The sequence below is a fragment of the Mustelus asterias genome, chromosome 25 (assembly GCF_964213995.1).
Source record: "Mustelus asterias chromosome 25, sMusAst1.hap1.1, whole genome shotgun sequence".
NCBI classification, from domain to species: Eukaryota; Metazoa; Chordata; class Chondrichthyes; order Carcharhiniformes; family Triakidae; genus Mustelus; species Mustelus asterias.
The window spans coordinates 54,706,723-54,850,901 of record NC_135825.1 but is presented as its reverse complement, the minus strand read 5'-3'; the positions used below and the strand labels follow the sequence as shown (position 1 = coordinate 54,850,901).

The following is a 144,179-nucleotide window of genomic DNA, read 5'->3' as shown; positions in this document are numbered from 1 at the left end:
AGAATGTGCAAGCTCCACACAGACAGTGACCTGAGGCTGGAATCGAACCTGTGTCTCTGGCGCTGTGAGGCAGCAGTGCTAACCAATGCACCACCATACCGCTAATTAAATGGCAGACTTTATGTCTTTTAAAGGATAGCGTCTTAAGTGATCACAGAGAAAATATAAGTTGCATTTGAGTGATTTCCAGACTAATCTAATCGAACAGTGTAGGCTGTAGAGTCATCATTGTTGACAGTCTCTCAGTTTGAGAATGATGTCTCCTCAGGATTGCAAGCTTCTACCATGGGTCTTCATGTGACTGAACAGATCGATTCTCAACCTGCAGACTTTTGGGCAGATGGGGCGGACTATCCCATGAGGTAATGGCATCTGGAGACTAGGATTTGCTTCCTTTACTCTCCTTGCCTGCTACCACTCTGCCTCATGTTGCGACTCAAAGTCTGATGCAGCTTAATGGACAAGTTGTGGGTTAGGTTGTAGATATTTGGGCTGTTCACAAGGCTAATCCGCTTCAGGCGGTTTATAAAATGAATAATCTTGTCTTTCTCCATTTTTATCACTCTTCTGCCCTTTTCCCCACAAATACAGAAGCCTCCTCCTCCCTCAGTTTCATTGTATTCAAATTAAGATTGAATCGCGCTTCCTCCTACTCTAACACACTCTGAACTGAAGTGAGAGACTGGCCTTGATACCAAAACAACATTCAGCCAAGTGTAACACCAAAGGGCACTGATGAAATTGAATGGGGATCAGGGAAAAGTGGTTCAGTGGCTACAATCATACTTGGCATAAAGGGAGATGGTTGTTCGAACTCAATCACTAAAGTGCCAAGACATCACTGCTGGAGGTCCTCAGGTTAGCATCCTAGGCACAATCACCATCAGCTGCCTCAAAAAATGAACTACCCTCCATTAAAAGGTCAGAAGTAGGGTGCTTCATTGATGATTGCGCAATGTTCAGAACCTTTTGCAATTCACCAGACACAGAAGTAGCCCATGCCCACATGTAACAGGACATGCACAACATCCATGCTTTGAATATATAACTGGCAACATCAGGCCACAAAAATATCAGCCAATAACCATATCCAACACAAGAGAGTGTAACTATCTCTACTTGATATTCAGTAGCATTATCATAGAATCCCTACAGTACAGAAGGAGGCCATTCAGCCCATCGAGTCTGTACCGGCCACAATCCCACCCAGGCCCTATTCCCGTAACCTTCATTTACGCTGCTAATCCCCCTGACGCTCAGGTCAATTTAGCAATTTAGCCAATCAACCTAACCCACACACCTTTGGACTGTGGGAGGAAACCGGAGCACCCGGAGGAAACCCACGCAGACACGAGGAGGAAAGTGCAAACTCCACACAGACAGTGACCCGAGGCTGGAATTGAACCCGGGTCCCTAGCACTGTGAGGCAGCAGTGTTAACCACTGTGCCAACGTGCCACCCAATCATCACTGAATCTCCCAATGCCTGGATGGATGATACAGCAATATTCAGTCAGTTTGACACCATGCAGGATAAAATGGTCCAGTTGGGTGGTACCCTGTCCACCATCTTAAACACTCATTCTGCTACTCACGCGCCATGGCTGCAGTATATACGATCTACAGGATGCAGTCACTAAGACCTCTTCAGCTGCCCCTCCCAAACACACAACCTAGACGGAGAAGGGCAGCACGTGCATGGAAGCATCATCACCTCTAAAATTCCCTCCAAGTGAAACACCTTCTCACCATATATCTCCATTCCTCCGTCAGCACTGAACCAAAATGCTGGAACTCCCTATCTAACAACATGGTGGGAGCACCTTCATCACATGGACCAGTCTTGTTTCAAAATGGAGGCATCCCAACTGCACTTTTTCAGAGGCAACTAGGGAACGCCGCTGAATGCTGTTCATGCCATCAATGCCCAAAGCCAGAGAATGAATTTTAAGATAAAGGCAAACTGCGGATGCTGGAATCTGAAACAAAAACAGAAAAATCTTAGCAGGTCTGACAGCATCTGTGGAGAGAGAATAGAGCCAACGTTTCAAGTCTAGATGACCCTTCGTCTGAGCTGAGAGAAAAAGGGAATCAGCAGAGATTTATACGGTAAGGGTAGGGGGTGGTGGAATTGGAATTTTAAGAAATCTTTCCCATGATTTCAAATTGTGGAAATTCTTACTTTTCTCAGATTCTGCATCCCCTATAATCCGTAGGCTTGTAAAAGATAAACTTGGGGTCTAACCAATACTTGTTGATTTAAGATTTTTACTCGTTCTATACAGCGGGCAGCGTCGGGAGCGGGCAGTGGAGTGAGTGGGGAGCAGAGTGTGCATTATAAGGGCTTTGGCTCACAGGGCTTGGGCTAAAAGGGCAAGGCAAGGCTAGTTATTTTTTACCCAACCCTATAAAGGATAAGGGCAGGTATGAGTGATCGGCCAGTTCAGTGCTTCCGATGTGGGATGTGGGAGTTTCTGCAAACACCGAGCTTCCCAGAGGTTCACATATGTGCCAGGTGCGTGGAACTGCAGCTCTTGAGAGACCGTGTTAGGGAACTGGAGCTGCAGATCGCTGACCTTAGCCTAATCAGGAAAAATGGGAGAAAAATTGACAGCAGTTATAGGCAACTAGTTACACCGGGGCATCGGGAGAATGACACGTGGGTCACAGTTAGGAGGAGTAAAGGGCAGAAGGGTAAAGTACAAGGGAGGTCTCCAGAGGTGTCTCAAAATAGGAAGGGCTTGGTGACAGGTGTGAGAGGGGAGGGGAGTGGACAGTTAGAAGAAGGGTCACCTGTGGTTGTCCCACTCCAAAACAGGTACATTGTTTTAGATAGTGTGGAGGAGTGTGCCTCTCCAGGGGTAAGACACAGTGACCAGGTCACTGGCACACAGTCAGGCTCTGTGGCCCGGAAAGGGAAGAGAGGGGTTAGGAGAGCGATAGTGGTGGGGGATGCGTCAGTTAGAGGGACAGACAGGCGATTCTGTGGGGGCGAACGGGACTCCAGGATGGTAGTCTGCCTACCTGGTGCTGGGGTCACGGATGTCTCCGAGCGGATAGGAGGCATTTTAAAAGGGGAAGATAAAGAAACGGATGTCATTATACACATTGGTGGAAATGACGTAGATAGGAAGAGTAGGGGGGTCCTAAGGGAGCAATTCAGGGAGTTGGGAAATAGGTTAAAAAGTAGGGTCACTAGGGTGGCCATCTCTGGGCTGCTCCCAATGCCTCGTGCCAGTGAGGATAAGAATAGGGAGTTGGTTCAAATGAATGCCTGGCTAAAGGACTGGTCCAGGAGGGAGGGCTTTATTTTCATAGACCAATGGGAGGTTTTCAGGAGAGGATGGCACCTGTACAAGAGGGAGGGGTCACAACTAAGTTGGAAGGGCACAAATATCCTGGCTGGGAGCTTTGCTAATGCAGTTCGGGGGGGTTTAAACTAGTATGGCAGGGGGGTGGGGATCAAACTATTAGGTCTATAAGTGTGGTGGCTGGGGACGAGCTTGGGGCTGGGACAAGGCTGGCAAAGAAGAAGAGCACTCTGGGGGAGGACGACCTCACTGAGCCTGGGGGTCTGGAGTGCTTATACTTCAATGCAAGGAGCGTAGCAGGTAAAACAGACGAACTTGGGGCCTTAATGCGCACGAGGAATTTGGATGTGGTTGCGGTGACGGAGACTTGGTTGAAAGAGGGACAGGACTGGCAGCTGAATATTCCAGGGTACAAGTGTTTTAGGCGAGACAGAGGAGGGGCCAAAAGAGGTGGGGGAGTAGCGGTATTGGTTGGAGAGCATATTACAGCGGTGCAGAGGGAGGACAATTCGGAGGAGTCGTGTAGCGAGTCACTCTGGGTGGAGCTTAGAAACAGGAAAGGCGCAGTCACTATGTTGGGGGTGTACTACAGGCCCCCCAACAGCCCAAGGGAAGTGGAAGAATGGATATGTCAGGAGATACTGGATAGGTGCAGGAAATATAGGGTTGTTGTAGTGGGAGACTTCAATTTCCCTGGTATAGACTGGAAATCGCTGAGGGCAGGGACTCTGGATGGGGAGGCATTTGTAAAATGTGTACAGGAGGGTTTGTTGGAACAATATGTGGACAGCCCAACTAGAGAGGGGGCTATACTGGACCTGGTGCTGGGGAATGAGCCCGGTCAGGTCTTCAAAGTTTTGGTCGGGGAACATGTGGCAAATAGTGACCACAATTCTGTTAGCTTTAGGATAGTGATGGAAAAGGATGAGTGGTGTCCCAAGGGTAAGGTGTTGGATTGGGGGAAGGCTAACTTTATTGGGATCAGGCAGAAATTGGCAGCTCTTGATTGGGAGAGGCTGTTTGAGGGTAAATCCACATCTGGTATGTGGCAGTCTTTTAAGGAACGGTTGTTAGGGCTACAGGACAAGCATGTGCCTGTAAAAAAGAAGGATAGGAAGGGTAGGATTAGAGAACCGTGGATAACCAGGGAAATTGAGGGACTGGTCAAAAGGAAAAGAGAGGCGTATGTTACGTCCAAGCAGCTAAAAACGGAGGGAGCTCTGGAGGAGTATAATGAAAGTAGGAAAATACTCAAACGGGGAATTAGAAGAGCAAAAAGGGGTCACGAAATGTTCTTGGCAGACAGGATTAAGGAGAATCCCAAGGCATTTTATTCATACGTTAGGAACAAAAGGGTTGTAAGGGAAAAAATCGGACCTCTCAGGGACAAAAGTGGGGACTTATGCTTGGAGCCCAAAGAGGTAGGGGAGATCCTAAATGAATACTTTGCGTCGGTATTCACTAAGGAGAGGGATGTGTTGACTGGGAGTGTCTCGGAGGGGAGTGTTGAACCGTTGGAGAAAATCTCCATTACAAAGGAGGAAGTGTTAGGTTTGTTAGAGAATATAAAGACTGACAAATCCCCAGGGCCTGATGGAATCTATCCAAGGCTGCTCAGGGAGACGAGAGGTGAAATAGTTGGGCCTCTGACGCAAATCTTTGTCTCGTCACTGGACACAGGTGAGGTCCCAGAGGATTGGAGGATAGCCAATGTGGTCCCGTTATTTAAGAAGGGTAGGAAGGATAACCCGGGTAATTATAGGCCGGTGAGCTTGACGTCCGTGGTGGGGAAGTTGTTGGAGAAGATTCTTAAAGATAGGATGTATGCGCATTTAGAAAGGAATAAACTCATTAACGATAGTCAACATGGTTTTGTGAGAGGGAGGTCATGCCTCACGAACGTGGTGGTGTTTTTTGAAGAAGTGACCAAAATGGTTGACGAAGGAAGGGCCGTGGATGTTGTCTATATGGACTTTAGTAAAACATTTGACAAAGTCCCTCATGGTAGGCTAGTGAAAAAGGTTGGATCCCATGGGATAAAGGGGGAGGTGGCTAGATGGGTGGAGAACTGGCTTGGTCATAGAAGACAGAGGGTGGTAGTGGAAGGGTCTTTTTCCGGCTGGAGGCCTGTGACTAGTGGTGTACCGCAGGGCTCTGTATTGGGACCTCTGCTGTTTGTGATTTATATAAATGATCTGGAAGAAGGAGTAACTGGGGTGATCAGTAAGTTTGCGGACGACACAAAACTGGCAGGACTTGCAGATAGTGAGGAACATTGTCAGAGGCTACAGAAGGATATAGATAGGCTGGAAATTTGGGCAAGGAAATGGCAGATGGAGTTCAATCCTGATAAATGCGAAGTGATGCATTTTGGTGGGAATAATGTAGGGAGGAGCTACACGATAAATGGAAGAACCATAAAGGGTGTAGAGACGCAGAGGGACCTGGGTGTGCAAGTCCACAGATCTTTGAAGGTGACGTCACAGGTGGAGAAGGTGGTGAAGAAGGCATATGGCATGCTTGCCTTTATAGGACGGGGCATAGAGTATAAAAGTTGGGGTCTGATGTTGCAGATGTATAGAACATTGGTTCGGCCGCATTTGGAATACTGCGTCCAGTTCTGGTCGCCACACTACCAGAAGGACGTGGAGGCTTTGGAGAGAGTACAGAGGAGGTTTACCAGGATGTTGCCTGGTATGGAGGGGCTTGGTTATGAGGAGAGATTGGGGAAACTGGGGTTGTTCTCCTTGGAAAGACGGAGGATGAGGGGAGACTTAATAGAGGTGTATAAAATTATGAAAGGCATAGATAGGGTGAACGGTGGGAAGCTTTTCCCCGGGTCGGTGGTGACGTTCACGAGGGGTCATAGGTTCAAGGTGAAGGGGGGGAGGTTTAACACAGATATCAGAAGGACATATTTCACACAGAGGGTCGTGGGGGCCTGGAATGTGTTGCCGGGCAAGGTGGTGGAGGCGGACACACTGGGAACGTTTAAGACTTATCTAGACAGCTATATGAACGGAGTGGGAATGGAGGGATACAAAAGAGTGGTCTAGTTTGGACCAGGGAGCGGCGCTGGCTAATTGTTCCTGGTTTCTCGTTTCAAGGCTTCATTCTACGATCATCTTGCTGGTGCCAGTACAGAGTGAGACTGCGGATAGTTGGGAACCTGTCTCGGGGGCAGGGAATTCATATGGTGTTCGTGGAAGTGGAAATGACTAGGGTTGGGAAGCATTTTCCGATCGGGGCCATTGTGATCTCCTGGACTCGTTTCGATCGCCTCAGGGGGTCGGAGAGGAATTTCCCAGATTTTTTTTTCCCCATATTGGCCCTGGGGTTTTTCACTCTGGGTTTTCGTCTCTCCCTGGAGATCACATGGTCTGGAATGGGGGGGTGGAGGTAAGTTAATAGGTTGTAATGAACAAAGCATCGTAGCTGTGAGGGACAGCTCGGTGGATAGGATATTGGTATGTAGATAGGCTGGAAAATTGGGCGGGGATCCTGGATTCAGGATTCAATCCTGGACCGGGGAGCGGCGCGGGCTTGGAGGGCCGAAGGGCCTGTTCCTGTGCTGTATTGTTCTTTGTTCTTTGTTCTTTGTTCTTTCCCATATTGGAGGAGCCCCTCATTTTGAGCCTCAGCACCTTGGTTTTCAGTCAATTTAAAAAATACATTGAGGGAAATCGATACCACAAGGTGGTTACAAGGTGAGTGACGTCAAAAACTATTTGAGGTACACTCATGGTATCTAAGCGTGTTGTATAGGGACCTGGGGGTCCTTGTGCATGAGACGCAAAAGCCCAGTCTGCAGGTACAACAGGTGATCAAGAAGGCAAATGGGATGTTGGCCTATATTGCGAGGGGGATAGAATATAAAAGCAGGGATGTCTTGATGCACCTGTACAGGGCATTGGTGAGGCCGCAGCTGGAATACTGTGTGCAGTATTGGTCCCCTTATATGAGGAAGGATATATTGGCATTGGAGGGAGTGCAGAGAAGGTTCACCAGGTTGATACCAGAGATGAGGGGTTTGGATTATGAGGAGAGGCTGAGGAGATTGGGTTTGTACTCGTTGGAGTTTAGAAGGATGAGGGGGGATCTTATGGAGACTTATAAGATAATGCGGGGGCTGGATAGAGTGGAGCCGGAGAGATTCTTTCCACTTAGTAAGGAAGTTAAAACTAGAGGACACAGCCTCAAAATAAAGGGGGGTCGGTTTAAGACAGAGTTGAGGAGGAACTTCTTCTCCCAGAGGGTGGTGAATCTCTGGAATTCTCTGCCCACTGAGGTGGTGGAGGCTACCTCGCTGAATATGTTTAAGGCGCGGATGGATGGATTCCTGATCGGTAAGGGAATTAAGGGTTATGGGGATCAGGCGGGTAAGTGGTACTGATCCACGTCAGATCAGCCATGATCTTATTGAATGGCGGGGCAGGCTCGAGGGGCTAGATGGCCTACTCCTGCTCCTATTTCTTATGTTCTTATGTTCTTATGTATATTGGAGAAAGGTGCGAGGGAGCATGGGGGGTTCAAAACAGTGGAGTTTTATTTATAGGTGTGTGTTCTCTCACATGGCTACTTCTTCTCTGCCTGTTCCCCACGCAAGGGATTTATGACGCCACTTCCAGTGAATACATAAATACAGCAATAAGCCAATAAAAATTAATATAAATACATAATGCTTCCTCCCCCCCTTAAAATGAACATCCCCAACAAGTTCATGAACATGAATAATAATCAATAAGTCTGTTACTATTAATAAGTCAGGTGGTCTGGAGGTCGTCACTCTCAAAATGGCTGACGGGGAACCTCCGTCATCTTCTTCCATACACTGATGGTAATCTCTGGCATTTTTGTTTTTTCACCAACGGTTGCTTTGACTGGTGTTGACTAAGGCACGAGAGGTTGTCTCTGTGTCTGGTCTGTACGTGAGGTGTTGCTTCCCTCAACAGTGTTGTGGTTGTGGGAAGGTTCAGGTCAGGACTTGCTCAGATTCCAGCGGATCTGTTCTCCCAGCCAACAGCGGGTCTGCATGTCTCCTCCAGATAACATCATCTCTGGTTTGGACAGTATAAGAGACAGGTCCCGTCTGTACAAGGATTGTGGCAGGAACCCATTTCTCTCTGTGGAGTAGTTCCAAACCAAAACCCTTGTCCTTGGTCGAAAACTCTATGCTTTGCTTTGCTTTCCTATTTGTCCTTGTTGCTGTCAAACGATTTCTTTAGTTTTTGGAAGTTTCAACAGATAGAATGCTGTTGTAGTTGTCTCTTCTACATTAGTAATGCAGGAGAGGACTTGGTTGTGGAATGTGCAGTGTTCCTATAGACTAGTCGGAATTTATTAAGACACTTGGTCAGCAAACCCTGTTCCCTGGTTGCTTTCAAGGCATGTTGCATGGTTTGGATGAAACATTCTGCTAATCCATTAGTATCAGGGTGATATGGTGCAGACCTGGTCTGTTGAATACTTTTCTCTTGTAAGAAACTTTCAAATTCTTGTGAATCAAATTGAGATCCATTATCACATGCCAGTGGTTCAGGGAATCCAAAACGACTAAATACATCTAGCCTCTCGATAATTTTCTGCGATGAAGTAGATTTTGTCACGGGTGATCTCTGGATACTTTGTGAGAGCATCGACCTACCAACAGGTCCACAGCAGACGCCATCTCCCTGGCCCTGCACCCAACCCTGGAACACCTACATAACAAAGACATCTATGTCAGACTCCTACTTATTGACTACAGCTCAGCCTTCAACATTATTATTCCCACGAAACTCATCTCTAAACTCCGTGCCCTGGATCACAGCTCCTCCCTCTGCGACTGCATCCTGAACTTCCTAACCCACAGACCACAATCAGTAAGGATAGGCAACAACACCTCCTCCACAATAATCCTCAACACCGGTAACCCATAAGGCTGTGTTCTCAGCCCCCTGCTATACTCGTTATACACCTATGACTGTGTGGCCAATTTTGTCACCAGTTTTGATGTTGTGTATTGGAGAATGACGCTAGGGAGCGCGGAGGATTAAAAACAACAGAGTTTTATTTACAGGCATATGTTCTCTCACATGTCTGTTTCTTTGCCTGTTTCCCATGCTAGGGGCTTGTGATGGCACTACCGTGGATTCATGAATACAGCAGTAATCCAATAAGAATTAATACAAATACATAATAAAACGCACAGCAGGTTTTGAAATGTTATCCTAGGAACTCAAAAGTTTGCCCCAAGACCGGAAAATCTCACCTGGGTTTGACGGACCTCTGCATGGTCCTATCCCGTGGGTGGGTGAACTTGGGTGGGATTTTCCAGTCCTAGGTTGAGCAGAACTGGAATATCCCACCCAATAGCTAATACCATAATCCTAAATTCTGTCAGATTGTGATTAAAAGGGAATTATATTCAGCCTGATTGCCATAATCCAAAATGTTCTAAATGGAGATTAGCTGACTGTTTATTTGTGGTTCTCAGTCTTCCCTTGTTCCCAAGTTTTTTTGCTTAAAACCTCAGAGAGCTGCCTGGGAACAGATATTTTCTGCAAAATATTCTACTCACCCGCCCCCCCCCCCCCCCCCCCCCCACCACCTCTGCTGCAGAACCACGACATTTTCTACCTCGTTCCTCGTCACAGGGAGAGGGAGTTGTGAGTAGGGTGATACCTGGGCAAGAACCACAATCTGTACTCATTGGAGTTTAGAAGGATGAGGGGGGATCTTATTGAAACTTACAGGATACTGCGAGGCCTGGATAGAGTGGATGTGGAGAGGATGTTTTCACCAGTAGGAAAAACTAGAACCAGAGGGAAAAACCTCAGGCTAAAGGGACGATCCTTTAAAACAGAGATGAGGAGGAATTCCTTCAGCCAGAGAGTGGTGAATCTGTGGAACTCTTTGCCGCAGAAGGCTGTGGAGGCCGGGTCATTGAGTGTCTTTAAGACAGAGATAGATAGGTTCTTGATTAATAAGGGGATCAGGGGTTATGGGGAAAAGGCAGGAGAATGGGGATGAGAAAAAAATCAGCCATGATTGAATGGCGGAGCAGACTCGATGGGCCGAGTGGCCTAATTCTGCTCCTGTGTCTTATGGTCTAACATAAAAAATTCTCTGCCCACTGAGGTGGTGGAGGCTACCTCGTTGAATATGTTTAAATCACGGATAGATGGATTCCTGATCGGTAAGGGAATTAGGGGTTATAGGGGTCAGGCGGGTAAGTGGAACTGATCCACTTCAGATCAGCCATGATCTTATTGAATGGCAGGGCAGGCTCGAGGGGCGAGATGGCCTACTCCTGCTCCTATTTCTCATGTTCTTATGTTCTTATGATGATCTGTGATAGGACTGGGTAAAATTAGAAAGTGAAGCTCAACAGAAAGTGGCCAGCAGGAAGTGTGGAAGGAAGGAGAGAGGGACATTTATCAGCCTGACTGCTTCATGTGATAATTAGTTGTTTCAGCCCTCTAACTGTCAGTGCTTCATATTAGTTTGAATATATAAATTAGAGTCCTTTCCTTAGCGATCAATATCTGACAACCACTCAGCTTAAGCAACCTAAGTTGCCTCGGAAAAGCAGCCAGCATAATTAAGGACCCCACGCACCCCGGACATTCTCTCTTCCACCTTCTTCCGTCGGGAAAAAGGTGCAAAAATCTGAGGACACGTACCAACCGACTCAAGAACAGCTTCTTCCCTGCTGCCATCAGATTTTTGAATGGACCTATTATATGTTAAGCTGATCATTTTCTCCGTCCTATCTGTGACTTTAACACTACATTATGCATCCTATCCTTTCCTTCCCCCCTATGTACTCTATGTACGGTATGCTTTGTCTGTATAGTGTGCAAGAAACAATACTTTTCACTGTATGCTAATACATGTGACAATAATAAATCAAATCAACTAGTTACTGTGAGGCAGTAGACTGAGATAGAATAAGAGCAGAACAAGATCGACTGCCAATTATACCCTGACCCAATCTCCCTACATTACACTAATGGTTATAAGAACTTAATTAGCTGTAAACATTTTAGGAATGTGATGTTTGAAATAAATTGAGTGAGATTCTGGATCTATTTAAGGAGACCAGCACCCCTCCCCATCTCCCCCACACTCACTCCATTGCCCCTAAGCACCGAGACTCAGCAGATATCAGTGAGGTTCGATGGACATGTACCAGATAGAAGACAGCAGTTTCAGAGACAAGCCAACGCAACATGTAACGCAGCACTGCTGGGAATGGTATCCCAGCCCCTCTGGCTGGCTGGAATGTGGGTGGAGGTGGAGGTGGAAGACAGCAACGGGACTAAAACCCAGATCTAATTTCGCTTAAAGGACAACTCCACCCTGCGTGATAATTGTGGTTAAGCTGAAAGGTCACCGGCTACATTAGTGACTCATTGTCTGTGCTCAGTTAAGCACAGCTGCCGGTGTCAGAGATTCCACCCATATTGTCTGGCTGTCTCTCCCATTAGTGCAGTGCCAATTTTGTTTTTGCCGTTCTTTTTCAAAGCTCTGCGCGTAAAGTTACCTTGCATCGCTTCCCGCAGTTGTGCACCCCCACCACTACGTTTCACCTTCACCGCATCGTTTGCAAGGGCAAGAAACAGAATTCAATATCAGTACATGCACCGGCAAGCAATGGGCCCGGGGGAGAATTATCACTTGTTAGTGTCTGCCATGGAATCGTCAGATTAAAACACCTCTGCAAACTCCACAAGGTGAGTAGCACAGCTGGATGTGGATTCAGGTGGCAGTGATCAAACTCAAGCTTTGCTCCTTTTTGATTCATTCGTGGGACACGGGGTGTCACTGGCTGGCCAGCATTTATTGCCCATCCCTAATTATCCTTAGTCAGAGGACAGTTCTGAGTCAACCTGTGTGCCTCAGGGATCAGTGCTGGGTCCACTGTTATTTGTCATTTATATTAATGATTTGGATGAGAATATAGGAGAATATAGTAAGTTTGCAGACGACACCAAGATTGGGTCATAGTGGACAGTGAAGAAAGTTATCTCCGGATTGCAATGGGATCTTGATCAATTGGGCCAGTGGGCTGACGAATGGCAGATGGAGTTTAATTTAGATAAATGCAAGGTGATGCATTTTGGTAGATTGAACCAGGGCAGGACTTACTCAGTTAATGGTAGGGTGCTGGGGAGAGTTACAGAACAAAGAGATCTAGGGGTACAGGTTCATAGTTCCTTGAAAGTGGAGTCACAGGTGGACAGAGTGGTGAAGAAGGCATTCGGCATGCTTGGTTTCATTGGTCAGAACATTGAATACAGGAGTTGGGAAGTCTTGTTGACGTTGTACAAGACATTGGTAAGGCCACACTTGGAATACTGTGTACAGTTCTGGTCACCCTATTATAGAAAAGATATTATTAAACTGGAAAGAGTGCAGAAAAGATTTACTAGGAACTTGATGGTTTGAGTTATAAAGAGAGGCTGGATAGACTAGGACTTTTTTCTCTGGAGCGTAGAAGGCTGAGGGGTGATCTTATAGAGGTCTATAAAATAATGAGGGGCAAAGATCAGCTAGATAGTCAATATCTTTTCCCAAAGGTAGGGGAGTCTAAAACTAGAGGGCTAAGTTTAAGGTGAGAGGGGAGAGATACAAAAGTGTCCAGACGGGGCAATATTTTCACACAGAGGGTGGTGAGTGTCTGGAACAAGCTGCCAGAGGTAGTAGTAGAGGCGGGTACAATTTTGTCTTTTAAAAAGCATTTAGACAGTTACATGGGTAAGATGGGTATAGAGGAATGTGGGCCAAATGTGGGCAATTGGGACTAGCTTCGGGGTTTAAAACAAGTTGGGCCGAAGGGCCTCTTTCCATGCTGTAAACCTCTATGACTCTGTGACTTTATAATCACATTGCTATGGGTCTGAAGTCACATGTAGGCCAGGTGAGGTAAGGATGGCAGATTTCCTTCCCTAAAGAACATTAGTGAACCAGATGGGTTTTTCCGATAATCGACAATGGCTTTATGGTTATCAGTAGATTCTCAATTCCAGAATTTTAAAATTGAATTCAAATTCCACCATCTGCCGTGGCGGGATTCGAACCTGGGCCTCCAGAACATTAGCTGAGTTTCTTAGGAGTCCACGACATCCTCTGAAACACTGACCAGATTATTGAAAAAGAATAGATTATTGTTGCGTAACATCCCAAAAGCTCTGTGATAAACTGTAGTTAACTTGCCACGGCTTTACCCTGTGCCCAACAGTCTATGGGTAATCTGACATAAAGTACACACCACAGCCTATACATCTAATTGCATGTATTCCATGCATGTTATCCTGTGTAGAGTATGCTGCAGTCTACGGATTAGACAGCACAACCTCAGTTAGTTTATAATGATTCATTGAGAACATAGCTAGAAGTCTTTGATCAGTAACAATGCAGGGATTGTACAAAATGGATTTTCAAGTTAAGAACTTTGGACACAAGCACGCCTTTTGCCCATTGCCTTAAAGCCGTCAGACGCTGCACAGGTATTTTAGAACATAGAAAAAAAAACTTAACTTGAATTGACTGTAGAAGTTCTAATCAACGAAAGTTGCATTGTATTGATATTTACAATTGCTTAGGCGTTATTGCCCTCAAGTGGTTGGACAGAAATAGCAGCTTGTAATGTCCAGGAGGAAGCAGCTATTTGACCTGCTCCTGTCACGGGTCTGATATGTCATAGAGTCGTAGAGGTTTACAGCATGGAAACAGGCCCTTCGGCCCAACTTGTCCATGCCGCCCTTTTTGCATTAAACCCCTAAGCTAGTCCCAATTGCCCGCATTTGCCCATATCGCTCTCTACCCATCGTAAAGGACAAAATTGTACCCGCCTCTACTACTGTCTCTGAGTTAAAGAAAGGTTGTGCAAAAATACAAGTTTTGTTATTATTTATCCACAGTCCACAAAATTATCACTGATTAATCCGGTTCTGCATGCTGGGGTTTAGTTACAGTGGAACATACAAACAAGGAGCAGGAGTAGGCCATTCAGCCTCTTAAATCTGCTCCACCATTTAATAAAGTCATGGCTGATCTGATAGCAACCTCAAATCTGTATCTGTCCAACCCCAATCTGTATCTGTCTAACCCTGATAATCTATCACCCCTTTGCTTACCAAGAATCTATCCACCTCTGCCTTAAAAATATTCAAAGACTCTGCTTCCACCAACTTTTCAAGGACAAAGTTCCAGAGGCTCATAACCCTCTGAGAAAAAAAATCACCTCATCTCTGTTTTAAATGGCAGCAGCTTATTTTTAGTTCTAGATTCTTCCATAAGAGCAAACAACCTCTCCACATCCACCTCTCAGGATCTTACATATATTCAATCAAGATGCCTCTTGCTCTTTTTGCACAAACTCCAGCAGGCACAAGCTGAGTCTGTCTAGCTTTCCTTCATAAATCAACCTACCCAACTCCAGGTATTAGTGTCGCAAAGCTTCTCTGAACTGCTTCCAATGCATTTACATCCTTCCTTAAATAATATTGTACACAGTGCTCCAGATGTGGTCTCTCATTCATGCTCTGTACAACTTGCATAACTTACCTACTTTTATATTCAGTTCCCCTTGCAATAAATTATAACATCATATTAGCTTTCCAGTTCTTGATCAATAAGGGGATCAAGGGTTACGGGGAGAAGGCAGGAGAATGGGGATGAGAATCATACTAGCCATGATTGAATGGCGGAGCAGACTCGATGGGCTGAATGGCCTAATTCTGCTCCTATATTTTATGGTCTTATGGTCTACTGGTACTAGCTTTATCATCTATAGTTCAATGGTCCTTCCCCTCCCCCAGGTACTGTGTCCTAAGAGGGCATTGACAACTGGTCCATGATTATGCTTGGCGAAGTGCTACAGTGGTTTGCTGTTGCCTTTTGCACTGTGGAGACCAGGAAACTCTCCCGCTCTTTACCACCTGGCCCACCAGCATATTGGAAGGATTTACAAGTTAATAATCAATCTGTTTCATAGAAATCATAGAAATCATAGAAACCCTACAGTGCAGAAGGAGGCCATTCGGCCCATCGAGTCTGCACCGACCACAATCCCACCCAGGCCCTCCCCCCACATATTTTGCCCGCTAATCCCTCTAACCTATGCATCCCAGGACTCTAAGGGGCAATTTATTTTTTATTATTTTTTTTTTTTAACCTGGCCAATCCACCTAACCCGCACATCTTTGGACTGTGGGAGGAAACCGGAGCACCCGGAGGAAACCCACGCAGACACGAGGAGAATGTGCAAACTCCTCACAGACAGTGACCCGAGCCGGGAATCGAACCCGGGACCCTGGAGCTGTGAAGCAGCAGTGCTAACCACTGTGCTACCGTGCCGCCCTAGTTGGCCAAGTTACGAACACACTTTCCATGGTCATCAAGTGCAGAAGTGGGATCTGAAGCCAGAGCTTCTGGCCTAGAGGCAGGGACACTACCCACTGCGCCACAAGACTAGTTGGATGATATTTAGTGATAATAATTTAACTTTGTACCCTTATTCATGAAGAATGGTTTGCATTTATGTCATGCATTGAGTTCTTGCAGAAACATTCCAAAACAGTTGATAGAAACTGGGCCTTATTGTGCCAGTTTAACAGGACAAAAATGACCATTGTCATAGAGTCACATGTTGCACCCCAAGGATACCCAAAAAACAGCTGATAACATATTGGTTTTCCACAGCTTTCAAACATTCAGGGCCACAGACCAACATTAGTCTCCTCCTCACTCGCATCAGCAAGACTGATGTCCGCTCCTGTGAAAATGGACTGTACCAGTGAGGCAAATGGCTCAAAACTTAATTCACCCAATATGTTTAAGTTTATTTATTAGTGTCACAAGTAGGCTTACATTAACACTGAAATGAAGTCACTGTGAAAATCCCCTAGTCGCCACACTCGGGTGCCTGTTCGGGTACACTGAGGGAGAATTTGGCCATGGCGAATGCACCTCACCAGCATGTCTTTTGGACTGTGGGAGGAAACCCGCATGGACATGGGGAAAGCGTGCAGACTTCGCACAGACAGTGATCCAAGTCGGGAATTGAACCCGGGTCCGTGGCACTGTGAGGCAGCTGTGCCAACCCAGTGTGCCACTGTGCCACCCCAATAGGTGAACTTCTGCTATCTGGGTGCACCTCCCCAAGCAACCCATCCAGAATATAGAGGAAACGCTGGAAAATCTCAGCAGGTCTGGCAGCATCTGTAAGGAGGGAAAAGAGCTGACGTTTTGAGTTCAGACGACCCTTTGTCAAAGCTCTTCTGGTACCCTGCTTCATATTGCAACTTCCAGTTCGCAGGCCCTAACTGCATCCTATTCACCATGGATGTGCAATCTCTCTACACCTCCATCTCACACCAGGATGACCTGAGAGCTCTTCGCTTCTTTCTTGAAAAGAGGCGTGAACAATTCCCATTCACCACCACTCTCCTCCGCCTGGCTGAACTCGTTCTATCTCTCAACAACCTCTCCTTTAACTCATCCCACTTTCTCCAAATCACAGGAGTAGCAATGTGTACCTACATGGGTCCCAGCTACGCTTGTCTTTTTATGGGGTATGTGGAACATTCCTTGTCATGATGTGGAGATGCCGGCGTTGGACTGGGGTGAACACAGTAAGAAGTCTCACAACACCAGGTTAAAGTCCAACAGGTTTATTTGGTAGCAAATACCATAAACTTTCGGAGCACTGCTCCTTCGTCAGATGGAGTGGAAATCTGCTCTCAAACAGTGCTCTCAAACAGTGCAAACAGACAGAATCAAGTTACAGAATACTGATTAGAATGCGAATCCTACAACCAGCCAGGTCTTAAATGTACAGACAATGTGGGTGGAGGGAACATTAAACACAGGTTAAAGAAATGTGTATTGTCTCCAGACAGAACAGCTAGTGAAATTCTGCAAGTCCAGGAGGCAAGGTGTGGGGGTTACTGATAATGTGACATAAATCCAACATCCCGGTTTAGGCCGTCCTCATATGTGCAGAACTTGGCTATCAGTTTCTGCTCAGCGACTCTGCGCTGTCATGTGTTGTGAAGGCCGCCTTGGAGAACGCTTACCTGAAGATCCAAGGCTGAATGCCCGTGACTGCTGTTCCCTCCACCCACATTGTCTGTACATTTAAGACCTGGCTGGTTGTAGGATTCGCATTCTAATCAGTATTCTGCAACTTGATTCTGTCTGTTTGCACTGTTTGAGAGCAGATTTCCACCCCATCTGACGAAGGAGCAGTGCTCCGAAAGCTTATGGTATTTGCTACCAAATAAACCTGTTGGACTTTAACCTGGTGTTGTGAGACTTCTTACTGTGAACATTCCTTGTTCCAGGCTTACCCAGGTCTGCTCCCACAACTCCTTTACCGGTACATCGATGACTATTTGGGTGCCGCTTCATGCTTTCGTCTAAAAATTCATCAACTTTGCTTCCAGTTTCCACTCCTCCATGGCCTTCATCTGGTCCGTCTCAGACACTTCCTTTCCCTTCCTTGACCTTTCTGCCTCCATTTCCGGCAATAGACTATCTATCAAAAACAGCTTTGACAAAGGGTCATCTGGACTCGAAATGTCAGCTCTTTTCTCTCCTTACAGATGCTGCCAGACCTGCTGAGATTTTCCAGCATTTTCTCTTCTGGTTTCGGATTCCAGCATCCGCAGTAATTTGCTTCCACCCAGAATAAGCCTACCGACTCATTGCTGTAGCTCCCATTTCAGCCTCGTCCCATTTCCCAGAGCGAAACGATTGTGTGGATCGACAAATATTAAAAACAGCAGGTTTGGCCACAGCTTTGACACCTTAATCTCAAACTAAAGGAACAATATCTTAATTTAGTTTTGTTAGTTTCATTTCCACTGCCAGTTTCTCAATTCTCTGTGTGTGCCATTGTTCTGTCACTGAAACATGTCATTGTGGAAATCAACAACTTAAAAGGTAGATTTTCCATCATCTCTGCTAGGCCGCCAATGTAGGCCAGAAAATTCCATATCTGAACCCATATTGGTTTCAATGGATAGAACATCACAGATCACAGAAAAATCTATTCTATAATGCAGTAAAACATAAAACCAATGTTTAGATAAGTTAGTCACAACAAATGGGGTTCAACACTGAATATTTTCCATGATCATAGAATCCCTACAGTGTATGAGGAGGCCATTCAGCCCATCGAACCTGCACGCACAACAATCCCACCCAGTCCCTATCCCCGTAACTCCACGTAATTACCCTGTTAATCTCCCTGACACTAAGGGGCAATTTAGCATGGCCAATCCACCTAACCAGTACATCTTTGGACTGTGGGAGGAAATCGGAGCACCCGGAGGAAACCCACGTAGTCACGGGACGAACGTGCAAACTCCACACGGACAGTGACTCAAGGCTGGGGTTGAACCTGGGTCCCTGATGCAGTAAGTCAGCAGTGCTAGCCACTGTGCTACCATGCCTGAATGGGGTCATTGAAAATGATTCCATTGGAATATTTTTGTTTAATTCTAGTCTATGAGGATTTGGGGGTGCAGGGAGGATTGAGGAGATGAGGAGGAATTTCTTCAGCCAGAGAGTGGTGAATCTGTGGAACTCTTTGCTGCAGAAGGCTGTGGAGGCCAGGTCATTGAGTGTCTTTAAGACAGAGATAGATAGGTTCTTGATCAATAAGGGGATAAGGGGTTATGGGAAAAAGGCAGGAGAATGGGGATGAGAAAAAAATCAGCCATGATTGAATGGCAGAGCAGACTCGATGGGCCGAGTGGCCTAATTCTGCTCCTTTGTCTTACGGTCTTATGGTCTTTAGTCCGGGCTTGTATTTTGGCCCCTACAGGCTGCTTGCCAAGGGAAGATATGAATGCCTCAGACAGTTGGCTCATCAGTAGTGGCCCTCTACTGCTTAAGAAGGGAATTGGAATGGATTGTGATGAGGCTTGTGCTTTGGAGAAGACTCCTGCAACTCCACAGGAAGTAACTGCCAGCGATCGAGCTGGCCAGCAAATGGGAGGATGACAGTTCGGGGCCACTGCACATGCACAGAGGCCACTGGTTTCAGCCCCCTGAAATGTAATGATATTCCCGCTACATTGCACAGAGTGGAACAGAGATTCTAGTGTGAACACCCACTGAAAACAAACAGCGTGAATTACTCTAGTTTCCACATGGATTCAAGACTTAGAATTCTTTTGGGAGAATTTCGCCTCGGGTGTGAACTCACCCACTTCTGTCTCAGAGCTCCCAATGAACCAAGACCAAAGTGTCCTGATGTGAAACTTAAAGTCGAGCCTTTTTGATGTTTTGAAAAAGGTAACAATTAATTCATTTCACCAATGCAAAACAAACAGGTACAGATTCTCTGTGTTCTGGCTCCAATTCTGGCCTCTGGCACTTTCTCAAATGTTCCACAGTTGAGATAGCTGAAAACATGGCTAAATTCTGAAATTTCTAACCCCTTCATGTTTCTCCCACCGTTTCCTGATCTAAGGTTCCCCCTAAACCAACCTCATCAGCCAGGCTTTTGGTAAAACTCCTTTTTGATGTGTCTTGGGACCTTGGGACTTTTAATACATTAAAAGCAAAATGTAAACGCAAGATATTGCTGTTAATGAGGTGGGGGTGGGGGTGGAGGGTGGGGGGGGGGGGGGGGGAGGGGGGTGGTTTTGAGTGGAAATCGGCCCTTATATGGACTGAATATTCCAGCACTGAGATTGCAGATGCAAGGCTCACACAGAGCAACTGAAGGGTATGTAAACTGAAACATGTCCATCTATCATTGGGCTGTCAGAACGGCTTCTTGCACTAGTGAACAGATTATCTTGTTCTGCTGTTGTGTATTATTAAATTCTGACAACCCCGCTGTCAGATAAGTGGGTGTTAATGCACGGTAAAAGCCCACATTCTGAGAGCAGCTCCCATCATTAAATCACATTCAATTGATGTTTGGAGTGAATGTTAAAAAAGCCTTTATGTTAGAATAAAGGATCTCAGCTGATGAATGGATCTCGAGTTGATTGAAGTACTTGGCTGCTTCTCATATTTTAATCAGTTTTGTGACCTCTGCTTCAGTAGAAAATATGCTGGGATGTTTAAGGTAACCATAACCGTGTCGGCATTGCTGTTAGTGTTTGGTCTCTGAATGGTGTGCTGCAATGTTAAGAACCAAAAAAAGGGTGGGAAGTATGGAGTGCAACAGTGAAATGTGCTGAGTGCCAAAAAACTAGCACCAAAACACCGGAACACTACACATTGCAGTATCACCACACTGGAGTGCCAATTGCAAGAATGAGAACATCGCAGCACGGTGGCACAGTGGTTAGCACTGCTGCCTCCCAGGGCTAGAGGGACAGGTTCAATTCCAGCTTTGGGTGACTGTCTTTGTAGAGTTTGCATGTTCTCTGCGTGGGTTTCCTCCGGGTGCTCCGGTTCCCTCCCACAGTCCAAAGATGTGCGGGTTAGGTTGATTGGCCATGCTCAAATGACCCTAATGTCAAGGGATTGGCAGGGTAAATGTGTGGGGCTGTGGGAATAGGGTCTGTGTGGGATTGTGTTTGGTGCAGACGCGATTGGCTGGATGGCCTCCTTTTGCACTGTAGGAATTCTATGAACACGCATAAGTACCACCATGCTAGGTTGCCAAAGTGTTAGCTACCAATATGAGGCAGGAGCTGTACACCAGAGCACACTTAGCACATCAGAGTGCTAAAATGGGGATCGCATGCTGGAGTGTAAACACACAACAGAAGATGTTGGCCTGCCAAATTCCCTGAGTGCCAAATACTGACATATATCCACACAACAGAGTGCCTGCACACTGGAGTACCACATACGGCACGGCGGCACAATGGTTAGCACTGCTGCCTCACAAGGTTAGGGGGACAGGTTTAATTCCAGCCTTGGGTTACTATCTTTGTAAAGTTTGCATGTTCTCCCCGTGTCTGCCTGGGTTTCCTCTGGGTACTCCGGTTTCCTCCCACAGTCCAAAGATATGCGGGTTAGGTTGATTGGCCATGTTAAATTGCCCCTTAGTGTCAGGGGGATTACCAGTTAAATGCATGGGTTTACAGAGATAGGGCCTGGGTGGGTGTAGTATTGATGGGCCGAATGGCCTCCTTCTGCACTGTAGAGATTCTATAATACAATGTAATGGAGTAAGATCTTTACAAAGGACATATGGCATGGAAACAGGCTATCTGACCCGAACAGCCTTAGTGTGGAGTCAGAAATTGTGTCAATCAGGCTCTGGTAAGTCACCTGGCCATTGCATAGAATCATCGAATCCTACAGTGCAGAAGGAGCCCATTCGGCCCATCGAGTCTGCACCGACCACAATCCCACCCGAGCCCCACTCCCATAACCCCAAACATTTACCCTGTTACTCCTCTGACACGAGGGGCAATTCAGCATGGCCAATCAATCTAACCCACACATCTTTGGACTGTGGGAGGAAACTCACACAGACACAGGGAGAATGTGCAAACTCCACACAGACAGTCACCCAGGCCGGCACTGAACCCGACTCCCTGGCACTGTGAGGCAGCAGTGCTAACCACTGTGCCACCGTGCCACCCCAGTGCAGTTGTTAGTGAAAATGAGTTATGAACCCACATGTTTGTGTGTGGTGGACCTCAGTTGTGCCTTTGTCCTATATGGACCACCGTTGTGTGTGCTTGTCATACCTGGACACATCCCCTTCCAGTTCGGTTCCTCCCCTCGGCACCTAGTATAAAGGTGGCTGTCTCCTCCCCCTTGTTCAGTCCAGGTTGGTTATATGTTGGGATCTGCTCCTGACTCTGTTGTGAATAAAAGCCTACACTTGTATTGGCACACCGGTAGTCTTTCACCTTATTGATAGCGCATCATTGTGCTTATGAGACAAGGAGAAGTATTCCAACAAAGCAGAGTGTGAGCCATGCAGGTGCTGCGTAACGTCACCAAGCGGGCACTGTAGCCCAACAGCTGTAGCTTTGAGGACTGATATAGGTAGGGTGGTAGGGGAGGAGGGGGGGACGTGGTCACCTCCTTTAGAGACCCCTGTGCCCACCAGAGGCACCTCCCCACCCTCAAGTCATACCCCTCCCACCCCAGCCTCTCAAACCCCATTCCCCATCCCCGTCACCTCACTCGCTGGGCCCGCTAGCTAGGCACCATTGATACCCTGGACTGATCTTCAACCCAGCCTCCCTAACCATCTCTTATTTTTGGGGACGGCCTGTAGTCTCAGCACTTGAACATGGTGCTGCGGGAACTACAGAGCTGCCAGCCAATCAGATTGCCAACACTTCTCTAAAATGGAACTTCCTCCGCAGATAGGTGTGGGTGTGGTAAACCACTGTTAGCTTATTGCCCGTGTGTGTGACATGCCTGGACATGCCCCTGCCGGCCCTGCCCAGGACTCCTCCCCCCCCTGGACCAGGTATAAAGGTGACTGCTCCCCACCCCCCTGCCTCAGTCTGGACCAGTTCATCGGCATGGGTGTGCTCCAAGTCTTTTGCTAATAAAAGCCTATTTGTTCTTGCATACAAACTAGTCTTTGCTTGATTGATGGTGCATCAGTGGGAGTCACAATTTCGGCAATTTACACCTCACTGAGCAGTAACTGGCTACGGGATAGCCAAACTTTTCATGGGTGGGCCTCCAACTGTCTCTTTAGTTGTGGGGGAGTGGTGGAGGGGGTGGGAGGGGCAGTGCGATGGTGGGGAACAGAGTGCCCGTAGATTCTGGACCAAATTTCTTTGCTTTGTTTGCTTTTTCTTCGGGTCTTGCTAACCCATGGCACAACTATTAGTGACTGATGGATTTGTACTCCGAAATCTCCTTGTTCCTCTACCCTGACTTGCGCCTTTCAAGTAATGTTACCTTCCTATTCTTCCTACCAATATGTACTGTAGCATTAACAAATGGGATATGCTAATATAGATGATCTCTCACTGATATCAGTCAGTCATGGTGTTAGACTCTCTCTCTCTCTCCAGAGAGAGTGATTGGAAGCATGCCTCAGAGCAATGTGCCTACTTTGTAGAATCCCTACAGTGCAGAAGGAGGCCATTCGACCCATCGAGTCTGCACCGACCACAATCCCACCCAGGCCCTATCCCCGTAACCCCATGCATTTACCCTAGCTAGTCCCCTGACACTAAGGGGCAATTTACCATGGTCAATCCACCTAACCTGCACATCTTTGGAATGTGGGAGGAAACCGGAGCACCCGGAGGAAACCCACACAGACACAGGGAGAATGTGCAAACTCCACACAGACAGTGACCCAAGCCGGGAATCGAACCCAGGTCCCTGGCGCTGTGAGGCAGCAGTGCTAACCACTGTGCCACCGTGCTGCCTTTTTAGATTTATCACCAATTAACAAGTGTGAAGCAGAAACCAGAGTATTTTTGTGGTCTGTCTGAGAACTGTTTGAGAGACAGGATCGACAGGCATTTAGGGACGCAAGGACTGATTAGGGACAGTCAGCATGGGCTTTGTGAGTGGAAAATCATGTCTCACAAATTTAATTGAGTTTTTTGAAGGGGTAACCAAGAAGGTAGATGAGGGCAGTGCAGTTGATGTTGTCTACGTGGACTTTAGCAAGGTCTTTGACAAGGTACCACATGGTAGGTTGTTGCATAAGGTTAAAAGGGGACATGAGAAGACTTTGGCGGATAGGGTTAAAGAGAATCCTAAGGCGTTCTATAGGTATGTCAAGAACAGAAGGTTGGTTAGGGCAAGTTTAGGGCCAGTTATAGATGGCAGAGGGAAGTTATGTGTGGAACCGGAGGAGATTGGTGAAGCATTGAACCAATATTTCTCTTCGGTGTTCACGCAAGGGGACATGAATATAGCTGAGGAGGACACTGGGTTGCAGGGGAGTAGAATAGACAGTATTACAGTTGATAAGGAGGATGTGCAGGATATTCTGGAGGGTCTGAAAATAGATAAATCCCCTGGTCCGGATGGGATTTATCCAAGGATTCTCTGGGAGGCAAGAGAAGTGATTGCAGAGCCTCTGGCTCTGATCTTCAGGTCGTCGTTGGCCTCTGGTATAGTACCAGAAGATTGGAGGTTAGCGAATGTTGTCCCATTGTTTAAGAAGGGGAACAGAGACTTCCCCGGGAATTATAGACCGGTGAGTCTCACTTCTGTTGTCGGCAAGATGTTGGAAAAAATTATAAGGGATAGGATTTATAGTTATTTGGAGAGTAATGAATTGATAGGTGATAGTCAGCATGGTTTTGTGGCAGGTAGGTCGTGCCTTACTAACCTTATTGAGTTTTTTGAGAAAGTGACCAAGGAGGTGGATGGGGGCAAGGCAGTGGACGTGGTATATATGGATTTTAGTAAGGCGTTTGATAAGGTTCACCATGGTAGGCTTCTGCAGAAAATGCAGATGAATGGGATTGGGGGTGATCTAGGAAATTGGATCAGGAATTGGCTAGCGGATAGGAAACAGAGGGTGGTGGTTGATAGTAAATATTCATCATGGAGTGCGGTTACAAGTGGTATACCTCAGGGATCTGTTTTGGGGCCACTGCTGTTTGTAATATTTATTAATGATCTGGATGAGGGTATAGTTGGGTGGATTAGCAAATTTGCTGATGACACCAAAGTCGGTGGTGTGGTAGACAGTGAGGAAGGGTGTCGTAGTTTGCAGGAAGACTTAGACAGGTTGCAAAGTTGGGCCGAGAGGTGGCGGATGGAGTTTAATGCGGAGAAGTGTGAGGTAATTCACTTTGGTAGGAATAACAGATGTGTTGAGTATAGGGCTAACGGGAGGACTTTGAATAGTGTGGAGGAGCAGAGGGATCTAGGTGTATGTGTGCATAGATCCCTGAAAGTTGGGAATCAAGTAGATAAGGTTGCTAAGAAGGCATATGGTGTCTTGGCGTTTATTGGTAGGGGGATTGAATTTAGGAGTCGTAGCGTTATGTTGCAACTGTACACAACTCTGGTGCGGCCGCACTTGGAGTACTGTGTGCAGTTCTGGTCCCCACATTACAGGAAGGATGTGGAGGCTTTGGAGAGGGTGCAGAGGAGGTTTACCAGGATGTTGCCTGGTATGGAGGGGAGATCCTATGAGGAGAGGCTGAGGGATTTGGGATTGTTTTCGCTGGAAAGGCGGCGGCTAAGAGGGGATCTTATTGAAACATATAAGATGATTAGAGGTTTAGATAGGGTGGATAGTGATAGCCTTTTTCCTCTGATGGAGAAATCCAGCACGAGGGGGCATGGCTTTAAATTGAGGGGGGGTAGTTATAGAACCGATGTCAGGGGTAGGTTCTTTACCCAGAGGGTGGTGAGGGATTGGAATGCCCTGCCAGCATCAGTTGTAAATGCGCCTAGTTTGGGGGCGTTTAAGAGATCCGTAGATAGGTTCATGGACGAAAAGAAATTGGTTTAGGTTGGAGGGTCACAGTTTTTTTTTTTAACTGGTCGGTGCAACATCGTGGGCCGAAGGGCCTGTTCTGCGCTGTAATGTTCTATGTTCTATGTTCTATGTTCTAAATCTCACGGGATCCAGGGTGAGGTATCTAAAGAGTGGTGTGGGAAAGAAGGGTTCTTTTTCATGGGACACTGGCATCAGTTTTGGGGCAGGGGGGACCTATACCGTTGGGATGGTCTCCACCTGGACCGAGCTGGGATCAGTGTTCTGGCGAAGAGAGTAAATGGGGTGGTCAATAGGACTTTAAACTAGAGATTGGGGGGGAAGGGAAAGTCAGGGAACCAAGAGGTGAAGGAATCAGTGGGAAGCGTAGCTGCTTAGGATTACAAAAAATCACGAAAAGACAGCACTCAGGAGAGGTTACGATAGTCCCCATCTCACAAAATATGACACAGTGTCTGGAAAGGCTCAGTAGACCAAGGTCCACCACACTACGAAAACAAAAAGGGACGGTCAATAGGGAATTAAAGGTGCTATATTTAAATGCCCGCAGTGTCCGGAACAAGATAGATGAGCTTGTGGCCCAGATTGTGACTGGCAGGTATGATGTGGTAGGCATCACAGAGACGTGGTTGCAGGGGGTTCAGGACTGGCAGTTAAACATCCAGGGATTCACAACCTATCGAAAAGACAGAGGGGTGGGTAGAGGGGGCGGGGTTGCCTTGTTAATTAGAAATGAAATTAAATCAATAGCACTAAACGACATAGGGTCAGACGATGTGGAGTCTGTGTGGGTAGAGTTGAGGAACCACAAAGGCAAAAAAACCATAATGGGAGTTATGTACAGGCCTCCTGACAGTGGTCAGGACCAGGGGCACAAAATGCACCACGAAATAGAAAGGGCATGTCAGAAAGGCAAGGTCACAGTGATCATGGGGGATTTCAATATGCAGGTGGACTGGGTAAATAATGTTGCCAGTGGACCCAAAGAAAGGGAATTCATTGAATGTTTACAGGATGGCTTTTTGGAACAGCTTGTGATGGAGCCCACGAGGGAACAGGCTATTCTGGACTTAGTGTTATGTAATGAGCCAGACGTGATAAAAGATCTTAAAGTAAGGGAACACTTAGGAAGCAGTGATCATAATATGGTAGAATTCAGTCTGCAATTTGAAAGAAGGAAGGCAGAATCAGATGTGAAGGTTCTACAGTTAAATAAAGGTAATTACAGGCGCATGAGGGAGGAACTGACAAAAATCGACTGGAAGCAGAGCCTAATGGGAAAGACAGTAGAACAGCAATGGCAGGAGTTTCTGGGAGTAATTGAGGACACAGTGCAGAGGTTCATCCCAAACAAAAGAAAGGTTATCAGAGGGGGGATTAGGCAGCCATGGCTGACAAAGGAAGTCAGGGAATGCATCAAGGCAAAAGAGAGAGCCTATAACGTGGCAAAGAGTAGTGGGAAGTCAGAAGATTGGGAAGGCTATAAAAACAAACAGAGGATAACAAAGAGAGAAATAAGGAAGGAGAGGATCAAATATGAAGGTAGGCTAGCCAGTAACATTAGGAATGATAGTAAAAGTTTCTTTAAATACATTAAAAACAAACGGGAGGCAAAAGTAGACATTGGGCCGCTCCAAAATGACGCTGGTAATCTAGTGATGGGAGACAAGGAAATAGCTGAGGAACTTAATAAGTACTTTGCGTCAGTCTTCACAGTAGAAGACATGAGTAATATCCCAACAATTCAGGAAAGTCAGGGGGCAGAGTTGAATATGGTTGCCATCACAAAGGAGAAAGTGCTAGAGAAACTAAAAGGTCTGAAAATTGATAAATCTCCGGGCCCAGATGGGCTACATCCTAGAGTTCTAAAGGAGATAGCTGAAGAAATAGTGGAGGCGTTAGTTATGATCTTTCAAAAGTCACTGGAGTCAGGGAAAGTCCCAGAGGATTGGAAAATCGCTGTTGTAACCCCACTGTTCAAGAAGGGAACAAGAAAAAAGATGGAAAATTATAGGCCAATTAGCCTAACCTCAGTTGTTGGCAAAATTCTAGAATCCATCGTTAAGGATGAGATTTCTAAATTCTTGGAAGTGCAGGGTCGGATTAAGACAAGTCAGCATGGATTTAGTAAGGGGAGGTCGTGCCTGACAAACCTGTTAGAGTTCTTTGAAGAGATAACAAATAGGTTAGACCAAGGAGAGCCAATGGATGTTATCTATCTTGACTTCCAAAAGGCCTTTGACAAGGTGCCTCACGGGAGACTGCTGAGTAAAATAAGGGCCCATGGTATTCGAGGCAAGGTACTAACATGGATTGACGATTGGCTGTCAGACAGAAGGCAGAGAGTTGGGATAAAAGGTTCTTTCTCAGAATGGCAACCGGTGACAAGTGGTGTCCCGCAGGGTTCAGTGTTGGGGCCACAGCTGTTCTCTTTATATATTAACGATCTAGATGACGGGACTGGGAGCATTCTGGCCAAGTTTGCCGATGATACAAAGATAGGTGGAGGGGCAGGTAGTATTGAGGAGGTGGGGAGGCTGCAGAAAGATTTAGACAGTTTAGGAGAGTGGTCCAAGAAGTGGCTGATGAAATTCAACGTGGGCAAGTGCGAGGTCGTACACTTTGGAAAAAAGAATAGAGGCATGGACTATTTTCTAAACGGTGACAAAATTCATAATGCTAAAGTGCAAAGGGACTTGGGAGTCCTAGTCCAGGATTCTCTAAAGGTAAACTTGCAGGTTGAGTCCGTAATTAAGAAAGCAAATGTAATGTTGTCATTTATCTCAAGAGGCTTGGAATACAAAAGCAGGGATGTACTTCTGAGGCTTTATAAAGCACTGGTTAGGCCCCATTTGGAGTACTGTGAGCAATTTTGGGCCCCACACCTCAGGAAGGACATACTGGCACTGGAGCGGGTCCAGCGGAGATTCACACGGATGATCCCAGGAATGGTAGGCCTGACATACGATGAACGTCTGAGGATCGTGGGATTATATTCATTGGAGTTTAGGAGGTTGAGGGGAGATCTGATAGAAACTTACAAGATAATGAACGGCTTAGATAGGATGGACGTAGGGAAGTTGTTTCCATTAACAGGGGAGACTAGGACGCGGGGGCACAGCCTTAGAATAAAAGGGAGTCACTTTAGAACAGAGATGAGGAGAAATTTCTTCAGCCAGAGAGTGGTGGGTCTGTGGAATTCATTGCCACAGAGGGCTGTGGAGGCCGAGACGTTGAGCGTCTTCAAGACAGAAATTGATAAATTCTTGATTTCTCGAGGAATTAAGGGCTATGGGGAGAGAGCGGGTAAATGGAGTTGAAATCAACCATGATTGAATGGTGGAGTGGACTCGATGGGCCGAATGGCCTTACTTCCGCTCCTATGTCTTATGGTCTTATGGTCTTATAAATGGATACAAAATTGGCTTCTTGACAGAAGCCAGAGGGCGGTTATAGAGGGTTGTTTTTCAAACTGGAGACCTGTGACCAGCGGTGTGCCTCAGGGATCAGTGCTGGGTCCACTGTTATTTGTCAATTATATTAATGATTTGGATGAGAATATAGGAGGCATGGTTAGTAATTTTGCAGATGACACCAGATTGGTGGCATAGCGGAGAGTGAAGAAGATTATCTCGGATTGCAATGGGACCTTGATCAATTGGGCCAGTGGGCTGACGAATGGCAGATGGAGTTTAATTTAGATAAATGCGGGCAGGATTTACTCAGTTACTAGTAGGGCGTTGGGGAGAGTTACAGAACAAAGAGACCAAGGGGCACAGGTTCATAGCCCCTTGAAAGTGGAGTCACAGGTGGACAGAGTGGTGAAGAAGGCATTCAGCATGCTTGGTTTCATTGGTCAGAACATTGAATACAGGAGTTGGAACATCTTGTTGAAGTTGTACAAAACATTGGTAAGGCCACACTTGGAATACTGTGTACAGTTCTGGTCACCCTATTATAGAAAGGATATTATTAAATTAGAAAGTGTGCAGAAAAGATTTACTAGGATGCTACCGGGACTTGATGGTTTGAGTTATAAGAAGAGGCTGGATAGACTGGGACTTTTTTCTCTGGAGCGTAGAAGGCTGAGGGGTGATCTTATAGAGGTCTATAAAATAATGAGGGGCATAGATCAGCTAGATAGTCAATATCTTTTCCCAAAGGTTGGGGAGACTAAAATTAGAGGGCATAGGTTTAAGGTGAGAGGGGAGAGATACAAAAGTGTCCAGAGGAGCAATATTTTCACACAGAGGGTGGTGAGTGTCTGGAACAAGCTGCCAGAGGTAGTAGTAGAGACGGGTACAATTTTGTCTTTTAAAAAGCATTTAGACAGTTACATGGGTATGATGGGTATAGAGGGATATGGGCCAAATGCGGGCCATTGGGACTAGCTTCGGGGTTTAAAAAAAAGGATGGCATGGACAAGTTGGGCCGAAGGGCCTGTTTCTGTGCTGTAAACCTCTATAACCAAGTTCCATGCCTCGAGTCCAAGGTAGAAGGACCCAATCTCAGGACACTGTGGTCGCTGTGGAGACACTGAGGTGAAACAAAATGTTATTGAAGAAAGCCCAGAGTGAAGGAACCTCTAAAACCAGCTTGGAGAAATTTTGGCGACAGAAGGTGATTCACCGGGGAGATGGGATGCTGACCTTATCTGGTGAGCAGTCACTGCCCTTGCAGAGTGGGCGCTGTTTGAATTCCAGAGTCACAGCTTCATAGTTAAAAGATGAATCCACTTTTAGCAGAGCTTGAATTAACGTGGGATTGGCTGTGCAAAAGGCTGCTCTTTCCGAAAGCTCATTAAAATCAAGATTAGTTTCTTTAGCAATATGAAACGACACTATCAATCTGTTAAAAACACCGGAAACGGGAGGCGAGGCAAGAGGACGGAGCCAGGCAAAAAGACAGTTTGTCATTTTACTTTAAAAAGTTTGAAGTATTGAACAGTGCACATCATCCTTATCCACCAAAAGTATGGGTGAAAGTCTCTTCAGGACAAATAAAGGGTGTCCTGCAGACAGAGCCACTGATATTGGAGTTGGACTCACTGGGCATTTCATGAAGAATCTTCCACAGAGAATGTCTGAGTCCAGGTTAGAGACCGCAGAGGATCACATTGCGAAAGAGACGATACCCTCCCAGGGGGAGTGTCAGTTAGCACCCAAAATTCAGTCCCAGCTACAAGTATTCCTCACTTCAAAGAACAAAGAACAATACAGCACAGGAACAGGCCCTTCGGCCCTCCAAGCCCGCGCCGCTCCCCGGTCCAGGATTGAATCCTGAATCCAGGATCCCCGCCCATTTTTCCAGCCTATCTACATCCTAATATCCTATCCACCAAGCTGTCCCTCACAGCTACGATGCTTTGTTCATTACAACCTATTAACTCACCCCCACCCCCCCATTCCAGACCATGTGATCTCCAGGGAGAGGCGAAAACCCAGAGTGAAAAACCCCAGGGCCAATATGGGGAAAAAAAAAATCTGGGAAATTCCTCTCCGACCCCCTGAGGCGATCGAAACGAGTCCAGGAGATCACAATGGCCCCGATCGGAAAATGCTTCCCAACCCTAGTCATTTCCACTTCCACGAACACCATATGAATTCCCTGCCCCCGAGACAGGTTCCCAACTATCCGCAGTCTCACTCTGTACTGGCACCAGCAAGATGATCGTAGAATGAAGCCTTGAAACGAGAAACCAGGAACAATTAGCCCGCGCCGCTCCCTGGTCCAAACTAGACCACTCTTTTGTATCCCTCCATTCCCACTCCGTTCATATAGCTGTCTAGATAAGTCTTAAACGTTCCCAGTGTGTCTGCCTCCACCACCTTGCCCGGCAACACATTCCAGGCCCCCACGACCCTCTGTGTGAAATATGTCCTTCTGATATCTGTGTTAAACCTCCCCCCCTTCACCTTGAACCTATGACCCCTCGTGAACGTCACCACCGACCCGGGGAAAAGCTTCCCACCGTTCACCCTATCTATGCCTTTCATAATTTTATACACCTCTATTAAGTCTCCCCTCATCCTCCGTCTTTCCAAGGAGAACAACCCCAGTTTCCCCAATCTCTCCTCATAACCAAGCCCCTCCATACCAGGCAACATCCTGGTAAACCTCCTCTGTACTCTCTCCAAAGCCTCCACGTCCTTCTGGTAGTGTGGCGACCAGAACTGGACGCAGTATTCCAAATGCAGCCGAACCAACGTTCTATACATCTGCAACATCAGACCCCAACTCTTATACTCTATGCCCCGTCCTATAAAGGCAAGCATGCCATATGCCTTCTTCACCACCTTCTCCACCTGTGACGTCACCTTCAAAGATCTGTGGACTGCATACCCAGGTCCTGCTGCGTCTCTACACCCTTTATGGTTCTTCCATTTATCGTGTAGCTCCTCCCTACATTATTCCCACCAAAATGCATCACTTCGCATTTATCAGGATTGAACTCCATCTGCCATTTCCTTGCCCAAATTTCCAGCCTATCTATATCCTTCTGTAGCCTCTGACAATGTTCCTCACTATCTGCAAGTCCTGCCAGTTTTGTGTCGTCCGCAAACTTACTGATCACCCCAGTTACTCCTTCTTCCAGATCATTTATATAAATCACAAACAGCAGAGGTCCCAATACAGAGCCCTGCGGTACACCACTAGTCACAGGCCTCCAGCCGGAAAAAGACCCTTCCACTACCACCCTCTGTCTTCTGTGACCAAGCCAGTTCTCCACCCATCTAGCCACCTCCCCCTTTATCCCATGGGATCCAACCTTTTTCACGAGCCTACCATGAGGGACTTTGTCAAACGCTTTACTAAAGTCCATAAAGTTCAGACAGGAGATCAGCAGTAAAGCTGCAGCAAGATCTTTAGCACTCCTGAGACTGGAAGTTTTGCCCACAGGTCCTCGAAGGTGGCAGGATCAGTGGACAAGGTGGTCAAGAAAGCATGTGGCATGCTGACACAGTGATTACTGCTGCCTCACAGCGCGGGGGACCCGGGTTCAATTCCGGCCTCGGGTAACTGTCTATGTGGAGTTTGCACATTCTCCCTGTGTCTGCGTGGGTTTCCTCCAGTTTCCTCCCACACTACAAAGATGCATGGGTTAGGTTGATTGGCCATGCTAAGTTGCGCCATAGTGTCGGGGGACTAGCAGGGTAAATAGATGGGATTAAGGGGAACAGGGCCTTGGTGGGATTGTGGCCGGTGCAAAAGCAATGGGCCGGATGCACAGAAGGGATTCATAGAAAGGTGAATCATAGAAACCCTCCAGTACAGAAAGAGGCCATTGGGCCCATCGAGTCTGCACCGACCACAATCCCACACGGGCCCTACCCCCATATCCCTACATATTTTACCCACTAATCCCTCTAACCTACGCATCTCAGGACACTAAGGGCAATTTTTAGCATGGCCAATCAACCTAACCCGCACATCTTCGGACTGTGAGAGGAAACCGGAGCACCCGGAGGAAACCCACGCAGACACGAGGAGAATGTGCAAACTCCACACAGACAGTGACCCAAGCAGGGAATCGAACCCAGGTCCCCGGAGCTGTGAAGCAGCAGTGCTAACCACTGTGCTACCGTGCCGCCCCTATTCTATGATTCTTTCCTTTATTGGGTGAGGTATTGAAGCAGGGATTTAATAATGAAAAATGCTGGTTTTCAATCAGCACTGGATTCTGCAATACCTATCAGAGAAATCGTTCGCATCAGCTTACAGGAGACTTGCATATGAGATATGTTAAGCAATACATTTTACTAAAGCATTTGAAATAGCCACGTTGCATACTTCCTGCTATCAATGTAGAACTCATTTCAACCTATATCTTAAGAGGCTTCTAAGGATCAACATTGCATCAGGGAGACACCTGGGGTGGGATTTTCCGGCCGCGCTCACCCCAAGAGCGGAAAATCCCACCCAAGGTCAACGGACCTTTGCATGGACCATGCCCTGCCCAATACAATTCCCATGGCGAGTGGGCTGGGAAAATTCCACCCTTGAATTTGGGATAAACAGCACTGCTTAAAATGCATAGGATAATCCAAATGGAGGGGGTGATGGCCCAGTGGTATTATTGCTAGACTATTAATGCCGAAACTCAGCTAATGTTCTGGGGACCCGGGTTCGAATCCCACCACGGCAGATGGTGGAATTTGAATTCAATAAAAAATATCTGGAATTAAGAATCCACTGATGACCATGAAACCATTGTCAATTGTCAGAAAAACCCATCTGGTTCACTAATCCCCTTTAGGGAAAGAAATCTGTCGTCCTTACCTAGTCTGGCCTACATGTGACTCCAGAGCCACAGCACTGTGGTTGACTCTCAACTGCCCTCTGGAATGGCCTAGCAAGCCACTCAGCTCAAGGGCAACTAGGGATGGGCAATAAATGTTGGCCAGCCAGCGACGCACATGTCCCATGAATGAATTTTTAAAATCTGCGTCATTAATCACACCTGGAAAACTGAGAGCAGTTTTGGTCCCCTTGTCGAACAAAAGATGTCCTGACATTGAAGACAGTAAGAAGTTTAACAACACCAGGTTAAAGTCCAACAGGTTTATTTGGTAGCAAAAGCCACACAAGCTTTCGAGGCTCTGAGCCCCTTCTTCAGGTGAGTGGGAATTCTGTTCACAAACAGAACTTATAAGACACAGACTCAATTTACATGAATAATGGTTGGAATGCGAATACTTACAACTAATCCAGTCTTTAAGAAACAAAACAATGGGAGTGGAGAGAGCATCAAGACAGGTTAAAAAGATGTGTATTGTCTCCAGACAAGACAGCCAGTGAAACTCTGCAGGTCCACGCAACTGTGGGAGTTACAAATAGTGTGACATAAATTCTGATTCTAGGATCACATGATAAAGACTCAGGAGGAAAAAAGCAGAAATATTTATGTGAAATAGTGTGACATAAACCCAATATCCCGGTTGAGGCCGTCCTTGTGTGTGCGGAACCTGGCTATCAGTTTCTGCTCCGCGACTCTGCGCTGTCGTGTGTCGCGAAGGCCGCCTTGGAGAACGCTTACCCGAATATCAGAGGCCGAATGCCCGTGACCGCTGAAGTGCTCCCCAACAGGAAGAGAACAGTCTTGCCTGGTGATTGTCGAGCGGTGTTCATTCATCCGTTGTCGCAGCGTCTGCATAGTTTCCCCAATGTACCATGCCTCGGGACATCCTTTCTTGCAGCGTATCAGGTAGACAACGTTGGCCGAGTTGCAAGAGTATGTACCGTGTACCTGGTGGATGGTGTTCTCACGTGAGATGATGGCATGGTACATTGGGGAAACTATGCAGACGCTGCGACAACGGATGAATGAACACCGCTCGACAATCACCAGGCAAGACTGTTCTCTTCCTGTTGGGGAGCACTTCAGCGGTCACGGGCATTCGGCCTCTGATATTCGGGTAAGCGTTCTCCAAGGCGGCCTTCGCGACACACGACAGCGCAGAGTCGCGGAGCAGAAACTGATAGCCAGGTTCCGCACACACAAGGACGGCCTCAACCGGGATATTGGGTTTATGTCACACTATTTCACATAAATATTTCTGCTTTTTTCCTCCTGAGTCTTTATCATGCGATCCTAGAATCAGAATTTATGTCACACTATTTGTAACTCCCACAGTTGCGTGGACCTGCAGAGTTTCACTGGCTGTCTTGTCTGGAGACAATACACATCTTTTTAACCTGTCTTGATGCTCTCTCCACTCCCATTGTTTTGTTTCTTAAAGACTGGATTAGTTGTAAGTATTCGCATTCCAACCATTATTCATGTAAATTGAGTCTGTGTCTTATAAGTTCTGTTTGTGAACAGAATTCCCACTCACCTGAAGAAGGGGCTCAGAGCCTCGAAAGCTTGTGTGGCTTTTGCTACCAAATAAACCTGTTGGACTTTAACCTGGTGTTGTTAAACTTCTTACTGTGTTTACCCCAGTCCAACGCCGGCATCTCCACATCATGACTATTGAAGACAGTCCAGGGAAGGTTCACTCGGTTGATCCTGGGTATGGAGGGATTTTCTTCTGAGCAGAGGTTGAATAGATTGGGCCTGTATTCTACAGACATTCGCAACTTAGAAGTGGGGGGGTCAGAAGTGGGGATGCTTGCTGATGATTGCATAATGTTCAGTGCCATTCTCAACTCCCCAGATACTGAAGCAGTCCATGTCCATATGGAGCAAGAGCTGGACAACATTCAGATATAGGCTGAGAAGTGACAAATAACATTCACATCACACAAGTGCCAGACAATGACTATTTCAACAAGAGAATCTAACCATCTCCCCTTGACATTCAGTGGCATCAGGGCAAACTATCGGAGTTTAGAAGAATGAGAGGTGACCTTATCAAAACATAAAGGATTCTCAGGGGGCTTGACAGGGTAAATGCTGAGAGGTTGTTTCCCCTTGTGGGAGAGTCTAGGGCCAGAGTCTTGGGCCAGAGTAACTTCATTGCAGTGAATACTCCTAGAGTCTCAGAGCAAGGGGTCGCCCATTTAACACAGATGAGGAGGAATTTCTTCTCTCAGAGGGTAGTGAATCTGTAGAATTCTTTACCGCAGAGGGCTGTAGAGGCTGGGTTGGTAAGTATGTTCAAGGCTGAGATAGACAGAGTTTTAATCAGTAAGGGATAATGGATTATGTGGATAAGGTGGGAAAGTGGAGTTGAGGGTTATCACATCAGGTCAGTCATGATTTCATTGAAAGGCAGGGCAGACTCAATGGGCCGAATGGCCTACTTCTGCTCCTATATTTATGGCCTAATACCTATTAAGAGAACTCTCCTGAGCTGCAGTTCAACTGCTACCTCCTAGTTTACATTGTGTGTACTGGGATCATTCTGTTATGACCCTGATCAGGCTGGATCAGTAACTTTGTGCATTCAGTTTAGAAGTCTCTATCACACCCCCCACCTCACCCCACCAACCCCCCCCCCCCCCCACCCCCCACCCCCTGCCCCATACCTTGCCCAGTGAACATGAATCAACCAGTAGCACTCCAGTGACAAAATGAGGTTTGCAGCAAATCGCAATGCTTCCACTTCTTCACACAAACTTTAGATTCAGAATAGGAGTCCAGATACCCGCTGGTATGTGTCCCGCCCGCCACAAGAATCATAGCGGGTGGGGGCGCGGACCAGGCAAAGGTCCATTGACCTCGGGTGGGATTTTCTGGTTTTGGGGCGAGCGCAGATGGAAAATCCCACCCGTTGCATTTCAACCTGGAATGTTGTGCCATTCCCTCCCACTCCGTATTCCAATGTGTTCCTGAACTTCATTAAACCAACACTACCAGAGATGCTCAAAACATTTGGCTTTAATTTGTTTAATTTCTTTTACGAAAAAGATCCTCTTGTATTTAACAATCCTTAAAATCCAAAGCCTGATCTTACCAAAATAAACAAAGTTAAATAAACGAGATTAGATTAAAGGGATAGAATTTCACTAAATCTGCTTTCTCTTTAAAAAAAAATCGCTGGCAGATTACTGACCAAATAATTTGATGCAGTTCTGTTTTATTTATTGATAGTTGGAAACTCTATGATTTCATTTTTGGACCACTTCATGTTTCCTTCCGTTTGGAGTATAACAGGATTATGAATGCAAACGTTTCGGAGACGTTTCAGAGGTTTCAGGGCGGGCACGGTGGCACAGTGGTTAACACTGTGCCTCACAGTGCCAGGGACCTGGGTTTGATTCCCGGCTTGGGCCACTGTCTGTGTGGAGTCTGCACGTTCTCCCCGTGTCTGCGTGGGTTTCCTCCGGATGCTCCGGTTTCCTCCCACACTCCAAAGATGTGTGGGTTAGGTGGATTGGACATGATAATTTCTCCCTCAGTGTACCCGAACAGGCGCTGGAGTGAGGCGACTAGAGGATTTTCACAGTAACTTCATTGCAGTGTTAGTGTAAGCCTGCTTGTGACTAATAAATAAACTTTAAAACTGAATATGTAACCACAGATTTATCTTGTTCATGATTGATTATAAGACCAGTTTAATGTATCTAACTCTCAGCTCCCTTACAGGATTCTGCATCATTGATGTGTGCTTTAGGTTACGTTACCCACCAGCTGGCAGCCAAGAGCAAGTTACAAATATTTCAATCAATTATTTTGCATCAGTTAGTTTCAGTGGCAGAATAAATGCCTGATGAAGGACAAAAGACATGATAAGCACAATTCCCACTGAGGCATGAAAGCTGAGTTTCAAATGAGAGGTTAAACCGGGGATGGAAAAATACCATGATGTTATTCGAGAAGGAGTGGAACTTATCGCGCCTACTAATGGACGTGGGAAAGATGTTTCCATTCGTAGACGTGACTAGGGCACAGCCTCAGAATAAAGGGACGATCTTTTACAAGCGAGATAAGGAGGAATTTCTTCAGCCAGAGGGTGGTGAACCTGTGGGATTCATTGCCACAGAAGGCTGTGGAGGCCAGGTCATTGAGTGTATTTAAGACAGGGATAGGTTCTTGATTGGTAAGAGATCAAAGGGGAAAAGGCGGGAGAATGGGGTTGAGAAACTTATCAGCCATGTTGAATGGCAGAGCAGACTCGATGGGCCGAATGGGCTAATTCTTCTCCGATAGCTTTTGGTCTTATGGTGTCTTGTCCAATAAGGATCCCTCAGCTTACATCACTGAAATTAATTTTCTGGTCATTTACTACATTATCTTTCGTGTGATCTCGCTGTTGCATAAATTTATGTTACCGACATGACAACAGCAATACTACTGAAAACATGTGTTCCAAAACAAGCCACATTCTTACTCAAGCTGTTCCAGTACAGTTAAGGCACTGGTACCTACCTGACAATGTAGAAAATTGCCCAGGTATGTCCTGTTCACAAAAGGCAGGACAAATCTTATCCAGCCAATCATTGCTCCATCAGTCTACTCTCTATCATTCAACAAAGTGATGGAAGGTATCGCCTACAGTGCAGTCAAGCAGCACTTGCTCAGCAATAACCTGCTCACTGAGGCTCAGTCTGGGTTCCGTCAGGGTCACTCAGCTTCTGATCTCATTACAACCTTGGTCCAAACATGGAGAAAAGAGCTGAACTCAAGCGGTGAGATGAGAGTGACTGCCCTTGACATCAAGGTAGCATTTGACCCAGTGTGACATCAAGGAGCCCTAGCAAAACTGGTCAGTGGGAATCAAGTGGAAACCTCTGACTGACATGACAGAGAAAGATAGCAGTGGTTGTTGTCCAATCATCTACGTCCCACAACATTGCTACAGGAGTTCCTCAGGGTAGTGTCCAAGGCCCAACCACATTTAGAATCCCTACAGTGCAGAAGGAGGCCATTTGACCCATCGAGTCTGCACCAACCACAATCCCACCCAGGCCCTATCCCCATAACCCCATGCATTTACCCTAGCTAGTTGCCCTGACACTACGGGGCAATTTAACATGGCCAGTCCACCTAACAAGCACATCTTTGGTCTGTGGGAAGAAATTGGAGCACCCGGAGGAAACCCACGCAGACACGGGGAGAATGTGCAAACTCCACACAGACAGTAACCCAAGCCGGGAATCGAACCCAGGTCCCTGGCACTGTGAGGCAGCAGTGCTAACCTAGTACAATAGTTCAAGAAGGCGATTTATTATCACCTTCTGAAGGGCAGTTAGGGATTGGCAACAACTGGTGGCTTAGCTCGTGATGTCACATCCTGTGAGAGAATAGCCAAAAACAAATATCAAAAACGTTGCTGACTGGAAAGAATTTTGGGACAACTTCAAGTTGTGAAAGTTGCTACATAAATGAAAATCTATTGCTTGGCTCTCAGTGGACAGCACAGTGAGTTATAGATGATACATTCAAGATTTGTGTCCCCAGGCTGAACCAATGAATTTCAATGGTTTTATTCTGAATTGATTTGATTTATTATTGTCACTGTATTATCATACAGTGAAAAGTATTGCTTCTTACGCGCTATCCAGCCAAAGCATACCGTTCATAGAGAAGGAAAGGAGAGAGTGCAGAATGTAGTGTTACAGTCATAGCTACGGTGCAGAGAAAGATCAACTTAATGCAAGGTAAGTCCAATCAAAAGTCTGACAGCAGCAGGGAAGAAGGTGTTCTTGAGTCAGTTGGAACGTGACCTCAGACTTTTGTATCTTTTTCCCGAAGGAAGAAGGTGGAAGAGAGAATGTCCGGGGTGCGTGGGGTCCTTAATTATGCTGGCTGCTTTGCTGAGGTAGTGGGAAGTGTAGACAGAGTCAATGGATGGGAGGCTGGTTTGTGTGATGGATTGGGCTACATTCATGACCTTTTGTAGTTGCTTGCAGTCTTGGGCAGAGCAGGAGCCATACCAAGCTGTGATACAACCAGAAAGAATGCTTTCTATGGTGCACCTGTAAAAGTTGGTGAGAGTTGTAGCTGACATGCCAAATTTCCTTAGTCTTCTGAGAAAGTAGAGGGGTTGGTGGGCTTTCTTAACTATAGTGTCGGCATGGGGGGACCAGGACAGGTTGTTACTCCCTTACTCCTGGTGACACAAAGTGGATTGATACTGGGGCTCAAGTGCCCATTTATACAGTTTTTGAACTGTTCCTCAGGCCCCATCCCCCAACCCCCCTCCTCCCCACCCCCCCACGCCTCCACTCCCCCTCACCCACCCCTCCCCAACCACACCACCACTATTGATCCTCTATATAGCTACAAGGTACTCATCTGGCCTAGCCGTGTTCCTAAAAAAGACTCAGTCAGCCTCCGCTAATCTGATTAAAACCATCTTTCTTTAGGAAGGTTCTCTTTGGTCTTTGAAGAACAACAAACAACCTCAGGATCACGGAACTGCTTCGTGGTAAACATTGTGCCCACATCAGAAAGTGGCATTGCCATTTCAGCACATTCATGAAGTGGAAGGGTTACAAACAACCCAATATCTTTTCATTCCCCAAATATTCTGTATCTTTCCTGGGTACCGGGAAGAAGTTGGAATCTCACCCTCGATCAGGATTTCTGCAGGAGACTGGGATATTCACTCAATTTCTGTGAACAGTTACTGCCCTCTGCTGTCAGAGTGACAGTGAGATTCCAGCCTCCTCTTTGTCACTGGAGATTCGGAAACACTGAGCAGGGTTCTAGAGACTTTCCAAAATATTTATATTGCTATCATGAGAATGTACTCAACCGAAGTGCATACAAGTGCCCTTTGGAACAAGTTCTTAAAATTAAAATATTGCTTTATATTTATAACATTAGTTTACAAGCCCCCGAATTACACTGCAGAATTTACATTAAGCACGCCTATGTCGACTAGACAATCAACAGATTTGTGGCTCCCCAGAACTGAAGAGAGGGGAATAATAGGGCCTGACATTATTTTTTATAGAGCTATCAGTATTGACTTTGGTAAAAGGAGTTGAGAAGAACACACGATGGCTCATTGTGTGTCGGAGTGAATCATAGAACTAGGCAGCACAGAAAGAGGCCATTCTGGCCATCGTATCTGTGCTGGCTCTTTCAAAGAGTGATCCAAATCATCCCAGTCCTCTGCTCTGGTTCCACAACTTTACAAGTTTTTCTCTTCGAACATCCATCCAATTCCGTTTGGACAGATATTGATGAATGAAGAGCATCCAAGACCATAAAATAAATTTTCTTTTCATCTGACAAAGGGTCATCTAGACTCGAAATGTTGGCTCTATTCTCTCTCCACAGATGCTGATAGACCTGCTGAGATTTTCCAGCATTTTCTGCTTTTGTAATTTTCTTGAATGTTGTGATGAAAGTGTGCTATTTTGATATATTTGATGTTTAAAGTGGGGTTGCTTGAAGAGGCAATGTTTTGTTACAAGAATCAATTTGTCTATTAAACGTACAGCAGATGCTAAGAATGCAGGCTAATAATTGATTTTAGCTAGGAATTATTTATTTTGTAGAGTTAATGGACCTTTTGTCAAGGGGACGTGATGGTCTAGTGGTATTATTACTAGACTATTAATCCAGGAACTCATTCTCCTCGTGTCTGCGTGGGTTTCCTCCGGGTGCTCTGGTTTCCTCCCACAGTCCAAAGATGTGTGGGTTAGGTTGATTGGCCATGCTAAAATTGTCCTTAGTGTCCTGAGAGGAGTAGGTTAGAGGGATTAGTGGGTAAATATGTAGGGATATGGGGGTAGGGCCTGGGTGGGATTATGGTCGGTGCAGACTCGATGGGCCGAATGGCCTCTTTCTGCACTGTAGGGCCTCTATGTTTCTATGTTTCAACTAATGTTCTGGGGACCTGGGATTGAATCCCGCCACCGCAGATGGTGGAAATTGAATTCAATAAAAAATATATAGGAACTAAGAGTCTACTAATGACCATGACATCATTGTCGATCGTCAGAAAAACCCATCTGATTCACTAATGTCCTTTAGGGAAGGAAATCTGCCATCCTTACCTGGTCTGGCCTACATGTGACTCCAGAGACACAGCAATGTGGTTGACTCTCAACTCGGGATTGGCAATAAATGCTGGCCAGCTGGATTTATGTCACACTATCAGTAACCCCCACAGCTTGCCCCTGGTCTTGCAGAATCTCACTGGCTGTTCTGTCTGGAGACAATACACATCTCTTTAACCTGTGTTGAATGCTCCCTCCACCCACATTGTCTGTACCTTTAAGACCTGGCTGGCTGTAGAGATTCGCATTCTAATTAGTATTCTGTAACTTGATATCTGTGTCTGTGCACTGTTTGAGAGCACATTTCCACTCCATCTGATGAAGGAGCAGTGCTCCGAAAGCTTATGGTATTTTCTACCAAATAAACCTGTTGGACTTTAACCTGGTGTTGTGAGACTTCTTACTGTGTTTACCCCAGTCCGACGCCGGCATCTCCACATCAAGCCTGCAATGCCCATGACCCACAAATGAATAAAAGAATTGTTTATTTAGGTTCCTGGGATTTCAGACTAGGTCTACAGAGTCTTGGGGTTAATGGGAGGAGCTAAGCTGGCTGGGAGGATTCTCCCAAAAGTGCTGAATTGGTGGGAAAACTGTTCTACATCACGACTGTTTTCTCAGTTCAACTTCTCACTCGAATCTCCGCACTCTGTGCACTGCAGCTTTCCCAATCGTGAATATCATTAAAAACCCAGGGGGGGAGGGCAGGGCCTATTCACTCCAGAGTTTGACAGATCTGGAACTCTGCACATGCGCAGTGGCCCAGATCTGTCAGACTCCCCATTTGCTGGCCAGCACAATCGCTGGCCAGCCCGAGACCCCCGAAGTGCTGCCCCTCCAGCTTCCCCCCCCCCCCCCCCCCACCCACAAGGCCCGATCACAAGTCCCACAACAATTCCTGGGCCAGCCCCAACACCCCCTCCCCCGCCCCGGAGCGCCCCAATGTACAGCCCATCCCCGCCCCCAGCAGTGGCAATCCCCCTATCCCCCTCACCCCTGTGGACTCCCACCCCCCGGCAGACTACTCTCCACCCTGGCCCACCCCAATCGCTGCCCTCCCTCCATCCCAGACCGATCACCATGCAGAGTGGCAGCGGGAACCCCCACCGCACTGATCACCCCTAGGCCCCGTCCACAGTAGGCCCCCTTGGCACTGCTCAATGCCGAATGGGCAGTGCCAGGGTGCCCCCTGGGCAAGGCACTTTGCCCCTTGGGCACTGCCAGGGTGCCCATGCCCGACCCCCCTGTGGGGCCCCAATTTCCCCCCCTTCATTCCGGCGGAGTCTCCCGCTAGTTCCCCGAATGTTGGGAGTTACTCTAAACCCCACCGGAATGAAGTACACCTGGCAGGGTGGGAGATTCAATCGGGACTGGGGTAAGCTCCCGATAATGAAATGTAAAATATATTTAAACGACATTTAAACAAATTCAAATTACCTACCTCTCTTCCCGCTAGTTTCCAGTGTGGTCTGGTCTCCGACTGTTCTCCGGCTCTGGAAGATGCGCATGCATTCCCAGCACATGCGCAAATCCCAGAAAAAGGCCGATGATGCACATCTCCCAGCCTGACCCACCAGAAAAGCTGCAGGTCACGTTGGGAGAATCGCCCCCACTGTTTCAGTTTCATTTTTAAAACACAAACAGTTGCTGCCTGGACTGCCAAAATAAATCAGGGGCTCTCTCTCCCCCTCTCTCTCTCTGACAAGATGTCTTTGAGAGCTGCAGGGCTGGTAACCAAATTCACAAGTATACCTGTGTTCTCCAAACTAATTTTATAGAGGGGATTTAAGTCTATAAGAGGAATATTGCTTGAATTGGAACTCATAGCAATAGCATAGCAGATAAGAATTGTATCTTGTCATGTTTAAGTATTGTTCAATTGTTAAGAGTTAAGCTAATTCATTTGTTATAGTTAAACTGCGTTGTTAAATAAAGGTTTTAACAAAAGCTTCCCAGTTGGTCAGTAGAATTGCACTTGGAGTGAAACATCATATTCTCACACTAGTGCCAAAGTAGCAAATTGTTGGGGTTTAGTCTGAATTCCGAATATACCTTGGGGTTTCTGGTCTAGTGTCCTAACAATGTAAAAGTAGCACAGATCTGTTCATGATGCGAATTGGACTAAATGTACAGAAGTATAACCGCACAGACAACAAGACAAATGGGCTGAAGTTCATCCATACACCATCACCTTCTCAAGGGGCAATTAGGACTGGGCAATAAATTCTGGCCTAACCAGCTTCCCATGATGGAATATTTAAAAAACAAAGGTTTATGGCCATAACTTCTGACTAGTAGCGGAAAGCCATGGGCTGCCAAAAATAGTTGCATTTATCCGCACTGACCTGAGTTGCAAAATCACCATCCAACTCCCAATGGGAACAGCAGTGTTCAGCCTGTGTCAGGACAATCTCTGCAGGTCCCAGTATGGTGCAGGAGGGCTCAAACCATGCACCCTTATAGTGGGACCAGACTGCAAAGGCCCATTGAGGTGTAGGCTTTGAAACAAGAGTTTTAGAATGAAGACAGAGAGATTGAAAGCATTCCCTGCTGTTATAAAGTACATTGGGTTTTTTTTTCATTTTTCTTTGCTATTTCTCTTCACAGGTAACCCTAAATGGCTCATTTAAAGTGTAATTTTTAATTTTATTTTTAAGATTGAAAATGAGTATTATTTAATATGTATAAATAGACATAGGTTTTGTTATTTTATTTCATAGAATCCAAACAGTGCAGAAGGAGACCATTCGGCCCATCGAGGCTGCACCGACCACAATCCCACCCAAGCCCTATCCCCAAAACCCCACATATTTACCCTAGCTAATCCCCCTGATACTAGGGTCAATTTTCCACGGCCAATCAACCTAAGCCGCACATCTTTGGCGTGTGGGAGGAAACCGGAGCACCCGGAGGAAACCCACGCAGACATGGGGAGAACGTGCAGACTCCACGCAGACAGTGACCTGAGGCCGGAATTGTACCGGAATGGAGCCGGAATTAGTCAGGGGGACTAACTAGGGTAAATGTATGGGGATAGGGCCTGGGTGGGAATGGGGTTGGTGCAGACACGATGGGCCGAATAGCCTCCTTCTGCACTGTAGGATTGTATGGATTCTAACCCGGGTGCCTGGTGCTGTGGGACAGCAGTGCTAACTACGGTGCCACCGTGCTGCCCCTTATATATCTGTGATACTGCTATGTAAATCTGCATTGTATTATTATATAACATTAGGTGTGGCATGCTTATAAGTGTCCGTATATTTTAATTTAGAAAATAGAAACTGAAAATGTAATTGGCAAGAAGAGAGGTGAGAACTTCTGGGACCATGATTTGGATACCTTATTGTATGAGGTTGAGCAAAGGAGGATTCACATTTTGGACCATGGAAACCACCATCATGTGTTTATCATTAGTATTCTTCTGTCTTGTTTACTTAATTTCTAATGATCTCATATTTTATGTTTTGATGTTTCAATAAAACATTTCTATAATTTCATTGTTAAATGTTCTGTTTTAATGTTTCAATAAAGCAGCTGTAGAATTTTGTAACATTTAATGGGAAACATTTATTAACAAAAATAATGTTATAAATACAAAACTTTGATTCCGTGTTAACATTTAACTAAGCGTTTTACTTTCACGGCTCATCCTGTCAAATTTCTTGCAACAAAGTATATTTTTTTCTCTTTTACGCAATGGTCAATAATTTATTTTCACTTTAACACACTTCTGTTGTCTCTGTAAACAAGGAGGCAAGGGAGGGAGGGTTGGATGAGGAGGGGTAAGGAGGAGAGAGGAAGGGACAGGGGACAGGGGAGGGGAGGGGAAGGGGAGGGGAGGGGAGGGTCTGGACATATTACTTGTACATTTTACATGTAGCCTGACACTTATGAAATCTGTCGAAGCTTCAAAAGAACTTCAGTGATGTTAAGAAGCCAAGCTAAAAGTACCCCCAGCAGTGGTGGAACATGACTCCAGGTTTTCAATCTGCACTGGATTCTGCAATACCTATCAAAGAGATAATTCACAGCAGTTTACAGGAAATTTGCATATGCCATCTTAAGGATTATACTTTCCGAAAGCATTTGAAATAGCCAAGTTACATGCTTCCCACTGCAAATGTAGAATTCATTTCTCCCTACATCTTAAGAAGCTTTGAAGGATCAACATTGAATCAGGGAGACTCTAAAAATTGGGATGAACAACTTAAAATACATAGCAAAATCCAAATGGGCATTAGCTGAAACTTATTACAGACACTGCAAATCCACTTTGTTCTGTATAAATGCACGTTTTACTGGAACTGACAGTAGGTTATGACAAAGTTGTAAAAAAAATTCTTTCACTTTCTGTGCATTACATATATTTTAAACATCTTTTAAACACATTCACAAAAAATAAAATTAACCCACCTAAAGAATGTCTGCTGCCTCTATTCAAGTAAGCGAAGTTAGGGAGAGACTTCAGGGCAGCACTTCCACCCCAAAAGTTTTAAAAAGCAGAACCGGAGGTTTAAACTTGGAGCATGGCCACGCATTAGGACTTCCGTATTGTCCCAACGAGCATGTGCGGCAAACAATCCCTGCTTGTTGGGATTTGGGATGTAAGTTAGGGGCCATGATTTCAGGCCTCCAGAGGCTTATTGCAAACTCATCGATCGAGCGAGATTTCTGTCATCCTGTCAAACACAGTGTCCCGCCAAAGCACCTGGTCAAACTGTAAATATGGTTGTACCCAACTCCTTCCTGGGAATTCACTATTCCCCTATTTTTAATACAAATGCAGCTCACTCTCCTCACTGGACCCCGGTCTGAGTCACAGGGAAATGTGGGAATCTATTGCTAAACTCCTCTGCTCTTCACATTTAGAGTTGCGAACAGCACCAATATCACAATCATCTTTTCGAATGGAGACACGGGGAGAATGGAGAACACCTTGAAATTATTCCACTGCACCACATTTACAGAATAATAGAAATTACAGGACAAAGACCACTTGTCCACCATGCCTGTGCTTCAGTGAATTCAACCAAAACTATCCAATTTCATGTCCTTTCCCTGTATCAATTTAGATTCTTTTCAAATGCTTTTTAAGTGGTGTTTTGGTCTCAGTGGCTGCTTGTGTTAAGGCAACCATGTTGTCATATCAAAAGAGAAAATGCTGGACCCTTGGTCGTCTGGACTCGAAACTTCAGCTCTTTTCTCTCCTTACAGATGCTGCCAGACCTGCTGAGATTTTCCAGCATTTTCTCTTTTGGTTTCAGATTCCAGCATCCGCAGTAATTTGCTTTTAACCATATTGTCATAACCTTCTGTGAACAAATATTCCTAACTTTCTCCTTCATTCTTGGGATATTCCTAAACCTGGACCCGCCACTGACTGATGGGTTTTTATATTAGTCATTACATTAGGCTTACATTAACACTGCAATGAAGTTACTGTGAAAATCCCCTAGTCGCCACACTCCGGCGCCTGTTCGGGTACACTGAGGGAGAATTTAGCATGGCCAATGCACCCTAACCAGCACGTCTTTCAGACTGTGGGAGGAAACTGGAGCAGCCCAGAGGAAACCCACCCAGACACGGGGAGAACGTGCAGACTCCGCACAGACAGTCACCCAAGGCAGGAATTGAACCCGGGTCCCTGGCGCTGTGAGGCAGCAGTGCTAACCACTGTGCCACCTTTGCCAACCAGTAAAAACAATGGGCAGGATTTACTGCTCCCCCCTCCCCCAATGCCAGCGGTGTGTTTTGTGGTGGCGGAGGTAGCCCGCCATTGTCCAGCTGGGAAGGGGGGGGGATCTTTGTTCGAGTTGCCCAGTTCCGCTGACGGCGAGCCCCCACCACAGATTCCCCGGCAGAGGACGGTGCAAACAACAGGAACTATCCAAGAAACACTCCACACTGATACTTCAATAGTGGGAGACGACTCGATATCCAAAATTAAACCTTCTCAGCTGATGGGACATAGATGTTTGGACACAAAAATAATGCAGAAAAGGTCTAATCCATCAAGGCTAAACCATCTGCACTCCATTGTGTCATGAACATGATTCTATTATTTCGTCTTCTTGAGGGAGATTCTTGCTGCAAAGCTTCTACCAGAATCTAATTCTGAAGTAAGGTTACTGCCCCATAAATTTAAAATAGTAGGTCGCTTTCCACAATTATATTTCTGTGTTCCCAAAGCCCAGGAATCGCTTTGATTTGATTTATTATTGTCACATGTATTAACATACAGTGAAAAGTATTGTTTCTTGCACGCCATACAGACAAAGCATACCATTCATAGAGAAGGAAACGAGAGAGTGCAGAATGTAGTGTTACAGTCATAGCTAGGGTGTAGAGAAAGATCAACTTAATGCAAGCTAAGTCCATTCAAAAGTCTGACGGCTGCAGCGGAGAAGCTGTTCTTGAGTTGGTTGGTACGTGATCTCAGACTTTTGTATCTTTTTCCCAACAGCAGAAGGTGGAAGAGAGAATGTCCGGGGTGCGTTAGGTCCCTAATTATGCTGGCTGCTTTGCCGAGGCAGCAGGAAGTGTAGACAGAGTCAATGGATGGGAGGCTGGTTTGCGTGATGGATTGGGCTACATTCACAACCTTTTGTAGTACCTTGCGGCCTTGGACAGAGCAGGAGCCATACCAAGCTGTGATACAACCAGAAAGAATGCTTTCTATGGTGCATCTGTAAAAGTTGGTGAGAGTCATAGCTGACATGCCAAATTTCCTTAGTCTTCTGAAAAAGTAGAGGTGTTGGTGGGGCTTTCTTAACTATATCATAATGTTCCATTGACTATTTCAGTTTCAGCATATATATTCAACCTTAATGTTCAGTTATGTTTCCAGCCAAACACTGATCCACCTCCGCTTGGAGAATTGATCATTATTCTCATTGTACTGGACTCCCATGCCTGGGATTCTCCAAAAACAAACACCTGGTGCTGGGTTTCCCTCCCGTATTTTGGGCATACTGAGTGGAACGAATCTCTGGCGCTCCGTGCTATATTGCGCATGTGCCGGTCTGTCAGTGGGGAGATCGGCAGACGCACACTGGATCCCCCTCCCCCACAATGCCAGCCTCCCGGTCACTGGCCTACCATTTTTTCTCAACCGTTTCCCCCCTAGTCACTGATGTCCCAATCGCCCTCCCCCAATCGCGGCTTTCCAACATCCTCTCCCCTCCTCCCCGCGCTCTGCCTCAATCACCAGCCTACCTGACCCACCGCACCCCGATCACTGGTCTACCCACCAACCTCCCCATCCCCTCACCCCACGCTGGGCCAGCCCTAATTGCCAGCCCCGCATTTCCAGCCCTGACTCCTATTCCCATGTGCAGCCCCAACCACCTTCCCCCTCTCCCCCCTTTCCCCCCCCCCACCCCCCACCCCCCACCCCCCCACCCCCCCACCCCCCCCACCCCCCCACCCCCCCACCCCCCCCCACCCCCCCCCACCCCCCACCCCCCCACCCCCCCACCCCCCCACCCCCCCACCCCCCCACCCCCCACCCCCCCCACCCCCCCCACCCCCCCACCCCCCCCCACCCCCCACCCCCCCACCCCCCCACCCCCCCCACCCCACCCCCCCACCCCCCCACCCCCCCACCCCCCACCCCCCCACCCCCCACCCCCCACCCCACCCCCCACCCCCCCACCCCCCACCCCCCCCCCACCCCCCACCCCCCACCCCCCCACCCCCACCCCCCACCCCCCCCCACACCCCCCACCCCCACCCCCCCCCACCCCCCCCCCCCCCCCCCCCAACCAAGCTATTGTTCCACAGGAGCAGGCTGAGGGTAAGGGAGCTTGTTTGTGCACTAATTTATTTAATTATTTTTCAGTTAAATTAGTGAAAAAAATCGGAGGTTTTTTTTCTAAACAGGAAATAGGCCCAGCAGCAGCCTGGGAAGATTTTGGAGGGTTTAAAAGTAGGCCGCACCTTTGAGCGGGCAGCGTCGTTAGCGGGCAGTGGAGTGAGCAGGGGACAGAGTGAGAGCTAAAAGGGCTTTGCTCACAGGGCTTCGGCGAGGAAGGTTGTTTGTTTGTTTTTCTTTGGTTACACCCCCTTTTTGTTTTATCCCCAAAACTAAAAAGGACATGGCTGGTATGAGTGGGAGGCCAGTATACTGCATTCGGTGTGGGATGTGGGAGTTCCTGGAGACAACTTGCCTCCCGGAAGTCCATATCTGTGCCAGATGTGTGGAACTGCATCTCCTGAAGGATCGTGTAAGGGAGCTGGAGCTGAGGCTCGATGAACTCAGTTTAGTTAGGGAAAATGAGAGAGTCATAGATAAAAGTTATAGTCAGGTAGTGACACCAGGGTCTCGGAAGGAAGACACGTGGGTCACGGTTAGGAGGGGTAATAGTCAGAAGGGTGATGTGCCAGAAAGCACCCCAGTGGCAGTCTCCCATAAGAGAAAGGGATGGGCAACAGATGGGAGAGGGAAGGGAGTGAGCAGTCTGTGGAGGGATCCCCTGTGGTTGTCCCCCTCCACAATAGGTATATTGTTTTGGATTCTGTGGAGGGGGATGACCCTCCAGGGGTAAGCCACGAGGACCAGATCGCCTCCACGGAGACAGGCTCAGGGGTCCGGAAGGGAAAGAAGGGGTTTAGGAGAGCGATAGTTGTGGGGGACGCAATAGTTAGAGGCACGGACAGGCGCTTCTGTGGGACTGAACGAGAATCCAGGATGGTAGTCTGCCTCCCTGGTGCCGGGGTACTGGATGTCTCCGAGAGGGTAGGAAGCATATTTAAAAAGGAAGGTAGTCAAACGGATGTGATTGTACACATTGGGGGAAATGATGTAGGTAGGAAGAGCAGGGGGGTCATACGAGAGAAATTCAGGGAGTTGGGTGCTAGGCTAAAAAGTAAGACCTCCAGTGTAGCAATCTCTGGACTGCTCCCGGTGCCTAGTGCAAGTGAGGCTCGGAACAGGGAGATTCTACAGTTGAACGCGTGGCTAAAGGACTGGTGCAAGAGGGAGGGTTTTAAATTCATAGATAACTGGGAAATCTTCAAGTCAGGATGGCAACTGTACAGAAAGGATGGGTTACACCTTAACTGGAAGGGAGCAAATATCCTGGCTGGGAGTTTTGCTCGAGTGTTTCGGCAGGATTTAAACTAGTGTGGCAGGGGGGTGGGGAACAAAACAGGAGGTCAGTAAATACTGAGGCTGGGGTCGAGCTGGGGGCCAGGGCAAGGCTAGCTAAGAAGAGGAGCACTCTGGAGGAGGAGGACCTGACTGGGCCTGGAGGTCTAGAGTGCATCTGCTTCAATGCGAGGAGTGTAACGGGTAAAACAGACGAACTTAGGGCCTTAATGCTTGTGCGGAATTTGGATGTGGTTGCGGTGACGGAAACTTGGTTAAAAGAAGGACAGGACTGGCAGCTGAATATTCCGGGGTATCAGTGTTTTAGGCGAGACAGAGGAGGGGCTAAAAAAGGTGGGGGAGTAGCGATATTAGTTAAGGAGCATATTACCGCGGTGCAGAGGGTAGACAACTTAGAGGGGTCATGTACTGAGTCGCTGTGGTTGGAACTCAGAAACAGGAAGGGTGCAGTCACTATGCTGGGGGTGTACTACAGACCACCCAACAGCCCACGGGAAGTGGAGGAAAGGATATGTCAGGAGATTCTGGATAGGTGCAGAAAAAATAGGGTTGTTGTAGTGGGGGACTTTAATTTCCCTGGCACAGACTGGAAAGTGCTTAGAGCTGGGGGACCGGACGGGGAGGAATTTGTAAAATGCGTACTGGAAGGTTCTTTGGAACAGTATGTAGATAGCCCGACTAGAGAGGGGGCTATACTGGACCTAGTTCTGGGAAATGAGCCCGGTCAGGTCGTCAAAGTTTCGGTAGGGGAACATGTGGCAAATAGTGACCACAACTCTGTTAACTTTAGGATAGTAATGGACAAGGATGAGTGCTGTCCTACGGGCAGGGTGCTAAATTGGGGGAAGGCTGACTATAGCCGGATTAGGCAGGAATTGGTGGATGTTGATTGGGAGAGGATGTTCGAGGGTAAGTCCGCGTCTGGCATGTGGGAGTCTTTTAAGGAACTATTGATAAGGCTGCAGGATAGGCATGTGCCTGTAAAAAGGAAAGATAGGAAAGTTAGGATTCGAGAGCCGTGGATAACCAGGGAAATTGAGGATCTGATTAAAATGAAAAGGGAGGCGTACGTTAAGTCCAGGCAACTGAAAACAGATGGAGCTCTGGAGGAATACAGAGAGAGTAGGAAAGATCTCAAACGGGGAGTTAGAAGGGCAAAAAGAGGGCACGAGATGTTCTTGGCAGGCAGGATTAAGGAGAATCCTAAGGCATTCTATTCATACGTTAGGAACAAAAGAGTTGTCAGGGAGAAAATCGGACCTCTCAGGGACAAAGGAGGGGAATTATGCTTAGAACCCAAGGGAATAGGGGAGATCCTAAATGAATACTTTGCATCGGTATTCATGAAGGAGAGGGGCGTGTTAACCAGGAGTGTCTTGGAGGGAGGTGTTGACCCGTTAGAGAAAATCTCCATTACGAGAGAGGAAGTGTTAGGTTTTTTAGGGAACATTAAAACTGACAAAGCCCCAGGGCCTGATGGCATCTATCCTCGACTGCTCAGGGAGACGAGAGAGGAAATTGCTGGGCCTCTGACGGAAATCTTTGTCGCTTCTTTGGACACGGGTGAGGTCCCTGAGGATTGGAGGATAGCGAATGTGGTCCCGTTGTTTAAGAAGGGTAGCAGGGATAACCCAGGAAATTATAGGCCGGTGAGCTTGATGTCCGTGGTAGGGAAGTTGTTGGAGAGGATTCTTAGAGACAGGATGTATGTGCATTTAGAACGGAACAATCTCATTAGTGACAGACAGCATGGTTTTGTAAGAGGGAGGTCGTGCCTTACAAATTTGGTGGAGTTTTTTGAGGAAGTGACAAAAACGGTTGATGAAGGAAGGGCCGTGGATGTCGTCTATATGGATTTCAGTAAGGCATTTGACAAAGTCCCACATGGCAGGTTGGTTAAGAAGGTTAAGGCTCATGGGATACAAGGAGAAGTGGCTCGATGGGTGGAGAACTGGCTTGGCCATAGGAGACAGAGGGTAGTGGTCGAAGGGTCTTTTTCCGGCTGGAGGTCTGTGACCAGTGGTGTTCCGCAGGGCTCTGTACTGGGACCTCTGCTATTTGTGATATATATAAATGATTTGGAAGAAGGTGTAACTGGTGTAATCAGCAAGTTTGCGGACGACACGAAGATGGCTGGAATTGCGGATAGCGAAGAGCATTGTCGGGCAATACAGCAGGATATAGATAGGCTGGAAAATTGGGCGGAGAGGTGGCAGATGGAATTTAATCCGGATAAATGCGAAGTGATGCATTTTGGAAGAAATAATGTAGGGAGGAGTTATGCAATAAATGGCAGAGTCATCAGGAGTATAGAAACACAGAGGGACCTAGGTGTGCAAGTCCACAAATCCTTGAAGGTGGCAACACAGGTGGAGAAGGTGGTGAAGAAGGCATATGGTATGCTTGCCTTTATAGGACGGGGTATAGAGTATAAAAGCTGGAGTCTGATGATGCAGCTGTATAGAACGCTGGTTAGGCCGCATTTGGAGTACTGCGTCCAGTTCTGGTCGCCTCACTACCAGAAGGACGTGGAGGCATTGGAGAGAGTGCAGAGAAGGTTTACCAGGATGTTGCCTGGTATGGAGGGTCTTAGCTATGAGGAGAGATTGGGTAGACTGAGGTTGTTCTCCTTGGAAAGACGGAGAATGAGGGGAGATCTAATAGAGGTATACAAGATTATGAAGGGTATAGATAGGGTGAACTGTGGGAAGCTTTTTCCCAGGTTGGAGGTGACGATCACGAGGGGTCACGGGCTCAAGCTGAGAGGGGCGAAGTATAACTCAGACATCAGAGGGACGTTTTTTACACAGAGGGTGGTGGGGGCCTGGAATGCGCTGCCAAGTAGGGTGGTGGAGGCAGGCACGCTGACATGGTTTAAGACTTACCTGGATAGTCACATGAGCAGCCTGGGAATGGAGGGATACAAACGATTGATCTAGTTGGACCAAGGAGCGGCACAGGCTTGGAGGGCCGAAGGGCCTGTTTCCTGTGCTGTACTGTTCTTTGTTCTTTGTTCATGCGCAGCTCCATATCCAGCTGCAATCTCTCCCCACACCATGTGCAGCCCTCCTCCCTGCCTCTCCCACTGATCCCTTTGCAGAGTGCGCAGTTGATTTCCTCCCCCATTGGCACTCCAGAAGGCCCTATCCCCTCTGGTCCCACCCCTTTGGCAATGCCCGATGCCTGGTGGGCAGTGCCAAGGTGCCCGGTGGGCAGTGCGAGAGTGCAAGGCTGGCACTGACGGAGGGGCTGTTCCCTGACCCCAAGCTCCCAGGGGGGCCTCAATGCCCTCTGTCCCCACCAGCAGGGTGAGCATGCTTGGTCCCTATTGGTGGGGAGCAGTTTAAAACCCGCTGGTGGGAATCTATCCTGGCAGGGGAGGAGACACTCGCAGTCCTGGAGACTGCCATCCCAGTCTTGCTAATCATATGGAAATAGCGATTTCAATATGCTAATCAGCGTGGAAAAACAGCCTGGGAGACTCACAATCTATGTCCAACTTTTAAAACCTTATGCCATGTTACCATTTGTTCAGCTGGGGCACAGTAGCACAGTGGTTAGCACTGCTGCTTCACAGCGCCAGGGGCCCGGGTTCGATTCCTGGCTTGGGTCACCGTCTCTGTGGAGTTGGCACGTTCTCCCCGTGTCTGCGTGGGTTTCCTCCGGGTGCTCTGGTTTCCTCCCACAGTCTGAAAGACGTGCTGGTTAGGTGCATTGACCCAAACAGGCGCTGGACTGTGGCGACTAGGGGAATTTCACAGTAACTTAATTGCAGTGTTAATGTAAACCTTACTTGTGACTAATAAATAAACTTTTTAAAAAAACTTTACTGAAAAAGTAACTGCCTCTTACAAAGCTGAATAATAAAATGTAAGTGCGGTTTTCAAAAATATTACTTTCATTTCATTTTAGAGTTATCATATAGGTTTCAAAGTGATTATTCTGTCTCTCATCTTTCGCAAGTATGTTGTGCAGTTCATGAGAAAGCTGTTCAAATCTCTGCAAATTATCTTTTCGAGAACACAGCCCTTTTATGCTAATCTTTCTAAACTGCCCATCCTAAATGCATCATTGTAAACTGGATCTCTATCTTCAAAGCTCGCCATTGGCTTAGCTCCAACTGACTGGATGCCCAGATACGAAGCTAAAATGCCAGATTCGAGAGGCATGTTCTACATTTGGTCTAATCATCGTGCAGAGTATAATAAGTCAGCAGTGGTACGAACAATTCTTAAAGAAATACTTCCTACGTAGCTAGCAAACTACAAACACTGAGCAACAACTTCAAAGAAATCTGACACAGACTCTACAAAAAGCAAGCAATTCAAGATTGGTCCTGAGTAAATGCCTAACCTGTGGAAACAAGCAGTTACAAAGAGCATTGCAATTTAGGCAGAATCTATATCAGATATTGATATAGATCTCTATCTCGGCACGGTGGCACAGTGGTTAGCACTGTTGCCTCACAACGCCAGGGTCCCAGGTTTGATTCCGGCCCTGGATGGCTGTCTGTGTGGAGTCTGCACATTCTCCCCGTGTCTGCGTGGGTTTCCTCCGGGTGCTCCGTTTTCCACCCACAGTCCGAAAGGTGTGCAGGTTAGGTGGATTAAAGGGCCAGGCCATGGTGAATTAAAGTTTGTTCGTGTCACAAGTAGGCTTACATTAACACTGCAATGATGTTACTGTGAAAATCCCCTAGTCGCCACACTCTGGCGCCTGTTTGGGTACAATGAGGGAGAATTTAGCATGGCCAATGCACCCTAACCAGCACGTCTTTCAGACTGTGGAAGGAAACCAGAGCACCCGGAGGAAACCCACGCAGACACGGGGAGAACCTGCAGACTCTGCATGGACAGTGACCCAAGCCGGGAATCGAACTCAGTGCTAACCACTGTGCCACCGTGCTATCCTTATTAAATTGCCCTTTTAGTGTGTAGGTTGGGTGGATTTGCTGGATTGTGGGAATGGGCAAGAGGTGGGCCTGGGTTGGATGCTCCTTGGAAAGTCAGTGCAGACCCAATGGGCCGAATGGCCTCCTTCTGCACTGTAAGGGTTCTATGATCTCACCACTGTTTTTCTCAACCACTCCACCTCTCTCCTGTGCTGTCATATGGTTTGTCCAGTTTGCATTAATCACAATGTTCTCCGGCTAAATATTGTCATCTTCAGTATTTCCACAGGCTCTAAGGTCACTCGCCCACATTTTAAATTCTATCCCAATTGCCACGCCATGCCCAATGTTCCCCTCAACATCTCCCCCCCACACTCCCTGCCAGTTCATAGAGAGGTTTCAACCCATCCAACCACCTCTTACAGACATCCTCCCTCTTCCTCCAAGCGTTCTTAATCATACTCAAGTCTTGGTTCAATGCCAGCTTGGCCCGCATGTAGTAAACTTCTCATTGAGTCAGTTATCGGTTCAAACTCCCTTCCAAATAAACTTGAGGACATGGTCTGGGCAGTCAGTTCAGTGCAGCACTGAGGGAGTGCTATATTGTTAGAGGTGCTGTCATTCACACAAGATGTTAAACTGAGGCCCAAAACTACTCCATCTGGTGGACAGGAAGAATCCCATGACATTATTCAGAAAAAGCAACATTTATCAGAAAAAGCAACAAAATAGTCCACAGATCCTTAAAGGTGGCAGCACAGGTGGAGAGGGTGGTCAAGAAGGCATATGGCATGCTTGCCTTTATTGGATGGGGCATAGAATATAAAAGTTGGCATATGATATTGCAGCTGTATAGAACATTGGTTAGGCCACATTTGGAATACTGCGTCCAGTTCTGGTCGCCACACTACCAGAAGGACGTGGAGGCTTTGGAGAGAGCACAGAGAAGGTTTACCAGGATGTTGCCTGGTATGGAGGGTCTTAGCTATGAGGAGAGATTGGGTAAACTGGGGATGTTCTCCCTGGAAAGACGGAGGATGAGGGGCGACCTAATAGAGGTGTATAAAATTATGAAGGGCATAGATAGGGTGAACAGTGGGAAGCTTTTTTCCAGGTCAGAGGTGACGAACACAAGGGGTCATGGGTTCAAGGTGAGGGGGGCAAGGTTCAACACAGATGTCAGGGGGACGTATTTTACACAGAGGGTGGTGGGGGCCTGGAATGCACTGCCAAGCAAGGTGATCGAGGTGGACACGCTGGGATCGTTTAAGACTTATCTAGATAGCCACATGAACAGACTTGGAATAGAGGGATACAAACAAATGGTCTAGTTGGGAAAATGAGTGGTGCAGGCTTGGAGGGCCGAAGGGCCTGTTCCTGTGCTGTATTGTTCTTTGTTCTTATACCTCACGTGAAAGCTGCAGAAACAGCATGTCATGCAGCACTTTGTGATTGTGGGATTTCATTGCACAAATTAGTTGCAATGCCTGCCAGAAAGCAACAATGGCTGCCTTTCAAAAATACCCCCATTGGCTGTAAGTGCTTCGGGGCCAGAGTTTTAAGTACAGAATTTGGACGTGCACCCAGACTGGAAGTGTGTGAGATCAGTTGAGCAGATGTGGGTTCATGTCCCAATGTCATTGCACACTCACCATCAGTTAGCAGGTGCATGCGAGAATTGGAAGCACGCCCGCCAACAATGAGTTATCCAATTAATTAAACACCAGTTGACTGGAATTTTACATTGCCCATCTGCCTATACGGTTGGCAGGCCGGCCGATTGGCAAGGTGGCCCTCACGCTTAAGCCGCAACCACAATCCAGGGCGGGGTGAAAGGTCAGGCCTCAAATAAAATTAACAAGTGTGTCTGCGGACTGAGGTCAGTGTATGTGAGCGCGCTGTCAAGGCAACTGTGGCGTGGCTTTAACATGGACATTATTAGTTTTCATGGATCAGCAGCTCCCTGAGACAGCTTCACAGCGACCGTCCTCCTGAGGGTGGACGCTGGAAATGTCAGCCCTCACCCTCCCTTTCTGCAGCACCCGCCCACTTTCCCACCCTCCCTGGCAGCGCTCAGTCCTTCACAGAGCATCTTTCACACGGACTGGCTGTTCACTGGCCAGCCAGCGTGACTGGCCAGTACTCCAGGGCTGACCAGGGTGCAAAATTCAGGCCAATGCCTTGGAATATTCTTTACAAGTGAAAACATTCCTTCTTTAATTGTTCTTCACGTCAATTCAGGACCAGCCAATTACTTTGATTTGATTTGATTTATTATTGTCACATGTATTAACATACAGTGAAAAGCATTGTTTCTTGCGCGCTATACAGACAAAGCATACCGTTCATAGAGAAGGAAACGAGAGAGTGCAGAATGTAGTGTTACAGTCATAGCTAGGGTGTAGAGAAAGATCAACTTAATGGAAGGTAAGTCCATTCAAAAGTCTAACAGCAGCAGGAAGAAGCTGTTCTTGAATCGGTTGGTACGTGACCTCAGACTTTTGTATCTTTTTCCCGAAGGAAGAAGGTGGAAGAGAGAATGTCCGGGGTGCGTGGGGGGTCCTTAATTATGCTGGCTGCTTTGCCGAGGCAGCGGGAAGTGTAGACAGAGTCAATGGATGGGAGGCTGGTTTGCGTGATGGACTGGGCTTCATTCACAACCTTTTGTAGTTCCTTGTGGTCTTGGGCAGAGCAGGAGCCATACCAAGCTGTGATGCAACCAGAAAGAATGCTTTCTATGGTGCATCTGTAAAAGTTGGTGAGAGTTGTAGCTGAGATGCCAAATTTCCTTAGTCTTCTGAGAAAGTAGAGGCGTTGGTGGGCTTTCTTAACTATAGTGTCGGCATGGGACCTAGAGACAAGGAAACTCTGTGCAATATAACGACAGTAACAACATCGTAGCCATACCCCCCCCCCCCCCCCCCCCCTCCATCTCCCAGCATCAAGGCCACTGGCTAAAGGACGGGGATCCTGATTGTTGGAGTCTTGTCTCAGTGAGCATTTTGTAAACAACTCAGAGAAAGGAAGCATAATGTTTATTACCAATGTTAGGGCCCTGGACCAGAATCCCAAATTACATCAGGAAGCCAGACTAGACACCAATGACTTGCTTTATTTTGGCATAAATATGAGGATAAGATCCAGGAGTTATTCTACTGACAAATTAGGGATCTTTGATCAAAATAAGATTTATTCATAACACAGTTTAAATATGACTCTAACAAAGTAAACAGCTTCAGCATTAACAGTTGAACAATATTTTAAAAAATGGAAGGAAACACCATCAATTTCCAACGTCACTGTTTCAGTTCCAAATAAGCAACATTTTCTTACAGACATAAAATTCCACTTTAAATACAGTTAGCAATCATAAATATACTTGCTATGAGGGTATACACAATCTCAAAGTTTTCAGAGAGGTTTTGATTTTCAGAGCAGCTTGCAGATCTCTGGCTATAAACAAACCCCAGTCAGAACGCAAAGCTGTTTTCTTCTCTGCTACAAACTGAACTCCTCCCATAAATCACATTATCACATGATCCTGTCAATCAACCTAATCAAAAATGGGGTAATCTTCATCATTAAAAAAATCCATTCGCTCTCTCCTCAGCAAACATTACATGGCTAAAATGAATAAATATCCTGCTTTCCCATCATCTAAGCTGCATTCCTCCCTGATATACTCACTACCTGTATAGGAAAACTGAAACTTAAAACATTCTCCTTAAACATAGAGTATATCAATAGCACAGTATCCTCACACAAATATAAAAAATATTGTTCTGTTCAGAGCTGTGAAATGAAACATAGCTAATAATAGCAAAAAGAAAAAGGAAAATTAGTTGTAAACAGCTACAAAAAAGCAAAATACTGCATACGCTGGATTTCCGAAATAAAAACATAAAGTGCTGGAAAATCTCAGCAGGTCTGGCAGTATCTGTGAAAAGAGAACCAGAGCTAAAGTTTCAGGTCAATGAGTTGATGGCCCACTTGGATCAACTTGCCTTTTTCCCACCACATTCGTGGAAGATGGGGGTTATATATTTAAGTGGTTGCATGATTGTTTTAAGAGTCAGTCACATGAGAACATAAGAACATAAGAAATAGGAGCAGGAGTAGGCCATCTAGCCCCTCGAGCCTGCCCCGTCATTCAATAAGATCATGGCTGATCTGAAGTGGATCAGTTCCACTTACCTGCCTGATCCCTATAACCCCTAATTCCCTTACCGATCAGGAATCCATCTATCCGTGATTTAAACATATTCAACGAGGTAGCCTCCACCACTTCAGTGGGCAGAGAATTCCAGAGATTCACCATCCTCTGAGAGAAGAAGTTCCTCCTCAACTCTGTCCTAAACTGACCCCCCTTTATTTTGAGGCTGTGCCCTCTAGTTCTATTTTCCTTTCTAAGTGGAAAGAACCTCTACCCGATCCAGCCCCTTCATTATCTTATAGGTCTCTATAAGATCCCCCCTCAGCCTTCTAAATTCCAACGAATACAAACCCAATCTGCTCAGTCTCTCCTCATAATCAACACCCCTCATCTCTGGTATCATCCTGGTGAACCTTCACTGCACTCCCTCCAAGGCCAATATATCCTTCCGCAAATAAGGGGACCAATACTGCACACAGTATTCCAGCTGCGGCCTCACCAATGCCCTGTACAGATGCAGCAAGACATCTCTGCTTTTATATTCTATCCCCCTTGCGATATAGGCCAACATCCCATTTGCCTTCTTGATCACCTGTTGCACCTGCAGACTGGGTTTTTGCGTCTCATGCACAAGGACCCCCAGGTCCCTTTGGACAGTAGCATGGTGCAATGTTTTTCCATTTAGATAATAATCCAATTTGCTATTATTTCCTCCAAAGTGAATAACCTCGCATTTGTCAACGTTATACTCCATCTGCCAGATCCTCGCCCACTCACTCAGCCTGTCCAAATCTCTCTGCAGACCTTCTACGCCCTCCACACGATTCACTTTTGATGGTGATGTCATTGAGGTGTTTCACAAGCTCCTGCTTAGTTTCACTTTCTATTCTAACAGCTCCAACAATAAATCTATTGTTATTTTGAATCTACGTGTGCAAACCTTGGGAGCGATTCTCCCTGCCCACCTCGCAGTTCGATTAGAGTTAACACAAGTGCTGTTCTATCTTTAATTCCTGAGACTACACACCAACAAGAGTTGAAGTATCTTCCTTTAAAGCCAGCTGATGTGATTTTAAGGACATACACAGAATAGATCATGCCATTAAAAGGTATGGTCAATGTAGTTGAGTGGACAAACAGCAGAGTTGCCTCTCCGTGTGGTAATTTTCCAGCTCTATCTGAGAGCTCATGGTTGAGGAGATAAAGCGTAACTGGAGCGCTGTCAACAGATTGGTCGGTGTCAAAACAGACATACAGCACCTTCTGGATAGATACACAAATGTATTCAAAAAGACATCTGGCTCAATGAAAGGAATTCAAGTGAAACTCAAGATAAAGCCGAATGGTGAACAAGAGTCTCAAAGCAAGAGAGGTGCCGTATTCAATTCGTCCCTCGATTAAAGGGGAATTAGTATGACTTATTAACACTGGTGTCTCAGAGCCGATTACAATGAGTGACTGGGCTACCTCCATCGTGCCCGTCATGAAAACAAAGGGTTCCGTTCACATTTGTGGTGATTTTAAAACAATCATACAAGCAGGATTAGGCCATCTGGCCACTCGAGCCTGCTCCATCATTTAATAAGATCATGGCTAATCTTTTTGTGGACTGAGCTCCACTTACCCACCCGCTCACCATTACCCTTAATTCCTTTACTGTTCAAAAATGTATCTATCCTTGCCTTAAAAACATTCAATGAGGTAGCCTCAACTGTTTCACTTTGCAAAGATCGATGGATCAGATTTTAAGTGGCCTCTCTGGTATGCAATGTTACCTGGATGATATTCTAATTACCTGGCCCAGGGAGCAGGATCACTTCAATAATTTAGAAGCAATATTGGGAGGTGTTCAAGCACATGGTCTGCGTATCAATAAAGAAAAATGTGACTTTTTCCCAGACTTGAGTCCAGAATTTGGGTCATGTTATTGATAATAAAGGCCTACACAAAGCACCTAAAAGGATGGAAGCTATTTTAGAAGCACCCCACCCAATGAATGTGATGCAGTTGAGGTCATTTCTAGTATAAGTAAACTATTATAGCAAACCTATTCCTAACTTAGCTACATTATTGAAACAATTGCATAATTTACTATGAAACAGTCATTGGACTGGACAACAGAATGTGAGAAAGCATACAAGAATGTTTAATTTACTGTCGTGACCACAGAAGCAATGGGGGAGGGATGTTATATATTTAAATGGTTGCATGATTGCTTTAAGAGCCGATTACTTGATTCAATGGCAATGTCATTAGGGTGTTTCGCAGGCTCCTGCTTTAGTTACATTTCCTACTCTTTACAAGCCAGATCTCCTACAGTGAATCTACGTGTGGAAACTACATCCTTTTCTCTTTGTTTAAAACTCACAGCTCCTAACATAGTTAGGACATTACAATGGGAAACTAGCTTCCCATGCTTCCCTCCTTCTCTGTTGTCCTGCCATAACCCTTTGCATCTCTTTTTGTTTCTATGCTTGTTCTACTATCAGCTAGTTTTCCTGTGCACCATCATCAGTTTGTCATTTAATTACTCTTGCCTTCCACCTTATCACAGTATTCCAGATGCGGCCGAACCAACGTTCTATACATCTGCAACATCCGACCCCAACTTTTATACTCTATGCCCCGTCCTATAAAGGCAAGCATGCCATATGCCTTCTTCACCACCTTCTCCACCTGTGACGTCACTTTCAAGGATCTGTGGACTTGCACACCCAGGTCCCTCTGTGTATCTACACCCTTTATGGTTCTGCCATTTATCATATAGCTCCTCCCTACATTATTTCTACCAAAATGCATCACTTCGCATTTTTATCAGGATTGAACTCCATCTGCCATTTCTTTGGCCAAATTTCCAGCCTATCTATATCCTTCTGTAGCTTCTGACAATGCTCCTCACTATCTGCAAGTCTTGCCAATTTTGTGTCGTCCGCAAACTTACTGATCACCCCAGTTACACCTTCTTCCAGATCATTTATATAAATCACAAACAGCAGAGGTCCCAATACAGAGCCCTGCGGAACACCACTAGTCACAGGCCTCCAGCCGGAAAAAGACCCTTCCACTACCACCCTCTGTCTTCTGTGACCAAGCCAGTTCTCCACCCATCTAGCCACCTCCCCCTTTATCCCAAGAGATCCAACCTTTTTCACCAGCCTACCATGAGGGACTTTGTCAAACACTTTACTAAAGTCCATATAGACGACATCCACGGCCCTTCCCTCGTCAACCATTTTGGTCACTTCTTCAAAAAACTCCACCAGGTTAGTGAGGCATGACCTCCCTCTCACAAAACCATGCTGACTATCGTTAATGAGTTTATTCCTTTCTAAATGCGCATACATCCTATCTCTAAGAATCTTCTCCAACAACTTCCCCACCACGGACGTCAAGCTCACCGGCCTATAATTACCCGGGTTATCCTTCCTACCCTTCTTAAATAACGGGACCACATTAGCTATCCTCCAATCCTCTGGGACCTCACCTGCGTCCAGTGACGAGACAAAGATTTGCGTCAGAGGCCCAGCGATTTCATCTCTCGTCTCCCTGAGCAGCCTTGGATAGATTCCATCAGGCCCTGGGGATTTGTCAGTCTTTAAATTCTCTAACAAACCTAACACTTCCTCCTTTGTAATGGAGATTTTCTCCAACGGTTCAACACTCCCCTCCGAGACACTCCCAGTCAACACATCCCTCTCCTTTGTGAATACCGACGCAAAGTATTCATTTAGGATCTCCCCTACTTCTTTGGGCTCCAAGCATAATTCCCCACTTTTGTCCCTGAGAGGTCCGATTTTTTCCCTGACAACCCTTTTGTTCCTAACGTATGAATAAAATGCCTTGGGATTCTCCTTAATCCTGTCTGCCAAGAACATTTCGTGACCCCTTTTTGCCCTTCTAATTCCCCGTTTGAGTTCTTTCCTACTTTCTTTGTACTCCTCCAGAGCTCCCTCCGTTTTTAGCTGCCTGGACCTACCATACGCCTCTCTTTTCTTTTTGACCAGTCCCTCAATTTCCCTGGTTATCCACGGTTCTCGAATCCTACCCTTCCTATCCTTCTTTTTAACAGGCACATGCCTGTCCTGCAGCCCTAACAACTGTTCCTTAAAAGACTCCCACATGCCAGATGTGGATTTACCCTCAAACAGCCTCTCCCAATCAAGAGCTGCCAATTTCTGCCTAATCCCACTAAAGTTAGCCTTCCCCCAATCCAACACCTTACCCTTGGGACACCACTCATCCTTTTCCATCACTATCCTAAAGCTAACAGAATTGTGGTCACTATTTGCCACATGTTCCCCTACCGAAACTTTGACGACCTGACCGGGCTCATTCCCCAGTATGAGGTCCAGTATAGCCCCCTCTCTAGTCGGGCTATCTACATATTGTTCCAAAGAACCCTCCTGGAAGAAAAAATCCTTCCTGCCCTGTTTAGTATTTCCAGCATATTCTGCTTTTATTTTATGCTACTACAATTTATTCTGGCAATGTTTTCCTTTCCAATGTTTCTTCTCTGCCTACTTCGGGGAAGTGTTACTAATCTGAGCTTGAAAGATTTTTGATCGTCAAGAGAGTCAAGGGGAACAGGCAGGAAAGCAGGGTACATGAATCTCAAAAAGGTAGCATGGAGGGTAAGGCAAGTACTTAGGAAGGCAAATGGAATGCTAGCTATTTTGCAAGGGGTTCGAGTAAAAACGTAGGGAAGTCTTGCTGCAACTGTAAGGAGCATTGGCGAGACTGCCAGAAGTATTGTACAGTTTCGGTCCCCTTACCTAAGGAGGGATAGACACTGGAAGCAGTTCAGAGATCGTTCACTGGGCTGATTCCTGGTATTTTTTTTGTCTAATGAGGAAAGGTTGAGTAGATTGGGCACATGCTCATTGGAGCTTAGAAGAATGAGCGGTGTGTTACAATCCCAGTACAGGAAGATCCCAGAATGGCACCCTGTAGTAAAGTAAGACTTTAAAAAAAAATTTTCATAAAACATGGAGGTACAGAATCACAGGACTGCTAATTAGTTTTAATGACAAGTAAAAAATCACGTAATAAGCATGAAAGTTGGATTATTAAACCCCTTTACTCCCCCTTTAGCATAACAGATACACACAGATTTTAAGATTAACGTGGATTACAAAGCACAACTGAAGTTACAATGGTCCCATTAAGACAAAGTCCCTTTTAAGCACATAGATTAGCTGTGGTCAAATACACACACTCCGCTCTAAACCCAAGTTAGTATCTATGGATTTCTCCTCAGAATCCCCCCAGATGATTGCCATGTGAGAGTTTCCATCTCCCCTCCCAAAACACACTTTAAAATCTTCCCTCATAATAATGCTGTCCCTTGGCAGTTTGCATTCCGTAAACCAGTCCAGGTTTTACAAATTACTCTTTTCAACAAAGCTTCTGCTCCACTTTTAACAGTGACTCCATTCCAGGATTTGCAACCCCCCCCCAAGGATTTCAAAGAACGAAAAAAATTACAGCACAGGAACAGGCCCTTCGGCCCTCCAGGCCTGCACCGACCATGCTGCTCGACTGAACTAAAACCCCTACCCTTCCAGGGATCATATCCCTCTATTCCCATCCTATTCATGTATTTGTCAAGACACCCCTTAAAAGTCACTATCGTATCTGCTTCCACTACCTCCCCGGCATCCACCACCCTCTGTGTAAAAAACTTGCCTCGTACATCTCCTTTAAACTTTGCCCCATGCACCTTAAACCTGTGCCCCCTAGTAATTGACTCTTCCAACCTGGGAAAAAGCTTCTGACTATCCACTCTGTCCATGCCTTACATAATCTTGTAGACTTCTATCAGGTCGCCCCTCAACCTCCACTGTTCCAGTGAGAACGAACCAAGTTTCTCCAACCTCTCCTCATAGCTAATGCCCTCCATACCAGGCAACATCCTGGTAAAACTTTTCTGTACCCTCTCCAAAGCCTCCACATCCTTCTGGTAGTGTGGCGACCAGAATTGAACATTCTATTCCAAGTGTGGTCGAACTAAGGTCCTAAAAAGCTGCAACATGACTTGCCAATGTTTAAACTCAATGCCCTGGCCAATGAAGGCAAGCATGCCGTATGCCTTCTTGACTACCTTCTCCACCTGTGTTGCCACTTTCAGTGACATGTGTACCTGTACACCCAGATCCCTCTGCCTGTCAATACACAAAGAACAAAGAACAGTACAGCACAGGAAACAGGCCCTTCGGCCCTCCAAGCCTGTGCCGCTCATTGGTCCAACTAGACCATTTGTTTGTATCCCTCCATTCCCAGACTGCTCATGTGACTATCCAGGTAAGTCTTAAACTATGCCAGCGTGTCTGCCTCCACCACCCTACTTGGCAGCGCATTCCAGGCCCCCACCACCCTCTGTGTAAAACACGTCCCTCTGATATCTGAGTTATACCTTGCCCCTCTCACCTTGAGCCCATGACCCCTCGTGATCGTCACTTCCGACCTGGGAGAAAGCTTCCCACTGTTCACCCTATCTATACCCTTCATAATTTTGTACACCTCTATTAGGCCTCCCGACACTCTCCGTCTTTCCAGGGAGAACAAGCCCAGTTTACCCAATCTCACCTCATAGCTAAGACCCTCCATACCAGGCAACATCCTGGTAAACCTTCTCTGCACTCTCTCTAAAGCCTCCACGTCCTTCTGGTCGTGCGGCGACCAGAACTGGACGCAGTACTCCAAATGTGGCCCAACCAGCGTTCTATACAGCTGCATCATCAGACTCCAGCTTTTATACTCTATACCCCGTCCTATAAAGGCAAGCATACCATATGCCTTCTTCACCACCTTCTCCACCTGTGCTGCCACCTTCAAGGATTCGTGGACTTGCACACCTAGGTCCCTCTGTGTTTCTATACTCTTGATGGCTCTGCCATTTATTGTATAACTCCCCCCTACATTAGTTCTTCCAAAATGCATCACTTCGCATTTATCCGGATTAAATTCCATCTGCCATTTCTCCGCCCAATTTTCCAGCCTATCTATATCCTGCTGTATTGTCCGACAATGTTCATCGCTATCTGCAAGTCCAGCCATCTTCGTGTCATCCGCAAACTTGCTGATAACGCCAGTTACACCTTCTTCCAAATCATTTATATATATATCACAAATAGCAGAGGTCCCGTACAGAGCCCTGCGGAACACCACTGGTCACAGACCTCCAGCTGGAAAAAGACCCTACGACTGCTACCCTCTGTCTCCTGTGGCCAAGCCAGTTTTCTACCCATCTAGCCACCTCTCCTTGTATCCCATGAGCCTTAACCTTCTGAACCAACCTGCCATGAGGGACTTTGTCAAATGCCTTACTGAAATCCATATAGACGACATCCACGGCCCTTCCTTCGTCAACCGTTTTTGTCACTTCCTCAAAAAAGTCCACCAAATTTGTAAGGCACGATCTCCTTCTTACAAAACCATGCTGTCTGTCACTAATGAGATTGTTCCGTTCTAAATGCGCATACATCCTGTCTCTAAGAGTGTTCTCCAACAACTTCCCTACCACGGATGTCAAGCTCACTGGCCTATAATTACCCAGGTTATCCTTGCTACCCTTCTTAAATAACGGTACCACATTTGCTATCCTCCAATCCTCAGGGACCTCACCTGTGTCCAATGAAGTGACAAAGATTTCCGTCAGAGGCCCAGTAATTACATCTCTTGTCTCCCTGAGCAGTCTAGGATAGATGCCATCAGCCCTGGGGATTTGTCAGTTTTAATGTTACCTAAAAAACCTAACACTTCCTCCCTTGTAATGGAGATTCTCTCTAACGGGTCAACACCTCCCTCTGAGACATTCCCAGTCAACAAGTCTCTCTCCTTTGTGAATACCGATGCAAAGTATTCATTTAGGATCTCCCCTATTCCCTTGGGTTCTAAGCATAATTCCCCTCCTTTGTCCCTGAGAGGTCCGACTTTTTCCCTGACAACTCTTTTGTTCCTAACATATGAATAAAATGCCTTAGGATTCTCCTTAATCCTGTCTTCCAAGAACGTTTTGTGACCTCTTTTTGCCCTTCTAACTCCCCGTTTGAGTTATTTCCTACTCTCTCTGTATTCCTCCAGAGCTCCATCTGTTTTCAGTTGCCTGGACCTAACGTACGCCTCTCTTTTCTTTTTGATCAGATCCTCAATTTCCCTGGTTATCCACGGCTCTCGAATCCTACCTTTCCTATCCTTCCTTTTTACAGGCACATGCCTGTCCTGCAGCCTTATCAACTGTTCCTTAAAAGACTCCCACATGCCAGACGTGGACTTACCCCCGAACAGCCTCTCCCAATCAACGGCCACCAATTCCTGCCTAATCCGGTTATAGTTAGCCTTCCCCCAATTTAGCACCCTACCCTTAGGACAACACTCGTCCTTGTCCATTACTATCCTAAAGTTAACAGAGTTGTGGTCACTATTTGCCTCATGTTCCCCTACCGAAACTTTGACGACCTGACCAGGCACATTTCCCAGAACTAGATCCAGTATAGCTCCCTCTCTAGTTGGGTTCCAAAGAATCTTCCAGTACGCATTTTACAAATTCCTCCCTGTCCAGACCCCCAGCCCTAAGCACTTTCCAGTCTATACCAGGGAAATTGAAGTTTCCCACTACAACAACCCTATTTTTTCTGCACATATCCAGAATCTCCTGACATATCCGTTCCTCCACTTCCCGTGGGCTGTTGGGTGGCCTGTAGTACACCCCCAGCATAGTGATTGCACCTTTCCTGTTTCTGAGCTCCACCCACAGCGACTCAGTACATGACCCCTCTAAATTGTCCACCCTCTGCACCGCGGTAATATGCTCCCTAACTAATATCGCTACTCCCCCACCTTTTTTAGCCCCTTCTCTGTCTCGCCTAAAACACTTATACCCCGGAATATTCAGCTGCCAGTCCTGTCCTTCTTTTAACCAAGTCTCCGTCACCGCAACCACATCCAAATTCCGCGTAAGCATTAAGGCCCTAAGTTCGTCTGTCTTACCCGTTACGCTCCTCGCATTGAAGCAGATGCACTCCAGACCTCCAGGCCCACTCAGGTCATCCTGCTCCAGAGTGCTCTTCTTCTTATCTAGCCTTGCCCTGGCCCCCAGCTCGACCCCAGCCTCAGTACTTACTGACCTACTGTTTTGATCCCCACCCCCCTGCCACACTAGTTTAAACCCTGCCGAAACACTCCAGCAAAACTCCCAGCCAGGAAATTTGTGCCCTTCCAGTTAAGGTGTAACCCATCCTTTCTGTACAGGTGCCATCCTCTCTTGAAGACTTCCCAATGATCTATGAATTTGAAACCCTCCCTCTTGAACCAGTCCTTTAGCCACATGTTCAATTGTAGAATCTCCCTGTTCCTGGCCTCACTAGCACTAGGCACTGGGAGCAGTCCAGAGATTGCTACCCTAGAGGCCTTATTTTTTAGCCTAGCACCCATCTCCCTGAATTGCTCTCGTATGACCCCCCTGCTCTTTCTACCTACGTCATTTTCACCAATGTGTACAATTACATCTGTTTGATTACCTTCCCTTTTTAATATGCTTCCCACCCTCTCGGAGACATCCAGTACCCCGGCACCAGGGAGGCAGACTACTATCCTGGAGTCTCGATCGCGCCCGCAGAACCACCTGTCCATGCCTCTAACCATCGCATCCCCCACCACTATTTCTCTCCTAATCCCCTTCTTTCCCTTCTGGGCCTCTGAGCCTGTCTCTGTGCAAGCGATCTGGTCCTCGTGGCTTACCCCTGGAGAGTCATCCCCCTCCACAGAATCCAAAACAATATACCTATTTTGGAGGGCAACCACAGGGGATCCCTCCACTGACTGCTCACTCCCTTCCCCTCTCCCATCTGTTGCCCAGCCCTTACTATTATGGGAGACTGCCACTGGGGTACTTTCTGATACATCACCCTTCTGACTTTTACCCTTCCTAACTGTGACCCACTTGTCTTCCTTCTGAGGCCCCGGTGTGACTACCTGCTTATAACTTCTATCTATTATTTTCTCATTTTCCCTGACTAAACTGAGGTCATCGAGCTGCAGCTCCAGCTCCCTTACACGGTCCCTCAGGAGTTGCAGTTCCATGCATCTGGCACAGATATGGACCTCCGGGTGGCAAGTCGTCTCCAGGAACTCCCACATCTCACACCGAATGCAGCAAACTGGCCTCTCACTCATACCTGCCATTTCCTTTATAGTTTTGGAAAAAAAAAACAACAACCTTCCTTGCCTCCGCCTGTTTTCACCAAAGCCCTGTGAGCCAAAGCCCTTATAGCTCTCACTCTGCTTCCTGCTCACTCTGCTGCCCGCTAATGACGCTGCCCGCTGGATATTGCGACCTACTTTTATACCTCCCGCACGCTAAAAAAAAAAATTAACCTCCCAGGTCACTTAAGGGTTCTGCCATTTCCTATATTTCGCATCTGTATTAGACCTTCCAAAATACATTTCCTCATACTTGTCTGGATTAAACTCCATCTGCCGTCACTCCACCCAAGTCTCCAACCAATTTATTTCCTGCTGTATCCTCTGACGATCCTCCTCGCTATCCACAAATCCACCAACCTTTGTGTCATCCGCAAACTTACTAACTTATGGGAGACTGCCACTGGGGTACTTTCTGGTACATCACCCTCCTGACATTTACCCTTCCTAACTGTGACCCACTTGTCTCCCTTCTGAGGCCCCGGTGTGACTACCTGCTCATAACTTCTATCTATTATTTTCCAGTTCCAAACCAGTTACATTTTCCTCCAAATCATTTATATATATTACAAACAGCAAAGGTCCCAGCACTGATCCCTGAGGAGCACCACTTGTCACAGCCCTCCATTCGGAAACGCACCCTTCCACTTTTTTTTTGTCACAGATTTCTTTCATCTTCAAGGCTTTTACACGAACTCTGAGGTCCAGCCACCGATTTCCACAATTATTTCAAATAATATCTCCCAAATTGTAGTAATGTCTCACAAAATATTAGTACTACTGCAGATATATTTCTGACCGCTCTTGCTGCAATGCCTTTTTAACTCTGTTACTTTACTGAACGTGATCTGTTCTGGCTCCCAGTGTCCTCTGTTTAATTAACTCCAGATTCCTTGAAAACTTCTCTTTATTTCTCTAGTTTCCTTAACTAGCTTGATTATAGGTTTTCGCCATTTGTTGTCTTAACTATTATTCCATAGTATGGCGCTTCTTCTAGCAAGGCTGAGAGAGATGTTCTAAAACCAACTGCTTCTAGCAGAGCTGCAAGAGCAGCCTTTTCTCTCACAACCTATCTCCAACCGCAATCAAATTAGTTAAATTAAAAGTTAAAAGCTTCTCTACATCACGAGGCCCCAGTTGCTAAGCAACCACTGTTGGTTAATTTACTTTTCACATTGTAGCCCTCTCTGAGCACAATATAATCACAGTTGGAATTGAAAACAAGCCCCACACATCTAACTACTTTTGTCCAGCATATTTCTAACTATAGATTTTACCATTCCAGGCGCAGAAACATTAAATTAAATTCACTTAAAACTATCTATCACCTTATGGCCTTAAGGAACTTGCTCACTAACAGTTGACTTCATTTGGGGTAAGCCATTATTTCTAATGTTTATCAATACAGATATAAATCCCTTAAAACTATTTTTGTTTTCCTAATAGGTGATCTTATTGAAATATATAAGATGCTGTGAAGGTTTCATAGGGTGGAAGCTGAGACAATGTTTCTCCTAGTGAAGGAATCCTTCACTAGGGGACATAGTTTAAAAATAGGGAGTCTCCCATTTAAGATGGAGATGAGGATTGATTTCTTCGCTCAGATGATTTGTTAATCTTTGGAATTCTCTTCCCCAAAGAGCAGTGGAATCATATTGAATGGAGGAGCAGACTTGATGGGTCAAATAGCCTACTCCTGCTCCAATTGTTTGAGATCTTATGGTTTTATAATCTTAGTCCCACCACAACTAGAGATGATGGCAAGTGTGGATAGAAAATTTTAAAATCATACTTGTAATGACTTCAATGAGGCCCAAGCATGGTGGCACAGTGGTTAGCACTGCTGCCGGGTTTGATTCCTGACTTGGGTCACTGCCTGTGTGGAATCGGTACGTTCTCCTCGTGTCTGCGTGGGTTTCCTCCGGGTGCTCCGGTTTCCTCCCACAGTCCGAAAGACGTGCGCTTAGAGTGCATTGGCCATGCTAAATTCTCCCTCAGTGTAACTGAACAGGCGCTGGAGTGTGGCGAGTAGGGGATTTTCACGGTAACTTCATTGCAGTGTTAATGTAAGCCTACTTGTGACTAATAAATAAACTTTAAACTTTAAATGAGTTGGCTCTTGGAATTTGAGCTCCCCGATTGAGGTCATAATTGCCTGACCAATCAGGAAGCCTCACCTACATATAGAAATGGGAGTGTCAGGGCTATTGGCACTCCAGATTCTGACTATGTAGCTGAAGCACTCTTGGAGTGGAATTGAGTTTGTAAATAAAGGGAATCTGATGAGGGGACACTGGCCCCTGAGGGGTTATTTCAGAACTTAATGCTATGGACGTGAAAGACTGTCCCACAAAATGTGGCCTGTTACTTCATTATTCGAGTGAGGAAGTATTAGATAGTTTTGATACGTTAACATGGATAGATGATAACAAAGCTAGAAGCCAAATCTAGCACTCAAAAAATGTTTCTCCCCTCACAGAGAGATTAATTTAGAACTCAGGCAAAACAGAAACAAATTGGATCAAATATATTAGCACCACACAGAGCAATACACGCAGGATTTTATGTATTTAAAGTTTATTAATGTCACAAGTAGGCTTACAGTAACATCGCAATGAAGTTACTGTGAAAATCCCCCAGTCACCACACTCCAGCACCTGTTCGGGTACACTGAGGGAGAATTTAGCACGGCCAATGCACCTAACCAGCACGTCTTTTGGACTGTGGGAGGAAACCGGAGCACCCGGAGGAAACCCACACAGACATAGGGAGAATGTGCAAACTCCACACAGACAGTGACCCAAGCTGGGAATCGAACCCGGGTCCCTGGTGCTGTGAGGCAGCAGCGCTAACCACTGTGCCACCGTGTGTTAGTTTGCAAATATGGACATAGAGATTAGAATTAAAACACTGAGAGTATAGTGGGTTAATGGATGTGTTAATGAGACTGTGATGATATTAATGAAGTAAATGTGAAACCGGTACTCAGATGGCTGAGCGGCTCCGAGAAGCGAGGAGAAGAATAGTGCGTGTCCTGAATATCATGTGCTTACCCTGAGGTCTTTGTAAATAGTTCTTAATAAAAGATTTGAAGTTAAACCATACTATCTCAAGTCTTTCAAATAGAAGCAAAGCTTCATCAAGGTTCGGTAAAACTAAAAAGCACAGTATTAGTAAACCCTCAATAATGCTTGGCAACAACATTGGAACAATATTTGGCAACAACATTGGAACAATATTTATCAACAAAAAAGTAGAAACATATATTATATGATCCCAAAATGGTTTTAACCAATCTACTCTCTATTGCTTAAAGAACTGAAGGAGTGGAGGTCAAAGCACTGAACATTGACAGAATGGGACACTGACAGCACAGCTGAACAAAGAACAAAGAACAATACAGCACAGGAACAGGCCCTTCGGCCCTCCAAGCCCGCGCCGCTCCCCGGTCCAGGATTGAATCCTGAATCCAGGATCCCCGCCCAATTTTCCAGCCTATCTACATACCAATATCCTATCCACCGAGCTGTCCCCCACAGCTACGATGCTTTGTTCATTACAACCTATTAACTCACCCCCACCCCCCCATTCCAGACCATGTGATCTCCAGGGAGAGGCGAAAACCCAGAGTGAAAAACCCCAGGGCCAATATGGGGAAAAAAAAATCTGGGAAATTCCTCTCCGACCCCCTGAGGCGATCGAAACGAGTCCAGGAGATCACAATGGCCCCGATCGGAAAATGCTTCCCAACCCTAGTCATTTCCACTTCCACGAGAAACAAGGAACAATTAGCCCGCGCCGCTCCCTGGTCCAAACTAGACCACTCTTTTGTATCCCTCCATTCCCACTCCGTTCATATAGCTGTCTAGATAAGTCTTAAACTCTCATCATTCTCATGAAATTCTCATCATTAGAAACCAAACTATCACAGTCAGCACCAATCCCAAACCATGTAGTGTATCTATGGACATTAATGTCCATATACCGCCGTTTGTCCAGGTCATGGGTTTAATCGGGAACCAAAGATAGGTAACCATTTTTAAATCACAGAAATCACAGAAACCCTACAGTGCAGAAAGAGGCCATTTGGCCCATCGAGTCTGCACCGACCACAATCCCACCCAGGCCCTACCCCCACATCCCTACATATTTTACCCACTAATCCCTCTAACCTACGCATCTCAGGACACTAAGGGGCAATTTTTAGCATGGCCAATCAACCTAACCCGCACATCTTTGGACTGTGGAAGGAAACCGGAGCACCCGGAGGAAACCCACGCAGACACGAGGAGAATGTGCAAACTCCACACAGACAGTGACCCAAGCCGGGAATCGAACCCAGGTCCCTGGAGCTGTGAAGCAGCAGTGCTAACCACTGTGCTACCGTGCCGCCTTTTGCAGATCTTTTGCAGATCGAAAGGCACTCACGCAGATGAATATGTGAATGGTGGCAAAATTGGCAGACATACAGAAAGAACAAGATTGTATGTGGTGTATTACTTCCACACAAATGATAACAGCACTGGATACCTCATGGTATGTTGTGGATAAACCTCACCCCATCAGTGCAGGTCACAGTTCTGTGGTCGCCCATTCTTGGATCCTGGTTTTTATCTGAGTCTCAACTGATGTTTGAACTTTGGTTCCTTCTTTACTTACATTAATGGAGGGTCTGATGCACACTCATGAACTACAAGGACATTCTGAAGGCTTCACTTAGGACTTTTGATATTCACCCGGATTCATACGTGGTGCAACCAAATAAAACGGGTGCGGCCTCCTTCAAAACCAAATGTATATCAGAGACAAAGAGAGAAGTCACAAGGAGAGGAAATTCTGAGCCAGTGGCTCTCAATCGTCTGTGGTATCTCACCTTGATGTGGAGATGCCGGCGTTGGACTGGGGAAGCACAGTAAGTAGTCTCACAACACCAGGTTAAGGTCCAACAGGTTTATTTGGTAGCACAAGCTTTCGGAGCGCCACTCCTTCATCAGATGAGTGGATGAAGGAGCAGTGCTCCGAAAGCTTGTGATACCAAATAGACCTGTTGGACTTTAACCTGGTGTTGTGAGACTTCTTACTGTGCGTACCTCACCATATTTGTGTTTTCAGCTCTTTGTGTTTTTGTTAATTTCAAATTTCCAGCATCCACATTATTTCGCTTTTATCGTAGATCGATTTTTGGTCATTAACGGAATTGAAGGTTTTGAACAGACAGACAGTAAATGGTGGAACGGGCCTGACTTGTCAGATTGCCTTCCTCTCATTCTAGTTTCTTACGTTCTTATCTTACATTTTAAATTCTTTTCATGATCGGTGATTATTCACAAGAAAGAAATTCCTGCGAATAACCATGAGGCAATGCCACATGCTGTTACTTACTAAACAATTTCTTTACAAGAGAATGATGATGGCAAGTGAGTTAAGTACCCTAATTATCACAACGTTAATGTTAAACATCAGTCTCCAAAGTGTATTTTTTTATTTTCGGGAGCTACAATCATGAAAGCTTTTTAATAAAAGTGCGGCACGGTGGCACAGTGGTTAGAGCCAGGGACCCGGGTTTGATTCCTGGCTTGGATCACTGTCTGTGTGGAGTTTACACGTTCTCTGCGTGTCTGTGTGGGTTTCCTCCGGGTGCTCCGGTTTCCTCCCACAGTCCGAAAGACATGCTGGTTAGATACATTGGCCGTGCTAAATTCTCCCTGTGTACCCGAGCAGGCGCCGGTGTGTGGCGACTAGGGGATTTTCACAGTAACTTCATTGCAGTGTGAATGTAAGCGTACTTGTGACAACAATAAATAAACTTTAAACTTAATACTCGATACATTTTAAACATGTAACTCTACTCCTTGTTCACATATTTGAAGTGTCTGAGCGTACAAAGCTCTGAAGATTATTGAGTGAGGAGCAGAGGAAATGTGGCTCCATTTTGGCATCATCCTTGGTCATCAATCCTGGACTTCCGGCACCCGTCCAAAAAAGTACATTTTTTTTGCATTGCTGTGTATACAAAACAGAGTATATTCCAGTCAGTGCTCAGCTCATTTTGGTCTGAGCGTTCATTTTGTGTCATTTTGCAGGAACACTAAAGATGCATCAAGATATACACCTTTACTTATCCCATGCTGTATCAAATAACTTTCCTCAAGTCGGATTAGATTGAACAATATTGACTTGTCTCATTATGATTCGAACTCCAAGTGCAGGATATTCTTAATCCATTTGAAAGACATAAATTCCTGCCATTGTTCATAGAATCCCCACAGTGCAGGAAGAGGCCATTTGGCCCATCGAGCCTGCACCGACAACATTTTCACCCAGGCCCTATCCCCACAACACCCACATATTTACCCTGCTAATCCCACTGCAATTTAGCACGGCCTATCCACCTAACCCGCACATCTCTTAACTGTGGGAGGAAACCGGAGCACCCGGAGGAAACCCACACAGACACGGGGAGAATGTGCAAACTCCACACAGACAGTCACCCAAGCCGGGAATCGAACCCGGGTCCCTGGTGCTATGAGGCAGCAGTGTTAACCATTGTGTCACCTCTGGGTTGTAGATTATCAGGCCCTGGGGATTTATCGGCCTTCAATCGTATCAGTTTCCCAGCACCATTTCCCTTCTAAGACTGATTTCCTTCAGTTCCTCCCGCTCACTTTACTTTGCGTCCTCCAACTTGATACGTTACTTGTGTCCTCCTTTGTGAAAACAGAACCAAAATATGTATTTAGTTGGTTAGTGATTCCTTTTCTCCCCCATTATAAATTCCATTGTTTCCGACAGTAAGGGCTCTTTATTTGTCTTTATCAATCCATTTCTCTTCACATACCGATAGAAGCATTTACAGTCAGTTTTTATGTTCCCCACAAGTTTACTCCCGAACTCTATTTTCCCTTCTTAATCAACCCCTTTGTCCTCCTTAGCTGAATTCTAAACTGCTCCCAGTCCTCAGGTCTGCTGTTTTGTATGCCTCTCCCTTGGATCTAATACTATTCCTAATTTCCCTTGTAAGCCCTGGTTTGGCCACTTCTGTGTTTTTCTGTGCCAGACAGCAATGAACAATTGTTGCAGTTCACAAATGCGCTCTATGAATGTTTGCCACTGCCTTTAAATAACATTCCCCAATCCACATAGCCAACTTGTGCCTCATACCATCATAGTTTCCTTTATTTAGATTCAGAACCTAGTCTCAGAATCAACTCCGTCACTCTCCAGCTTGATGAAGACAAACGGTGTCTTTTAAAGAAGTTTTTTTTAGGTTAACAGTAAGTCCTTATTGAAAAGTAGAACTATTTTATACCTGTACAGGACAGGAGTTATCTGCATGCATAGGTTTTAACCCATCTCTGTTAAACACCATGCTGAGTCTGGCTCATGTGCTCAGATTTCCACTCCATCTGACGAAGGAGCAGCGCTCCGAAAGCTTGTGGCTTTTGCCACCAAATAAACCTGTTGGACTTTAACCTGGTGTTGTTAAAACTCTTACTGTGTTTACCCCAGTCCAACGCCGGCATCTCCACATCATGTGCCTTCATGCAGCATTGTGCGGAGTATGTGCCAGACTCGATGTGGAGATGTCGGCGTTGGACTGGGGTAAACACAGTAAGAAGTCTCACAACACCAGGTTAAAGTCCAACAGGTTTATTTGGTAGCACAAGCCACTAGCTTTCGGAGCGCTGCTCCTTCATCAGGTGAGTGGGAGTTCTGTTCACAAACAGGCCATATAAAGACACAAACTCAATTTACAAAATAATGGTTGGAATGCGAGTCTTTACAGGTAATCAAGTCTTAAAGGTACAGACAATGTGAGTGGAGAGAGGGTTAAGCACAGGTTAAAGACACGTGTATTGTCTCCAGCCAGGACAGTTAGTGAGATTTTGCAAGCCCAAGCAAGTCGTGGGTGTTACAGATAGTGTGACATGAACCCAAGATCCCGGTTGAGGCCGTCCTCATGTGTCGGAACTTGGCTATCAGTCTCTGCTCAGCCACTTTGCGCTGTCGTGTGTTGTGAAGGCCGCCTTGGAGAACGCTTACCCGAAGATCAGAGGCTGAATGCCCATGACCGCTGAAGTGTTCCCCAACAGGAAGAGAACACTCTTGCCTGGTGATTGTCAAGCGGTGTTCATTCATCCGTTGTCGTAGCGTCTGCATGGTCTCCCCAGTGTACCATGCCTCGGGACATCCTTTCCTGCAGCCTATCAGGTAGACAACGTTGGCCGAGTTGCAAGTGTATGTACCGTGTACCTGGTGGATGGTGTTCTCACGTGAGATGATGGCATCCATGTCGATGATCCGGCACGTCTTGCAGAGGTTGCTGTGGCAGGGTTGTGTGGTGTCGTGGTCACTGTTCTCCTGAAGGCTGGGTAGTTTGCTGCAGAGAATGGTCTGTTTGAGGTTGTGCGGTTGTTTGAAGGCAAGATGGCGAGATGTTCATCTTCATCAATGACATGTTGAAGCTCCGGAGAAGATGTCGTAACTTCTCCGCTCCAGGGAAGTACTGGACGACGAAGGGTACTCTGTCCGCCGTGTCCCGTGTTTGTCTTCTGAGGAGGTTGGTGCGGTTTTTCGCTGTGATGCGTCAGAACTGTCGATCAATGAGTCGAGCGCCATATCCTGTTCTTATGAGGGCATCTTTCAGCGTCTGGAGGTGTCTGTTGCGATCCTCCTCATCTGAGCAGATCCTGTGTATACGGAGGGCTTGTCCGTAGGGGATGGCTTCTTTAATGTGTTTAGGGTGGAAGCTGGAGAAGTGGAGCATCGTGAGGTTATCCGTGGGCTTGCGGTACAGTGAGGTGCTGAGGTGACCGTCCTTAATGGAGATGCGCGTGTCCAAGAATGCAACCGATTCCGGAGAGTAGTCTATGGTGAGCCTGATGGTGGGATGGAACTTGTTGATGTCATCATAGAGTTGTTTCAGTGATTGTTCGGCATGAGTCCAAAGGAAGAAAATGTCATCGATGTATCTAGTGTATCGCATTGGTTGAAGGTCCTGTGCGGTGAAGAAGTCTTGTTCGAACCTGTGCATGAAGATGTTGGCATATTGAGGTGCGAATTTGGTTCCCATTTGTTCCGTGTGTCTGGATGAAGAACTGGTTGTTGAAGGTGAAGACATTGTGGTCCAGGATGAAGCGGATGAGTTGTAAAATTGCATCTGGAGATTGACAGTTGACGGCGTTGAGTACTGAGGCAGTTGCAGCAATGCCATCGTCGTGGGGGATGCTGGTGTAGAGTGCCGAGACATCCATTGTGACGAGGAGCGCTCCTGGTTCAACTGCTCCATGTGTGCTCAGTTTCTGTAGGAAGTCCGTAGTATTGCGACAAAAGCTGGGGGTTCTTTGTACAATGGGTTTCAGGATGCCCTCGACATTGCCGGAGAGGTTGTCGCACAGGGTCCCATTGCCCGATACGATGGGACGGCCACGTGTGTTTGCCTTGTGTGTCTTCAAGAAACTGTAGAGATCTCCAACGCGGGGAGTACGTGGGATGAGAGCATGGAGGGTGCTCTGAAGATCCGGATCAAAGATCTTGATCAGTCTGTTGATTTGACGGGAGTGTTCTTTGGTCAGATCTGCGGGTAACTATCTGTAGTGTTCCTCGTTGTTGAGTTGTCGGTACACTTCTTTGCACTAATCCATTCTGTTCAGTATGACGATGGTCCCTCCTTTGTCTGCTGGCTTGATGACAATGTTGCCGTTGGTCTTGAGAGCGTGGATGGCGTTGCGTTGTGCTTGGGTGATGTTCGGGGCTGTCTTGTGAGTGCGGCCGGTGAATCTGGTGTTGACGCACCTCCTGACGGCTTGGGCATACATGTCAAGTCGAGGGCAGTGGCCTTCCGGAGGAGTCCAATTCGACTCTTTTCTCTTCGGATGCTGCACTGCGGATCTCTCTTGTCGGCTGTTCCGGTTCATTGGCTGTCTCATGGTGTTCGCTGTTGGCCTCTTGGGGCTTGTGGAAGAACTCCCGCAGCCTCATTCGCCTGATGAATTCCTCTGTGTCTGCTGCGAGACTGATGGGGTCTATTTTGGTGGTGGGGCAGAAATTGAGCCCTCGGCTGAGAACTTCGATTTCATCTGGTTGAAGTGTGTAGTCTGACAAATTGACAATGGACTTGCCTGCAGTGGTACTGTTTTCTACTGTGGTACCGGGGAAGGCTTGGCTGCTGCTGGTGGTGATGCCGAGTTTCTCAAGTTTCCTGTTCTTGGTGTGCATGTAGATAGCGTAGTTCTGTTGACTCGCCTGCTTAGCAGAGTTTTGCAGCTGGTCTGCGAACTGAGCGTAAGTTGAGAATATGGACTCTATCTTGGTTTCCAGGATGCAGCGTTTGCTGTAGAACTGGTGTATGAGATGGTTGAGGAGTATGAGAGAGGTGCGGTGGCAAAGTCTCTCAGTGTAGTCTGTGTTATAGGTTGACCTGAGTGCGTTCGTGATCTGTAGTCCTTTCGGTATCTTGTCTGCTTTCTTGCCAGACTCCCCATTATAGTGGAATATGATTCTGCCTATGTCCTACAGCACCTGACGATGCTCAGAATGGAACTGTTAGGTCAGAATCTACAAAAGTAAAACACTGCAGATGTTGAAAATTTGGAATAATCAGCAGGTTTGGCAGCATCTGGGGGTGAAGGACAGCATTAACGTTTCAGATCAATGACCTTTTGTCAGAGCTCTGGTTCCAATTGGCGGGGGGGGGGATAGCGTGAGCAGAGGGCGGTTGGAAAAAGTGGGGAGGGGGTTGGAGATTATTCAGAAAGTTTACTCTGCAAACCTTTGTCTAAGAAAAAGCACCCCCCTGCTCCCTCCCCCCCTCCCCCCCTCTCCCCCCCCACACCCCCTCCCTCCCTCCCCCCCTCCCCCCCCCCTCCCCCCCCCCCCCCACCCCGCCACCCACCCCCCCCCATATAGCTTCCAATGTAAATCACCCTGGTCTTGTACCTGTAATTCTAGGCAGAATGGTGTCAACTTCTGGGCTAACCTCACAGCATCTTGGCCAAGTCTCGGATGTGGAGATGCCGGCGTTGGACTGGGGTAAGCACAGTAAGAAGTCTCTCAACACCAGGTTAAAGTCCAACAGGTTTATTTGGCAACACAAGCTTTCAGAGTCTCAGGCTCCTTCTTCAGGTGAGTGAAGAAGCAGCCTGTGACTTCACCTGAAGAAGGAGCCTAAGACTCCGAAAGCTCGTGCTGCCAAATAAACCTGTTGGACTTTAACCTGATGTTGTGAGACTTCTTACAAGTCTCAGATGCCAGGGTCGGTATGGGACAGAAGCAGAACATGCTGTAAAAACTCAGCAGGTCTGACAGCATCCATGAAGAGAGAATAGAGCCAATGTTTCAAGCCTGGATGACCCTTCGACAGGGCTTCAGATTTGAAACATTTGCTCTATTCTCTCTCTACCGATGCTGTCAGAGTTTCTTCAGCATTTTCTGTTTTTGTTTCAGATTCCAGCATCCGCAGTATTTTGCCTTTATCTCAGTGTGGGAAGCAGCTTGAGCGAGGTCCGGACAGCCCTTGGGGAAGTTTGGATTTCACAACACTTTGATTGGAATAACTCTGTTTTATTTCCCATCATGTGGAGATGCCGGCGTTGCTACCAAATAAACCTGTTGGACTTTAACCTGGTGTTGTTAGAGTTATTTCCCATCCCCAGCGGCCTTTTCATAGAATCCCTACAAGAATCATACAATCCCTCCAGTGCAGAAGGAGGCCATTCGGCCCATCAAGCCTGCACCGACAACAATCCCACCCAGGCCCTATCCTCATAACCCCACGTATTTACTTTTCAAATCCCCCTGACACTAAGAGGCAATTTAGCACGGCCAATCCACCTAACCCGCACACCTTTGGAGTGTGGGAGGAAGCCGGAGCACCCGGAGGAAACCCACACAGACACGGGGAGAATGTGCAAACTCTGCATAGACAGTGACCCAAGCCGGGAATCGAACCCGGGTCCCTGGCGCTGTGAGGCAGCAGTGCTAACCACTGTGCTGCCGTGCCACCCTTTTGGCTAAGATCAAGCCCAAAGTGGTGTGCAATGCCTCACCTTGTCAGCTTGGATCTTGTTTGTCACCCTTGTGGGGACCTTGAATTGGATTCAATTGTTTTTTGGAGCAAGGAATGGATTTGGGTTTGCCCAGTCGCTCTGAGCGTTGGCTTTGTAGCTTTAAGAATGGATTTAAAAATAAAATGTTAAAAATATGCTAATTATATGCTGCTTATAATTCCCCAGACCTGAGGCTGCACATTACCAATGAAGAGGGTTGTACTGTTGACGTGTCGCTTCCTAGTTGCCATGGTACAATGCTGCTTATTTTTAAAAAATAGGAAACATGTTCTGATGATATGAGGGAGCATTCAGAATGGTGGTTCAGGGTGAATTATTACATTACAGTGGGTGGATTGTTGTGAATCGCCCAACTTTAGAGAGATTCCGCGATGGCAGCAAATGTAACTTTGATGGCACTTCCTGGGTTGTGTTCATTTGACTTTGAGCAAAATTGCAACTGCTGTAAAGGGGCGGGGCCTGAACTCTGTTTAGTTTCAATATTGGAGGAGCCCATTCAGTCGGGGGAGTAGGGAAGCCTCAGTAAGCAGTAGCCTGTCACCACACTCATAAAACATATTGCAGACTATGCGCAGAGCAGAATATTGTGCGCTGCTTTGCAGGATTGCGATGACAGATTCTGTGCACTGTGCAGTTCTGAATGCTGAAGGTTGCTCTGCCTGTTCCCCCCCTGCTGTCTGCAGGGTGGAAGGAGCCCAGTTTGAAGTTACAGGCGGGACTCAGTGTCAACACTCAGATTAGAGGCAGCGCTCCCAGGTAAGGAGAGACTGGAATAAGTTTCACTTACTCTTTTTAAACTTTCTAAAGTACTTCTTCACTGAAGGGTCGCCAAACTGCCCTTTCTAATGTTGAGAGTTAAAATTACCCGGCAAATTTGCTGTAAACACTTGCATTATAATCCCCTTCTTGTTAATATCATTGGACGGGGTTTAAATGGCAATTCTGAAACATTAAAGTGTATTCTGCATGTATATTTCACTATTTATCATACTCCTCCTCTGTTTAAATACCGTGGATGTGATGCAGCGGGTTCTTAACGTTTTAAAACAGATGTTGTATTAAATGGATAAAAGTGTGAAAATGCTGGAAATCTGAACTAAAACCTGAAATTACTGGGAGTAGAGAAAGATTACAGGTTTATCAGTACCCGAGGCAGGAGGACAGGTTACTGTTAAAAACCTCTCCCAATTAGTTCAGGGAGAGGTGGCACCCCAAACGCCAGTCCGATTTTATAAAGATTCTGACAGATGTGCTGTGGTGTTTGCAGTTTTGTGTACATTGTTGATTGGCTAGGTTGATTGGCCAGGTTAAAATTGCCCCTGAGATGCGTAGGTTAGAGGGATTAGCGGGTAAAATATGTGGGGGTAGGGCCTGGGTGGGATTGTGGTCGGTGCAGACTCGATGGGCCGAATGGCCTCCTTCTGCACTGTCGGGTTTCTATGATACATCTCCGCCACTTCTTTATTCTTGCGACGCAGAGAATCCCCTGCTCTGACTGAGTGATAGGTGGGGAGTGGTACAGTAATGCTGTGAAGACAACACCTTACAGAGAACAACTTGTCATTTGCAGTCCAAAGATATGCTGGTTAGGTGGATTAGCTGTGCTGAGTTGCCCCTTAGTGTCGAAAGATGTGCAGGTTGGATGGATTGGCCATGCTAAAATAAAATTAAAGTGCATTTATTAGTCACAAGTAGGCTTACATTAACACTGCAATGAAGTTACTGTGAAAATGCCCCTTTAGTGTTGAAAGATGTGCCAGTTTGGTGGATTGGTCATGCTAAATTGTCCCTTACGTCCAAAAATATGGAGGTTAGGTGGATTGGCCTTGGTAAATGTGCAGGGTTATGGGGATGGGGGAAGAGGAGGGCCTGGATGGAATGTTCTTTCTGAGAGTCCGTGCCGGCCGAATGGCCTTGTTCTGAACTGTAGGGATTCTATAACAAATAATGAAAGGCAGCTGCACAAATACTGAAGGCACGACCACTTTCTAATCTCTGAAACCGGTGTTGGCAGAATACTGATCATGGTTTATTAATTCTTAAAATGCCGAGTATCACTTGAATATTGTGGAAGTTTGCTCTTAAATCCTCTTCTAAATTCATTGCACTGGCTAGTTGATAAGTCATAATGGTGGGTTCTTATTTTTATTCTTGGTAGCCACTTGTTATATCCCCTGATGTTGGAATTCTCCCTGGCACTGTTTGTTTTAAAGAATTCAGAATCCCAGCTATTAAATCTGGAGTTCCAGTATTGCAATCTCCAGGCACACACTGAATTCAACCAGGGCATCCATAGGAACAAGCGGAGGCCATTCAGCCCCTCAAATTTGTTTCACCATTCAGTGAAATCCTGGTTGATCTGCCACCTTTACGCTATATCCCACAATATCTTTGGTCGACAAAAACCTATCAATTTCACATTTAAAGATAACAAATTAATCTAGCATCAATTGTCATTTGCAGAAGGAAGTTCCAAATTTCTACCATCCTCTTGGAGAGCTTTTCCTTATTTCACTCCTAAGGTAGGATGATTAAAAAATGGGGAGAAGGCCATTTGGTCCCCTGCACCATTCAATTAGATCATGGATATTCTGATTATTGCCTTAGCTATTGTAGCCACACTATAGGAAGGATGTGAATGTATTGGAGAGAGAGCAGAAGAGGTTTACAAGAATGGTTCCAGGGATGAGAAACGTCAGTTGTGACGATAGATTGGAGAGGTTGGGACTGTTCTTCTTGGAGAGAAGAAGGCTAAAAGGAGATTTGATAGAGATGTTCAAAATCATGAGGGTATAGGGAGAAACCATTCCCACCCGTAAAAGGATCAAGAATGAGAGGGCGCAGATTTAAAGTGATTTGCAAAAGAAGCAAATGGGATGTGAGAGAGAACATTTTCACACAGTGAGTGGTTCGAGTCTGGAATGCTCTGCTTGGAAGTGTGGTGGAGGCAGGTTCAGTTGAGACATTCAAGAGGGCATTAGATGATTATTTGAATAAAAAAACTAAGTGTAGGGATGTGGGCAAAAGACAGGGGAATGGTACTAAGTCATGATGCTCGTTTGGAAAGCCAGTACTGACATGATGGGCCAAATGGCCTCTTTCTGCACCGTAACAGTTCAGCGATTCTGTGAACTCAACCTCCCTGTCTGCCTTTCGTAACACCTGACTCCCTTGTAGCTCAAAAACCAAACACATCGTTGATTACATTCAACAAGCCAGCATCCACTGCTCTCAAGGAAGAGAATGCCAGACGTTAACAACCCTCAGAGAAAATACATCATTCCTCAGCTCCATCTTTATTTTTTAAACAGTAGCTCCAAATTCAAGGTTCCCCCGTGAGGGGAAACATCCTCTCAGCATCCACCCTGTCAAGCCCCATCAGAATCTTATATATTTCAATAAGAATACCTCTCATTCATCTAAACTCTAATGAGCATTGGCCCAACCTACTCAACCTTTTCTCATAAGACACCAAAATCCCAATGTAAGTATATTACTCCTTAAGACAAGAGACCAAAACTGTGCCACAGTACTCCGGGTTTGGTCTCATCAATGCCATGTAGCAAGACTTCCCTACTTGAATACTCCACCCCTTTGCAATAAAGGCCACTATTCCATTTGCCTTCCTAATTACTTACTTTAGCTGCATGCTTTTTTTAAAGTGATTCATGTACAAGGACTTCCAGATCCCTCTGTACTCCAGATTCTGCAATCTCTCTCAATTTAATATGCTTCTTTTCTACGCTTCCTAATAAAATATGAAGTAGACAATCTCACACTTTCTCACATTCCACTGCATCTGCCTAATTTCTGCCCATTCACTTAATCTGTCTATATCCCTTTGCAGACTCTTTGTATCTTCCACACAACTTGCTTTCTTATTTATGTTGGTATCTCCAGCAGCCCGCTGGCACTCCAATAGTTGCAGCTTGCTAACCTGAAAATGATCCCGTCTCGCCCACCACTGGAATCATATCGGGCAAGGACGGACCAGGCAAAGGTCTGTTGACCTTTCCAGAACATAGGGAATTTTGGAAGATTATAACCAATGCATCCACTATCTCTGCAGCCAGTTTTTTTTTAAGACCCGAGGATGCAGCCCGCAGGACCAAGGGACTTGTAATCCTTTAATTCCATTAGTTCTCCTAGTACCTTTTCTCTAGTGATCATGATTATTTTAAACTTCTCCTTCCCTTTGGCCTCTTGGTTTTCTACTATTTTTACTAAGTCATGATGCTTGTTTGGAGAGCCAGTACTGACATGATGGGCAAAATGGCCTCTTCCTGCACCGTAACAGTTCAGTGATTCTGTGAACTCAACCTTCCTGTCTGCCTTTCGTAACACCTGACTCCCTTGTAGCTCAAAAATCTAATGCATCGTTGAATACAATGTCTTTTGTATTCTGCTGTGAAGACAGAAACATAAGAACATAAGAAATAGGAGCAGGAGTAGGCCATCTAGCCCCTCGAGCCTGCCCCGCCATTCAATAAGATCATGGCTGATCTGACGTGGATCAGTACCACTTACCCGCCTGATCCCCAGAACCCTTAACTCCCTTACCGATCAGGAATCCATCCATCCGCGCTTTAAACATATTCAGCGAGGTAGCTCCACCACCTCAGTGGGCAGAGAATTCCAGAGATTCACCACCCTCTGGGAGAAGAAGTTCCTCCTCAACTCTGTCTTAAACCGACCCCCCTTTATTTTGAGGCTGTGTCCTCTAGTTTTAACTTCCTTACTAAGTGGAAAGAATCTCTCCGCCTCCACCCTATCCAGCCCCCGCATTATCTTATAAGTCTCCATAAGATCCCCCCTCATCCTTCTAAACTCCAACGAGTACAAACCCAATCTCCTCAGCCTCTCCTCATAATCCAAACCCCTCATCTCCGGTATCAACCTGGTGAACCTTCTCTGCACTCTCTCCAATGCCAATATATCCTTCCTCATATAAGGGGACCAATACTGCACACAGTATTCCAGCTGCGGCCTCACCAATGCCCTGTACAGGTGCATCAAGACATCCCTGCTTTTATATTCTATCCCCCTCACGATATAGGCCAACATCCCATTTGCCTTCTTGATCACCTGTTGTACCTGCAGACTGGGCTTTTGCGTCTCATGCACAAGGACCCCCAGGTCCCTTTGCACGGTAGCATGTTTTAATTTGTTTCCATTGAGATAGTAATCCCATTTGTTATTATTTCCTCCAAAGTGTATAACCTCGCATTTATCAACGTTAGTGTATAACCTCAATTACTTACCTTGCCACAAATACTTGTGCAAAGTCCTTGTTTCCCATTATTAATTCCTCAAAGCTAAAAGTTTATTTATTAATCACGAGAGTAGGCTTACATTAACACTGCAATGAAGTTACTGTGAAAATCCCCTAGTCGCCACACTCCGGCACCTGTTCGGGTACACTGAGGTAGAATTTAGCATGGCCAAAGCACCCCTAACCAGCACATCTTTTGGACTGTGGGAGGAAACCGGAGCACCCGGAGGAAGCCCACGCAGACATGGGGAGAACATGCAGACTCCGCAGACAGTCGCACAAGCCGGGAATCGAACCTGGGTCTCTGGCGCTGCGAGGCAACAGTGCTAACCACTGTGCCACCGTCAGCATCACCCAATAAGGAACCAATGCTCAGTCCTCTTTTCCTTTTTATATACTTGAGGTTTTCCATGTCTGTTCATTTGCTTATTGCTAGTTATCTTTCATACTCTGATTTCTCCCTCTTTATTATTTTTTTTACTCATCCTTTGCTGCATTATTAAATATTCCCAATTTTCTGGCCTACCACTATTGCAGCATTGTTCATCTTTTCTTTCAACTTGATACCATTATTAACTGCCTTGATTGCTGGTCAGCCATGCTGAACATGGAGTGGACACCTCAAGGTAGACACCCCTGGCACAAGACTAATGACCTGTTCCAGGAATTACTAGCTGTGGAAACGGATGCAAGTCTGTAGCACACCAATAGCTGCGGAAAGAGAATTGGAATGGGATTAACTGCCTCAGTTTTTAAAAAATTATTAATTTGTGGAAGTCACTGGCTGGGCCAACATTTATTGCCCATTCCTAATTGCCCTTGAACTGAGCAACTTGCTGGGCCATTTTAGGGGGCATGTTTTAAGAGTCAGCCAGATTGCTGTGGATCTAGAGTCACATTAAGACCAGTCCGGGTAAAGGTGGCAGATTTCCTTCCCCAAAAGGCATTAGTGTACCAGATAGTTTTTTATGATAATCAACCATGGGTTCATGGTCATCAATAGACTTTTAATTCCAGATCTTTATTGAATTCAAATTTCACCATCTGCCGTGGCAGGATTTGAACCTGGGTCCCTGAATTACTAGTCTAGTGACAATATCACTACGCCACTGTCTTCCCCTTAAGTTAGCTACAGATGGTGCATCTGTCTCATAGAATCTTTCTCACTGAGGCATTTCTTTGTCGAGAGTTGCGGAACATCTCCTTAAATGATTGCCACTGCTTCCCTACCCTGTGGTCCAGCCAGGGCTTTGTGTAACTGAAGGATGGCCTGTACCCCAACTTTAAACAAGCGTGTATGAGGATGTTAGCAAATCCTAACCCAAAAGTGGGAGTGAAAGAGGGAAGACTACCCTGACTCCTGATGCTTCCTCCAATGTGTATTTGTATGTGTGGATGTCAGATGGGCACAGGATTGGGCTTGACTCTGAGATCTCCAACATCCCCACGTTCACTGTTCATATTCAGAGATGGCAGATGGCAGCGTTGTTTAATTATTGTTGTGTGGCGGATGACTGTGTACATGGCTCAGAAATGACAGGAGTGCAAAGGTGGGGGCGGGAGATGGTGAAATCACTAAACACATGGGAGACTCAGATAAGTCTTTAGTTCCATTGAAAAGGAAATCACTTCCTCAATCAGTAACATTGCACAAACCTGTGTGTATTTGGGCATTTACATTTGGTATTAATAGGACCTTCAGACATAGGAGCAAAAAAATAGGCCATTCAGCCCATCGAGGGTGCAGTAAGAACAAAGTCATTTATAAAATAATGAACAATAAGTAGTCTCTCAACACCAGGTTAAAGTCCAACAGGTTTATTTGGTAGCACGAGCTTTTGGAGCGCCACTCCTTCAACAGGTGAATGCCTAATGAAGGAGCGGCGCTCCGAAAGCTCGTGCTACCAAATAAACCTGTTGGACTTTAACCTGGTGTTGTGAGACTTCTTACTGTGTTTACCCCAGTCCACATCAGAGTGGACATTGGAGTCTACGAGTCTGCAAAAGTCATGAATGTTGACCCTGACAGTGTGGTGCTCTGCCTCTTGGCCACTGACGAGGAGGATGAAGGCGACATTGCTCCACATCAGAAAAATAATGAATGCAGTGAAACATCAAACATAGGGAGAGAGACAAGAAGCGGTCACTCAGTTCGGAAGGAGAATTGAGGGGTTTTTCAAAGATTTTCGTAGGTACTATATAAATACAAGTAGACGTTGTAGGTTTGTGGAGATATTTGAAAACCGGGGAAAGATGTGGAAGGCAGGGCTTTAGGAAGGCGTTTCAGAGTGAAGGGGTGTGACAGCTGAAGCCACCTATGCTGAAGAGGAACGGGGATAGGATAGGATAAGGAGTTGGGGAGGAGGAGGTTGTGGTGGTGGTGGGCGATAGATGGCCAGAGCTGGAAGAGTCCAGGGAGCAAGTTGGGAAGGAGGGCTGGAGGAAGTTGCAAAAGTGACATGGGAATTGGCTATGGAGCAATTTATAAAGAAGGACAAGGAATTTGGTAAGACAGTGAAAGAAACAAGTAAAGGCATTATAGGATATTGAGGGGGAATGTGAATTGGTGTCTTTGATTCAGTACATGCTGTGTAAACACTGGGGTGTATAAAAATATTTGGTAAATGTATAGGTGACATGGATTTTGAGGGGCTTTGGTGAGGGGCAATGCTATTTATACCCTGTCCACTTTTACTCCCCACAATGGAGAATTAATTCCCTGCTAAGTTAAGAAAAAATATAAGTGTAAAATGTGAGACGGTGTTGGACCTGGGCGAGACGGTGTTGGACCTGGGCGAGACGGTGTTGGACCTGGGCGAGACGGTGTTGGACCTGGGTGAGACTGTGTTTGCAGGAACTACAGCCATTGCTGCCCTAACTAAAAACTAGCCAGGGTCTCAGGAACAGTAGGTGGGCCTCTCGATATTCAGAGGCTTGCGCCCGAGCGTACAACAGATTTTTAAGGAAGGTTTCCAATGATTGAAGCTGATTTTCAAGGAGAGTTTTGCAACACAGAGTCAACATTTAGCAGCTTGACTCTGATGATGCATCTAAGTCAATCTGTGCGGTGACAATTTAGGATAGCACAGTGACTTTGCACAGTGGTTAGCACTGCTGCCTCACAGCGCCAGGGACCCAAGTTCAATTCCAGCCTCGGGTCACTGTCTGTGCGGAGTCTGCATTCCCCCTGTTGTCTGTGTGGGTTTCCTCCGGGTGCTCCGCTTTCCTTCCACGCTCCAAAGATGTGCAGGTTAGGTTGATTGGCCGTGCTAAATTGCCCCTTAGTGTCAGCGGGATTAGCAAGGTAAATACATCGGATTATGAGGATCGGGCCTTGGTGCAGGCTCGATGGGCTGAATGGCCTCCTTCTGCACTGCAGAGATTCTATGAATTCCATAAATGGAGGGTATGAGGAAAGTGACATAGAAATATAGAATCCCTAAAGTGCAGAAGGAGGCCATTCAGCCCATCGAGCATGCAGCAATCCCACCCTATTCCTGTAGCCCACATCTTTACCCTGTTAATCTTCCTGACACCAAGGACAATTTGCCATGGCCAATCAATTAACTAACGTGCACATCTTTGGAGCATGGGAGGAAACTGGAGCACCTGGTGGAAACCCATGCAGACACAGGGAGAACATGCAAACGCTAGATAGGCAGTGACCCGAGGCTGGAACCGAACCTGGGTCCCTGGCACTGTGCCCGTGTTATTGGTTTTTTGACATGTTGCTCAGCTGTACCTTGGAAGACGTGTCACTTTTTTCAACAGATTCATCATCCAAGTGGTTTCAGAGGGGGGAGCAGCCCAGACAGCATGCCCAACAGTGAAGACACAAGCAGTGCCAGTGGCAAAGATCAGCAAGATCAGGAGGACAGGGGGTCTCTGCTCGATGGCATCAAGTCCAATGTGGGAAACGGTGACCCCAACATGCCTGGCCTCTGCAAACCAGGCCCCTCCTGCTGTAAGTACAGAGTGACCATTCACTGGGCACACCTGCCATGTCTCATGTACCAACCATAGCCAGCCATCATAACATTCACAAACTAACATTTCTACAACTGCCTTACGTCGGTGCCTCGATTATTAAATCACACAAAACTCTACCAGCATCCCAGATGTTGACAGATATCATCCCTATTTTGATCCTTACAATATGACCCAAATACACAATAAATGTTTATATTATCAATGTATAATAAATTTCCTGAATTAAATATTAATAGGCAATAATTAATAAGGTAGTAACTTACATATGAGATACATCTACACCCATTGTACTGGCATTCCTTGACTACTCATTCAGATATATTTTTGTACTTCTCCTGATGTTTAATTTACAATGCTCTGAGAATGCTGTGATGATGAATCTTGAGGCAGAATCTTGTTGCGGTGTCAGGAGCCTTGCCTGCCGATGAGGGCTGGCGTAGGATTTTGGTTGCCTCTTTTTTCAGAAAGGCCCACCAAACCACAAGCCAATCAGGCAGTGGTGAGGCCAGCAGTGGGTCTTCCCCTGGAATCAAGACCCTGCCAAGTGAGGGCTGCCCGCCAATCAGGGGCCAGCAGCTCTTGTGCTCAGCAGTACCACTGGGGAGGCTGTGGCTGGTGCTGGAAGGACAGTCATTGGAGTCCCAGGATTGTTGGAGTGACCCCAGGCAAGTAATGCTTGGGATGGGGGTTTGCAGGATTGGGTTAGTGGGAAGAGGGGGGTCACTGGGTTGGCAGAATGAGCAAGGGACTGGCTCTCAGCTGCCCTCTGCCACCTTACCCAATCTCTGGTCCCTCAATCAATGTTTGATTTGATTTATTATTGTCACATGTATTAGTATACAGTGAAAAGTATTGTTTCTTGCGCACTATGCAGACAAAGCATACCGTTCATAGAGAAGGAAAGGAGAGAGTGCAGAATGTAATGTTACAGTCATAGCTAGGGTGTAGAGAAAGATCAACTTAATGCAAAGTAAGTCCATTCAAAAGTCTGACAGCAGCAGGGAAGAAGCTGTTCTTGAGTCGGTTGGTACGTGACTTCAGACTTTTGTATCTTTTTCCCGAAGGAAGAAGGTGGAAGAGAGAATTTCCTGGGTGCATGGGGACCTTAATTATGCTGGCTGCTTTGCAGGAGCCAGCGGGAAGTGTAGACAGAGTCAATGGATGGGAGGCTGGTTTGCGTGATGGATTGGGCTACATTCACGACCTTTTGTAGTTCCTTGCAGTCTTGGGCAGAGCAGGAGCCCATACCAAGCTGTGATACAACCAGAAAGAATGCTTTCTATGTCTTTGATCAAGGGAAACTTCTCCCAGAACTCCCCACTTCAAACCCCCACAGACACACCTCCCCCTCCAACCCCCCATGTCCCCAGCCACAAAGTTGTGTGGACACTGCATGACAACAGACCAGCCTGTATGTTGGTTAAACTAATGGCTGGAGAATGAGGTCCTCAGGTGTCATTAATTGGCCACTGAAGGGCCTTAATTGAGCCAGGGTGGGAAGGTCGACCATGGGCCTCCCCTCCCAAAACCTAATTCTGGTTGAGGTGGAAGGCGGCATGGTTCCTGTGTGCCACTGTCCCACCTGAGTAAATACCCTGCCTGCCTCCAAGCTCCCCAACAGTGAGAACACAGGATTCCAGCTCTGAACTCTGGAAGCTTCCCCCAAAGTATTGTTTTTTTTCCCAAGCATAAAAGTCTTGGCCCTCTGGAGACTTCTTCAGAACCAATCCTGCCACTGCCTTTCAAACCATGGGTTGAGCCTCTGGAGAGTTTCTGTGACATTTCCATGACATTGCGGGGAAGTCTCCACTGGGGCCATAATGATCCCAAGAGGCATGGACAGGGATATTAAATAGTCCTCAGGCTCCACTGGTGATCCAGCCCATGGGGATCTGGTGTCCATCGGCACTATGGCATCAGGCAGTGTGCTATTGGCTCCTTAGGCTGGAATTTTACTGGCAAGCCGATGGTGCTGCCACCAGAACAAACACGGATGTCACACCCGCATGAGCAAGCAGTGGGACTGTGGCTGCAATTTTATCAGCAGTGGCCAATTAAGAGGCTGGGACCACTTTCCCATTAAAGAAGATTGAGGTGAACAGTGCTATTGGGGGAGAGGGCACCTCCATATTGAGATGGCCTCAAAAGGCCAGCATACAAAATATTAATGCACCCGAGCCCAGATGATCAGAAAGGCAAACCCTCCAGAATCATGTGAGGGCCCTGGGAGTGCCCTTTGCCACTGTTGGTCCCTCTGTAGGTCATTGATCCCTGGGAAAGAAAGGCACCCTCCTGTTCCCTGGAAACTTCTGGAAACCTGCCAACAATGAAGAGGGCAGCCTGACCATGTGACAGGGTTTGATTTGGGGGTGGGGGGGGGTCATTCTGAAACTAGTAAAATGGCCAATGATGCACCAATTAATTATCTTAATTGTCTGTCTGGAGTTTGCACGTTCTCTCCGTGTCCGCGTGGATTTCCTCCAGGTGCTCTGGTTTCCTCCCACGGTACGAAAGATGCATTGGCCGTGCTAAATTCTCCCTCAGTGTACCCAAACAGGTGCCGGAGTGTGGCGACTTGGGGATTTTCACAGTAACTTCATTGCAGTGTTAATGTAAGCCTACTTGTGACATAATAAATAAACTTTAAGCTTGAATATTTTCTACTCCCAGAAGGTTGTGTATTTTCCATCGTTGAGTATATTCAAGGCTGAGACTGATAGATTATTGATTCTCAAGTAATCGAGGGATTTGGGGAGTGAGCAGGAAAGTGGAGTTGAGATAGAGGATCAGTCATGATCAGACTGGATGGTGGAGCGGGTGCTGGGTGGGGGGGGGGAGTCTGTACAGTCTACTCCTTTCCTATTTCTTAGGAGAGGCAGTGATGTACACAGGGACTATGCTGTACACCGGAACAATGATGTACACAGGAATGGTGATTGTCTCGGGGACATCGCAGACGCACAACTTTTTCTGGCATAATTAGGAGGAATTAAAGTATTGGAAGAACCGGTTTCAGTCAAAGCCGCGATTTAGGAGCTTAAGGAAGCTTTTAGAGGAATCACAGCAGGTTTAAAACTGGAACTAAAATCCTTCAAACAGATCTGCAGAGCTACACAAAGACATGAAAGGATTTTCTGAACATTATGATTTTTCTAAGTGTTTGAAAACATGACCAAGAACAAACCTCAAAGGAATAAGAAGGCAACAATTTCCCACAAGACTTAACATTTGCTTGGAACTCCCTCTGCCCTGGCCTTGGGTCTGAGCCCTGGATGTCTTTGAGGTTTGGACAGGGCAGGATCAGGTGTGTGAGTATTCACTGGAGACGATTACAGGTGTAACTTCCTCACTATCAATTACATTTTATTTGCTTCAAAATGCACTCCAGTCTGACAAATAAACTAGCTGCTTTATTATAGAGGACAGGGGTTGAATTGTTAGGAGGGGTGTGTTGGAAGAGTGGGGAGAAGGAGGCTCTAAACGTCTGCAAAGCCCCAAAACCTCTTTGGCCCTGTTTCTGATCGAAATCGCTAGCTGGAGATTTCCTGCAGCCCAATCCACCTAAAGTTTCTCAGCAACTGAAAATGGCTGCCCCCTCTCTGCCTTGCCAGATATTACAGCCACATTAGACCATAAGACATAGGAGCAGAATTAGGCCACTCGGCCCATCGAGTCTGCTCCACCATTCAATCATGGCTGATATGATTCTCATCCCCATAACTCCTGATCCCCTTATTAATCAAGAGCCTATCTATCTCTGTCTTAAAGACACTCAATGACCTGGCCTCCACAGCCTTCTTCATTAAGACAAACAATGAAGTCCATCCAGAGGAATTCGGAACTGAAGTGGGAGGACAGTCATCTTCTCACTCTGGCTGTTCTGAGCATGAAATCGGGCATGATAAAACCAAAAAAACGGTTTTGAAGCTATCCTGAAGAAAGACTGATCCAAACAGTTAACTTAATTTCAAACAGTGGCACAGTGGTTAGCTCTGCTGCCCCACAGTGCCAGGGACCCGGATTCGATTCCCGGCTTGGGTCACTGTCTGTGTGGAGTTTGCACATTCTTCCTGTTTCTGCGTGGGCTTCCTCCGGATGCTCCGGTTTCCTCCCACAGTCCAAAGATGTGCGGGTTAGGTTGACTGGCCGTGCTAAATTGCCCCTTAGTCTCCCGGGATGCAAAGGCTGGAGGGATTAGCAGGGTAAATACATGGGGTTATGGGAATAGGGCCTGGGTGGGATTGTTTTCGGTGCAGGCTCGATGGGCCGAATGGCCTCCTTCTGCACTGTAGGGATTCTATGATTGAACTGAACTTGAAACTCAATTTAAATTTGCTTTCAGCAAAGGCCACAGATCCCAGAGGCAGATGTGCTGGGCCAGGTTCTTTCTTACTTCCCTCCCTCCTGACTTTGATCGCTCTTTTAGGTTTCCCAAACCCAGCTTTTATTATTCGCAAAGAGCGCAGACTGGGAACAATGCTACACTTGCATCAGCCACTGGGACATATATGTGAGAAAGACTTTGACACAGCTGCTTGCTGGTTCTACCTTTCTCCCTCCCTGCCATACAATGTTCAGATTCGCCACCACCCCACCAAGGGAAATTCTTCCATAGCCTCCTCAGTGGTCTCAACCCTGAGCTCTTGAATTTGCCCCTCCCCCCCCAACCTTTCCACAACCCTGTGACTCATCACCTTCTTTTAAGATCCTCCTTAAAACGTATCGTTTTGTTGAAGTTTCTGGTCGCCCATCCTAACATCTCCTTCGGTGTCTCAGTGTCAAATTTTGTCTGATTCTGGTTCAATGAAGTTCCTCAGAATGTTTGACCATGTTAAAGGTGGAATATAAATGATAGTTGTTGTTGTCATATACTGTTGTATTTTTACTGCTAGTCACTGGGTTGCAACTAGTCCAGTTAAATTCTTATCTTTCTGTCGATTTGTAAAGGCCGCATTGTGAAACATGTTTAGAATTATAAAATCCCTACAGTGCAGAAGGAGGCCATTCAGCCCATCAAGCCTGCACTAACAACAATCCCACCCAGGCCCCATTCCCATAACCCCATGTATTTACCCTACTAATCCCCATGACACTAAGAGGCAATCAACCTAACCCACACATGTTTGGAGTGTGGGAGGAAGCCGGAGCACCCGGAGGAAACCCATGCAGACACGGGGAGAACGTGCAAACTCCACACAGACGGTCACCCGAGGCCAGAATTGAACCTGCATCCCTGGCGCTGTGAGGCAGCAGTGCTAACCACTCTTCCGCCATGCAGCCCCTGAGGTAAACACAACACAGTACACAATGATGATGAGCCCATATCACAAAATGGCAGTAAATTGCTAATCTTATAGAAACATCCTTTGTCCCGAAAGCTATATCTACTTCTTTCTTTGGAGAACAGACTTAGAAAACATTGAAAACATATATAGAAACATCTAATCTGTGAGACCTCATGGATGCTGGAAATGAAAGTTTTCCAGGTGGCAGAGTTGTCAGAGAATTGGCAATATTTCTAATGTATTGGTTAAGGCAAATATTGGAGAAGGGTCGTGTGTGTTTTATTCTGTATCCATCCTGAACCCCCCCCCCCACCCCGACTGATCACCCAACTCCCATCCCCCACTAACTGCCTGGCACCACACCCCAACCACCTGACAACTTCCCTCCACACTCCAGTCCTCCCCAATTACCTTTCAAAACCTCCCTTCTCCCTGGCTTGTAAGTGGCTGGACCTTTAAACCGATCTGTTTTACAGTAGTTAGTGCAGTAAAACAATGGATGAGGCTTCCTTACCTCCGACAGTGCAGCTCTCCACTGAAGGCACTGGGGGCATGCTGCACGAAACAGTTCTCACCCAGCTCGAGTCGGAAAGTGAGAAAGGATCGTCTGAAATTCGAGGTAGGAAACTATAGGAGCAGATTGGCAATCCCACCCTGACTGCCATTCTGGGGAAGTTCAATTAGAATGGAATATAGAATAGAACAGTAAGAAGTCTCACAGCACCAGGTTAAAGTCCAACAGGTTTATTTGGTAGCAAATACCATAAGCTTTTGGAGCGCTGCCCCTTCGTCAGATGGAGTGAAAATCTGTTCTCCAACAGTGCACAGAGACACAACATCAAGTTACAGAATACTAATTAGAAGGCAAATCTCTACAGCCAGCCAGGTCTTAAAGGTACAGACAATGTGAGTGGAGGGAACATTAAACACAGGTTAAAGAGATGTGTATTGTCTCCAGACAGAACAGCTAGTAAGATTCTGCAAGATCAGGAGTTCTGCAAGATCAGGATTCTGCAAGATCAGCCTCCTGATCTTGCAGAATCTTACTAGCTGTTCTGTCTGGAGACAATACACATCTCTTTAACCTGTGTTTAATGTTCCCTCCACCCACATTATCTGTACCTTTAAGACCTGGCTGGCTGTAGAGATTTGCCTTCTAATTAGTATTCTGTAACTTGATGTTGTGTCTCTGTGCACTGTTGGAGAACAGATTTTCACTCCATCTGACGAAGGAGCAGCGCTCCGAAAGCTTATGGTATTTGCTACTAAATAAACCTGTTGGACTTTAACCTGGTGTTGTGAGACTTCTTACTGTGTTCACCCCAGTCCAACGCCGGCATCTCCACATCATATAGAATAGAATCATAAACAACGTCAGGACAGAAGCTCAATCATGTCTCATCCACATTTCTGCTTTTTGTCTGTAATCCTGTAAGTTCCACAACTTCAAGTCATTGTCCAGTTCCTTAATGTTTTCTATGGACTCAGCCTATCCCACCTTTTGAATTGGAGTTTTCCAGATCCCAACAAATCTCAGATTGGGTGGCACAGAGTTTAGCACTGCTGCCTCACAGTGCCAGTGATCCGGGTTCAATTCCCGGCTTGGGTCACTGTCTGGCTGGAGTTTGCATGTTGTCCTGTGTCTGCGAGGGTTTCCTCCGGGTGCTCCGGTTTCCTCCCACAGTCCAAAGATGTGCGGGTTAGGTTGATTGGCCGTGCTACATTGCCCCTTAGTGTCAGGGGGACTAGCTAGGGTAAATACGTGGGGCTACGGGGATAGGGATGGGTGGGATTGTGGTAGTTACAGACTCGATGGGCTGAATGGCCTCCTTCTGCACTGTAGGGATTCTATGAAAATAATTCTCTGCCTTTTCCCCTAAGTCTTTTGCTCATGATTTTGAATGAATGACCTCAAGTTACTAACCCACTGAACAGGGAGAATATTCTTTGTGTTTTCTACTGTATCAAAACCATAATCATGTAAACCTCCTTGGATGAACTCTGAACATTCTTTGTTCTAAAGTGAAGAGTTCTAACATTTGCAAGTTCTCCTCATAACTCCAATCTCTCCTCGCTGGTAACAGTTTAGTAAACCGCCTTTGAAGAGTTTTCTAAGGTCTTTACATCTTTCCTGAAGTGTGCTGCACAGAATACTCCAGCTGATGCCTAACAATTGACAAAGTTCTAACAGGATTTTTCTTTTCTACTCTATTCCTCAATTTACAAACCCAACAATCCCACATGCCTTTCAATGACTATATCAACTTGTCCTGCCATGTTTAAGGATTTATCTATAATAACACCAAGGTGTCTATGTTTTTTAAAAAATTGTGCCATTGATACTGGCTGAAATCTTGCTGCCGTTTATGCCAGGGGTATCTTACAGTCCCACCAGCACACCCCCATCACTGGTTTCCTGGAGGCAAGTGGTGAGTTCAGCAGGAAACCCCACTGACAACAGCAGAACCTTAAGATCTCACCACCAACGAGTGGCATGTGACTTCCCACCGCTGTGAAACACACCATGGGGGGAGAGGAAAATCCCACCCACCGTCTTTCCATTTTATTATCTGAAAGTGCATCATGTTGCTCTTCGCCACAATGAACTCCTGCCCATTTCACCATCTGGTCCGTGTCATCCTGAAACCAGTAACTACCCTCATCTTGATCCATGACTTTGAGAAATTGTATATGTTCTTCAGATTTCACAATGCTGGCCCCGATACCCGAGCCCAGGTTGTTAAGAAAAACTGCAGAGCAATGGACCCAAAACTGACCATTGCAGAACACCAGTGCAAACGCCACCTTCCAGTCTGAACAACATCGATCATTTTGGCGAGAAGGACAGGAGAGGCAATATTTGATAAAGGTTACAAATCTAAGGGAGATGCAGGAGCTTGGGGACCTTGGGGTACATGTACACAATTCATTGAAGGTGAAATGAAAAGTTGAGATAGCAGTTGATATTTGATAGTGGGGCATAGATTACAAAAGCAAGGAAGTTATGATAGGTTTGTATAAAGCACTGATTAAACCTCTACTGGAATATTGTGTCCAGTTCTGGACACCATACTTCAGCAAGGATCTGAAGGTATTGGAGAATGGTTCCAGGAATGAGGAACTTCAGTTACTTAGATTGGAGAAGTTGGGGAAAGTTGAGAAGAGGTTTGCTGCAGGTGTTCAAAATCATGAGGGGTCTGGACAGAGTAGAAAGAGAGAAACTGCTCAATTGGAAGTATCGAGAATCAAAGGTTTAAGTTCAATGGTTAAAAAAGTGAGGGTGCTCCAGCTCCCACCCAAAGTCCAAAAGCTGAGCGGGTCAGGTGAACTGGCCATGCTAAATTGACCCTTAGAGTCCAAAGATGTGTATGTTAGGTGGATTAGCCGCAGAAAATGCATGGATTTATGGGGACAGGGAGGAGGAAAGGACCTGGGTAAGATGCTCTTTCAGAGAGTTGGTGCAGGCTCAATGGGCTGAATTACCTCCTTCCGTAATGTAGGGATTGTTTGTGAAGTCACTCAGTTGTGACATAGTCCGCAACGTGTTCATTTAAATCTCAGAATTCAGGCAGAAAATCAGATTGCAGGTGGATACACATTTGTGGTTATCTTAACCCTCAAACCCAGGTATAAAGAGATTTGTCAACAGGAGCTGCCAAGGAAGGCCGATACTAGCCAAAATGATGTGGATAATCTGCGGCAGATGAGATTACTATTCTTTTTGCACAGGCAAAATTGTGCAAGATCCTTTTAACTGTGAAGGGGGAGCCTGAAGACTAAACCTGTGGCAACCGGACCCATAACATGCGAGCAGCAAGTGTCTGACGACTGCACTCAGGCACTGCCATGATTGTGATCACACTCAGCTGTACATTTGTAGACAGCCGCAGTCTAGACAGAGAAAGGGGCAGCTCACACAGATTATAACATGCTAATTTAACACAATTTCTATTTAGGCGTTGAGGGAGTTCAGTTCTTTTATGTCACCATCACCTGGCACATTGAGTTGATTTGAAAGCTTCATCAAGTGCTCAAAATAAAGTTACATTCTAATTATGTCAATTTCGGAGACTGCACCTAGTCATTAGTCAAAACAAGGAACAGGCATGAAAGTTGGTAACCGGTAACTAAAATGTTTCTATTTACTGTGTTAAGTGTGAATGTAGTTTGCTCTGCTGTAATAGGGACTGGTTGCTTAATATAGGAAGTCAAATGAATGTCAAATAAGAGCTTTCACGTGTACGTTTGCGGGTTGTCTCCGCTTACTGTAGAAGCAGGTGTTTGGCAGGGAATCCCACATTCACAAGCTCGACAATGGCATCAGAAACTTGGAATGCCTTTCACAGCCCTCTACTGTTCCAATATCTGTCGTATACATTCTCTGTGATCTCACTGTGACGGCAGCCTTATACAAAGTGTCTACTTTGGGTTTTTTTTGGTTTTAGTATAAAACTTAAAGCAAAGGAACATTGACCCAGTAGTATATATGATGTGGAGATGCCGGCGGTGGCAGTCACGGGCATTCAGCCTCTGATCTTCAGGTAAGCGTTCTCCAAGGCGGCCTTCACGACACACGACAGCGCAGAGTCGCTGAGCAGAGACTGATAGCCAAGTTCCGCACACACGAGGACGGCCTAAACCGGGATGTTGGATTTATGTCACATTATCAGTAACCCCCACAGCTTGCCTCCTGGACTTGCGGGCTGTCCTGTCTGGAGACAATACACATCTCTTTAACCTGTGCTTAATGCTCCCTCCACCCACACTGTCTGTATCTTTAAGATCTGGTTGGCTGTAGGGATTCGCATTCTAATCAGTATTCTGTAACTTGATTTTGTGTCTCTGTGCCCTGTTTGAGAGCAGATTTCCACTCTATCTGATGAAGGAGCAGCGCTCCGAAAGCTAATGGTATTTGCTACCAAATAAACCTGTTGGACTTTAACCTGGTGTTATACCCAGGGTATAAAAATATCTTCATCCAAACATTCAGGATTGCGTATTTGGATGAATACAGTTCTAACTATTGGAAGCTGCAACTGTAGCCATCAGTTGGGAAAATTATTCTATGTCGCACCACATCTTGTAACTAATCCTGTAAATTTCTACCCTTACTCTATGTGGTGTCATTCACTGCAATGTCTTATTGAGTGTTCTGGATAGAATGCACAGCCTTCCTCCTGTGTCTACATAATGACTGCTTGGGGGCAGCACGGTGGCACAGTGGTTAGCACTGCTCCCTCACAGTGTCAGGGACACGGGTTCGATTCCCAGCTTGGGTCACTGTCTGTGCGGAGTCTGCACGTTCTCCCCGTATCCGCTTGGGTTTCTTCCAGGTGCTCCAGTTTCCTCCCACAGTCAGAAAAACGTGCTGGTTAAGTGCATTGACCCAAACAAGCGCAGGAGTGTGGCGACTAGGGGAACTTCACAGCAACTTCATTGCAGTGTTAATGTAAGCCGACTTGTGACACAAATAAACTTTAAACTCTTTTTCAGGAAATTGAGAGGGTCATTAGTTGACCAACTTGTTGTGAAACCAATGAGCAGGTTGGTGTCACTGAGGTAGCATGCTAGTCTTGCCATCAGTCGGGTATCCATGAGTTTAGTGTGACTAAAGCATCCTGAATTGCAGCACACATCTCTCTTATCATGGAATCATACAATCCTACAGTGCAGAAGGAGGCCATTCGGCCCATCGAGCCTGCACTGACCACAATCCCACCTAGGTATCCATGCATATATCCTAGCTAGTCCCCCTGACACTAAGGGGCAACTTTGCATGGCCAATGCACCTAACCTGCCCATCTTTGGACTGTGGGAGGAAATCAGAGCGCCCGGAGGAAACCCACGCAGACACGGGGAGAACGTGCAAACTCCGCACAGTCAGTGACCCAAGACAGGAATCGAACCCAGGTCCCTGGAGCTGTGAGGCAGCAGTGCTAACCACTGTGTGGGGGGATGATGATGTCTGCTGCTGGAGGGATGTGTCAACATCAGTATTTGGGGCAAATGGAAGTATGGAATGAGTGAAAAGTTAGTTCCCCAGATGAGACATCCTCAACTCACATATACTTCCATTACAGTAGTTTTTCCTTGAAATGCTTTTGTTATTTAATAATCCAATGTTCCACTGGGTGATATTTTAAATGGCTCATGGCATTCGCTGTAAAATAGTTCAATTAATTTTTATTCCAAAGTTACAGACATGCATGTTGGCCATTTTATTGTTGATCTGGGAATTGTATCACGCTCATTTTCAATGTAAGGAAACCCTGTCTGTGTTGTATCCCTTCCACAGCCAACCCTCCAAGATTAATATCCATGACGGAAGTTCTGGAAACTGCCCGAGATGTGTCCAACATGGCCATTGCACACGAAATCGTAATAAACAGCAACTTCCGGATCCAGAAGGTGGAATCTCCTCAGAACAGGTGAAGGCCTGATTTACTCTCTCGATTCCGTTAATCGTGCTTCCGATGAATCTGCAGTTGAGCCACACAGACTCATTGTGTGGAATTGTACCATTCCATTGTGTGGGGGTGGGGCTGGAAAATCCAGCGAGTTTGTTCAAAAGTCAACTGACTTCAGCTGGACTGGAAAACCCCGGTGGTGGGAGGGACTGTAAAATTCCGCCTTTCATTTGTATGAAGAAGGTCTCTGGTGAATCCTCAGTTGGCTGATCTCAGCTGGGTTGCTCGGAGAGCAGCCTCAGGGAGTTGGAGGTGAGGCAGAAACATCAGATCCGGCTCCCATTCCTGATTGCAATCTGACAATTCTGACTGAATGTACAAGTTTGCTGAAGGTACGATCAGCCTTGGCTATTGGATAGAGGTTGGATGGAGGCTGCACGGTGGTTAGTGCTGCTGGCTCACAGCTCCAGGGACCTGGGTTCGTTTCCCGGCTTGGGTCAGTGTCTGTGTAGAGTTTGCATGTGCTCCCCGTGTCTGCGTGGGTTTCCTCCGGGTACTCCGGTTTCCTCACACAGTCCAAAGATGTGCGGGATAGGTTGATTGGCCATAAAACATAGGAGCAGAATTAGGCCACTCGGCCCATCGAGTCTGCTCCGCCATTCAATCATGGCTGATTTTTTTCTCATCCCCATTCTCCTGCCTTTTCCTCATAACTCCTGATCCCCTTATTAATCAAGAACCTATCTATCTCTGTCTTAAAGACACTCAATGACCCGGCCTCCACAGCCTTCTGTGGCAAAGAGTTCCACAGATTCACCACTCTCTGGCTGAAGAAATTCCTCCTCATCTCTGTTTTAAAGGATCGTCCCTTTAGCCTGAGGTTGTGCCCTCTGGTTCTAGTATGCCCAATTGCCTCTTAGTTTCCTGAGGTGCGTAGGTTGGAGGGATTAGCAGCATAAATATATGGGGTGATGGGGATAGGGCCTGGGTGGGATTATTGTCAGTGCTGATTCGATGGGCCGAATGACCTCCTTCTGAACTGTAGGGTTTCTATGATGAGGATTTCTATGTAGTATTTTGGTGTTGAGCACTGTTGAGTTTGTCTTTCCTAGGCAGTCCCTCAGAGTTGAGGATAACTCACTTCCACACTAAGAATGGATTCTCAGGTGTCTGAGCATGTTACAAAAGTTTGCATTCGACACATGGGAAGGTGCGCATGTACAAAATTTTAAAATGTGATTGATTCCAGTTACTCTTCCATCACACTGCTCACAAATAGTCAGAGGATATGTTAGCCTAGAATGAGAGAGGAGTGGTGTATATAATCAGTGTGATGCTATACAGATGACTGAGAATCTTTGCAAAATGGTCCCACGGCCCAAAATTCAGAATGTCCCAATGCAGTTTGTAAGCACAAGACGGGCAAGGAGCAAAAGCTCATCAGGCGCCTGACTAGACACATCATGCCGTAAAGCAGCTGGAGTGCCAGAACCATGCTCAAGCCAATCCTCATCCTAATGCAATAGATGTTGAAAGGGTAGCCTTTATTCCATCAGAAAAATAACACTTGTGGCACCCTTTGCACTTTGTTTCCAGTCCCCACAGCTCTCCTGTGCCCTTTGCATTCCTGCCATGTGCCAAGGTGCTCATACCATCATATCAGGAAAGTGCCCCACGCATAGTGGGCGGCAGCAGCACATTTTCTTGGCCCTGACATCCCAGATAATGTCATAAAATAAGCAGAATACTGCGGATGCTGGAAAAACTCAGCCGGTCTGACAGCATCTGTAAAGCAGATGTTTCGCGTCCACTTGGTTCTTCACCTGAACTAAAGAGAGGGAGAATGTGTTAGATATTAAACTGTAGCTGCGAGAGATCGTAACAAGATGGAGCAACCTTCAGAACCAAAGACTATGGTCTGGTGTGGGAGGGAGGGGCAAGGGAGGGTTATTTTATTGAGACAATAAATATATGGGATATTAACAAAAATTACCAGGTAATGTCACCCAGACACTTTCGGTGACACAAGGCTTGCTTGCCACTGAAAGATAGCAAATAGATTGACCTCATTTTACTTGATGGGGTCAGCTCATCATCTGAGCAGCGACAGTGGCATTCGGATTGCATTCTCCACTATCAACATTACCATTGACCAGAAATTGAACTGGACGAGCCAAACAAATACAGTGGCTACAAGAGCAAGTCAGAGGCTAGGAATCATAGAATAGAACCATAGAATCCCTACAGTGCAGAAGGAGGCCATTCGGCCCATCGAGTCTTCACCAACAACAATCCCACTCAGGCCCTACACCTATAACTCCACATATTTACCCCGCTAATCCCTCTAACCTACTCATCTGGGGACACTAAGGGGCAATTTATCATGGCCAATGCACCTAACCCGCACATCTTTGGAGTGTGGGAGGAAACCGGAGCACCCGGAGGAAACCCATGCAGACACGGGGAGAACATGCAAACTCCGCACAGACAGTGACCCGAGTTGGGAATCGAACCCGGGTCCCTGGAGCTTTGAGGCAGCGGTGCAAACCACTGTGCTACCGTGCCGTGCATCCTGTGGAGAGTAACTCACCTCCTGACTCCCCAAAGCCTATCCACCATCTACAAACCATAAATCAGGAGAGCAACGGAATACTGTCCACTTGTCTGGATCAGTGCAGCTCCAACAACATTCGAGAAGCTTGAAACCATCAAGGACAAACAAGCCTGCTTGATTGGCATCCAATCCACAAACATACAGGCCGGAATTTCACCGACCCACCCACCATGGGAATCGGAGCGGGCGAGGGGCGAACCATGGAAAGGTCCGTTGACCTCGGGCAGGATTTTCCGGTTTCGGGACGAGTGAGGTTGTAAAATCCTGTCCAGTGCCACCGCTGATGAACAGTGTGTACCATCTGGGAGGTATACTGCAGGAACTCACCAAGGCTCCTTCAACAGCACCTTCCAAACCCACAGCCACTACCATCTAGAAGGACAAGGGCAGCAAACACATGGGAACACCACCACCTGGAAGTTCCTCTCCAAACCACTCGCCATCCTGACTTGAAATATATCAGCCGTTCCTTCTCTGTTTGTGGGTCAAAATCCTGGAGCTCTCTCTCTAACAGCACTGCGCATGTACCTACACCACAAGGACCACAGCAGTTCAAGTAGTTCATCACCACCTTCTCAAGGGCAATTAGGGATAGGCAATGAATGCTGGTCTGGCCAGCGAAGCTCACATGCCTTGAATTATTTTTGTAAAGTAGTAGTTTCATCATCATTTAGTGAAAGGCGATGTGTGTTACCAATGGAGTTGAACGGATTGGATCTCCCATGTAACTCGGTGGTGGTGGATGATTGTAAACAAAGGAACATTGCACTAAGGCCATTCAGCCCTCTGAGCTTTCTATACCATGAAATAGGATTATGGCTGACCTGGTTGTGGTCTCCACTCCACTTTGCCATCTGCCTTCATAACCTGGACTCCATTGTCCATCAAAAATCTGTCTAACCCTGCCTTGAATATATTCAATGACACAGCCTCTCCTGCTTCCTGAGGAAGAGAATCCCACATACTAGCGACCCTCAGGGAAAAAAATTCTCCTCATCTCCATCTCAAATTATAGACCTCTTAGTTCTCCCAGTTCTAGTCTCCCCCACAGGTGGAAACACATTCCTGGTATCAGCCCTATCATGTGACCTCAGGATCTCATGCATCAATCACATACCCCTCTCATTCTTCTAAACTTCAATGGGTATCAGCCCAAGCTTTTCATAAGATAAGCCCCTCAATGCCACATCAGGCAGAACGGCGGCACAGTGGTTAGCGCTGCTGCCTCACAGTGCCAATGACCCGGGTTCGATTCCAGCCTTGTGTGACTGTGTCTGTGTGGAGTCTGCACGTTCTCCCTGTGTCTGCGTGGGTTTCCTCCGGGTGCTCCGGTTTCCTCTCACACTCCAAAGATGTGTAGGTGGATTAGCGATGGTAAATGAGTTTCGGGGATAAGGCAGAGGGGAAGGTCTGGTAGGATGCTCTTTCGCAGAGTCAGTGCACACTCGATGGGTTGAATGGTCTCTTCTGCATTGTAGGGATTCTATGGAACCCAGGAATGAGTCCCAAGAACCTTCGCTGAACTGCTTCTATTGCAATTATGTCTTTTTTTCAAGTAAGATGAAAACTGTACCCAGTATTCCAAAAATGGTCCTACCAATGCCCTGTACAGCTGCAGTAAAACTTCCCTATTTTTGTGTTCCATTCCCCTTGCAATAAACGCCCATGATCCATCCACCTCCCTGTCACTTGCTGTACCTGCACGCTAATGTTTTGTGATTCATGTACCAGGACCCCCAGATCCCTCTGTGTCATCGAGTTCTGCATTCCCTCTCCGTTTAAATAATATCCTGCTTTTGCATTTTTCCTGCCAAAGTAGACATGTTCACTTTTTCCCACATTATACTCAGTCTAACAGGTTTTTGCCCACCCACTTTATGCGTCTATATCGTTTTACAGACTCTGTCCCTCCTGTTGACAACTTGGCGTTGTTGACAAATTTAGCTACTGTACATTCAGTCCCTTCATCCATATTATTGATGTAGATTGTAAATAGTGGAGGCCGCTGCACAGATCCCTGTGGCAGTCCACTTGCCAACCTGGGAAAAGACCCATTTATCCCTCTCTTTGCTACCTGTTAGCCAACCAATCCTTTACCCATGCTAATATGTTATCCCACACCATGTCATATCATAAAAGCAAAATACTGCGGATGCTGGAATCTGAAACAAAAACAGAAAATGCTGGAAAATCTCAGCAGGTCTGACAGCATCTGTGGAGAGAGAATACAGGGCTAACATTTCGAGTCTGGATGACTTTGTCAGAGTCACACAGATGTAATGTTATCTTGCGTAGTAACCTTTGATGTGGCACCTTCTCAAATGCCTCTGGAAATCCAAGTACAGTACATCCACTGGTTCCCCTTTATCCACCTGTTTGTTACTTCCTCAAAAAAGTCAAATAAATTAGTTAAACTAAATTTCCATTTCACAATCTCAGGTTGACTCTGCCTGATTTTGGAAGTATCTATAACCTCCTTAGTAATGGATTTGAGTAGTTTCCCTCGGACAGATGTCAGACGAACTTAAAATCCTGGCCTAGGAATTCTGAAGTGAGTAACTCATCCTCTGACTCCAAGACGTGTCCACCATCGACAAGACATAAGTCATGAGAGCGATGAGATTTTCTCCACATTGCATTCACCACTTTAAACGTCCACTCCCTCCTACACTGCCCATCAAGTGTACCATCTTCAAGATAAAATGCAACAATTTGCCAAGGCTTCTTCAACAGCACTTTCAAAACCCGTGACTTTACCATCTAAAAAATCAAGGACAGCAGACTCATGTGAGTGTCACCATCCCGAAAGGTCCCCTCCAAGTCACACACCATCCTGACTTGGAACTGTGTCGCTGTTTCTTCATCATCTCTGAGCCAGAACCCCAGAGCTCCCTTCCTAACTGCACTGTGGGTGTTCCTACACCACATGTGCTGCAGTGTCTTCCTTCTGTGCTGCAGTGGTTCTATGATATTGTAACTCATTTGGCATCTCTTGAGATATGGTCACAGGGAAGTTCTCTGTTAAACATCTTTGCATTTCTTTCACAGTTTGGAAAGAAGAGTGAAGGAGATTGTGCACAAAGCTTTCTGGGATAGTTTGCAGGCCCAGTTAAGTGAGACCCCACCACAATTCAGCCAGGCCATCAAACTGCTGCAGGAAGTTAAAGAGGTAAGGGCTGGAGATGGACAGCAGTCCAACTCCGGCTGGAGTGGACCAGATTTAACTTGTGCTAATTGGCTCAGATTTCAATTCTTTTTTTCTGGGAATCACAGGTTGGAATTTAACACTGAAACTTTAAGGCATCTGTTTGTAAAGTTATAGCATCATTCACATTCACTGCTCATCTGTCCAATGAATCAGTCTGTACTATAAAGTGACTTTATAAATCATTCTCGGTTCTGCCAATTTGGTGACATTAGCGATAAAACTGCCAAATCCATATTTACCCTGACACTTGGGCGAGAAAATGTTTGAAAACTTGCTCACATCTTGGCAATTGGGAACCACTAACTGGACTCTTCACTCTGTGCAGACTCTGGCTGTACCAGCCTCCTGCCGTAGGAACTAGGGGGAAACACCGGAGAAGCGGCAACAACTGAGATTTCCATCCTTTGGGCTGTTTCTCTGGCAGTTTCAGCCAATCTTCTACCTTACAGCAGGCAATTAAAAAACAAATTAACAGGCAATTGAGCTGCTAACAAGCCAACTGTCCCATATCTCACACTGCCCAAGCCACTGAATGGTTGGCAGATGCAGACAACTGGGAGTGGGCAGCCCACTTTTGAAAAACACTTTTGGACTTGTGGGAAAGAAGGAGGGTATGGCAGTTTAGGAATGCCCTTTGTGCATCAGCAGCACCACCTCCCCACAAAGATGTTACTTAAACTCCCTTGTTCCTGCCCATCTAAGCTTAGGGCAGCACGGTAGCACAGTGGTTAGCACTGCTGCCTCACAGCGCCAGGGACGCAGGTTCGATTCCCGGCTTGGGTCACCGTCTGTGTGGAGTTTGCACGTTCTCCCCGTGTCTGCGTGGATTTCCTCCGGGTGCTCCGGTTTCCTCCCACATTCCAAAGATGTACAGGTGGATTAGCCATGGTAAATGCACGGGTTTACGGGGATAAGGCAGAGGGGAAGGTCTGGGTGGGATGCTCTTTCGCAGACTCAGTGCACACTCGATGGGTTGAATGGCCTCTTCTGCATTGTAGGGATTCTATGGAACCCAGGAATGAGTCTTAAGAACCTTCGCTGAACTGCTTCTATTGCAATTATGTCTTTTTTTCAAGTAAGGAGACAAAAACTGTACACAGTATTCCAAAAATGGTCCTACAGCTGCAATAAATTTTATGCTAATCCATCTTTTATTGTTTTTGATTGGGATGCTGTCTCAGAATCATAGAATCCCTACGGTGCAGAAGGAGACTATTTGATCCATCGAGTCTGCACCCACTCTCCGACAGAACATCCCACCCAGGCCCTATCCACGTAACCCCATGTATTCACCTCGCTAGTTGCCCAATCTACACGTCATGGGACACTAAGGGACAATTTAGCATGGCCAATCCACCTAACCTGCACATCTTTGGACTGTGGGAGGAAACCGGAGCGCCCGGAGGAAACCTGTCTTTCACAGGTTTATCCATAAAATAAAACGGGCATTTCTTTTAAAACAAACAATACACTTGATTCTTGATATCAACAAACCTGAAATGTATAAACCACCCAGTCAGGAGACGAGAACTTCATACAATCATTGCGAGGATAAGTTGTCTTCACAGTTGGATCCATGATTCTATATCTTGGGAATTTAATGGTGTGGAGATGCCGGCATTGGACTGGGGTGGGCACAGTAAGAAGTCTCACAACACCGGGTTAAAGTCCAACAGGTTTACTTGGAATCACGAGCTTTCGGAGCGCTGCCCCTTCATCAGGTGAGTGGAGAGGTAGGTTTCACAAACACGGCATATATAGACAGAGGAACAATTGTACGATAATGGTTGGAAGAATCACATTCCAGTCATTATCTTGCAATTGTGCCTCTGTCTATATATGCTGCATTCGTGAAACCTACCTCTCCACTCACCTGATGAAGGGGCAGCGCTCCGAAAGCTTGTGATTCCAAATAAACCTGTTGGACTTTAACCTGGTGTTGTGAGACTTCTTATTGGGAATTTAATGATTGGGAGAGGGGCCTGCTGCCACTCTGCAGGGATCGGTTGCGGGGGGAGGAGAGGGGGCCTGCTGCCACTCTGCAGGGATCAGTGGGGGTATGGGGGGCAGGAAGAGGGCGTGAGAGGATGGCATACAGGAGTAGAGCTGCTGGTCTGAACTGAAGCTGACCTCTTGCTGGTTTTAGAACGTGGAACATAGAACATAGAACAGTACAGCACAGAACAGGCCCTTCGGCCCACGTTGTTGTGCCGAGCTTTGTCTGAAACCCAGATCAAGCTATTTCCTTCCTATCATCCCGAAGTACTCCATGTGCCTATCCAATAGCTTCTTAAATGTTCCTAAAGTTTCTGACTCCACTATCCCTGCAGGCAGTCCATTCCACACCCCAACCACTCTCTGAGTAAAAAACATACCTCGGACATCCTTCCTATATCTCCCACCATGAACCCTATAGTTATGCCCCCTTGTAATAGCTCCATCCACCCGAGGAAATAGTCTTTGAACATTCACTCTATCTATCCCCCTCATCATCTTATAAATCTCTATCAAGTCTCCTCTCAACCTCCTCCGCTCCAAAGAGAAAAGCCCAAGTACCCTCAACCTTTCCCCATAAGACCTACCCTCCAAACCAGGCAGCATCCTGGTAAATCTCCTTTGCACTCTTTCCAGTGTCTCCACATCCTTCTTATAGTGAGGTGACCAGAACTGCACACAATATTCCAAATGTGGTCTCACCAAGGTCCTGTACAGTTGCAGCATAACCCCACGGCTCTTAAACTCAAACCCCCTGTTAATGAACGCCAACACACTATAGGCCGCCTTCACGGTTCTATCCACCTGAGTGGCAACCTTCAGAGATCTATGGATATGAACCCCAAGATCTCTCTGTTCCTCCACATTCTTCAGAACCCGACCTTTGACCCTGTAATCCACATTTAAATTTGTCCTACCAAAATGAATCACCTCGCATTTGTCAGGGTTAAACTCCATTTGCCATTTTTCAGCCCAGCTCTGCATCCTATCTATATCTCTTTGCAGCCTACAACAGCCCTCCACCTCATCCACTACTCCACCAATCTTGGTGTCATCAGCAAATTTACTGATTCACCCTTCAGCCCCCTCCTCCAAGTCATTTATAAAAATGACAAATAGCAGAGGACCAAGCACTGATCCCTGTGGCACTCCGCTGGTAACCGATTTCCAGTCCGAAAATTTTCCATCCACCGCCACCCTCTGTCTTCTGTTAGATAGCCAGTTACCTATCCAATCGGCCAAACTTCCCTCTATCCCACACATCCTTACTTTCTTCATAAGCCGACCATGGGGGACTTTATCAAACGCCTTACTAAAATCCATGTTTATGACATCAACTGCACTACCTTCATCTACATACTTTGTTACCTCCTCAAAAAATTCTATCAAATTTGTGAGGCAAGACTTGCCCTTCACAAATCCGTGCTGACTATCCCGGATTAAGCTGCATCTTTCTAAATGGTCGTAAATCCTATCCCTGAGGACCTTTTCCATCAACTTACCGACCACCGAAGTAAGACTAACCGGCCTATAATTACCAGAGTCATTTCTATTCCCTTTCTTAAACAGAGGAACCACATTCGCCACTCTCCAGTCCTCTGGCACCACCCCCGTGGACAGTGAGGACGCAAAGATCAATGCCAAAGGCTCTGCTATCTCATCCCTTGCCTCCCAAAGACTCCTAGGATATATTTCATCAGGCCCAGGGGACTTATCAACTTTCAGTTTATTCAAAATTGCTGGTACATCTTCCCTCCAAACATCTACTTCCTCCAGCCTATCAGCCTGTGACACCCTCTCTTCCTCAAAAACATGGCCCCTCTCCTTGGTGAACACCGAAGAAAAGTATTCATTCATCACCTCGCCTATCTCTCCTGACTCCATGCACAAATTCCCACTGCCGTCCTTGACCGGCCCTAACCTCACCCTGGTCATTCTTTTATTCCTCACATAAGAGTAAAAAGCCTTGGGGTTTTCCTTGATCCGACCCGCCAAGGACTTCTCATGCCCCCTCCTAGCTCTCCTAAGCCCCTTTTTCAGCTCATTTCTTGCTAACTTGTAACCCTCCATCGAGCCAACTGAACCTTGTTTTCGCAACCTTACATATGCTTCCTTCTTCCTCTTGACAAGACATTCCACCTCTTTTGTGAACCATGGTTCCCTCACTCGGCCATTTCCTCTCTGCCTGGCAGGGACATACCTATCAAGGTCACGCAGTATTTGTTCCTTGAAAAAGTTCCACTTTTCATTAGTGCCTTTCCCTGACAATTTTTGTTCCCATCCCATGCTTCCTAATTCCTGCCTGATTGCATCATAATTACCTCTCCCCCAATTGTAAACCTTGCCCTGCCGTATGGCCCTCTCCCTCTCCATTCCAATAACAAAAGACACCGAATTGTGGTCACTATCTCCAAAGTGCTCTCCCACAACCAAATCCAACACTTGGCCCGGTTCATTTCCCATTACCAAATCCAATGTGGCCCCACCTCTTGTCGGCTTATCCACATATTGTGTCAGGAAACCCTCCTGCACACACTGCACAAAAACTGCCCCATCCGAACTATTCGACCTATAAAGGCTCCAATCAATATTTGGAAAGTTAAAGTCCCCCATGCCAACTACCCTGTGACCCCCACACATATCCATAATCTGCTTAGCAATTTCTTGCTCCACATCTCTATTACTATTTGGGGGCCTATAGTAAACTCCTAACAACGTGACCGCTCCTTTCCTATTCCTAACCTCAGCCCATATTACCTCTGTAGGCAGATCCCCTTTGAAATGCCTTTCTGCAGCCGTTACACTCTCCTTGATTAACAGTGCCACTCCACCACCTCTTTTACCAGCTACCCTACACTTACTGAAACATCTATACCCCGGAACTTCCAACAACCATTCCTGTCCTTGTTCTACCCATGTCTCCGTAATGGCCACAATATCGTAGTCCCAAGTACCAATCCACGCCCCAAGTTCACCTACCTTATTTCGGATGCTCCTTGCATTGAAGTAGACACACTTCAACCCACCTTCTTGTCTGCTGGTACCCACCTTTGACCATGATACCCTTCCCAGTACCTCACTACACTCACTGACCTCCGGACTACAACTCCTTTTCCCATCCCCCTGACAAATTAGTTTAAACCCCCCCGAAGAGCTGTAGCAAATTTCCCTCCCAGGATATTGGTGCCCCTCTGGTTCAGGTGCACCCCGTCCTGTTGGTACAGGTCCCACCTTCCCCAGAAAGTGTTCCAATTATCCACATAGCTGAAACCCTCCCTCCTACACCATCCCTGCATCCATGTGTTTAACTGCACTCTCTCCCTGTTCCTCAACTCGCTATCCCGTGGCACCGGCAACATACCAGAGATGACAACCTGTTTTGTCCTGGCTCTCAGCTTCCACCCAAGCTCCCTGAATTCCTGTTTTAAATCCCCGTCCCCTCTCTTACCTCTGTCTTTGGTGTCGACGTGCACCACGACTTGTGACTGTTCCCCCTCCCCCTTTAGAATCCTGAAGACACGGTCGGAGATGTCACAGACCCTGGCATCCGGGAGGCAACATACCATCCGTGAGTCTCTCTTGTTGCCACAGAACCTCCTATCTATCCCGCTAACAAACGAGTCCCCAATAACTATAGCTCTACCACTCTCCCCCTTTCCCTTCTGAGCCACAGGGACGGACTCAGCGCTGGCGATCTGGTCACTGCGGCTCACCACTGGTAGGTCGCCCCCCTCACCTGTATCCAAAGTGGAATACTTGTTGCTAAGGGTAACGACCACAGGGGATCCCCGCTCCGACTGCTTCCTCCCAGCCCCTCTCACTGTCACCCATCTATTTTCATTCCCTGGAGCAACTATATCCCTGAAGCTTGTGTCTATGGCCCTCTCTGCCTCCCTGATGACCCTAAGCTCATCCACCTCCAGCTCCAGCTCCCTAACGCGGTCTTGGAGGAGCTGCAGATGGGTGCACCTCCCACAGGTGTAATCAGCAGGGACACTGACGGTGTCCCTCACCTCAAACATTCTGCAGGAGGAACATTGCACTGCCTTCACTTCCATCCCCTCCATATAACTTACTGCTACAAAGAAAAAGAATTGCTCCAATGGAACACTGAACCCTTTTCCCCTTCCTCCGAGTGCACCGGGAAAGAAGTTTAAAAAGCAGGAACACAGAGCGGTGACAGTTTAAAAAGCAGGAACACAGAGCGGCGACAGTTTAAAAATCAGGAACACAGAGCGGCGACAGTTTAAAAAGCAGGAACACAGAGCGGCGACAGTTTAAAGAGCAGGAACACAGAGCGGCGACAGTTTAAAGAGCAGGAACACAGAGCGGATTATATCCAAATTATATCCAAACAACTGAGATTAAATCCAAACAACTGATATTAAACCCAAACAACTGAGATTAAATCCAAATAACAGAGATTAAATCCAAACAACAGAGATTAAATCCAAACAACAGAGATTAAATCCAAACAACAGAGATTAAATCCAAACAACAGAGATTAAATCCAATCAACTGAGATCAAACCCAAACAAACTGAGATTAAATCCAAACAACTGAGATTAAACCCAAACAAACTGAGATTAAATCCAAACAACTGAGATTAAATCCAAACAACTGAGATTAAATCCAAACTGAGATGAAATCCAAACAACTGAGATTAATTTTTTTTCTTCTCTTTAGTCACTGTTGTCTCTCCTGCTTCCTGGTCACACCCGTTTACGGGCTCAGATTGGTGAAGTGCTGGACATGGAGTTGATTGAACAGCAAGCTGAACACAATGCACTGGATATCCAGCGACTGGCTGGCTTCATCATAGGCATGATGGCAACTCTGTGTGCGCCAGTCAGGGACGCAGAGATTAAGAAGCTGAAGGGCCTCACGGAGACTGTATCACTCTTCAGGTATGTTTGGTGGGGCGAGGATGTGTGAGGGGGTGACATTGTAAACTCTAAATATTCTTCTTATGACTTTCATTCCTCTCCGCCTCCTCAAAGACTCTCCTCAGAGTGTACCTCCTTGACTCTGTCCCGATATCTCATGTGACCCAGGGTCAGCTTTTGTTTGTTAACATTCCTGTGAAGATTTTATTTATTAGTCACAAGTAAGGCTTACATTAACACTGCAATGAAGTTACTGTGAAATTCCCCTAGTCGCCACAGTCCAGCGCCTATTTGGTTAATGCACCTAACCAGCACGTCTTTCAGACTGAGAGGAAACCAGAGCACCCAGAGGAAATCCACGGGGAGAACGTGCAGACTCCACACAGACAGTGACCCAAGTTGGGAATCGAACCCGGGTCCCTGGCGCTGTGAAGCAGCACTGCTAACCGCTGTGTCACCGTGCCGCCCATGAAGTGCTCTGGGATGCTTTACTACATTCATGGTGTTATATAAATGCAAGTTGTTGTTGTGGTCTAGGAGAGTCATGGGTTGGCATAGTGGCACAGTGGTTAGCACTGCTGCCTCACAGCGCCAGTGGGTTCGATTCCCGGCTCGGGTCACAGTCTGTGCGGAGTTTGCGCGTTCTCCCCGTGTCTGCGTGGGTTTCTTCCAGGTGCTCCGGTTTCACCCACAGTCCAAAGATGTGCGGGTTAGGTTGATTGGCCATGCTAAATTGACCCGAGTGTCAGGTGGTTAGTAGGGTAAATAAATACTCGATGGGCCGAATGGCCTCCTGCACTGTAGGATTCGATGATTCTGAGTCAGCTCAAACAATACTCTTGCAAAAAACATAGTAAAGCCATCTACAGCCAATGTGTCGACTGAGCTCACATCTTCACCTTTAATGCTGCTACGTTAGTCATGTTGTAAGGTGTTGCTTTTAATAAGGTTTTCATAGTCTTAGATAGTTCAACAGGAAGTATTTATTAACTACTAGAAACTGCATACATAGATACAGTAAAGGTCTCCATGCTTGCTTCTACACACAGCTCTGCCAACATTAGACTGACCCCCAGGTCTGGGTTACGTGTCCTCTTAATCATTGTGGACCGTACTGTACTCAATTCCACGTGAACCTTCTTGTTCCAGATCTTTATACTAAAGTTGGGTGTGATATCCCTTTGCAAATCTATGCTTGATTTTGTTTATATCTCCATAAATGTTTAACCGGTTTTCTAGAAGTTTCCTACACATCAGGGGCCCATCGAGTCTGCACCGACCACAATCCCACCCTGACTCTATCCCCGTAACCCCACATATTTACCCTGCTAATCCCCCTGACACTCGGGTCAATTTAGCATGGCCAATCAAACTAACCCGCACTTTGGACTGTGGGAGGAAACCGGAGCACCCGGAGGGAAACCCACGCAGACACGGGGAGAATGTGCAGACTCCACACAGACAGTGACTCGAGGCCAGAATTGAACCCGAGTCTCTGGCACTGTGAGACAGCAGTGCCAACCACTGTGCCACCATGCCGCCCTTCTGGATCTGCCCTTCTGGATCCGATGATTATTCATTCACCATATATGCCCATCTACTTTATAAAGTCATCCAAGCCACCAATGGGACTATCACACTTCACTTTGCATTGTTATTTTTATTTATTAGTGTCACAAGTAAGCTTACATTAACACTGCAGTGAAGTTACTGAGGGAGAATTTAGCACGGTCAATGCACCATAACCAGCATGTCTTTCGGACTGTGGGAGGAAACCGGAGCACCCAGAGAAAACCCACGCAGACATGGAGAGAACATGCCGACAGTGACCCAAACCGACAATTGAACCCGGCACTGTAAACTATCAAAACTCATTGATTAGGTCAGAACCTCCCACCGTCTGAAAGATGTGTTGGTTAGGGGTGCATTGGCCGTGCTAAATTCTCCCTCAGTGTAACCGAACAAGCGCTGGAGTGTGGCGACTAGGGGATTTTCACAGTAACTTCATTGCAGTGTTAATGTAAGCCGACTTGTGACACTAATAAATAAATTTTATAAATAAATAAATCTCATTGTCCCCCCCCCCACCCCACTCAGATGCAGACTCGGCATATCCGAGTGAAACATATCGCCAAGAGAAGAATGAAATCTCTAATCGCTCTGACTTTACCATCTCTTAGGGAGATCTTCCGTGTGCTTGACCTGATGAAGATCGACATGGCAAACTTTACCATGAAGGCCTTGAAGCCTCATCTACAACAAGAGTCCATCCAGTATGAACGCAGCAAGTTCCAGGAGTTCCTCAACAAACAGCCCAGTAAGCAAAAATACTGTGGATGCTGGAAATCTGAAATAAAAGCAGAAAATGCTGGATAGACTCAGCAAGTCTGGCAGCATCTGCAGAGAGAGAAACACAGCTAACATTTCCAGTCCAGAGTTTCAGTGTAAGGGTCATTGCCTTGGCCTGTTCTGGCACTGAGCCACTGAGAAGATAAGCTGCAGGAATTAAAGAGAGTTAATGCAAAGAATTGCCTGAGAACTGGGAAGAAAGAGTTGTGAGCTCAAAGAGAGGGGAGAATATGGAGCTGATGGGGTGGAGGGTGGGGAAAGAATTGCTTTGCTCACTGAGTTACTGTCTTAATTCTGAATGCAGTTGCAATGTTGCTGCATATATTGTAGTCACAGTGATTCCGCCCTCCTTCAAAGGAGTGTTAAATATAATTATTTTGTGTACATTTAGGAAGAGACTGAGAAAATATAGCTTTAAAATCGGCCAAGATTCCATGAACAACCTTACAGACTAAAATAAATCTGACTAAGAACAAAGAACAGTGTAGGCCCTTCGGCCCTCCAAGCCTGCACCGATCATGATGCCTTCCTAAGCTAAAACCGTATGCATTTACGGAGTCCGTATCCTTCCCTTCCCATCCTATGAATGTATTTGTCCAGTTGCCCCTTAAATGCCGCTATTGTACCTGTTCCCACCACCTCCTCGGGCAGCGCGTTCCAGACATTCACCATTCTCTCTGTAAAAAAAAAAATTGCCTCGCACATCTCCTCTAAACTTTTCCCCACGCACCTTAAACCTATGTCCCCTAGTACTTGACTCTTCTACCCTAGGAAAGAGCATCTGACTCTCCATTCTGTCCATGCCGCTCAGACTAGAGGCAGTAGGGAAGCAGTAGTCAATATTTTGCGCGCGTGAGGCTTCACATTGTAAACTGGGCCTTAACATGCGATTCCTATGGGCTTGTATTGTTCTTGATCCCTGGACTAAAACCAGTTTGCAAATTCAGATCCTCAGTTCAATTTCACCAACTCCCACGCACCACCTAAAAGAGGAAACTGTATCCTGACCAACACTTCACGTTATATATCTTTCACAAGCCAAGATCCAAAATTGTTTGTAGGTCTCTTTTTTTTCCACCGGTCAGGAATCAAACCGAGGACCTTATGGGTTTTATTTGGCTGGTGGGTGGATGAAGGCTGAGCCAGTGAAGGAGTAGTTTCCTATCATGCCGTTGTTACCTTTATCCTTCTCCCATTTCTCAGATGCTTTGGAGCACACGACCGCGTGGCTGAAGGCAGCAACTGAAGAAACTGCCAGTTTAGTCTTACCATCTCGTGGCAACGGACCAGCGGTGGTGAGCCCCACAGTGGTGCTGAACCAAGGCTTTATGAACTTGCTGAGATGGGACAAGGACACTGACGCTTATCCAGAGGTAAGCACCAAGTCATCAGTGAGTGGAGAGTGCCTATTTGAACATGTTAAGGAGTGCTGTGCTCAGCACTTACTGTTGTTGCCACGCTGGGGTCTGCAGATAGCCTGCTGCGTACTGCAAGGGGGCAAGTACTCCCAATAAAGACAAGCAATCTCAAACTGACATGACAAATAAGGGCCTTCATGGACTTAGGCACCACCATTCCATTTCCCCATTCAAAATGCAACAAGTGTGCCAGAATCAATGAGATTAGTCCTACAACTTCTAATTAACAGAGGATATTGATTCATACAGTGCATAGGTGGGACTGAATTGATATTAATAGACATCGTGTTATTGTGTTATTTTAAATTAAAGCCTGAGCTTCCCACTAGCTTACAGCCTCATTCTTGTGGTGGTTGGTTCTGCTGTCTACACTCTGCTCCGCAGTCACACCTGCACAGACCTTCTCCAGTCTCTCACTCTTTGATCCCGGCCACACACAGCTGAATGACCTAACAATGCCGCTTTATTGTGTGAACACAAGTGTTGACTTCAGCAGTGCAACAACATGGAAAGAAGGTGTGTAATGAGAAAGGCAGGGACATGCACTGCCGTCATTCGGTGGTCTCAGGCTAATTGGTATACATGTGTGGAGCTAGATTGTCATGATAGTGATGGAGCTGTGTCCTCTTCGCGTCCCACCTTCCTCTACTCAGTCACTCACTGCCATTGTTCTGGAGTGGTCCTGTACACAATTCCTATTGATAGGTGGGAGTGTTTTGTGTGGTTTCAGGATGAGACACAAGGCCTAGGGTCAAACTCAGCCTAGTGCCCTGAACAAAATTGAACAAGCCTTGGCAATTGCAGATAAGGGCCATATTTATTGGTCAAGAGATGGGCCCCATGACCTTTTGCCCCATAGGGTTTTGGAAAGTTCAGGACCATTTCTGGAGACAATACACGCTAATGTTCCATCATACCTTCTGCGCAATTAACCCCAAAAGGCAATCCGACGTCAGAAAAACAAACAAATTGGAAAGAAATAAAATAGAATCTATTTAGCAATTGATTTTTGCAGTTGGCAGCACTGAAGGCAAGACTCACTGCAAGAACAACAGCTGCGAATGGGTTTCCTGGTCTCTTGTTAAGAAGCTGGGAAGTAGTCCATCTCGTGCAACAATCTAAACTCAACAGATCATTCCTGCAACAATTTAAATTCAAAATAGTCATCAAAGTTCAGGTTTATCTTGATGATAGGCTTGCTTCAAGTTATTTATTAAGAGTAAATGAATGGCATTGTCTGCACCTGAAACTGTCGACCATTCCTGGAGCCAATTTCACATTTGTCTGCACCCAGAGAGGACGATTAATATTGTTCGTTCCTCGCCCACCCACACCCCCGCCACCTCACTGCTTTTGTCAGATCGTGTTCCCTTCCAAACGAACAGAGATGGCAAAATGAAATTCTTTATGGATCCTAATGGGGGAGGGGCAAAGCACTGAGATGGGAAGAAAACAATCAAAATGGAGAAAGGAAAACGTGCAGCCTCCAGGATATAACTGAAGTCCACTCACAACTGGAGAACGTCATCGCTGTCTCTGAATGAAAAATTGTTCTGCAAATAAAACTCAGCACAATGAGCTGTGGGGAAGCCAGACTGTGTCATCCCCAAAGGAGCAGAAGCCTCCAATTCTCACCAAGATTACTTTCGGAGGGATGAACACTTTTACCAGGTTCCCCCAGGTCAGGGTTTTTGTTTTGTTTGTTCTTATCACTCTTCTTTTCCTGAAGGTGCAGGGACACCGTTCCTGGGTGTTGGCAGACCTCCCAGTCTGGTGACCAAGTGGCCCTTGCTGTGTGATTCTGTGCTGTGGGTGTTTGTGAGCTATTCACCTCCCACAGTAAACTCCAGTCCCAATGTGCACCCTGCATGTTGTCCAGCACTCAACGACAATCGGGTATTGGGACCTGGGCTGGCTTCATTTTTGACCAATGTCCCTATAGTCCAAAGTCTGCCTGGGCCTATTCTAACGCACACAATACGGTGCTGGCTACTTCTAATTAGTCACCACAGACAAAAAAAGTCAAAGCAGTCTTAACCGAGTTTAAAGGAGCTGACACTCCGCCTATCCCTCAGTCCCAGTGTTTAGCAGTGATTTACTGGATGCCATACTCTTCCTGTTTACTAACAACACAAACCTACACATTTCTGTTCCTCCCCATGCAGACTGTGCTGATGGACAGATCGCGTCTACAGGAGCTGCAGCAGAGAGTTGACCAGCTGACTCTGGTGGCCTCCATCCTATTGGTAACCAGTAATACTGCAGGAGCAGCTATTGGTGGTTTGCCTGGGTTTGTAGATAAAGTAAAGCAGGTCACTGGTGCCCTGGTGAATGGGCTGAATGACAAGTAAGTTAATCTGACCAGCTGCGTCTCCAGGAGGCGATAGCAGAGTATATTCAGCACTTGCTATAATTACAACTCTGTTCCTGCAGTGTATGCAGGTGAAAATGTTGCAGATTGCAAAACAACTCTCAGCTGCGAGAGTATAGACAGACATCTGCGTGGTTCGCTATTTCCCAGTAACTGTGGAAGGCCGATGACCTAATGAACAGCACCTCCAGTTTTACTCTTGCCCTCTTGTGTTCTGATCAACCGGTAGGTTTGGGAATAGGAAGCCCTTTCACCCTGTTTGATTCCATCATTCCTGAACACTAACTCTACAGCCTACCCCGTCCAGCATTGAACCGTCTTTTAACTGTCCAGTCCTGGCCTCCAACACCATCACACGACAGATTCCACCTTTCAATCATCCTCAATCTAAAGACATCTGAAAGTTAAAGTTTATTTATTAGTCACAAGCAAAGCTTACACCAACACTGCAATGAAGTTTACTGTGAAATTCCCCTAGTCGCCACACTCCGGCACCTGTTTGGATCAATGCACCCTAACCGGCACATCTTTCAGACTGTGGGAGGAAACCGGAGCACCCAGAGGAAACCCACGCAGACACGGGGAGAATGTACAAACTCCACACAGTGACCCAAGCTGGGAATTGAACCTGGGTCCCTGATGCTGTGAGGCAGCAGTGCTAACCACTGTGCCACCATGTGCAGAAAATCTTTCTGATCTTGGACTGTTTAGTCTTGCCTTCCCCAGCCACAGAGTCATGTTTTCTCTGACTTTCTTCAGCAATGGGCCTCCATATCCTGGCTCGCCTCCTCTGTTAAAGTTTTATATATATGTGTATTAATATTTTGTATATTAATGACCCCACTGTACCTCCCCTGCTGATCACGATGGCCCTACTTTTGTTGACCAAATGCAGATGGTTAATCATGGGAAAGGCCTCGTTTTAAGCTTTTAAACCAAGAAAGTCTTCCCAGCTTCATTCGCTTTCAGAGCTACCAGAGGCGTTTTAGAGGGTAAAGCTAAAAACTGTGACTGAATGTTGGCTGTTACAGGCTGAGAATCAGTCATTTTATTGAACTTTTGAAATATCCCTAGTCTTACAATTGTTTGCCCAACATATAGAGTCATAGAGGTTTACAGCATGGAAACAGGCCCATCGGCCCAACTTGTCCATGCCACCCTTTTTCTTTTTAAACCCCTAAACTAATCCTAATTGCCCGCATTTGGCCCATATCCCTCTATACCCATCATATCCATGTAATTGTTTAAATGCTTTCTAAAAGACAAGTTTGTACCCACCTCTACTACTACCTCTGGCAGCTTGTTCCAGACACTCACCACCCTCTGTGTGAAAAACTTGCCCCTCTGCACCCTTTGATATCTCTCCCCTCTCACCTTAAACCTATGCCCTCTAGTTTTAGACTCCCCTACCTTTGGGAAAAGATATTGACTATCTAGCTGATCTGTGCCCCTCATTATTTTAAAGACCTCTATAAGGTCACCCCTCAGCCTTCTACGCTCCAGAGAAAAAAGTCCCAGTCTATCCAGCCTCTACTTATAACTGAAACCATCAAGTCCCAGTAGCATCCTAGTAAATCTTTTCTGCACTCTTTCCAGTTTAATAACATCCTTTCTATAATAGGGTGACCAGAACTGTACACAGTATATATAATAAATATAGGGTACATGATTGTTCAGGAATACTGGTGTATTTCACGTATAACAAGTAAAGCAGGTGGTCAAAAGGCTGAAATATTGGTCAAAGTCTTTGACAGACTTGAGGAGATAGAGGGCACAACTTGCTGCCTGTTCACGCCATGCTCCCGCTGTAACAAAGACCAAGAATTTGGCAAAAGCCAAACCTCCGTTCACTGCAGCGGGATGGGAAACAGTTGGAAAATTCCAGCCATCGAGTCATTAAGGCATGCTGGCTCCCATAGAGTAACCCAATCGTCCCCATTCCTCTGCTGTAGTTCCTTGGGGGCCCTGTTTTTCCCCTCAAGTGCATGTACAAATTTCCTTTTGAAATTAGTCATTATCTCTGCTTCCAAGATATCTTTAGAAACGATAGTGAGTTTTAAGGGGCATCTTGACAAATACATGAATAGGATGGGAATAGAGGGATGTGGTCCCCGGAAGGGTAGGGGGTTCTAGTTCAGTCGGTAGCATGGTCGGTGCAGACTTGGAGGGCCGAAAGGGCCTGTTCCTGTGCTGTAATTTGCTTGTTCTTTGTTCATGCCAGTAAGCGGTGAGTTTCAGATCATTAGTACTCACTGTGTAAAGAAACATCTACCCCAACACCTCCAGCCCAAAACCTGTGTCTGCTAGTTCTTGTACTGTTGGTGAATGGAAACAGCTTTGTTTTGTCTATCTTATCTAAACCTGTCACAATCTGTGGGCTTGCGGTGGACTGAAAAGATTGAGTATGTGGACTTTAACAAAGAGGTTGTGCTGGAATCTTTGAATGGCATCAAGATAGATAAGTCACCGGGTCCGGATGGGATGTACCCCAGGTTACTGTGGGAGACGAGGGAAGAGATTGCAGAGCCTCTGGTGATGATCTTTGCGTCGTCGATGGAGACGGGAAAGGTGCCGAAGGATTGGAGGATTGCGGATGTGGTTCCTATTTTCAAGAAGGGGAATAGGGATAGCCCAGGAAATTACCGACCGGTGAGTCTAACCTCAGTGGTTGGTAAGTTGATGGAGAAGATCCTGAGGGACAAGATTTATGAGCATTTGGAGAGGTTTAGTATGCTCAAGAATACTCAGCATGGCTTTGTCAAAGGCAGATCGTGCCTTACGAGTCTGGTGGAGTTCTTCGAAAATGTGACTAAACACATTGACGAAGGGAAAGCGGTAGATGTGGTTTATATGGATTTTAGCAAGGCGCTCGAAAAGGTTCCCCATGTGAGGCTTCTCGAAAAAGTGAGAGGGCATGGGATCCAAGCGGCTGCTGCCCTGTGGATCCAGAACTAGCTTGCCCAAAGGAGGCAGAGAGTGTGTATAGATGGGTCTTTTTCTAATTGGAGGTCGGTCACCAGTGGTGTGCCCCAGGGATCTGTTCTGGGACCCTTGCTGTTTGTCATTTTCATAAATGACCTGGATGAGGAAGTGGAGGGATGGGTTGGTAAGTTTGCCGACGACACAAAGATTGGTGGGGTTGTGGATAGTCTGGAGGGATGTCAGAAGTTACAGAGGGACATAGATAGAATGCAAGACTGGGCGGAGAAGTGGCAGATGGACTTCAACCCAGATAAATGCATAGTGGTCCATTTTGGCAGGTCAAATGGGATGAAGGAGTACAATATAAAGGGAAAGACTCTTAGTACTGTGGAGGATCAGAAGGACCTTGGGGTCCGGGTCCATAGGACTCTAAAATCGGCCCCGCAGGTGGAGGAGGTGGTTAAGAAGGCATATGGTGTGCTGGCCTTTATCAATCGAGGGATTGAGTTTAGGAGTCCAGGGATAATGATGCAGCTATATAAGACCCTCGTCAGACCCCACTTGGAGTACTGTGCTCAGTTCTGGTTGCCTCATTACAGGAAGGATGTGGAAAAGATTGAAAGGGTGCAGAGGAGATTTACAAGGATGTTGCCTGGATTGAGTGGCATGCCTTATGAGGATAGGCTGAGGGAGCTCGGTCTTTTCTCCTTGGAGAGACGTTTGATGAGAGGAGACCTAATAGAGGTATGAAAGATGTTGAGAGGCATAGATCGGGTGAACTCTGAGGCTTTTTCCCAGGGTGGAAATGGCTGCTACGAGAGGACACAGGTTTAGGGTGCTGGGGGGTAGGTACAGGGGAAGTGTTTGGGGGAAGTTTTTCACACAGAGGGTGGTGGGCGAGTGGAATCGGCTGCTGTCAGTGGTGGTGGAGGCAAACTCAATAGGGTCTTTTAAGAGACTCCTGGATGAGTACATGGGACTTAATAGGATGGAGGATTATAGGTAGGCCTAAAAGGTAGGGATATGTTCGGCACAACTTGTGGGGCTGAAGGGCCTGTTTTGTGCTGTAGTTTTCTATGTTTCTATGTTTCTATAATCTATGTCAGAAGGACAGAATTCAAAGCCTCATATAAATTAAACATTACAGGACTGAACCTCATCAGTGTTTGATCACTGACAACTTATGTGGCACATCCCACTCCCTTGGTGCATTCCTGTGATCAGCTATTAAGTGGCAGTGTCTACAGCAGTTAATTAGTTATCATTCTCTTTTTCGGAATTGCCAGGGAGTTGGTCCCACATCTCAATTCAGTTCGAACCAATCATCCAGCTGAGTGTGAAAGCATTTCCACATCGTGAAAGAAGTGGACAGTGTTTGGAGTGTAAAATACTGGCAGCGCTCAGCAGCTCAGGCGACAGTGGAGAGGGGAATAGAGTTAATGGACTGACGTTCTGGAGCAGGGGGAAGTACCACCCGGCAGGATGTGAGAGCCAAGGGAGGAATTCTACTGATGGCAGCTGCCTTCCGCAGGGGCTGCCTTGCAATGAGGGATGGCGGCTCCCTTCCAGAGCTGTCTGCCCAATCAGAGAGCCAACAGCCTCAGCACTGCCACAGCAAGGTGAAGGACAGATGAAGTTGTTTTTTTCAGGGAGCCTGGGGGAGGTAGGCCCTGGTGGTGGGGGTGATTTTGGAGGCACCGTCAAGTGGTGGAGCCATAGCCACAGCGTCAGCCACTGCCTTTGAGGGGCAGGGCCGGGGATGGGGCCTCCGTGGTCCATGGAACAACCATAAAGAAGGACACCAGAGAACTGGCCGGGAAGCTGCCAGGGTCTATCTGGCAGTCTCTCCACATGGCAACACTCCCTTCCGATGACCATAGAATGCCAGTGGGAGCCGGAGATGTCCCTCACTTGGCTCTTAATTGCCTGAATTGAGTGCTGGAGAGACCCGGGGCCTCTGAGGCTCCTGCTGCAGGAGGGAAGGTGTGAGTCTGTCCTCCTGCCTCCCTGCTCATTGATATGGGGATGATAAAATCCAGCCTAAAGGGTTAGCTCAGTGACCTTTCATCAGAGTAGGCCATGTTGATAACCCAGGAAACCAAAATGGCCACTTCTGGGAAAATGGTTACCTGGATAGAAACCCTGTTTCACATTTCGATATAAATGAATTTCTCTTCTGTTTTGTGCACAATAGTTTCAAAATATGAATCGTTAGGAGGTAATTTTTTATTTCTCCCAGAATCTTTCACATCTCACCACTACTTAAACCATGTTGCCAAATCTCTGCGGTGTCCCTCAAGTCAACAGCTTGGATTTCTCACCACATTTCTACTCTTTCCGAGAATCTTTCTACAAACATGAGGAAAAAGCGACTGGCAGTCTGAGATTCTTGGCAAATTGTGTTGAGAGTATTCCCACACATATCAGTTTGCAAACTGTTCATTTAAGCCTGATTTTTTTTACTTTGTTTTACCCCCATCCCGATTTTAATATCCCTCCTCCCTAGCCTATTACCATGATTCCCGTTTAGTTCCGTACAGGGAAGCATTTGGACTCTTGTCTTTCCCACCTTTTTGGATGGCCAATTGGAGGCCATTTTCTTTTCTCTATATCACAAGCCCAGTTGAAGCTTTGATCTTTAGTATCTCAGACAGCTTTGATTTTGAATCCTGAAGGGGTATGAACATACGAACAAGGAACAGGTGTAGGCCATTCAGCCCCTTGAGCCTGTGCTGCCATTTAATTAGATCATGGCTGCATCCCGCCTACCCTCAATAACCAGTCACCCTTTTGCTTAACAAGCATCTATCCACTTCTGCCTCAAAACTATTCAAAGACTCTGCTTCCACTGCCTTATCAGGAAGAGTGTTCTAAAGACTCACAACCCTTTTAGTGAAACAAATTCTCCTCATCTCCGTTCTAAATGGGCGACCCCTTAATTATAAAGACCATAAAACATAGGAGCAGAATTAGGCCACTCGGCCCATCGAGTCTGCTCCGCCATTCAATCATGGCTGATTTTTTTCTCATCCCCATTCTCCTGCCTTTTCCTCATAACCCCTGATCCCCTTATTAATCAAGAACCTATCTACCTCTGTCTTAAACACACTCAATGACCTGGCCTCCACAGCAAAGAGTTCCACAGATCCACCACTCTCTGGCTGAAGAAATTCCTCCTCATCTCTGTTTTAAAGGATCGTCCCTTCAGCCTGAGGTTGTGCCCTCTGGTTCTAGGTTTTCCTACTAGTGGAAACATCCTTTCCACGTCCACTCTATCCAGGCCTCCCAGTATCCTGTAAGTTTCAATAAGATTCCCCCTCATCCTTGAAAACTGCAACGAGTACAGACCCAGAGTCCTCAACCGTTATAAACTGTGACCCCCCAGTTCTAGATTTTCCTACAAGAGGAAACATCTTCTCCACATCCACCCTGTCAATACCCCTCAGGATTTTGAAGGTTTCTATCTACTCTCCAGCAGATACAAACCTAACCTGTCCAACATTTCCTCATAAGACAACCAGATGTTTGGTGATCTAACCAAAGGGATTCTTCCCCATCAGAAAACACAATGTTAAAAGGTTCCTGTTTTACTGCTCCTGTTAATCTCCATGGTATTCAGGTTAGAAGAAGCTCTAGTTGCAGTCAGCGACCAGATATACAAAGAGGCCAACAGAGCACTTCCTGAACAGGGGTTCACTCCTCTGACCAGCGAGCAAGAAGCCATTTTAAAAGGACAAATCAGAAGCATTACACAGAGAGACAACATCATTCGCAACCTGATAGGTGAGTCCATTATACAATTTTCAAACTAAACCAAGTACTCGTGGAATGAGACCAGTGGAGCTGAGGCAAGTTTTTAATGCTACGGGCTGTCTTGTCATCACGACATTAAACAGAACGTTGTCCTTTACTCAGAGCTGGCGTGAATTAAAACAAAATTTCCATTCATCCTCTTTACAATTTTAGGGGCGGCACCGTGGCACAGTGGTTCGCACTGCTGCCTCACAGCACCAGGGATTCAGGTTTGACTCGCGGCCTTGGGTCACTCTCTGTGTGGAGTCTGCACGTTCTCCCCGTGTCTGCGTGGGTTTCCTCCGGGTGCTCCGGTTTCCTCCCACAGTTCAAAGGTGTGGATTGGCCATGCTAAATTGCCCCTTAGTGTCAGGGGGACTAGCTAAGGTAAATGCATGGGGTTAGGGCCTGGGTGGGTTTGTGGTCAGTGCAGACTTGATGGGCCGAATGGCCTCCTTCTGCACTGTAGGGATTCTATGATCCTATGAACCAGCGATAATGTTCGGAATGGCTCTGCTGCTTAATGCAATGCTCATTGTGGAGTTGAGGTACCTGAACCAGCACAATCCCAGGATGGATTCAGATCCCAAACTGGATGAGTTGGTCTCGGGGGCAATGCAGCAAATTGGTCATAAAGCCCAAACAAAGGAGAGAAAATCAGTCAGGGTTCTCACCTTTCATTTATGATGCCCTCTGCCCCATCCCAATCTGTCACCACCATCTCTGCTCAGCAGCTACATTGAGAAAGTGCCTAAAGAGCCTGACATCCACAAGAGCTAGGCCCCTGTATGAATCAGTACCGAGAGAACAAAATGGCAGAGAGGCAACAACAACTTACAACAAGGTGCTACAATCAGGATCAAGGATTTATTAGAAATAGTGTCAACATTCACATCATTAATCAGGAATGTTCACCAATAAGCTTCTTCCCCTTTATCTTGACCTAAGAATTTAAAGTTTATTTATTAGTGCCACAAGTAGGCTTACATTAACACTGCAATGAAGTTACTGTGAAAATCCCCTAGTCGCCACACTGTTCGGGTACACTGAGGGAGAATTTAGCATGGCCAATGCACCCAACCGCACATCTTTCGGACTGTGGGAGGAAACCGGAGGAAACCCACGCAGACACGGGGAGAATGTGCAGACTCCGTACAGACAGTGACCCGAGCCGGTCCCTGGCGCTGAGAGGCAGTAGTGCTAACCACTGTGCCACCGTGCTGCCCCAAGGGGTAACAGATCTTGCTCATTGCAAACATCTGGATAATCCAATCAAATTGGACCTAAACATCTGGATAATTCATCCAAACACAATTCAAACATCTGGGTATTTGTATCTCCACACTCCCCAGGTCTCAATCTTTGGGTTTCGGACCCACCGAGTTTCTGCTTGAAGGTAAATATATTTTGCAGTGACCGTATTTCACAGCATTGTTACGATACAGAAGGAGGCCATTTGGCCCATCGTGTTTGCACCGGCTCTCCTTGAGCATCATGATTTAGTGCCATTCCCCTGCCTTTTCCCCAGACCCCTGCACGTTGTTCCTGTTTAAGTAATCATTGAAAGCCCTCTTGAATGCCTCGATTGAACCCGCCTCCATCACACATTATATAGAAACCTGTTCCACATATTATCTGAGAACAATTCATACATTTTAATATTCATATATTTTTTAAATGATCTCATAGAGTCATAGAGGTTTACAGCATGGAAACAGGCCCTTCGGCCCAACTTGTGTCCATGCTGCCCTTTTTTTTAAACCCCTAAGTTAGTCCCAATTGCCCACGTTTGGCCCATATCCCTCTATACCCATCGTACCCATGTAACTGTCTAAATGCTTTTTAAAAGACAAAATTATACCCGCCTCTAGTACTACCTCTGGCAGCTTGTTCCAGACACTCACCACCCGCTGTGTGGAAACAATTGCCTCTCTGGACCCTTTTGTATCTCTCCCCTCTCACCTTAAACCTATGCCCTCTCGTTTTAGACTCCCCTACCTTTGGGAAAAGATATTGACTCTCTGCACTGTCTGCTAGGCCCGTCTCTGCTGACTCCTTTGTCTTGTTATTTCACTGGTTTCATTATCCAATAAATCTTTCTGTAGGCGAGCGGATCCATTCGTACCTGAAGGGTTTTCTCAGCCTCCCGGCTCCACAGAATGGTCTTCACGCCCTCCCAGGGGGGCTTGCTCCAATTCAGGCAGAGCTGAAGGAGATTGGCTGCACACTCAGTCGTCTGCTGCACCACAACAGGATGGTGTTTGGCCCCTATTACTCGGGGATTCTGGTGAAGCTGCTCTTCAGGGAGAGTGACGCTGGGATGGACTCTCGCTGAGTCTGAAAGCAGGAGCGATGGTGGATCATTGGGTAAGGACCCAAACATGTTAGAAGGAAATAAGCATGGGTCTGAGGCCGCATCTTAACCCTATCCTCCAAGCCAGGGTGGAACTCTACAACTATATAAAATGCTGAAGATAAGTTAAAAATTGTTTCTGGCTTTATCCAAGAAATATAAATCCCATTAATTACAATATTCTGGTATCTTAACAACTCATAGAATTCCTACAGTGCAGAAGGAGGCCATTCAGCCCATCAAGCCTGCAACAACAATCCCACCCAGGCCCTATCCCCATAACCCCACGTATTTGCCCCGCTAATCTTCCTGATACTAAGGGGCAATTTAGCATGGCCAATCCATCCAGCCCACACATCTTTGGAGTGCAGGAGGAAACCAGAGCACCCAGAGGAAACCCACGCAGACACTGGGAGAATGTGCAAACTCCACACAGACAGTGACCCGAGGCTGGAATTGAACCCTGGTGTCTGGCGCTGTGAGGCAGCAGTGCTAACCACTGTGCCACCATGCCGTCCATTGGCAACCATTAATAATCATTGGAAAGAAAACTTGTTTTTCTGTTTTCACTTCCTTATGTCGGATCTCCCTGTACCATACATTGGTTATAGACAAGAGGGTAAGTAGGCTGGCATGACTCGAATGCCCTTCAGATTACGTGAGAACCCGTGAGTTGATTGAGCTTATTGGCTTTGGGAACTTTGTTGTGGCTTCACTTTGCTACATCCAGACTCTCAACACTGTCATTCTCACCTAGAGAATTCACTATACCAGTGGGTAATCAGTTGTTCAGTGTATTCAAAACAGAGATGCAAAGCACAATACGAAGGGAATGAAGGATGTAGAACAGGAAGGCAGAGTTAAAGTAGAAGATCTGCCCTTGAATGATAGAACAGGCTCAAAGGGCTGAGTGGCCTTCTCCTGAACCTATTGCTCGTGTTCTTATGGGCTTTGGCAAAGGGACTGAAAGTTTATTAGAAAAGTTGCACCCAGACACAGTATGAGTGAAGCTACTCCATTAACAGACTTTATCAATATAGATCTTCATCAATAATCTAGTAAATGTTAGTTTTACTGGGATAAGAAAGGAAGTGACAACTGTGGGTGGGATTTTCCAGCCTCGCCCGCCCAAGACTGGAAAATCCCACCCAAGGTCAATGGACCGTTGTATGGTTCTTGTCCAGCCTGCTACAATTCCCATGGCCGGCAAGACGGGAAAATTCTGCCCATTGTATAAATAACTCTGCTCCACTCTGTACATTGCTCCCCAATATCTGGATGTCTATAAAAAGTCCGTTCCGACCCAGTGATGCTGGTTCCTGTACTGAGATTATTTAGTTGTGGAATACTGATCCTGGTCCATTCGCCTCTCCCCTTTCCCCATTCCTCTCACTCTGTGAAATGTCCTTGGACATCATTCGGGGTGGCACGGCGGCACAGTGGTCAGCATTGCTGCCTCACAGCGTCAGGGACCCGGGTTCAATTCTGGCCTCAGGTGGCTGTCTGTGCGGAGTCTGCACATTCTCCCCGTGTCTGCGTGGGTTTCCTCCGGGTGCTCCAGTTTCCTCCCACAGTCAAAAGATGTGCGGGTTAGATGGATTGATAAATTGACCCTAGTGTCAGGAAGATTCTACATCTGATCTAAATCGATACCAAGATAGGTCTCATCGCCGGAGCCCAGCCTCGTACTAACTGTTTGACCCTCTGTTTCCATTTGGGAACAGGATGGATGAACATGCTCAGATTTCAGCCATCGAATTGACTCCCAGATGGCCCTGTCTTTAGAAGGTCACAGTAAGAAGTCTCACAACACCAGGTTAAAGTCCAACAGGTTTATTTGGTAGCAAATACCTGGTGTTGTGAGACTTCTTACTGTGTTCACCCCAGTCCAACACCGGCATCTCCACATTTAGAAGGTCACCCAAGGAGGAACCCTGAATCCCTTCAATATGTTGTATAGGATAATTGGAGGAGAGGGGGGAGCAGGGGTGAGTGCTGTAGTAATCTGTTGATTGAAATTATAATCTGTTTCAATTTATGTTTTTTATTGGACGAGATTTTTGTAGTTTTGTATTAAGTATATTCATCATCTGCCACCTAGTGGCAAATAGGACTTGTCCAATATTGCACGATTGATTCCATCAAATCACAGAGATGTACAAATGAGCACAACATCTGAACTGACACTCCAATGCAGTGCTGAGGGAGTACTGCACTGCCAAGAGGCGCTGCCTTTCTGAAGGATCATTAACCCCAAGCCCTATCCACCCCTCTCAGGTGCACATGAAAGCACAATGCTGCACGTGCTGGAAATCTGAAATAAAAACAGAACATTCTGGGGAGAATCCTCAGCATTTGTGTCGAGAGAAAGATTGAGTTAATGTTTCAGTTCCGATCCGAAATGTTAACTCTGTTTCACTCTCGGATGCTGCATAAAATGCTGAGCTTGTTCCAGGATTTCCATTTATATTCCGTGACATTATTTCAGAGAAGGCCAGTTTCCTGGGCAATGTTTAGATCCCTCAACCAAGACTGAAACAGCTTATCTGGCCTTTATCACATTGCTTTTTATGGGAGCTTGCTGTGCACAAATTGGCTCCTGTGTTTCCCACATTACAACAGCAAACTACTGCTTTTTTGGGAATGTACTTAATGGGCTGTAAAGCACTTGGGGACATCCTGATGCTTTATAAATTTTGTCTTTTGCAAACAAAAGATTGGAAATGTCTCACAGCAGTTACTTATCGGGGATGCAGTGATTGCTGTAATTCAGCCAAAGGCAGAGGTCATTCTGAGTGAGCAGCAATGGGGAAAAAGTGGAAACACGTTACAGATCTTGCATATACCCCTGGGGGGTGAGCAGATTCAGAGAGTGAAACCCGAGTGGTTTGCACAATCACCTGCAAGCCAGTAGTATTCAACAGCCCGAACCCACTCCCCATCCATATAACATCAGTGGGTGAGGGGAGAGAGTGAAGGATGAAGCATAAATAAGTAGTGCAGTGACTGAACATAAGAACTAGGAGCAGGAGTAGGCTATCTGGCCCCTCGAGCCTGCTCCGCCATTCAATAAGATCATGGCTGATCTTTTCGTGGACTCAATTTCACTTACTGCCCGCTCACCGTAACCCTTAATTCCTTTACTGTTCAGAAATGTATCTATCTTTGCCTTAAAGACATTCAATGAGGTAGCCTCAACTGCTTCACTGGGCAGGGAATTCCACAGATTCACAACCCTTTGGGTGAAGAAGTTCCTCCTCAACTCAGTCCTAAATCTGCTCTCCCTTTATTTTGAGGCAATGCCCCCTAGTTCTAGTTTCACCTGCCAGTGGAAACAACTTCCCTGCCTCTATCTTATCTATTCCCTTCATAATCTTATATGTTTCGATAAGATCTCCCCACTGGCTGGGGGGAGTTAGATAACTACATGGTCCGGTGAGGTGCATTTAACATTTTAAACCAGGACGAAAAGTCTGAAATGAGATGCTCGCTGCCAATTAGAATGATCCCTCAGTCCACAAACAGATAGAAGCTTTTTGTAAACCAACGTCACGCCAGTAGGTGGCATCAAGTCCAACAATATGAACAATTTGAATTCAATCTTTCACACCAACCTGACGAAAATAGCATTCAGCTGTAGTTCCAAATCCCAAAATAGAAGTTAAAGATTTAGACATATTTTGCATTGTGACTAGATTGAAAAGGATATAAAAATTATTATTTAGGTGTTAAAATTTATAAATACACTCTGACAAATAACATGTAAGTTCTACAATCAGAATAGAAGTATTTCATATGGTGTGAGGTTGCAATATTGAGGACATCTTATTAAACAAAGGATGCAATGTTACTCCTGTTGTGACAACATCTGAGCAACATGACAGTGTTACAGAACCAGGCAGATCATTTCTCCCCCACATTGTAACCATTCCTTTAAAACTGCAACAGAAAGTTCCGAACTGAAATTCTCTTCTATATGTTATCAAAACTGAACTTCCTCACAGGCTGCAGTCAGAAGCCATTAGAAGGCAGACGTCAGCATCGTCCGATCGTTGACCGGTGAGAAAGCTTCAACTCACCAACCTCACCTCCTCCCGCCCTCAGTGCTACAGTTAGGAGCACGCCATGTGGGGAAATCAGAGGGGGGAGGCAGTGGTATTGTGACTGCACTAGCAATCCAGAGACGCAAAAACCCAGTCTGCAGGTGCAACAGGTGATCAAGAAGGCAAATGGGATGTTGGCCTATATCGCAAGGGGGATAGAATATAAAAGCAGAGATGTCTTGCTGCATCTGTACAGGACATGGGTGAGGCCGCAGCTGGAATACTGTGTGCAGTATTGGTCCCCTTATTTGCGGAAGGATATATTGGCCTTGGAGGGAGTGCAGAGAAGGTTCACCAGGTTGATACCAGAGATGAGGGGTGTTGATTATGAGGAGAGACTGAGCAGATTGGGTTTGTATTCGTTGGAATTTAGAAGGCTGAGGGGGGATCTTATAGAGACCTATAAGATAATGAAGGGGCTGGATAGGGTAGAAGTGGAGAGATTCTTTCCACTTAGAAAGGAAGCTAGAACTAGAGGGCACAGCCTCAAAATAAAGGGGGGTCAGTTTAGGACAGAGTTGAGGAGGAACTTCTTCTCTCAGAGGGTGGTGAATCTCTGGAATTCTCTGCCCACTGAAGTGGTGGAGGCTACCTCGTTGAATATGTTTAAATCACGGATAGATGGATTCCTGATCGGTAAGGGAATTAGGGATTATAGGGATCAGGCGGGTAAGTGGAACTGATCCACTTCAGATCAGCCATGATCTTATTGAATGGCGGGGCAGGCTCGAGGGGCTCGATGGCCTACTCCTGCTCCTATTTCTTATGACCCAAGGTCACGCTCTAGGGACACGGGTTCGAATCCCACTATTTGAATTCAATTCTAAAAAATTCAAATCATGACCATGAAACCATTGTTGGAAAAACCCATCTGGTTCACTAATGTCCTTTAGGGAAGGAAATCTGCCGTCCTTACCTGGTCTGACCTACATGTGACTCCAGACTAACAGCAATGTGATTGACTCTTAACTGTCCCCCTCAGGGCCAATTAGGAATGGGCAATAAATGTTGGTCCAGCCAGTGTCGCCCAGATCCCATATATAAATTTTTAAAAATCAGGATCCTCCCATGGCAACTTAAGGGGTGGGATTTTGGAGCCTCCCTCATCCCCAAAACAGGAAAGTCCCATCTGCAGTCAATAACCTTTCCATTGTCCGTCCCTCACCCGCTCCGATTGCCGCAGCAGGCGGTAAAATTCCGACCAAGGTGTCAATGTATGTCACGTTCCAGGTGTGCAAAGATCATAGAATCCTATAGTGCAGAAGAAGGCCATTCGGCCCATTGAGTCTGCACCGGCCACAATCCCACCCAGGCCCTTTCCCCATGCATTTATCCTAGCTAGTTGCCCTGACAGTAATGGGCAATTTGGACTGTGTGAGGAAACCGGAGCACCCGGAGGAAACCCACGCAGACACGGGGAAAACGTGCAAACTCCACACAGACAGTGACCCAGCCGGGAATCGAACCCAGGTCCCTGGTGCTGTGAGGCAGCAGTGCTAACCACTGTGTCACCGTGCCGCCCCAAGATATCTGGTGTACCGGCTAGTTAACAACATGGTTATAAATACCTCACTAGACATGGATATCTAAACTTCAGAATATATCAAAGAAAATATAGATGATAAAATCCCTTTTTCATCTCCTCCAGGGTTCCAAGTGCCTAATGTGGATGACCACAATTCAAAATGATAAAATATTGAAAGTGGGAATAAATAACATGGAGCAGACCATTCAACTCCTCATCGATGCTCTGTGTCTGAACTCCATGTACATCTCCCCATTATACCCACAGCTCGCAAAGACTTAGCGATTCCAGAGTTAAAATTAGCCATTGAGCTCATGTCTACTGCTTTTCGTCAGTCCACATTTCAACCATCCTTTGTGCATTTCCTAACTTCCCTCCTGAATTTGATTTGATTTATTATTGTCACATGTATTAGTGTACAGTGAAATGTATTGTTTCTTGCACGCTATACAGACAAAGCATATCATTCATAGAGAAGGAGAGAGTGCAGAATGTAGCGTTACAGTCATAGATAGGATGTAGAGAAAGATCAACTTAATATGAGGTAAGTCCATTAAAGAGTCTGATGGCAGCAGGGAAGAAGCTGTTTTTGAGTCGGTTGGTACGTGACCTCAGACTTTTGTATCTTATGGCCTTAGGGTTATATCCTCTCGTCATAGTTTCTCCTCCCTGTGGAAAATGTTTAGCTTTCCATAACCTATCAATTTTTTAATAAATGTTGAAAGCCTAAATCAGATCACCCCCTTGTAGCTTCCACATTCCAGACAGTACAAGCCTGGTTTATATAATCTATCCTCATTACTTAACTCATGGAGCCCGAGATACTTGCTGATGAATTCGCACAGTATGTCCTTTCTAAGGCACAGTGCTGCAGATATGATGTAATCAGAGATTTGTAAACTTCCTTTATGTTTTGGCCTTCTCGATATGAAGGCTAACATCCACATTAGCCATTTAGATTAGCTTTCATACCTGGTCACTACATTTTGGTGTTCCATGAACACGGACCCCTGAATCTCCTTTAACTGCTCCTAATTTATCACTATTTAAAATAATACTCAAATCCATCTGCTTTGGTTCAATATGAATGACCTCGCACTCACCTGCATTCAAATCCATTAGCCACTGTTTTGTGCACTCAATTATAGAGTCATAGAGGTTTACAGCATGGAAACAGGCCCTTCGGCCCAACTTGTCCATGCTGCCCTTTTTTTTAAACCCCTAAGCTAGTCCCAATTGCCCGCTTTTGCCCATATCCCTCTATACCCATCGTACCCATGTAACTATCTAAATGCTTTTTAAAAGACAAAATTGTACCCTCCTCTACTACTACCTCTGGCAGCTTGTTCCAGACACTCACCACCCTCTGTGTGAAAAAATTGCCTCTCTGGACACTTTTGTAACTCTCCCCTCTCACCTTAAACCTATGCCCTCTTGTTTTAGACTCCCCTACCTTTGGGAAAAGATATTGACTATCCAGCTGATCTGTGCCCCTCATTATTTTATAGACCTCTATAAGATCACCCCTCAGCCTCCTACGCTCCAGAGAAAAAAGTCCCAGTCTATCCAGCCTCTCCTTATAACTCAAACCATCAAGTCCCAGTAGCATCCTAGTAAATCTCTTCTGTACTCTTTTAGTTTAATAATATCCTTTCTATAATAGGGAGACCAGAACTGTACACAGTATTCCAAGTGTGGCCTTACCAATGTCTTGTACAACTTCAACAAGACATTCCAACTCCTATATTCAATGTTCTGACCGATGAAACCAAGCATGCCGAATGCCGCCTTCACCACTCTGTCCACCTGTGACTCCACTTTCAATTCATCTATCAATGGCTGTCTCTTTGTAATTTTATGCTCCCATTTGCATTACCATTGACCAGAAACTCAACTGGACTCACCACATAAACACAGTGGCGACAAGAGCAGGTCAGAGGTTAGGAATAATTTGGCGAGTAACTCACCTCCTGACTCTCCAGAGCCTATCCACCATCTACAAGGCACAAGTCAGGAGTGTGATGGAATACTCCCCACTTGCCTGGATGGGTGCAGCTCCAACAACACTTGAGAAGCTCGACATCATCCAGGACAAAGCAGCCCGCTTGATTGGCACCACATCTACAAACATTCAATCCCTCCACCACTCAGTAGCAGCAGTGTGCGCTATCTACAAGATGCACTGCAGCAATTCACCAAAGATCCTTAGACACTACTTTCCAAACCCATGACTACTTCCATCTAGAAGGTCAAGGGCAGCAGATAAATGGGAACACCACCACCTGCATGTTCCCCTCCAAGCTAGAGGGATTAGTGGGTGGGATATGGGGATAGGGCCTGGGTGGGATTGTGGTCGGTGCAGACTCGATGGGCCGAAGGGCCTCTTTCTGCACTGTAGGGTATCTATCTATCTATCTAAGCCACTCACCATCCTGACTTGGAAATATATCGCCGTTCCTTCACAGTCACTGGGTCAAAATCCTGGAATTCCCTCCCTAACGGCATTTTGGGTCAACCCACAGAACATGGACTGCAGCGGTTCAAGAAGGCAGCTCACCACCACCTTCTCAAGGGCAACTGGGGATGGGCAATAAATGCTGGCCAGCCAGCGATGCCCATGTCCCACGAATTAATAAAAAAATTTGCTGATTTCTTGTGGTGCAGTGGCATTGTGGTTAGCACTGCTGCCTCACAGCGCCAGGAACCCGGGTTTGATTCCAGCCTTGGGTGACTGTCTCTGTGGAGTTTGCACATCCTCCCTGTGTCTGTGTAGATTTCCCCCCAGTGCTCCGGTTTCCTCCCACAGTCCAAAGATGTTCTGGTTAGGTGGATAGGCCATGCTAAATTGCGTCTTAATGCCCAAAGATGTGTAGGTTAGGTGGATTACGCAGGGTTATGGGGATAGAGTGGGAAGATGGGCCTGGGTAAGATGTTCTTTTGGAGGGTGGGTGCAGACTTGAAGGGTGGATTGCTAAATTGCCCCTAGTGCATAGGTTAGGTGGATGAGCTATGGTGGGTGTGGTAGGCTGTGGGGATGGGGCAGGGGGTGTGGGTCTTGGTGGGATACTCTTTGGAGGGTTGGTGCAGACTCGATGAGCCAAGTGGTCTCCTTCTGTACAGTAGGGATTATGTGATTCAGTGGGCAATGTCCCTGCATCTGAGCCAGAAGCTCCGGGTTTGAATCCCACCCCAGGACTTGAAGGAAGGTGCATTCACAACTCACAACAGGTTGGGTGCAAATCCTTCCCAACACACCAACAGTTGGTGATAAGAGCGGGAGAGACTCCTGTTCAGCCACACTTGATGTGGAGTGGCACTTCTCAAGCTATAAGCCCTTGGCGACAGACTAGTGACTTGTTCCGGGAGTGACTAGCAACGGAAACAGTTTAGGTGGGGGAAGAGAACTGGAATTTTCTTTGCTTATTCTGTCACCAATCCTTCTGACTTTGGTAAATTTGGATATACGACTCTATCATGTTATTTAAAGTATTAATAATAGTAAATATTTGAGGTGCCATTTTAGATTTTTTTCCAACTCAAGTACACTCACATTATCTACATCTGCTGCATAACCAATCACTCCACCAGGTCAAGAACTTGCCTTCCATTCCATGAGTTTTAATTTTGGTCAATTGTTTCATATGTGCTGCCTTATCTGTATAAAGGCGTACACATTTATTCCGTGTCGTTTAGTGGAGACATTAATCTTTAAGTTAGAAAGGTTAATGCTGGCGTGAAATAGTCACGTCATTTCACCATTAACCTGTTCAGGTGAAGTAGCAGTAATTGTATAGCGCACGTGGTCATGTGGCATCATTCTGAGACTATAGATTTTGAAAAATTGTTTGTGGTTCTGCTTTCTGTCTGCTGCTTATACCAGCAAAAACCAAGCAATTCATCTTTAACATGTTGGAACTGCGACCTTCTCTTATCACAGCGTGTCTACTCATGCCTGAACACCGATAAATCATCGAGACAAGCTGTTGGAAAGCAATGCTGCCTTCAGACCTTGCTGCCTTCTGCCAAGAATGACTCTGGCCTAACTCTTGCCCCGCTTCTCTGCAAGGAAGATTCATCTGACCCACACTTGCTGCCTCCTATTGGGGCAGGCAACAAAGCAGCTGTCTGTAAATATTTTAATTGCACTATTATATATTTAATAAGCTTGGGTGAGGTGATAAATAGATTCTCCACATGGGTTAAAAGAGAGAATTTGCCAGCCACTGGGTATTGAAGACTGCTGTGTAATCTGCTTCATGAGACAAATCCATTCATTGATTCTGTTTTTATGTTGGCTTTGCTTATTGCTTCATATTTATTTCATTGTTCTTTGTACCTCCTGTATGTTGGAGGCGGTAATGGTGCCTTTACAGCAACCTGGATAACTTGTATTGCGTGGATTAAAAAAACTAGGAACACTGGGTATCCGAAATAAAATGGAAATTTCTGAAAAGACGCAAGATCCTGAAAGGGGAAAGGTCAGGTTAAGGTGACGGGTTTGATTCCTGATCCAAGTGCAGTTCCCAATCCAGGTTCCGGATTGGGACACGGTTCCCAATCCGGGTTCCAGGTTCAAGCACGGTTTCCGATCCGGGTTCCCGATCTGCGTTTGGGATCTGTGTTCGGGATTTGGGCACGGTACCTGATCCGGGTTCGGGATCTGATTTTGGGATTCAGGCGCGGTCCCCGATCCGGGTTCAGGATTCGGGCGCAGTTTCCAATCCGAGTTCTGGATTCGAGCACAGTGCCCGATCCAGGTTCTGGATTTGGGAACGGTACCCAATCCGCATTCCGAATCGACCATGCTTCCTGATCCGGGTTCAGATTTTGGGGGTGTTTCCTGATCTGGGTTGATTTTGGGAGTGGTTCCTGATGCAGGTTCTGGGATTTGGACGCGGTTCCCAATCCAGATTTGGGATACGGGCGGGGCTCCCGGTTCGGGATTTGGGCGCGGTGCCCCATCCGGGGTTCGGGATTTAGGCGCGGTGCCCCATCCTGGGTTCGGGATTTGGGCGCGGTGCCCGATCCGGGGTTCAGGATTCGGGCGCGGTGCCCGATCTGGGGTTCGGGCGTGGTGCCTGGTCCGGGGTCCGGGATTCGGGTGTGGTGCCCGATCCGGGGTTCGGGATTTGGGCACGGTGCCCGATCCGGGGTCCGGGATTTGGGCGCGGTGTCCCATCCGAGGTTCGGGATTTGGGCGTGGTGCCCCATCCGGGGTTCAGGATTCGGTCGTGGTGCCCCGTCCGGGGTCCGGGATTCGGGCGCGGTGTCCCGTCCGGGGTCCGGGATTCGGGCGCGGTGTCCCGTCCGGGGTCCGGGATTCGGGCGCGGTGCCCGGTCCGGGGTCCAGGATTCGGGCGCGGTGCCCGATCCGGGGTTCGGGCGCGGTGCCCGATCCGGGGTTTGGGATTCGGGCGCGGTGCCCGGTCCGGGGTCCGGGATTCGGGCGCGGTGCCTGATCCAGGATTCGGACGCGATGCCCGATCTGGGGTCTGGGATTCGGGCGTGGTGCCCAATCCGGGTCCGGGATTTGGGCCCAGTTCCCAATCGGATTCACGTTCTGGATTTGGGAGCTGTACTCGATCCATGTTCCGAATCGGGGACGGTTCCTGATCCGGGTTCAGAGTTTGGGAGCAGTCCCCGATCCGGGTTCAGAGTTTGGGAGCAGTCCCCGATCCGGGTTCAGAGTTTGGGAGCAGTCCCCAATCCGGGTTCAGAGTTTGGGAGCGGTACCCGATCCGGGTTCTGACTCAGGCATGGTTCCTGATCAGGTTTAGACTCTGTGGATGATTTCTGATCCTGTTCAGGATTTGGATGCGGATCCTCATCAGATTCATGGGTGGGATTCCGGATCAAGATGTTGTTCGGAAGACAAAGCTCTACCTAGAATCCCAAATCTGTCTTTCCCCTTTTCAGGCGCTGCAGACAATGGGGGATTTGGGGGGAATCTTACAGCCTCGTTCATCCCGAAACCATAACATTGCGGCGATTCCCGTGTCCCGTGGGACGGTAAAATTCCGGCTATGGTGTTTTCAGAAGATTCTGTTTTTATTGTACAGTCTTACTTTAAATATTGTGTCTGATTATAAACATTTATATAAACAGTGGGATTTTGATTCTGAATTGTATTAGTTCTCGAGTATATTAGTGATGGATTTTGGATTGTATTAGTTATGCGATTGTAAACTTGACTTTGTTCTGATTTTGTTGCTCGTTGTCCCAGTTTATCCTTTGACGCTGCCCCACTGTCAGAGACACGGAATCACCCAATCACTGGTCTTTGCCCGTTTTAATCTGGGTACCAAGATGGACATCAGAGCAGGACCCCTGACCTCCAATCAGTGCCTGCTGTTGGTGCCATGATTCAAGTGTGTGCCAAACCAAGTGTTGGCCCTTCACAGCACGCCACACCACAGCTCCTATATGCCCACCCTGGCAATTTATTGAAGTAAGCACCCCAACCATGCCACTGGCGTTCAAACCCCCCGTACCACAAAGGTCAAAAGATAACCTCTTTCCCCATTCAGAAGGAGCTGAGTGAATCTGGATATCTCTCACTTCTCAACAGCCAGTAAATGGAGTGTGAGCCAGCAATGTTGACCCTCCTGAGAACAGGTCACCAATTGACTCACGGACAGACATTTGTGACACTGGACTTCCCTCGGGAGGGGAAAGACTTGTGGATCATTCCATCTTGAGTGACCCTGGGAGCTTATGAGCATTCTTCGCGTAATGGGTATATTTTCCAACTGTCTTTCTCAGGTGCTATGAAAAACGATCCCAATAGTTAACGTTTGCTTTTTGTAAAAAGAAATTCAGTTTGGCTAAATTAAACCAAATTAAGCTTGTTTTTAATGAACTGAAGAGCCAAGCAGGTCAAAACTGATTACAAGAGGTGTGCAGCAGAGGTGGTTTGTACCAAGCCAATTATACTGACACTGGAACTGATCAATCGCCTCCAGCACATCTAATGTTAAGATTAGTTGGGTATAAGAACGGGGTAGCCATTCAGCCCCTCGAGCCTGTTCTGTCAGCAAATTCGGTCAAACCTGTCTCTGAAGCCCACCTATCAGTCTTGGTTCTGTAAAGCTAGCCGACCAACAATCTCCTCAACTCCGTTTTGACATTTTGAATTGACCCCAAACCGCAACAGCACTTTGGGGGAGAGTGTTTCAGATTTCCAACATGCTCTGCGTG

General features: G+C 46.5%; 1 protein-coding gene across 2 annotated transcripts; it reads left to right on the top strand.

The window, feature by feature from the left end:
- The first annotated feature begins 83,194 nt into the window (after nt 1–83,194).
- Nucleotides 83,195–143,185, top strand: LOC144479297 (T-complex protein 11-like protein 1). 2 transcript variants are annotated; one of them, XM_078197979.1, is made up of 12 exons: nt 83,201–83,248; nt 84,956–85,014; nt 91,536–91,728; nt 103,335–103,467; nt 109,109–109,229; nt 115,950–116,170; nt 118,330–118,466; nt 119,702–119,871; nt 122,082–122,263; nt 128,829–128,992; nt 131,107–131,368; nt 140,920–143,185. In XM_078197979.1, the coding sequence occupies exons 3-11, from the start codon at nt 91,581–91,583 to the stop codon at nt 131,334–131,336; spliced, it is 1,506 nt and encodes a 501-aa protein (XP_078054105.1). In that variant the 5' UTR covers nt 83,201–83,248; nt 84,956–85,014; nt 91,536–91,580; the 3' UTR covers nt 131,337–131,368; nt 140,920–143,185. The 2 variants fall into 2 exon arrangements, with proteins under 2 accessions (XP_078054103.1, XP_078054105.1); XM_078197977.1 differs by lacking the exon at nt 84,956–85,014 and having other exon boundaries at nt 83,195–83,248.
- Nucleotides 143,186–144,179: the final 994 nt, after the last annotated feature.

Coding starts and splice junctions, on each gene's coding strand:
- LOC144479297 (XM_078197977.1), top strand. CDS start 91,581: ATGCCCAACAGTGAAGACACAAGCAGTGCCAGTGGCAAAGATCAGCAA. Junction 91,729..103,334: donor CAAACCAGGCCCCTCCTGCT/GTAAGTACAGAG, acceptor TCCCTTCCACAG/CCAACCCTCCAAGATTAATA. Junction 128,993..131,106: donor CATCATTCGCAACCTGATAG/GTGAGTCCATTA, acceptor ATCTTTCTGTAG/GCGAGCGGATCCATTCGTAC.